At 41.2% G+C, this 144,179-nt stretch overlaps 3 protein-coding genes and 1 long non-coding RNA gene across 4 annotated transcripts in view; 2 read left to right on the top strand and 2 right to left on the bottom strand.

Moving 5' to 3' along the window:
* The window catches only part of slc1a5 (solute carrier family 1 member 5), a 53,878-nt gene extending 25,323 nt beyond the window's left edge, over positions 1-28,555 (bottom strand). Inside the window, exons 1-3 of the mRNA XM_008121532.3 lie at positions 26,449-28,555; positions 6,199-6,241; positions 995-1,081 (exon numbers count right to left, since the gene is read on the bottom strand). Coding sequence (XP_008119739.1) covers positions 995-1,081; positions 6,199-6,241; positions 26,449-26,999 — 681 coding nt within the window. The 5' untranslated portion in view covers positions 27,000-28,555. The remainder of the gene's footprint in view (positions 1-994; positions 1,082-6,198; positions 6,242-26,448) is intronic.
* Positions 28,556-33,656: 5,101 nt separating this feature from the next.
* On the top strand, positions 33,657-52,970 carry LOC103280986 (uncharacterized). The gene is made up of 3 exons (XR_507545.3): positions 33,657-34,607; positions 35,264-35,416; positions 50,660-52,970. It is a non-coding gene; the product is annotated as an uncharacterized LOC103280986 (long non-coding RNA).
* ap2s1 (adaptor related protein complex 2 subunit sigma 1) lies at positions 47,082-55,922 on the bottom strand. Its single transcript, XM_003228037.4, has 5 exons — positions 55,764-55,922; positions 49,017-49,166; positions 48,678-48,791; positions 48,182-48,241; positions 47,082-47,723 (listed from the first exon to the last, which is right to left on the bottom strand). The coding sequence occupies exons 1-5, from the start codon at positions 55,764-55,766 to the stop codon at positions 47,622-47,624; spliced, it is 429 nt and encodes a 142-aa protein (XP_003228085.1). The 5' UTR covers positions 55,767-55,922; the 3' UTR covers positions 47,082-47,621.
* Positions 55,923-66,760: 10,838 nt separating this feature from the next.
* On the top strand, positions 66,761-143,867 carry arhgap35 (Rho GTPase activating protein 35). Its single transcript, XM_003228036.4, has 7 exons — positions 66,761-67,096; positions 92,245-96,142; positions 109,558-109,702; positions 128,904-128,981; positions 130,823-130,954; positions 136,210-136,315; positions 138,197-143,867. Exons 2-7 carry the CDS (start codon positions 92,450-92,452, stop codon positions 138,555-138,557), a joined length of 4,515 nt encoding a protein of 1,504 aa, XP_003228084.1. The 5' UTR covers positions 66,761-67,096; positions 92,245-92,449; the 3' UTR covers positions 138,558-143,867.
* The last annotated feature ends 312 nt before the right edge of the window (positions 143,868-144,179 follow it).

The following is a 144,179-nucleotide window of genomic DNA, read 5'->3' as shown; positions in this document are numbered from 1 at the left end:
TAAAAAAGAGTTTGGTGGAGTCTTCTTCTCCGGACATTTGGAAACAGAGGCTGGATGGCCATCTGTTGGGAAGGTTTGTCATCTTTCATGGCAAAAAGGGGTTGGATTGAATGGCCCTTGGGGGTCTCGTCCAACTAGGATTCTATGATGGCATGGAAGAAGCACTGGATTGTCAAGTGGAGACAGACCTATTTGTTTTATTACCATTCTTTCCACAAAACTTTCAAATTCTGTGTTTATCTTACAATTTTAAAATTGTTTGGTTCTTGCTATGTGTTTTAATTTTAATTTTGTAACTGTGCTGTTTTTATGCATATGTTGTTTTTAGGGCTTTGTTCCCATGTAAGCCGCCCTGAGTCTCCTTGGGGAGATGGAGGCAGGATATAAGAAATAAATTAGTATTATTATTGACACAACGACATTGTATGACACAGCAAACAAGATAGATATGCTGGATTTAATAATAATAATAATAATAATAATAATAATAATAATAATAATAGAAAAAGGTTTGGATCATTCATGTCGCCATCCCAGGTGACAGTCGCATTGACGAAAAACAACAGGAAAAACTCAGCCGCTATCAGGACCTCAAGATTAAACTTCAAAGACTCTGGCAGAAACCAGTGCAGGTGGTCCCGGTGGTGATGGGCACATTGGGTGCCGTGCCAAAAGCTCTCAGCCGGCATTTGGAAACAATAGACATTGACAAAATTACGATCTGCCAACTGCAAAAGGCCACCCTGCTGGGATCTACACGCATCATCCGAAAATACATCACACAGTCCTAGACACTTGGGAAGTGTTCGACTTGTGATTTTGTGATATGAAATCCAGCATATCTATCTTGTTTGCTGTGTCATAATAAAATATATTATTATTATTATTATTATTATTATTATTATTATTAATCTATGCTGTTTTCTAATGCTCCATCTCTGCCCAACATCCTCATCTTTACAACCAACGCAGCCAAAAATCTCTTTCTCCTTACCTTGAGTTCTATGGCAGTTTCATTGATGACACCCACTTCCTCTGTTATATTCTTCTTAATTATCAGCGCCCTGTAAGAGGTTGTGTACTGCGGAAGAAGAGACACAAAGAGGAAAACACAGTGTCAGTGTCATTAAGACCACTACAGTCGTGCCCATTTCAAGCAGTCCTGCATCAGCCTACTTCTTTGGGGGCTGCAAATCTGAAATGTTGCCACGCCACTGATAAAACGCAGCACAGAATACACCTATGTATCATCGAGTCAAATACGCTATCGAAACTAATGCATGCCTCAATTTTCAAAATCCTGAAACAAAAAAAAGTATTTGCAAAAAGTGCCTTCGTTGTAATTTGACACAAAACGGTACACATTTGTTGGAAAGTAGGCAAGTGGAGTTTTTATATCTGTGAAATATCCAAGGTGGGAGAAAGTATTTTTGTCTGTTGGCGGCAAGTGTGAATGTTGCCATTGGCCACCTTGATTAATATTGAATAGCCTTCCAGCTTCAAATGCTTTTGGAGAGTAACTGTCATATACTTCTTTTTTGTTGCTCCCCTCCTATATTTATCCTCTAGACCAGGGGTCCCCAAACTAAGGCCCGGGGGCCGGATGCGGCCCTCCGAGGTCATTTACCTGGCCCCTGCCCTCAGTTTTATAATATAATATATTGTATATACATATAATATTGATAATAATATTATAATGTAATACAATATAACACTAATAATAATACCATATAATAATATTAATTATATATTCTATATTACATATAATATTACAGTATAGTGGTATAGTTCAATATAGTAATATATACTGCTAATATTGTGCTATGCTAATAACATAATATATTGTACGTACATATAATTTGTAAGCCACTCTGAGTCCCCTTTGGGGTGAGAAGGGTCTGATACAAATGTAGTAAATAAATGCAGTAAATAAATAATACATAAATAAATACATTTTAGACTTAGGCTCGCCCAAAGTCTGAAATGACTTGAAGGCACACAACAACAACAACAACAACAATCCTAATTAACTTGACTATCTCATTGGCCAGAAGCAGGACCCCACTTCCCATTGAAATCCTGATAAATGTATGTTGGTTAAAATTGTTTTTATTTTTAAATATTGTATTGTTCTTTCATTGTTCTTGTTGTTGTTGTTTTTGCACTACAAATAAGACATGTGCAGAGTGCACCGGAATTTGTTTGTATTTTTTTTTTCAAATGATAATCCGGCCCCTCAACAGTCTGAAGGATTGTGGACCGGCCCTCGGCTTAAAACGTTTGAGGACCCCTGCAATAGACTGTACCACTATCTTATGACCCTGTTCCCGTGGTTTTTATTCTTATTTCTTTCTCACCCCGAGTTTTAACTTAGTGTTCATGTGGCCCGCCCTAGTTTTTATTGCTTTTCTGATTTTGTGCTGTATTATGTATATTATTATCTATTGTATTGTTTAATTGTGTTATGATGTGTTGTTTTATATTTTGTTACATTGTATTGTTCTGGGCATGGCCCCATGTAAGCCGCCCCGAGTCCCCGTTGGGGAGATGGTGGCGGGGTATAAATAAAGTTTATTATTATTATTATTATTATTATTAAATCCTGGCTACTTCTTGCCTGGGGAATCCTTTGTTGGGAGGTGTTAGCTGGCCTTGATTGTTTCAAGTCTGGAATTCCCTCTTTTTTTGTGTCGCTCTTTATTCACTGTCTTGATTTTAGAGTTTTTAATACTAGATTTTATTCCTTTTCATGGTTTCCTCCTTTGTGTTGAAATTGTCCACATGCTTCTTGTGGATTTCAATGGCCTGTCTGTGTAACCTGACATGGTGGTTGTGAGAGTGGCCCAGCAATTCTGTGCTCTCAAATAATATGGTGTGTCCAGGTTGGTTCATCAAGGGCTCTGCTATGGCTGACTTCTCTGGTTGAATTACTACATATTTATGTCTGTTTGTACCACAAAGACTGTGGCTAGGTGAAGTGTTCCTCCGTGATGTCACTGAGGCTCGGGCTGTGGCGCAGGTTGGAGAGCAAGCCAGCTGCAACCAGCTGCAATGAATCACTCTGACCAGGAGGTCATGAGTTCGATTTGTTCTATGTTAAAAGGCATTGAATGTTTGCCTATATGTGTAATGTGATCCGCCCTGAGTCCCCTTCGGGGTGAGAAGGGCGGAATATAAATGCTGCAAATAAATAAATAAATGAGAATGAAAAGATATGGGGAAGGAAAGAAAGAAGGAAGAGAAAGAAAGGGAATACAAGGGAAAATAAGAAGGAGAAAGGTGGGCAGCAGTCCCAATGACATCTGGTCAACGCTGGGTATATATTTACTACTGATATATCCAAATTGGAGATACTGCCTTGTCCTTGCAGCTGGCCTCCAGGATGTTTCCCATATTTTGTGACCCTGAGAAACCTGTAACTGGAGATGCAGAAGTGGAGCAGACGGGTTTGGACTGAACCGGGGCACCTTTAGCATTCAAAGAAAGGCAGATGTTCTCCCTCCTTGAAGATCAAAAGCCAGAAGAAAGCACAAAAGGGTTTATTCTCTTGACCGCTAGCATCTGTTTATTCCTAAACACCTCTTCCAGCATCTGCTTATTGACATCCCTCTTTACTGCCCTTGTAGTCCAAAAGAATTATTTCTCCTCTGGTTACAAAACCAGATCCGAACATGGTTAATGTTTCCTTACCTTTGTGTTTTTTGCGATTAACTGGTGCTTTTTTGTGTGTGTGTGGCATGTTAATCTTTTTGAGAGCTTGGACAAAGCCAATGTGGCTTAATTTTTAATAGCCTTGTTCCATGAACAAAGGCAACTCCGAGGAAAGCGAAGGAGAGAGCAGAACAAGGTCTCGTTCTGCCTGCGTTTAATTGACCCATTTTGAAATCTTAGTCTTGACTTTGTATTCCATAACCTCCAACATTTCACAGATTAAAAACTGCGGCCAAAAAGCCATCAGAAGGCGGGCAAGATGGCAGAAAGGCGTCAATAAGGAAGAACGCACTGCTGTGGTTTGCTTTTGCCTGAGCCTGCTGGGAAGTTAATTGAGTGCAAATTCTCTTGTTTGCAGCAATTGAAACAAGTTAAGGACAAAGTGGGAGGTAGCAAGAGAAACTGGGACATACCGAAAGCAGCTGGCAGAGAATTAATTGAGAAGAGATTAATACAGTTGTAGTGTATTATTTATGACCATCATAGCTTGGGGCCGGGCTGTGGTGCAGCTGGCTAGTAACCAGCTGCTATAAATCACTACTGACCGAGAGGTCATGAGTTCGAAGCCCGGGTCGGGTTAAGCCTCCGACCATAAAATAAAAAAAAATAGCCCCGGCTTGCTGTTGACCTAGCAGCCCCGAAAGACAGTTGCATCTGTCAAGTAGGGAAAATTTAGGGACGCTTTATGCGGGAGGCTAATTTAACTAATCTACAACACCATAAAACTGCTCACGAGGAAAAGAAGAGGAAGAACAGCCACCAATGTATGGTGAAGCAACAGCTCCCCCTGTGGCTGGAAATCGTGAAGCTGGAAAGATGTTAAAAAATGCCTCTGTGTCTGTCTAAAACTGAATGTTGTTTGTCTGTTGGCATTGAATGTTTGCCATATATGTGTTCATTGTAATCCGCCCTGAGTCCCCTTCGGGGTGAGAAGGGCGGAATATAAATACTGTAAATAAATAGCTTAGGGTAGGAATGGTTCATATCTGCTTCTGGAGACAAAAGCAGCTTCCCAAAGCAACCTTCAAAGTATAGGGAAGCTGAGGAAGAAACACAATCTATAAAGTATCTACAGACACACTAAGAAAATCCAACCAATGCTACGCTCAGCAAAGGACAAGAGGGATCATCTCACCCTCTGAGGAGTCTACCATAGACCATGCAGCTGGGGTCAAGTATCAGGATCTCCAATCCTTGACATCTCTGGTTGGCTGACAAGGAACAGATGCCAGCCATAAAGCAGGCCGGCCATAAAACATCAATTACCCTCTGGTATGTGGGAGCCCCTATATATGTGGGCCAAAAGAAGGTTCTGGCATTTGGTACAATAAAAACTTGTTGGAATCTACCCACGTGTGTATTGGTGCTTTTCTTTGGAAGACGGACCACAGCACAACTGGGAGAAGAGAACCTAACAATTCATCAAGTCTACAGAGGGACCACCAAACGCAGCATTGACCAAACACAAATCAAGGAACATGAAAGCCACTGCAAGCCACCAAGCTTGTAAAAATGGAACACGTGATATGGGATATTTCTTGAGGCCTTTCCAAAACCGAAACACCCATAGCATAGTTGACACCATGCTGTAGATATCCACCATCTAAAACAGGCATTGGAAAACTACCGGCTGTTAGGAATTGTGAGAGTTGAAGTCCAAACACATGGAGGGCTGCAGTTTGCCCATGCCTGATCTAAAACCTGCAAAAGATGCTTTTTGTTAAGACTCCAGCTCCTTGGACTTTGACTTTTTTTTAGAATTCCAACTCATAGCATGTTGGCTGAAGGGGAAATTTGCAAGTTGTAGTCCAAACAAAGCAAATTTTTGAGTCTTGGCTCTCATAGCGGAAAAGGTGAGATACAGTTTCCAAAGAGTTGTCAAAGGTTTTCATGGCCAGAATCACTGGGTTGCTATGAGTTTTCCAGGCTGTATGGCCATGTTCAAGAAGTATTATCTCCTGATGTTTCGCCCACATCTATGTCAGGCTTCCTCAGGGGTTGTGAGGTCTCTTAGAAACTAGGCAACTGAGTTTTTTTTATATATCTGTGGAATGTCCAGGGTGGGAAAAAGAACTCTTGTCTGCTTGTCACTGGCTACTTTGTTTAGTACTGAATGGCCTTGCAGCTTCAAAGCCTGGCTGCTTCCTGTTTGGGGGATCCTTTGTTGGGAGGTATTAGCTGCCCCTGATTGTTTCACGTCTGGAATTTCTGTTTTCCCCCTGGCAGGAAGCAGCCAGGTTTTGAAGCAATTCAATGCTAATCAAGGTGGTCAACTGCAACTTTCACACTTGCCACAAACAGACAAGAGTTCTTTCTCCAACCCAGGACATTCCACAGATAAACCCCACTTGCCTAGTTTCCAACAGACCTTATAACCTCTGACGATGCCTGTGGGCAAAACATCAGGAGAGAATGCTCCTGGAACATGGCCATACAGCCCGGAAAACTCACAGCAACCCAGTTTCCAAAGAGTTAGACGAGACTTACTGATCGGAATGCAGCTGAGACCAGATTGGAAGGGAAGATGTTTCTGTAAAAAAAAAAAGAAAAATAGAAGTTCAGAGAGAAACTCAACTCTTAATCAAAGCCAGACACTCAATACTACTTTTCTTCTAGATGCCTTCCATGTTTGCTGCGGGTTATCAATCAAAATTCAGGTGTAATAAAGAGGAGAAGATGCCCTGGAAGCATGTGGCATATTATTTATTGCCACTTTATTTTGTTCCTATCTTGAGAGCAGCAAGGTGGGTCTGGGATGAACTTAAGACAAATAAAGGATGCATTTGCAAATAAGGCCATGTAGGCATGTAGCCAAAGCTGTTCTTATACTGGCGTTTCCTATTCATATTCTCCTTTCCCCCCCAAAGGAATCAATAAGAAATATAACTTAATAATAATTAATAATAAAACTTTATTTATAACCCGCTTCCATCTCCCCGAGGGGACTCAGAGCGGTTGACTTGGGGACCAAGCTCGATCAACAGATAAAACAATACGACAGCATATATACTTAAAACAATAACAGTAAAATAGCATTAAAAATACACAGTATCATGACAAAAAGTAGTTGTTTTATGCTGGATTTTCTCATTTATAAACAGCTCTTTTCCCCAGTTTACGAGAACTTTGCTTAGAAGGAAAAGCTTAATCATCCTCATCACAAACAAACGGTTATTTTGGGCATCATGCAAACATCCAAGGGTTCAGCCCTTTGATTCTATTATAATTGCCTACATCCAAGGCAATTCTGGGATTTGCATTTTGGTGAATATTGAGAATCTATGACTAAAGACCCTGAATAACCCCTCAAACTGCAAACCCCAGGATTACATAAAATAGTGCCATGAAACTAGAAACATGCACTGAGTGAACAGACCCAATGTTATTGGATAGCAACTCCCAGCAGTCCTAGCACTTACTGTCTACACATTTCAGTCTATATATATAAACGAGTGATGGAATCCTGGCGACCGCCAAAACAACAAAACTAAAAACCCCACAACCACGAAAATTGACAACACAACCCATCATCCACACCTCTAGGTTAATACAACAAAAAGAAAAATAAAGTCCTAATTAGAGGGAGAGCAATAATTGTTTTTATCCAATTGCTGCCAGTTAGAAGGCTAAGCTCCGCCTACTTGGTCTCCTAGCAACCCTCTCTCCCAGGGGACAGGCAGAGTTAGGCCTCACTTAGGCCTCTTCCACACTGCCTATAAAATACAGATTATCATATTTTAACTGGATTAGATGGCAGTGTAGACTCAAGGCCCTTCCACACAGCTATATAACCCATATAATCTTATTTTATCTGCTTTAACTGGATTATCTGGAATCCACACCTTTACCTTAACTACCACCAATTCCTCAATACTTTATTTCCCATACCACCGTACTTCGCCACAGCAATGCGTGGCCGGGCACAGCTAGTATTTTATAACCAGAGCGATTTTTCATGCTGATTTCGCATTTCTATTGAGATATTTGGGACATTAGGACGTTATCTAAAATACCAAGAGGAAGATTTACTCAGACGTTACAGAAGAAATTGGGAGACACATCTGAATGAGTGTAAAATGATCCCGAATATATATTTGGATTCAACAAATCAGGGACAGAGTTAGGGTTCCGTGGCCAAAAAAAAGTTGGGAGCTGCTGTTCTAGAAGACACTCGAGCCTCAGCCAAGAATAACTTTCTCTACTAGCCAAACTCCTGGCAAGATCAGGTATCAGGCTTACCCTTGGCTTGTAGGGCTTTTCCCCGGCCCTAATTCCCCCTCTTTCATTCCATTCAGGGGATGGATGGGGCAGCACAAACAAGATTAAAGCCTTAGCTTTGCAGGCGGCAAATGACCGTCTGGCTGCCATCCAGAGAGGAGCTTTATTTGCCCAGGAAGAAGGATGCTCAGTGCTAACTCCGTTCCCTGCCTCTTATAAAAAGTGTGTGCTATTTTAAGGGGGGCAATGTTTACTTCCATTACCCCCCATGTTGCTGCTTACCTCGTTGAATTCATAGGATGCTATAGTTGGAAGAGATCCCAAGGGCCATCCAGTTCAACCCCGACATGAAGGGAGACACAATCCAAACCTTCCCAACAGGTGGCCATTCAGCTTCCAGAGGACACACCACCGGACTCCAAGGCCGCAGCATATTCTACTCCCAAACAGCTCTAACCATGCAGTCATGCCAATGGCCACATGACCTTGGAGGTGTCTACGGACAACGCCAGCTCTTCGGCTTAGAAATGGAGATGAGCCCCAACCCCCAGAGTCAGACATGACTGGACGTAACGTCAGAGGAAACCTTTACCTTTTACCTACAATAATATATAATACTAGCTGTGCCCGGCCACACGTTGCTGTGGCAAAGTGGTGGTGGTATTGGTTAAAAATTGTTGTGTAATGTTTATTTGACGTTATTTGTATTTTTAAATTAATTTTATTGTAAGTTATCTTTTTATTTATTATATTTTATTTTATATTTTATTATTTTCTTGTATAATTTTTAGATATTTTTTGTTATTATGGTATTTTATTGTATTAATTTTTTAGTGTTTTTAATTATTTTTAGTGTTTTTTATTATTTTTATTGGGTTGCTAGGAGACCAAGTTGGAGGAGCTTAGCCTTCTAACTGATAGCAATTGGATAAAAGCAATTATTCCTCTCTCTCTAATTAGGACTTTATTTTTCTTTTCTTTTTGTTGTATCAACCTAGAGGCGTGGATGATGGGTTGTGTCGTCAAATTTTGAGGTTGGGGGGCCTGTAGTTTTGTTGTTTTGTGGGTCGCCGTGATGCCATCACTCTTTTATATATATAGATTATATTATATAATATATTATATAATACTGTATATAATAATTACAATAATATATAATATATTGTGTATGCATATAATATTAATATTATTTTGTAATACAATATAATAATGTTAATTATATATTATATATTACATGCAATATTAATAATATTACAATATATTGATATAGTACAATATAGTAATTTTTTGCCAGTATTGTGCTATGCTAATAATATAACATTGTATGTAAATTTAATTTGTAAGCCGCTCTGAGTCCCCTTCGGGGTGAGAAGGGCGGGATATAAATGTATTAAATAATAATAATAATAATAATAACCACCAAAAAGTTCTTCCTAATGCTTAGGTGGAATCTTTTTTCCTGCAATCTGCACCCATTGCTGTGTCCTAGTCTTCGACATAGCCATTAAAAGTAGTTTTCACTCCAGCAATCCTAAACCATTAGGTCCTATCCATTCTGGGAATCTAAGCAGGGGTCAGCCCTGTTTAGTACTCAGATGGGAGACCAGCAACAAATCCCAGCTGCTGCAGGGTGCATTTTAGGGGAAGGAATTGGCAAAACTACCTCCAAATATTCCTAGCCTAAGTCAATAAGCAACTTGAAGGCACATACATATAAAGCAATGGTAGGTAAAGTTAAAGGTTTCCCCTGACATTAAGTCCATCTCCATTTCTAAGCCGAAGAGCTGGCATTGTCCATAGACACCTCCAAGGTCATGTGGCCGGCATGACTGCATAGAGCGCCATTACCTTCCTACTGGAGTGGTATCTATTGATCTACTCACATTTGCATGTTTTTGAACTGCTAGGTTGGCAGAAGCTGGAGCTAACAGCAGGCGCTCACTCCGCTCCCGGGATTTGAACCTGGGACCTTTTGGTCTGCAAGTTCAGCAGCTCAGCGCTTTAACACACTGCGCCACCAGGGTAAATGCTCAGTTTTAAGACCCTTAAACAGAATCCAAGAGCTGGAAGAGCCCCCAAGGGCTGTGTAATCCAACCCTTCTGCCACACAGACAGCACAATCCAAGCACACCCGACAGATGGCCATCCAGCCTCTCTTTAAAAGCCTCCAAAAAAATGAGTCTCCGTTTAAGTAGCCCCAGCAGCAAAGGCTTCATTCACACTTGCTTCATCTGTTGGCTATGTTTATCTTTGATCCAGATGTTCAAGGCTGAGAAACCCTGGAAATGTTTTAAGACTAGGTTCACTTCAGACACAACATGGTTTTATCCGCAGCTGCAGAAGACATTTGAGGTTGCCGTATTGGCTGTCCAACAAATTAAATCCCACAAAAAAGAGCTTTATCAGCTAGGCAAAATGAAAGATTTTGACAGTCATGTTGGTCCTATTCTCTGAAAGGTCATGCTTTGTAAAAGTTATGGTCTCCAAAAGGTGTTTTTTCCAAAAGGTTATGAATGCCATTTTCCAAAACCTTACGTATATTTGTTGATGCTACTGAAACGAGGGTGCATCTACAATCAATGGCGTCTTACAATTGGAAGAAATACGATATTCATATCACCTTTTCTATACAACCCTATCCCTAGCACAAGAGCTGCCAATCTATATGGGAGAAAGGAATACATTGATATATATCAGGGGTCCTCAAACCTTTTAAGCAGAGGGCCGGTTCACAATCCTTCAGACTGTTGAGGGGCCGAATTATCATTTGAAAAAAAAACAACGAACAAATTCCTATGCACACTGCACATGTCTTATTTTTTGTAGTGCAAAACAGCAATAACAACAATGAAAGAACAATACAATATTTTAAAATGAAAACAATTTTAACCAACATAAACCTATCAGGATTTCAATGAAAAATGTGGGCCTGCTTCTGGCCAATGAGATATTCAAGTTAATTAGGGTTGTTGTTGTTGTGTGCCTTCAAGTCATTTCAGACTTTGGCCAAGCCTAAGACTAAAACTATTTATTTACTGCATTTATTTACTACATTTATATCCCACCCTTCTCACCACAAAGGGGGCTCAAAGCAGCTGTATGTACATACAATATATTATATTATTAGCATAGCACAATATTAGCATTATATATTACTATACTGAACTATACCACTATACTGTAATATTGTATGCAATATATAACATATAATTAATATTATTATATGGTATTGTTATTAGTATTATATTGTATAACATAATATTATCAATATTATATGTATATACAATATATTATATTATTAAAACTGATATAAAAATATTATATTATAAAACTGAAGACGGGGGCCAAGTAAATGACCTTGGAGGGCGCGCATCCGGCCCCCGGGCCTTAGTTTGGGGACTCCTGATATATATACATGAAGAAATGTATGGGGGAAGCACTTATTTAGGGGTATTTCTGCCAAAAAAAAAACCTCTATAGATTTCTGTGAGCATAATTTTCAGCCAGCATTGAGGCATTTGAAATATTTTCTTTCTCAGCCCTCAAATGAGCCTTGTTCTGCAGCCTGGATGAACTCTTACTTAGCTTCCACAAGGCGGCTTAAGAGGAGGAGAAAAAGGGGCTGGTGTGTAAACTCAATACCCGGCGCATGTTGCATCAGACGACTACGGGCGGCAACACCCTCCTTGAACCGCCTTCCGAGTCAAGGAAACACACAGAGAGGAAAAAATAAAACTCTGAAATGTTGCAGCTGCGTGTCCCTTTCTCAACTGCAGCAGAATTTGGGTTTGAAATGTCAATTCACTAGAAACGCTCCCAAAAGCCATATATACAAAGTTATCTCTGCCTCTTTTTCCTCCAAACAACAGATGTTTCAGTGTCAGCTCTTACGATGATTCATGTTCCCTGCGAACCAAAACTGGGAAATTTTGACCAATTTTGAACAACAACCCACACAAAGGCTCTCTTGTGTGCGTCAAACAGAGATGGATCTTGTGGTAATGACCTGTCTGGTCGGAAAGAAGAAAGGAAACAATTCATTCAGCCGGCTTGTCAAAGTATATTGGTGACCTTGCTGTAGCAGACCTTGGGGGATAAATAGCTTTTTGTATGCTGCAAAGAGGTTTACAGTTCCATGGGTCTGTGAGAAGAAAAGGGATCTAGAAGTTAAGAGTCTCAGAATAATATGTCTTAACTTACAAGCACATTGGGTTGTTGTGAGTTTTCTGTGCTGTATGTCTGTGTTCCAGAAGCAATCTTTTCTGACGTTTTGCCCACATCTATGGCAGGCATCCTCAGAGGTTGTGAGGTATACTGAAGCTAGGTAAGAGATGTTAATATATCTGTGGAAGGTCCGGAGTTGGGTAAAGAACTCTTGTCTGTTGGAGGCAAGTGTGAATGTTGTAATTAATTACCTTGGTTAGCATTTAATGCCCTTGCCGCTTCAAGGCCTGGCTGCTTCCTGCCCGGGGAATCCTTTGTTGGGAGGTGTTAGCTGGCCCTGATGGTTTCTTCTTTGGAATTCCCTGTTTTCAGAGTGTTGTTCTTTATTTACTGTCCTGATTTTAGAGTGTTTTTAAAAATTCTGGCAGCCAGATTTTGTTCATTTTCATTGTTTCCTCCTTTTCAGTGGCTTCTCTGTGTAGTCTGACATGGTGAATTGTTAGAGTGGTCCAGCATCTCTGTGTTCTCCAATAATATGCTGTGTCCTGGTTGGTTCCACAAGTGCTCTGCTATGGCCGAGTTAGTCTGCAGTGCCTTTCATGTCCCTTGATTCGTTTCTGGGCAATGATACATTTGGTGGTCCCTCTTTAGACTTGTCCACAACTGCATGGTATATGGTAGACTCCTGCAGAGGTGAAAGGATCCCTCTTGTCCTTTGTTGAACATAGTATTTGTTGGATTTTCTTAGTGGGTCTATAGTTTGTAGGTTGTGTTTGTTCATTAGCTTCCTTATGCGGTCAGTGGTTCCCTAGATGTATGCTAAGAGCACTTTTCCTCTGGGAGGATCTTTGTCTTTGCTCTCGTGGCTTGTTCTTGATCTTGCAGCTCTTCTGATGTCTGTGGTGGAGTCTCCATTGGCCTGGAGAGCCCAGTTTAGGTGGTTCACCTTGGAGAAGGTGGGGTTTACAGATTGTTTTTGCACGGTCTGCCAGAGCTTTAATTGTGCTTCTTTTTTTGACTTGGGTGATGGTTGGAGTTTTTATGTATTGTACAGTTCCCTGGGTCTGTGATAAGGATTCTAGAAGCTAGAACCCTAGAATAATATTTCTTAACTTATAAGCACATTCTTTGAAACACTAGCTTATAGTCTTTGGTCCACTGGACTACAGATCAATTCGTACAAGAAAAGGGGAAAACCCCAGAAAGAAAGTCTTTTGATTATTGTATATCTACCTTGTCAAAAGAGACTGTGAGCAAGATAAGGCTTTTATCATTAAAACAGAAAGAAGACGACGTAAGTAACAACCAATTGGCAATCAATTCAGCTCACCAGAAAGAACTAGAGTTGAGACAAATTGCCTTTTGAAGCACATGCTCCACAATTCTGGCATATGCCATCCAAAAGATGATCAACACAACTTACCAGAAGCAAGGTAATTTGATCTAGTACAGGTAGAACTGAGGTAATGATACCTTTAGGACTACGTCTCCCAGAACAATTTATTTTTCATTGTCGCTACAAGCATTAAATCTGTTTCTCCACAGCCCTTCGTCATCCTTCCTTATGTCAAGGCTGTTAACAAACTAGAGAAAGGACAAGGAGAAAAAAAGGAAACTAGAGGCATAAGATGATATTCTAAAAAAAATAGTGTCTTTGTCAACGGAGGTATGCCAACAGGAAAGAAACACAGCAAAATGAGCAGGAAGTTGGAATCGACACGTTTGCTTTTCGCTGGGCTTAAGACATGGGCTTAGGAAAGCAGTCAAATGCAACCATCGTAATAACTGGAATTGCATGACTTCTCTCAGCTGGAGGCATTGAAGTAGCATAGGGCCGGCTAGGAAATATCTTCCTCTGTTCAAGAGCTCATGTATCACTCAATTGGAGCCGATCCAACTAGGATGAGGCAGTTGACTCAGCGAAGGCAAGCAATTTCAATGCTCCTCAAGTCTGATAAAACTGCAAGCTCAACCAATGCAAAAAAGGAGGCAAGGGGCTGCTAAGGTTGATCGGCGCATAAATGTGGAGCTAGTTAATAAATGCAGGATGCAACATTTTTTTTGTGTTGGTATTGGGGAGCAAAATCAGCAAAGAAGAAGGATTTTGGTATTTGTGAAATATGTGCTGCAGAGGAGAGATAAAAGGGGCCACTGGAAATATCCTAAGATAACACAAGGGGAGGAGGTGACGTCAGAAACTTTTCAGGAATCCAGAGCACTGTGGCTTTGGAGTTGCGTCAGAGATTCCCATCAGAGATACAGTGCCATCATGTTAATGAGGAACACAGTTTTACTCCTTACGCAAGCACCCCACTCTGGAAAGACTATAGAGAAAATAGCGGAAGCTTTGCTTCCATAACACTTTTTGTTCCTGGGTTATAAATGTCATTTCCTAATTGGTTCTATCATAAAAACATGGGGAAAGTTTATGAAACTACAAAAACTTTGTTGCTGTGGGAAGGACATCCTGCAGCACATTTTGCTCTAGTTTTTCAATGAATATCTCATTGAATCTCAACCTATTCAACATAGTTTGTGCCAGCCACAAAAAAAAAAGTTTCTGGAGTAGAACAACTACTTTCAAAGTAAGGACTGCACAATTAATCGTAGTAGCCCTCGCCTTCCTTTGAGTTGAGTTTAGGGCTGCAAGGGAGAAAATACTGCAAGAAAGTCAGGAACTGCACCAAAGCTGCAAGGCGAAACTATAGGATCAATGCAGTGTGATATAATGCGCTTGAACTTCTATAGCTCAGTGACATTGAATCCTGCAAATTGCAGTTTTGTGAGTTGCTGGGACTTTGTAAAACCACAACTCCCATTACTCCAGAGCACTGAGCTATGTCAAGATGATAATGATAACACTGTAACATGATTATATAAATATTTATAATTATATAACATGATTATATAAATATAATTTCCTGGTTGGTTCTATTATAAAAACATAGGAAAAGTTTATTAAACTGCAAAAACTTTGTTTCTGCAGGAGGGACATCCTGCTATTGCATATTTTGCTTTTTTCCCCAATGACTATCACCATCAAGTCTCAACCAATGCAACAGTTTGTGGCAGCCACAAAAATTAAGTTTTTGGAGTAGAACAACTACTTTCAAAGTAATGACTGCACAAAATTAAACAAGAAATAACACTTTCAAACCATTATTTTTTAAATAATGGTGCTGGGGCAGCAAGAAGAAAGTGAAATCTACTCTGGGAAGGGAAATCAACTCCTGAAAGAGTTATTATCATGGGGAAAAGAAGTCTCCACTGAATTTGCAAGCTCTGCAAACTTCAAGTTTTATTTTAATAGGCACCTTGAGAAACTTCAGGGTCAGCCGGGATCTGGACAAGCCCCAGTCCTCACTCCCTTTTTATGCTTCTAAAAGATCACATCCCTACCAGCTGCACCCTTAACCTCAAGCTATCCTTCTTCAAAGAGAGCTTGCCACAGATCCAAGGCTGGGCACACGCATCCAAAGGGCGTGTGAGCAAACCGGTTCTTGCCATCTCCATTGCTAAACCCTTTTTGGAATCCTGTGGCTCAAGGCAATGCCTGGGCAAGTTTCAAATCACTCGTTGCCTGCAGAAACACTTGGATTCCAATGTTTTTTATGTATAAACCAGAACAGACCTCACCTCACATGGCAGCGGCGCAAGCTATGGAATGGGATTACATATCCTATCAAACATCATCAACACAGCCAATGGCCAAGAATGCTGGGAGTTATAACCCAAGGTCTGGTAGCCATATAGCTCATAGCAAAGAAAGTCTGTCCTTTAATGTGCTGAAAGGCAGGCAATGTGAGGTCACTCATCTGAAGCCCAAAATGATGCACAAATGAGACCGTGCCTCCTCCATTCTCTTCCCTCGGCAATTGTCCACTGACCAAATTGCCACCTCATTGCCAGGACAGATGGAAGCACAATGGGCTCTGAAATGGCATTAATTAATTTCACAGTGGCAGCTTCAACAGCGGGAGACCGTTTTGTTCGGAGACCATTCTACTTTTGAGATTAGCTACAAAGCTGATGCATAAAAAGAGAGTATCCACAAACTAATGCCACTTTGTCCTGATCACAGCTTGGAAACAGATTTCTCCTATAACACTATGTAACACAATTTTTGTTCCTGGGTTTTAAATGCCATTTCCTAATCGGTTCTATCATAAATACATGGAAAAAAAAGTTTTATAAAACTGCCAGAACTTTGTTTTTATAGGACATCCTGCTATAGCACATTTTGCTATAGTTTTTCAATGAATGAATATCTCATAGAGTCTCAGCAAATTTAACATAGGGTTGTTGTATTCTCTCCTGACGTTTCACCCACATCTATGGCAGGCAAAGATATATTGTGAGGGCGATACGTCAGGAGAGAATCCTTCTGGAACATGGCCATACAGCCCAGAAAACACACAACCACCTTTTGATTCTGGCCATGAAAGCCTTGTGGCAGCCACAAAAATGAAGTTTCTGGAGTAGAACTACTTCCAAATTAGGCACCACACAATTAAAGAGGAATAACACTTTCAAAACAGGAACAGAATGTTCTTCAAATTCTGTTACATAGTGTAATCCCCATCAGCCACGTCATCTAAAATGTAGTCTACAACAATTTTGACTACAGTACTTCAAAAAAGCCCCAGTCACTTTGGTTGTTATTCGGTGATTCAAAACATCTGGCAACCCAAACATTCCAAAATATTGGTAAAGAAAACAGCAGCATTCTGCCAAGGCCTTTGGAATTTCAATCCGGCATCATAAAGAACTTTCGATTCATCAAAAAAAAAAAAAAGATTCAGTAATCCCAATAAGTTGATGTGTTTGCCTTCAAATTCACTCCAACTTAAGGGGAACCGTTTCCTCCCTTTTCTTGGCAATATTTCCTCAGGTTGCCCTCCTTTGAACCTGAGAGTATATTACTTAACCAAAGTTGAGCAGTGGGTTTCCAGAATGTGAATCCTGGGCTTCAGACCAACACTCAAATCATCACAATACCCTGGGGATTTTTTTAATGTCCAGATTTCACCCTTCAAGGAGATGAAAACATGACTTTCGGGTTTGCAATGGGATGAGTGAGGATTCAAACACTTAATCCATCCCTTGTTTAATATTCAAAGCATTCCAATCCCAATGCATTCTGGGATTTTTCATTTTGGGACACTTGAGTCCCAGATTTTCCTCCTCTTCTTTTGGGAAGGGTGTCAGTAATTGCCAGGAAAGGGGTGGGACAACGTCAAAGAACATTCCGTACCACCATTGGCAGACAGAGGGGAAAAAAAGCCTACACAATGTAAATAGCAAACTTCTTTAACAAGAAAGCATTTCCAGATCCAACCAGACTATTCACAAAATAAAGCACCTCATTTTCTATCTTGAGAGCAACATCGATCTGGATTATAGTCTATCAGATGATACAGAAACTACAATTATGGAACAAGTGGTTAAGACGACAGGTTGTGCATCCTTGATCCTGAAATGATCCAAAAATACTCCAAAATCGGACATTGTTTACATGAGACTAGTGACCCCTTTGCTTTCTGATGGTTCAACTGACACAAACTTTGATATCATGCACGAACGTATTTGAAATCTATCTATACACATAATAAAAGTGAAAATGTATGTGAAAATGTGTATGTGGCGGAGGTGTCTGCTTATACCAGGCATGGGCAAACTTCGGCCCTCCAGGTGTTTTGAGCTCCAACTCGCAGCCAAACCAGCTGTTAGGAATTGTGGGAGTTGGGAGTCCAAAACACCTGGAGGGCCAAAGTTTGCTCATGCCTGGCTTGCACAGACAGCCCCCAGCCTCCACAAATAGCTTTAACCCAGTGCTGTGGAGCCACTGACATTGCAGGTTACAGCGAGTATTCCAGGGTTCCTTTCTCTCTCCATTGGTGTAGAATTTGCATGACTCCGCCCACTGCCTTGACCTTAATGCTTTCTTATTCGTTTCTTTGGCACACAGGAACTGAACATACAAGAGAGGTTTGGGAAGAATTCACCATGATTTATAGGAGTTGTAAGGATTGGGATATATAGTTCACCTGCAATCTAAGAGCACTCTCACCACTAACAATGAAGGACCTGGAACTAACTTGGCACACAGACCCTGTTATGATTGAGCCTCATGGCTCTGTTACTGACAGACGTGGGCGTAAGACTCCTCGGGAGTCAGATACTCTCGAGGAGCGAGAGAGAAAAAGACTGCGAGACATATTTGCAGCACCATCTGACGAAGAATCTTTCGAAGGGTTTACGGAGAGAATGGAGGAGGGGCTGGTTAGCTCAGAGGAGGATGAGATGGATTGGACTCGGGTAAGGGAGGAATTGGGTGCCACTGGCCATGATGGGACAGAAGATGAATGGGGACCTTCAGGATTAGACCCATGGCTTAGCTGGAGGGATGGGACGGGATCCACAGCTGGAGATGCTGTTGGGCGTAGTCAGAGGTGTTCCAGCTCTGACGAGGAAAGTGATGAGGAAACGCCCGGGTTAAGGAGGACAGCTGACAGTGATGAAGATTTGTAACTGGCATAAAATGGGGCTTGGGAGCAATAGCAAATTGCGTCGGGCAAGGTAATCTGGGCAAACGCTTGGGATCCGTGTGTGTGTGGGACGCTTCCCTGAAGACTTGTGTGCTTTCCTGTGCTGAGACGTAAGTTGATTGGAATCCAAGGTCAGACGGCGGGAGGGATTGTGTGGGCATTTGTTTGTGCAAACCTGTGCTTACTCTTATTAGCTTGACCTTCCGTCGTCTTTCTGACGGACGCCATCTCCTGCTTTGAGAACCCGGACTGAACTGACCACGGCTTGTCTTCCCCCCTTCTTGGACTTGGAAAAACTACAAACGTCTGCTTCTGGCTTTGATCTACGGAACGGAACTGGTCTACTCTACTTCTGCAATCCTTGGCTGAATTGCTCGTGTTGGAGATCCTGTCTACTGTGTGTGTGTGGGAGCGACGCAAGTTACTCTAAGCACAGTGCTGGCAGCAGAGAGGAATCTGCTGCCAATTAGTTGCATTCTTTGTATCTTTTGTTCCTTGGCTTTTGTTCTGTTAATACCTAGGCTGAAGCAAGCAGTTTGTTTTTACCCGGATTAAACTCCGGTTTAATCCGGTTTATCTTTTGAACATTTACTTTTGTCCCTTTTTGCTACTAAAGGCAAAAACTGCCTGGCCCTTGTGTTTTTACGGGCATTTTTGAGTTCTGTAATCTAATAAACTCTGTTACTTTGAATCTTGTGGCGTTCTGTCTTTGACAGATTGCCCGACGCCCATAAAAAGTTTATTGCAGCAATAAACCCGTCAGGAAGACGATGGATGAGTTAAGAGCCAAAGTAGACCAATTGCAAACGGCCTTTACCGTAAGCCAAACAGCTTTTGCTGTGAAAGGACATGTTTTGACTCCTGAACGCTTTGACGGAACCAGGTGCAAGTTGCCAACCTTTTTGGCACAAGTGGAGCTTTATTTTTCACAGCTCAGTGTTCATGCTTTTCCTACTGACACTAGTAAGGTGGCTTTTATTTTGAGTTTGTTGACCGGTCCCGCAGGACAATGGGCCACTAATTTAATTTTGGGAAATGACCCAGTCAAGGACAATTTGAATAATTTCAAAAAGTTGTTAACTGATACTTTTGGGGATCCTCTCCGCACGGAGAACGCTGGGTGGGCTCTGTATCGGTTGAAACAGGGAAAGGGGACTGTTTTGGATTACTTAAATAAGTTTAACCTGTATCGCCACCAGCTGGATTGGGGGGAAAATGCATTCATGCTTTTATTTACTGCCGGGTTAAGTGATATGCTCCAGGATGAATTAGCACGCTTGGAGCCGGCTGAAAGCTGGGACGCCTTAGTAGCTAAGGTGCTGCGTTTAGACGCAAGGTTCGAGGCTCGTAAACACTCAAAAGCAATGTGTGCGCCACCCATGCATGTAACCAGGGCACCTGTGGTGATGGGGGAAGAGCCCATGGAGCTTGGGGTCTTTAAAAAACTGTCTACTGAGGAAAAGAGCCGTAGGAGGCAGCTGGGCTTGTGTTTGTACTGTGGGAATGCTGGGCATTTTGCCAAAAATTGTAATGTGAAACCTTCCCAGCTTTCGGGAAAAGGCCAGCCCTAGTGCGACGTGAGTCCAACGCATTAGGGCTCCTCAAGCAGTCAACTGAGGGGAGGAAGCATGTTTTCGTACCCATTACATTATCTGTTGGGGGAAGGGAACTTGTTTCTACTCTGGCACTGCTGGACTCAGGAGCTACGGTCTCCTATATAGATATTGAGTTTGCTAAGAAGCATGGCATTCCTAGAGTGCGCAAGGCATGCGACGTGTGGGTGGAGGGAGCAGATGGGAGACTGCTGGAGACTGGGGTGGTTAACCAGGAAACCTCAGCAGTAACGTGGGAGGTGCAGGGAGTAACGGGAACGTTTGTGTGGGATATTACGAGCTTGCCTAGATATGATGTGATCCTGGGGATGGATTGGCTAGCTGTAGTAAACCCACAAGTGGATTGGGCAACACGTAAAGTGATCTTAAAGAGGCAGGATTGTTGCACTTTAAACGTTACTCATGCTGATATGGAGGGAGTGCCTGCTGAGTATGGGGAGTTCTCTGATGTATTTTGTAAAAGAGAAGCGGACAAATTACCACCGCACAGGCCATATGATTGCGCCATCAAGCTGGCAGAAGGTGCGAAACTGCCAGCAGGGAGGCTGTATGCCTTGACTGTACCGGAAAGGCAAGCTTTGCGGGAGTTTTTAGATGAAAATTTAGCCAAGGGGTTTATTCGCCCATCTAGTTCTCCAACTGCGGCACCAGTATTCTTTGTAGCCAAAAAGACTGGGGAACTTAGGTTGGTCTGCGACTATCGGATCCTAAACAAATACACCATTCGGGATAGGTACCCGCTCCCTTTAATCTCGGAACTGTTATCAAGGGTGCAAGGGGCTAAGGTCTTTACCAAGCTTGACCTGCGGGGGGCCTATAACCTAATCCGTATACGGGAAGGGGATGAATGGAAGACGGCATTTAACACGTGTTTCGGATGCCACGAGTTCCGAGTCATGCCTTTTGGGCTTTGTAATGCTCCTGCGGTCTTCCAGAGGTTCATGAACGATGTGTTCAGGGACCTAATTGACCAATTTTTAGTGATTTATTTGGATGATATCTTGATTTTTTCTAAGGACGAGAAAGAACATCGTCAACATGTCAAGCAGGTTCTGCACCGACTGCGGGCTAATGGGCTTTTCGCCAAGGCTTCCAAATGCGTCTTTCATGTGCCTGAAGTGGAGTTCCTAGGTCATGTAGTGTCAGGTAGGGAACTTAAAATGGACCCACATAAGGTTGACGCCGTCAACTCATGGCAGGAGCTGAAAACTAAGAAGGATGTACAAAGGTTCTTAGGTTTTGCTAATTACTACCGGGAGTTTATTCCGAATTTTGCAAAGCTCACGGTACCTTTGACGCAGCTTCTGCGCAAGAAACAGCAAAGAAGTTAAACCAGCGTCAAATCCGATGGGCTTTGTTTTTCTCCAGGTTTAACTTCAAGGTGCAGTTCGTAGAGGGGAAGGCAAACTTGCGGGCCGATGCTTTATCCCGCAAGCCGGAGTTTAAGACCAATGAGCAGGTTGTATGTCAGACCATCTTGCCTACTGCCTCTCTGTGTGTTGTAGATAATGAGCTCGGGTTACATGACCAGATCCTTGCGGCTCAGAGGGATGATGTGTGGACACAGGAGCAACTGATGCTGCTCTCAGCAGGTAACCGTACCATACTGCCGCATCTACAAGATCAAGACGGAGTATTGGTACGCAGGGGGCAGGTCTACGTACCAGTAGGGACCCTCAGGTTGGAGGTGATTAGAGCCCACCATGACGAACCCATGGCTGGGCACTTTGGCAGATTCAAGACCGTGCAGCTCATTACCAGGAGCTATTGGTGGCCAAAGATGCGGCAAGACATTCTGCGCTTTTGTGACAGCTGCGCCGTTTGCCAGCAGAGTAAGACGCCTGTTGGGCGCCCTAGAGGGTTGTTGTCGTCTTTACCTGTTCCGGACAGGCCATGGCAAATCATTTCCATGGATTTCATTTCAGATTTGCCTAAGTCTGGGGGTTATACTTGTATTTGGGTGGTGGTGGATTTATTTAGTAAACTGGCTCATTTTATTCCTTGTTCAACCATTCCGGCGGCCCCTACGTTGGCCTTACTATTTACTAAGCACATCTATCGTTTGCACGGAGCACCCGAGGTGATTATTTCAGATAGGGCTCCGCAATTTGTGTCACGCTTTTGGAAACATTTCCATGAGTGTTTGGGGACTAAGTTAAACGTTTCTTCAGCTTTCCATCCGCAAACGGATGGACAGTCGGAACGGGTTAATGGGCTCTTAGAGCAATATCTGCGTTGTTTTTGTTTAGACCAACCCACGGCTTGGGTGAAGTGGCTACCGGTGGCGGAATTTGCTTACAACAATGCGGTGCACACATCTAGTCAGCATACGCCGTTTGAGCTAACTTATGGTTTTCACCCACGGGGAGGTGTGGCGCCGTCGACCAATGTGGTCTCTTCGGACCCTGTGTACCGCTCTACGGAAATGGCTGCATTGCATGATGTTGCCCGTCGCTTACTGCTGGAAGCTAAGGCAACGCAGAAGACTCAGGCTGACCGCCACAGGCAGGCAGGGGAGGAGTTGGAAGAAGGGGATTTGGTGTGGTTATCTTCCAAACATATTAAACAGGCTGGGGGAAAGTTTGCGCCTCGGTATTTGGGTCCCTTTCCTATCGTTAAAAAGATTTCTTCCGTTGCGTTTCGTTTGCGTTTACCGTCTAGTTTAAAGGTCCATCCAGTCTTTCATCGTTCACTGTTGAAACTTGATACCTCTAGTCATCGTGGTGCTATAGCGGAGGGTATCACTGCCACTTCTCCGCCATCGGGGGAGGAGGCCTTTGTGAGAGGGGATAGTGTTATGATTGAGCCTCATGGCTCTGTTACTGACAGACGTGGGCGTAAGACTCCTCGGGAGTCAGATACTCTCGAGGAGCGAGAGAGAAAAAGACTGCGAGACATATTTGCAGCACCATCTGACGAAGAATCTTTCGAAGGGTTTACGGAGAGAATGGAGGAGGGGCTGGTTAGCTCAGAGGAGGATGAGATGGATTGGACTCGGGTAAGGGAGGAATTGGGTGCCACTGGCCATGATGGGACAGAAGATGAATGGGGACCTTCAGGATTAGACCCATGGCTTAGCTGGAGGGATGGGACGGGATCCACAGCTGGAGATGCTGTTGGGCGTAGTCAGAGGTGTTCCAGCTCTGACGAGGAAAGTGATGAGGAAACGCCCGGGTTAAGGAGGACAGCTGACAGTGATGAAGATTTGTAACTGGCATAAAATGGGGCTTGGGAGCAATTGCAAATTGCGTCGGGCAAGGTAATCTGGGCAAACGCTTGGGATCCGTGTGTGTGTGGGACGCTTCCCTGAAGACTTGTGTGCTTTCCTGTGCTGAGACGTAAGTTGATTGGAATCCAAGGTCAGACGGCGGGAGGGATTGTGTGGGCATTTGTTTGTGCAAACCTGTGCTTACTCTTATTAGCTTGACCTTCCGTCGTCTTTCTGACGGACGCCATCTCCTGCTTTGAGAACCCGGACTGAACTGACCACGGCTTGTCTTCCCCCCTTCTTGGACTTGGAAAAACTACAAACGTCTGCTTCTGGCTTTGATCTACGGAACGGAACTGGTCTACTCTACTTCTGCAATCCTTGGCTGAATTGCTCGTGTTGGAGATCCTGTCTACTGTGTGTGTGTGGGAGCGACGCAAGTTACTCTAAGCACAGTGCTGGCAGCAGAGAGGAATCTGCTGCCAATTAGTTGCATTCTTTGTATCTTTTGTTCCTTGGCTTTTGTTCTGTTAATACCTAGGCTGAAGCAAGCAGTTTGTTTTTACCCGGATTAAACTCCGGTTTAATCCGGTTTATCTTTTGAACATTTACTTTTGTCCCTTTTTGCTACTAAAGGCAAAAACTGCCTGGCCCTTGTGTTTTTACGGGCATTTTTGAGTTCTGTAATCTAATAAACTCTGTTACTTTGAATCTTGTGGCGTTCTGTCTTTGACAGACCCAACATAGCCAACTTTGCATACTGGCGGGGTTTGGGGGTGATTGACCTTGACATCCAGGAGTTATAGTTCACCCTTATCCAGAGAGCACTGAAACCAGCCAACAATGGATCTGGACCAAACTTAACACACAGACCCAAAATGGCCAACTGTGAATACTGTTGGAAGTTTGAGGAGGATTGACCCAAGATTTTGGGGAATTGTAGTTCACCCACAACATTTTCTAATGGGAGCATTCATAAAAAACAACAGGAAATACTGAAGTTTTCTTTTCTAAGAAACAGGGTAACATATGACAAAACTGGTATTACCTAAAATCCAAAAACAAACAATGCCCTTTTCAAATAACCTGGGCATTGCGTACCCAAGCTAGTATTGTATAAAATGGACTCCAGGCAATGTGTCTAAGAACATAAATTTGACTTGGGTCCCATCCCTAAGGTATCTTATTATGTTAATATAGGAATGCAGAAAGCCTACAAAACCCAACACACTTCTGGTCCCAAGCATTTGAGATAAGGAATACTCAACCTGTATCCAAACAGAGGGGTGATATTTGTCCTCCAAAAATATATTTGGGGCTGAATTATTCCAGAATGGTGGCCTAAAAGGGACAAAAAGGACCTGTGGCTCCCACCTGCATCAGAGGGAGGGATGAATGTTCAATATGTTTTTGAAAAAATAAAACACAGCCTTGTAACCATCTTGTCATAGTTGACCTCCTAACCCTGGCCGTAACAGCATAAAGGTTTTTGCTGTTCTGTGGAATTTGGATTATCAAGCTATTTCCCCAAACCTGTTGTATGAGCAATAGGTCAACTACTTTGCGCCTCTGGCAAATTTTTGCTCTTACCTGTAGGAGGTCAAATGACACAGGACTGCCACCTTTACAACAAAGCCCTGATTTTGAGGTTTGCCAAAAGGCAATTCAGGGAGTTATAGTTCCCCTACAAAGGCACATTTCTCCGCAATTTTCTTTTGGGAGTTATAGTTTCCCCTGGGAATTATAATTTGCCCCAGCAATTCCTCTCCAACTTTCCTCTGGGATTTATAACTATACTCTGGGACATATAATAACCCCCTTAGCACTATTTTTCAAACTCTGCTCTGAGATTTACAGTTCTCTTTCCAACTCTTCTCTGGGGGTTATATTAGATCTCCCTTCTAAGCAATGTTTCCCTAAGTCTCCTTTGGGAGTTATAATTCACTCCCAAAGCAATGTCTCCCTACTTCTTGTCTGGGAGTTATAGTTCCCCTTCCAAATGAATGTTCCCCCAGCTCTCCTGACTTAAGAATTGTATCTCTCACCAAGTTTAAATGTTCGCTTGCCTCTGAGACCCCATCTACACTGTAGTTTATGTGCTTTGAACTGGATTATATGGAAGTGTAGTTTCTGGAGTTGTTTCTGGATTGAGAGAATTGGCTGTCTGCAAGAACGTTGCCCAGGGGACGGCCAGATGTTCTGATGTTTTACCATCCTTGTGGGAGGCTTCTCTCATGTCCCCCCATGGAGCTGGAGCTGATAGAGGGAGCTCATCCGTGCTCTCCCCGGGTGGGATTCAAACCTGGCAGCCTTCAGGTCAGCAACCCAACCTTCAAGTCACAAGGCTTTAATCCCCTAGGCCACCGGAGACTCCATAGAGTGTAAATGGGGTCACAAAGGGAAGTTAGGGATTATATAGCAGCGTAGATGAAGGTGAGAGCAATACAGTAGAGTCTCACTTATCCAAGCCTCGCTTATCCAAGCCTCTGGATAATCCAAGCCATTTTTGTAGTCAATGTTTTCAATATATCGTGATATTTTGGTGCTAAATTAGTAAATACAGTAATTACTACATAACGTTACTGTGTATTGGATTGCTTTTTCTGTCAAATTTGTTGCATAACATGAAGTTTTGGTGCTTAATTTGTAAAATCATAACCTAATTTGATGTTTAATAGGCTTTTCCTTAATCCCTCCTTATTATCCAACATATTCGCTTATCCAAGCTTCTGCCGGCCCGTTTAGCTTGGATAAGTGAGACTCTACTGTACTTCCTCCTGTAAAGCCATATTGCCCCAACTCTTGCCTTGAGAATTATAGCTCCTGCTCTAAAGCTATGTTCCTCCAACTATACCCTTGAGCAGGCCTGCGGCTTTGGTCCTCCGGCTGTTAGGAATGATGGGAGTCCAAAACTCCCTGAGGGCCAAAGCTGGCCCAGACCTGCATTAAAGGCAACGCAATGTGTGTTGACTAGCCAGTATCTCACCGTATGAGGTCGAGGAAGGAGTCCACCACCTCCTTGGCTTCAGGGACGTCCTCGGCGTATCCCCCAGACAGAGCGGCAGGGTTCGCGGCCCCTTCTCCGGGCTGGATCAGGAAGGCCAGGGCCACCCCGACAGAAGAAGCCAGGAGGGTGGTCAGCAGGAAGAAGAGCATGGCCCAGCCGCCCAGCTTGCCCAGGGCTGCGGGGTCCAGACTGGCTGCCCCGGCCACCAGGCTGCAGACCACCAGTGGGAGGATGATCATCTTCAGGAGGCGGATGAGCAGCTCCCCGGGGAAGGCAAAGAGGGGCAGCTGTGAGGGGCCCAGGGTAGGGGCCAGGCTCCTCACACCCAGCCCCAGCGCCACCCCCAGCACCACTCCGGTCACCGTCAGCACCACCAGCAAGTTGCCACGCAGGAGGCGGCCCAGGCGGCGGGTGCAAGAAGGGGAGCCCCGGCGAAGCGAGGCCGGAGGAGGAAGGCCATCGGATACGGCCCCATTGGAGGAGGAAGGGGCTTTGGCACCCTCGAAGGGAAGGGCAGGGTCCACCGCCATCGCCACAAGAGAAAAAGGGGACCCTGCAACAGGTGGTGGGCTCGTGAGAGATGTAGATACAGGGAGGAAGGTGGAATAGAAGGAAAAGCTTCTCCTCTTCTTAAAAATAAATGGGGTTCAGAGGGAATGGGTCAGGGAGAAAGGCCCGGTCCAGAGTGCAATTCAAAGTCAAGGCAAAAAGGTGATTTAGGGAGGAGAATCTCACCCCCAAAATTGGAATCCTAATATGTCAAGGAAAAATAGATAATTTAAGGAGAATCTCAACCCCAAAACTGGAATCCCAAAGTCAAGGCAACAAGATAATTTAAGGGAGGAGAATCTACAGAAAAGCTTCTTTTCCCCAACTAAAAATAACAATGGGGTTCAAAGGGAATTCCTCTGGGAGAAAGGCCTGCACCAGGGATGTCAATCAAACTGGGATTTAAAAAAACAAAAAACAAAGCAATAAGATAATTTAAGGGAGAAGAATCTACTCCCCAAAATTGGGATCCCAATAAGTCAAGGCAAGATAATTTAGAATAGAATCTGCAGAGGAAAAGCTTCTTTTCCCCACTTAAAAATAACAATGGGGTTCAAAGGGAGAAAGGCCTGCACCAGGATATAAATCTAATGGGAATTTTAAAAGCCAAGGCAACAAGATAATTTAAGGGAGGAGAATCTTGCCCCAATTTTAGAATCCCAAGTCAAGGCAAAAATATAATTTAAGGAGAGTCTAAACCCCAAAAGTCAAAAGCAAAAAAGATAATTTGGGAAGGAGAATCTGCCCCCAAAATGGGATCCAATGGGAAGTGTTTCTGGAGGAAAAATCCTAAATTTCAAAAGCTAAAGACTTAAACGATGCAGGTGATTTGGGGTGGAAAATCTACAGAGGAAAAGCTTCTTTTCCCCACCTAAAAATAACAGAAAGATAATTTCAGGGAGGAGAATCTTGCCCCAAAATTGGAACCCCAAAAGTCAAGGAAAAAAAATATAATTTAAGGGAGGAGAATCGGTCTGTCCCCAAAGGGAAAATTAAAAAATCCAAAGGCAAAATAGGATGGAGATTATCTAGAGAGGGAAATCTATCCTCAAACTGGGTTCAAAGGGAATTCCAAAAGCCAAGGCAATTAATAACATTCAGAGAGAGAAAAACCTGGCCTCCAAATTGAATTCCAATGGGAATTTTAAAAAAAAGAGCTAAAGATATATATACTATATATATATATGTATATATGTGTAGCTCTTTTTTTTTATAATTATATATATTTTCAGGAGGAAAATCTGCTCCCAAATTGGAAAACTGGATTCAAAAGTAATTCTTTAAGACAAAAATTAGTCTTTCTTCAAAGAGTGGAAATTCAAAGGATCCCAGTCTCACTGTCTTTTCCAATGGATCCCTTTCCCAATGGATCTCCCAGCAGACCTGTCTCTCTTTGTCTCAGGATTCCAGCAGGGACTCTCAGGGAACCCAGCCACGCCAAAGATCCGTTTTCCACGTGGCTTCAGCTGCAGCTCAGCCACCCAAAGGCTCCCTTCCGCCGCCACGCGGGATCTGCCGGGCACAGGGCTGGACAGCCTCCTTTCTTTCTTTTCCCCCGCCCCTTTTTGGGGATAAGCCCCGCCCCTTAATTCCCGTTGAACAAAAAAAAGTGAACGCCAGCCTGGGATTGGCTGAAGCTTTGATGTCGTCATGGGTATCCATTGCGAAATCTACTCCGATGGAACCAAGAGAGACGGGGCGCCCTTTGACGTCCTATAGTTGCTTAAAAGTGGGCGTGGCTTGTGTGGCGGTGGGCGTGGCCTGTTATAGCAGCGCTTTGTGGCGGGTTTCCCGCCTAAATTGGCTTGTTAACTATTTTACCTCAGAGTCAGGGAAGTGTCCCCTCGAAAGGTACAAAAACACAAAAAGCCATGTCTTTATAAAATCTGGGATAGTTACTTCATTGATAATGACTAGCTGTGCCCAGCCACACGTTGCTGTGGCGAAGTATGGTGGTATGGGAAATAAAGTATTGAGGAATTGGTGGTAGTTAAGGTAAAGGGTAAAGGTATGGAGTCCAGACAATCCAGTTAAAGCAGATATTATATGGGTTATATAGCTGTGTGGAAGAGCCTTGAGTCTACACTGCCATCTAATCCTGTTAAAATCTGATAATCTGTATTTTATAGGCAGTGTGGAAGAGGCCTAAGTGAGGCCTAACTCTGCCTGTCCCCTGGGCTGAGTGGGTTGCTAGGAGACCAAGTGGGCGGAGCTTAGCCTTCTAACTGGCAGCAATTGGATAAAAACAATTATTCATCTCCCTCTAATTAGGACTTTATTTTTCTTTTCTTTTTGTTGTATCAACCTAGAGGCGTGGATGAGGGGTTGTGTTGTCAATTTTCGAGGTAGTGGGGTGTTTAGTTTTGTTGTTTTGGCGGTCGCCAGGATTCCATCACTCTTTTATATATAGATAATGACTGGTTAATGATAATTAACCAATATTATTTTGCAAAGGTTGAATGTGTTTATATTATGTTGGTTGCCAAATCCAATTGGAGTCTTCAGAAACTGTTTAAATAGTGGAGACTACTTGATATGTTTTGACTTTGGTCCACATTTAAGCCTTGATAATTACAATTTCTTTTAAACATTACAGTCTAGAAGATACTACTGTGGATTACAACAGTTGATTGTATTTATTATTTTCATTGTTGTTAACTCTCAGGTAATAATGTATGTACATGATGCTCTAAATTACATAGTGCATTTTATGTTTTGAACCTTTATAGTATTTGCTTATCTTTTTTACATAGAAAGAAGATAGCTCTATACTCAGAGAGGCCTGACTATTTCTGTGGCCTTTACATGACACATCTCTGTTTATGTTTTGAACCTATATAGTGTTTGCTTATCTCTTTGACATAGTTACTTCATTATCATTATTGCTAATATTACTACTATTTGTCCTGTATATTCATTTTTTTCCTCAAAAAGGGAAAAATATTACCTCAGATGAGGCTACTGTGATACAAAAAGCCATTTCTTGGAGCTCTAGGCTACTCATTTCATTGTTATTAGGGTTATTACATATACAGTAGAGTCTCACTTATCCAACGTTCTGAATTATCCTACTCATTTTTGTAGTAAATGTTTTCTATACATCGTGATATTTTGGTGCTAAATTCGTAAATACAGCAATTACAACATAACATTACTGCGTATTGAACTACTTTTTCTGTCAAATTTGTTGTATAACATGATGTTTTGGTGCTTAATTTGTAAAATCATAACCTAATTTGATGTTTAATAGGCTTTTCCTTAATCTCTCCTTATTATCCAACATATTCGCTTATCCAACATTCTGCTGGCTCGTTTATGTTGGATAAGGAGATTCTACTGTATTTGTCCTGTATATTCATTTTTTCCCTCAAAAAGAGAGAAATATTATCTAGATGAGGCCACTGTGATACAAAAAGCCATTTATTGGAGCTCTAGGCTACTCATTTCATTGTTATTAGGATTATTACATATATGTACAGTAGAGTCCCACTTATCCAACACTCGCTTATCTAAGCTTCTGGAGTATCCAATGCATTTTTGTAGTCAATGTTTTCAATACATCATGATATTTTGGTGCTAAATTCAGAAATACAGTAATTACAACATAACATTACTGCGTATTGAACTACTTTTTCTGTCAAATTTGTTGTATAACATGATGTTTTGGTGCTTAATTTGTAAAATCATAACCTAATTTGATGTTTAATAGGCTTTTCCTTAATCCCTCCTTATTATCCAACATATTCGCTTATCCAACATTCTGCTGGCCCGTTTATGTTGGATAAGTGAGACTCTACTGTATGTACCCATAATTATGTATTTCACCTCAGAGGAGGATAAACATTGCCGATTATATAATTCACAAACACAAAAACCACTCCAAAGAGGTCGAGCCTAATTATTCCAATATCAGTATTATTAATATTACAGATGTCATGTTACACAACAAATTTGACAGAAAAAGTAGTTTAATATGCAGTAATGTTATGTTGTAATTACTGTATTTACGAATTTAGCACCAAAATATCACGATATATTGAAAACATTGACTACAAAAATGGCTTGGATTATCCAGAACGCTGGATAAGTGAGACTCTACTGTATATCTCACAACCTGTGGGGATGCCTGCCATAGATGTGGGCGAAACGTCAGGAGAGAATGCTTCTGGAACATGGCCATACAGCCCGGAAAACACACAACTACCCTGGCTTTAGAATAGTCAATAACAGAAATAGATGTTTTTCTGAAACTCCCTGCCTTCCTCCATTATCCAGCATCCGGATATTGGCAATTTGGTCTCTGGTTCTTCTGCCTTTTCTAAACCCAGCTTGTCCATCTGGCAACTCTCGCTCCATGTCTTGCTGGAGTCTAACTTGCAGGATCTTGAGCATTACCTTCCTGGCATGGGAAATAAGGGCCACTGTACAAAAGTTTGAGCATTCTTTAACATTTCTCTTTTTTGGTATGGGGATATGAATACATTTTTTTCCAATCTGATGGCCATTCTTGTGTTTTCCATGTTCCCATATTAAACCATATGTTAATTAATACCATCATTTGCTTGCAAAATAAGTGTTGCTGAGAGTATTTGGATAATCTTTATATATATAAAAAATAAACAGGGCATCTGTGTTTAGTAAACAATTTTGCTAATCCCAGGATAGAATCTAATTATGAAGAAAGGATTTTGTATTGTCGAAGGCTTTTGCACTCTCTCTCTCTCTCTATTAATATAAGACCTCCGTATTTTGAAAACAATTTGTTCATTACAGGCCAAATCTTAATTACATATCTAGCATTCTGGAAGAAATCCCAAATTCACCCTCTGAGGTCTATTACACTATGTAATAAAATTTGAAAAATTTACTGCCTCTCTGGTTTTACAAGGATTTAATTAAATCTTGCATATATTCCCTGTGTAACATACAGACAGTCCCCAAATTACAAACAAGATAAATTCTGTAGGTTTGTTCTTAAATTGAATTTGTATGTAAATTGGAACAGGTACATTTTTAAGTGTAACTCCAGCCATCTTTCTATCTATCTTTGGATAGCATAGGGGTGATGAGCCCTGTGGCATTTGTTTTGCTGTCTGTGCCCAAGTTCAGATGATTTCACCTCACTTTCTGGATTTTGGAACTGGATTTTGGAAAAATTGGATTGTTGGGGAAACAAATATTGGTGAGAAAGCTTCATTTGAGACCCCTTTTCCCCATGATAATAACTCTTCCAGGGGTGGATTTCTAATCCTAAAGGTAGATTTTGTTGGGTATTGCAGATGAGAGATAGAAGCTCTTACGTGTACCCGTGAGCCCAGAGTCACCCTGCAGAATGATGCACCACTCAGCTTTGCAGAACAAATAACACAGGAACTTTTACTAAGTCCAAGAGATCAACAGAACAATGGTATTTACAATAGTCCCTCTGATTGCGTATAGAGATCAGCAGTCATAAGCAGTCCTTTCTTAGTCCATAAATCTGCTTCAGTGAAGATCAGCAGCAAACAAGGCTTCAGAAATAGTCAGGCCTCTCAGAGTACATAGCCATCTTCTTTCCAGACAGTACTCAGTAGACACACACACACAGAGAAACCTGTTCAAATGGTTCTCCAGCAGCAAGACAGCAACAGTTACAAAACCAACTCCCAGGTCCTTGCAAACTCAGCCAATTGGCTTCATGCATTTGATTTTCCAGTTAACACACATACAGTATCTTTACAAACCATCACAGATTTCTCTCACTTCCTGTTGTCTCATCCCCATTCTTAACTATGAGTTGTTTGTAAATCGGATGTTCGTAGCCAGAAAAAAAATTCGGGGGGGGGGGGGTTGAAAATTTCGGGGGGGTTGAACCCCTAGCACCCCCCACCCCCGCTACAAACCTGTCAATATATGCTTGAGATAGTGCCTGGAGGGACTCTTAATGTTTTGCATCTCATAGATTTAGCATGGGGATTTGGTTAACCAGTTAAAATTCATGAGTAAACAAGGTTTTTTTTATAACCTGAAAAATTTCGGGGAGGGTTTGAACCCCTAACCCCCCCCCCCCCACTCGCTACAGGCCTGTTCGTAACTCAAAGATTGTCCCTTTCTCTCTCTCTCTCTCTCTCTCTTTCTATATATATATATATATATATATATATATATATATACACAGTAGAGTCTCACTTATCTAAGCTAAACGGGCCGACAGAAGCTTGGATAAGCGAATATCTTGGATAATAAGGAGGGATTAAGGAAAAGCCTATTAAACATCAAATTAGATTATGATTTCACAAATTAAGCACCAAAACATCATGTTACACAACAAATTTGACAGTAGAAGTAATTAAATATGTAGTAATGTTATGTTGTAATTACTGTATTTACGAATTTAGCACCAAAATATCACGATATATTGAAAACATTGACTTCAGAAATGGCTTGGATTATCCAGAAGCTTGGATAAGCGAGGCTTGGATAAGTGAGACTCTACTGTATGTGTGTGTGTGTGTGTGTGTGTGTGTATGTGTGTGTGTGTGTGTGTGTGTGTGTGTGTGTGTGTGTGTATATATATATATATATATATATATATATATATATATATATATGAGATATATTTTCTAGGTGTCACTGACTATATGATCTCAAAACCATGTACTTCTGCTCAGGATCCCCTTTGCTTCTGCATTATACAACCCCCCTCCTTTATATAGCTGGTAATTCTAGACCCAGGCTTCTCGGTCATCAATACCCATAAGAAAAAGAGACCTTTTGCAAACTCAGCAAGAGGCGCTCTCCTGTCTCCTGGCAGCTCAGGCTAAATTCTATCGGCCTGATTTCTAAATGCATGTTCTCAGAATCCTGGGAACAACTATTGAGGAAAGTCAAGGAAGACAGTGCAAAGGTTAAAGCTGAACGTAAAAAAAAAGTAGGGAAAAAATGACACAGATTCCTCATAACTATAAAGTAGACAGTGAAGACATTAAAATAGTTAAAGATTTCCTATACCTTGGCTAAAACTGGTCAGTAATCAAAACTGAGACAGTAATATAGAAATCAGGGTACATCTACACTGTATAATTAATGCAGTTTGGCACCACTTTAATTGCCATAGATCTATGCTATGGAATAATGGGGACTGTAGTTATCCTTCTCTGTTAGATAGTGCTGGTGCCCCACCAAACTGCAATTTTCAGAATTCCATAGCATTGAGCCATGACTGTTAAAGTGATTTCAAACTACATTCATTCTACAGTGTACAGCCAAATTAGGACTTGAAAGGACAGCCATGAAGGAACTAGACAAGATCCTCAAGCACAAAGATATATCAATTAATATCAAAGTCAGAAGTACCACAATATTTCCATTTTATATGTATGACTGTGAAAGCTGGACAGTAACGAAAGCTGATAAGAAGGAAATTAACTCATTTTATAGGTGATACTGGAGCAGAATTCTGTGGATTCCATAGACTTCTAAAAAGACAAATAAATGGGTCCTCGAGCAAATCAAACCAGAACTCTACCTGGATGACTAAATGGAGAGATTGGATGCAGGTTGCCATGGAGACTGCCTCTCTTCCTTTGCAGCAGATGCCCATAGAATAAGTAAGTGATCAATACCTGGAGAAAAGCTACATTTTCCTATTTGCTGGAATATTGTCCCTCCTCTGCCACAGCTGGAGCAATGGCTCCCTTTACCAGAAATTGTTGCTTTCTTAGACTGCATGCAAACCCAGCATTTACCAGCTTCAGTAGGATAATTGTCAAGGCACTGCATCCCATTTGCTCTACAACTTTTGTCTATAATCTCCTTTTGCTCCCAGGGAGAACCAGAACTGTGCTGTTCCATATGCTTTTCAATGTTTGAAATTGTTCTATTTCAAAATTGTATTTTAGGACTATTTTAATATGTCTTTACAATTTCTTTTTAGAAAAGAAATTAATGTGCTTCATTTGTGTGTTTATATTGTGTTGATTACTTTGATTTGTTCATTGCCTCAGGAGCCCTCGTTGGCTGGGAGGCCATATAGAAATGTCTTTGGAAAAAATAAATAAATAAATACTATCATGCATCTAGGATGCATCATTCACGCCTGCAGAGCGCCATTAGATGTGGAATTTACAGGAGATAAATCTGTCTGTGTGAACCTGAACTATTTCTCTGTCTTTGAAGAAGACATAAAGGTTTTCACAAAGCTCTAGATTCTCTTCTTTTGATTCCCTTTCCTCCATGTATTTAACTCTGTCCCATTTTCCTGCAGAAGAAACACATCATTTGATTTGGAGATCTTAACGGTATTGCTGAATTAAGTATTCAATCAGTTTCCCATCTCCCGGTAAGCCTGTCAAATTGATCCAAGTTCAGAAGTGTGCTGGATACCTTTTCTGGAAATAATCTCTTAGGACACTGACAGGTCAGTTTGCTGATTTGCTATTAATGAGAAAAGTTTGTTGCTCATTAATTAAAAAAAATGCAGATCCTTGCCAGGCAGACGTTTTTCATGCACGTAGCTCTTTCAAGGCTGCCCCTTCTGTTCTCAAGGCTTGGCAGAATCCAACATTAAGCAAACCCTTGAACCATGTGAACCCTGATTTGGAAAATTAGAAACTGGAAGGACAAATGGGCAGTCATGTGGCTCATTAGTCGATGCTTCCAACTTAGAAATGTTTTTGTTGCTCAAAATGCTGGTGATGATCTATAAAACCCTAAGCATTTTGGGTCCAGGCTGTTTGAAGGACCATGTCTCCCTGTAAGACTCTCAGATCATCTAGTGAAGCCCTTCTCTCTATATTCTCACTGCCTTCCTGGGTTCATTTGATGGGAACAAACAAGAGGGCTCTTTCAATGGCTGCTCCCATGTTTTAGAACTCCTTCCCTTTGAGATGCTAGGATGGCTCCTTCTTTTCTCTCTTTCCATCAACAACTGAGGACTTTACCGTGCCACTAGGCTTATAGAAATCTAATGTGGCAGGCTTCTAGTTATGTGCTGTGCAGTTTTGTTGTTTGTATAATCCCTTAATAGTGTTCTGTGTTTTAACTTTATGAATATTTTGCTCTTTAGCTTTTATATCAATATTATTTATCAATATTTTTGCAGTTTTTAAATAAGTTTCATTGTAAAATGTTGTGATGCTACCTTATTGGAAGAAAGGTGGGATGCTGCTGCTGATGACAACAATAATTGTTTTAACAAGAAGAGTTTTGCTGCATGGCAGAATCTGATCTTTCAAAAAAGTCAGGAGACAAAAACAAAGGGGTTAAAATGGTAATAATCCCAACCAAAAACAAGATGTACAGATCGGAATAACAAGGGCATTCAATGATCAGTACCCTGGATAGTTCACAAGTACATCTTCCAGTTGTCTGAAATGCTCCCTATTGTGTGTGTAGTGAAGATAGAACCAGAAATCTCAATACTTGCTTGAGGTCATTCTGACGTGACCACATGCTTGCTGGAAAGCACTTAAGCCTGCCCTATATCCCGTAAATGCTTAAACCTGATCTAAACCTGGTGAGCTCTTAAGCTTGCTCTAAACCTGATGAGTGCTTAAAAGGGAGAATACTTAGGTACCAGCTAGAATTTCATCATGGAACAAAAGAAAGCCAGAGATGCCATGTCTTATATATAGACAGTAAAAGCCATGGGCTTTAACCTCTAGAGCACAACCTGCATCCCTCTGGGCTAGTCTTCTGGGATTTGGAGACTCAAACGCCTGGAGGGTCGCAGGTTGTGCGGGGCTGCTCTAGAAAGTATTTTCCTAGAATCCCCAGAAAATCTAAATAACCTTTTCTGGGAAAGAGCTGAAAATTCACCTGCAAACATGGAAGCAGAAACATCCAGAGATGAATATCTTTGGGACATCTCCTCCTCGGCCTAGGCTTTGCCTTGCCTTCAAGAGTTTCATGAAAGTCAGGGACTGAAGGCAGGCAGGAAGAAGGGGGAAAGTCCACACTTGCCTAATTGCCCACGCTCTCACGACAATTACAAAACGTACTTCATAATTACCAGATTTGCCCTAGCTTGGGGGACAACAAATATTTTTTCCACAAGATATAGCAAGAAGTATTTGCCTTAATTATTCCCCATTTTAAAAGCGGTGGAGGGGGTGGAGGAATGTTCCCAAACAAGCCAGAAGGCAGAAGCAGCAGTACGCTCCTCTCCTGCCTGGGTTCACCCCCTTGATTGGATCTTTGTGATCACTAGACTTGTGTCTTCCTGTCCATGATGCTGCTCCAGGACAGAAAGGGACCCTTGTCTTTGATGGAGGGAAGGAGAGAAAGAGAAAATTAAATTCCAGCCATACCCTTTAATCATCATCCTAACCACACACAGCCTCCCCTATCCTATAAAGTCATCAAGCCAGGGCACAGTTTGAATGCCAGAACCAGCCAAAGGCCTCTTGGGGAAAAATGTGGGCACTGAGGTTGTTTTTATTGCTCAAGAGTGTTGGTCCCATTAAAAACAGTTGGGTTTGTTGTAACTTGTAGTGCTTCTGAATAGTATGGTGGGAGGATATACTGATCCCCAGGAGTATATTAATGCCTGCAGGCCCTTGGTGCAATTAAGAACGTAAGGCAGATTGTTGCACAAAAGTCACATGCTGACAACATTAGTTTGGCTTTACTTTACTATGCAATTATAACACTTCGTTACAAAGTTGGCATGGGGTAGTGCTTTGAGTGTTCAGCTATGTCGCTTCTGTTTTTAAAATGCCACTTTGAGTCTCCTTGTGGAGAAAAAGTGAGATATAAACATAATAATAAAATAATAATAATAATACTATGTAAGCACTCTTTCCATAGTATCTGTATCCTTGTGAACAGGTGGGAGACTAGTAATTCTGCTGAAGCAATCATATAACAAAAATAATCAAAATCTTAGAGTTGGAAGGAACTCCAAGGACTCTGCTATGCAGAAAAACACAACTAAAGCTCCTCTGTAAGACATTTATCCAACCTCTGTTTAAAGACTTCCAGTGGTGAAGTGTCCACCACTCTGTACCACTTCCATTCCACTCTTAAAATAGCTCTTGCGAACATTATTTCCCTATATAGAATACTATATATATATATATATATATATAGAGAGAGAGAGAGAGAGAGAGAGAGAGAGGGAGAGAGAATATAACTAACTTTAGCCAGAATCACTTTGCTTGTAATTTTAAGAAGCCATTGGGTCATGTTCTAGTCTCTGGAGCAACAGGAAAGTAGCTTGTTCTATTTTCTCCATGACATAAATGTAAAAATAGTTATCATATCCCTGCCTAGTCATATCTTCTCTAGCTTCCTAGTTATTTCCCATCAAACCATCTAATCCATCTTTCTTTTCCCAGTGCAGAAAATTAACAGAAGCATATATCAAATGATGTTGCTTCTAAGCAGGGCTGTAGCCAGAAAAAAATTTCAGGAGGAGTTTTGAAATTTTTTTGGGGGGGGGGGGGGGTTTGAACCCCCTGACCCACCCGCCCCCCGGGTTCAGACCTGTCAGAATCTGCTTGAGATAGTGCCTGGAGGAACTCTTGATTTTTTTGCGTCTCATAGACTTAGCATGGGGATTTGGGTAACTAGTTAAAATTCATGAGTAAACCCATTTTTTTAACTTGAAAAAGTTAGGGGTTCAACCCCCCCCCCCCCTCGGCTACAGGCCTGCTCCTAAGGGTTCCAAGAGAAGAATTTAAACCGTTCATAACTAGAAAATGCACTGTTGGGAGAGTCTTAAGGGTTCAACAGCCATGAAAATACCACCGGGGGGGGGGGGGGGGTCCTGCTATGGCCTTGGGGTTACATGCTGGCCAACCTTCCCTTACATATCCAGTCCTGTCTATGAGATTCTGACCCACCCACTTCCCATCTGCTCAGCATCATTTCTGTTTACCTACAAGCTTGACGTCATCATGGAATTCACTGCACTGTAGAAGAGTGGAGAAGATAGAGTTTTGTCAAGTTTGCCTGGCTTCCCTCTGAAAACACCTGCATGTGATTTTTTTCATTGGGAAACAGGTTTTGTTGACCCTTGACCTTGAGTGATCACTTTCTCCAGAGTGAAAAGGTCACCTCCTGGCAGTGACAGCAGTTTGCTCAGTTGGCTTCATTTCATCCAGTGACTCAGGCTCTTTTGTTCATGTACTTTTCTTGTTTGTTGATCTTTCCAGCAAAGGAACAATTCTGGGTTTGGTTTGCAAGGTGTTCAGTTGACGTGGCAACGCAGGTACCTGCCCTCTGCCTGCTACAGAGGACTTCCATGCAGACCAAACCATTGCATTCTGTCAATAATTGAATGGCTCTACAGACTATTGTTGATCAGTCCAGTATAATTGCCTATGTCAGCTCTCAGACATGCATATATGTCATTGTTCCTGTTATTGTTATAATTATGGTGACCCTTCTGGCAAAGTCTTTAATTTCTTGGCAATATTATTGGCAATGGGAGTTTGCCTTTGCCTTGTTCTGAGGCTGAGAGAGTGTGATGTATCCAAGATCACGCAACGAGGTTCCATGACTGAACAGGGAAACTGATCCTGGTCTCCAGAGTCTATGGCTGAAGCCTGGCTGTACAAATAGGTCATAGCCTTCAATACTTCAGAGCTGAGAAATGCAACATATGGTTAAGCAAAATGTGATCAAGAGTATAGAAACATTGGAAGCAAGTCAAAATGAGATTTTTTTAAAAAAAAGTTGTTGGCCTAACTGATATTATCTGGGAAGCTCATGCCTTGTGGCTGTGCTATTTAAAATTATTTTACCCAATTTTAAATCATTGCATTTCAATTGATCAAGCTATTTAATATATTTTAAATATGTTAGAGCTATTGTTATTATTTATTGAATTTAAATTGATTTGAATGTATGCCACCCTGAGATCTTCAGATATAAGGCAGGATATAGATATTTAATAATAATAATAATAATAATAATAATAATAACAATAATAATTATAATAGAATTTTAAAAGACAACTTGCAGCTCTTAAAGGGCTCCAGTTGAAATTTTAGGCTGTTTGGGAGGTGATATACCCTCAATTTTGGTGGGTATATCAAAGCAAGATTTGTAATAATAATAATAATAACAACAACAACAACAACAACAACAACAATAATAATTTATTTATTATTTTATTATTATTTTATTTATTTGACTAGTCATTCATGACCATTTCAAAATACAACACAAATAGAAACAGGGCAAAAAGGAGGAGAGGACGGCAGCTGACCTTCTATTTACAGTCAAAATCTTATTTTCCTGATTTGTAATTAAAGGAAAGAAGGCGGCCAAATCTCCACAGGGAGGAAGATGGGGTATAAATAAAGATGGTGATGATGATGATGATAACTTTGAATCAGGATAGCATACTTTTCCAATATCTGGCATAAAATTTTCTCAGACTGGGCCTTTTCTTCTTAAGTGTGAGTTTATACTAGGCCATCTAGGCTTAAAAATATGTCTCAGCATACCTTTTTAGAGTACCTGTTGCTGCATTTCACAATACTTTATATTTCTTATTCTTTTGGAAACATGTTTTAGCTGATACAGCCCAAAGCTTTTTTCCTGTTTTCCTGTGTTTTTTTTAATTGCTACAATAGTACACACCTGTCACCATTTCTCTTATGAAACACGGGGCACACCTATGCCTGGCTCTTGTTTTGGCAACTGGGAATTGCTTCCTGAGCTTCACCAACCCCAGGGCCACACATTACCAAAAGGACAATTTCTTCTGCCAAATGGTGTCAGAGTTGGCCCTAACTTAGATTTCCCAGTGTTAAATGGGGGAAGTGAAATATTTAGCCTTTGGGGCTATAAAGATATACTGGCAAATATACAGCTGTTGTAGGGTGTAATTATCAGCAGTAAAAAGAAGTATACCTACAGCTTGTAAAATGACAGGTGGTGTTATACTCCTTAATACATCAGTGTCAACATGCATGCCATTTCTCAAAATGCACAATCAAAGGTCAGGAAGAACTAAAAGCAACATTGTTACCTGTAACACTCTTTTACTATCAAGGACATAGTAAAACCCTTCCTTGCTTTTAAATATATATATTTACATTTTAATATATTTCGACATATTTTAGTAGCAGTTTACATAGTATCATAGTAAGCTATCCCCTACCCACCCTTCTCCACCACAGAAAAATATAATTTAAAGCGTAATCAGACAATAACTATCAAAGACAAACAGCGAACACAATCAATATTCAAGGAGTGCTTATAATAGTTTCCAAAATATCATATGGTTCAATGATGGTCCATAACTAGATTTTGCTTCTGAAATATATACTGTAAATATATGCCACATAGCTTGAAAGTTCTTTTCCACTTTTTTCTCTGCTATCTGGCTGTGAATTTTCCCTAACAATGCAATAATCCAAACTTTGCCTAACTAGGAAAAATGGATAAACTTCTCATATTTTTTAATGAGCTTGCAAGATGATTTGCAAGATATTTCACAAACATGACTCTGGAAGGCCAGTATTCAAATCCTTGCTTGGCTATGTAAACTCACTGAGCAGTTGTTGGGAAGTCATACTCTCTCAGACTCAGAAGAAATCAAGCGCAAACTCTCTCTGTATACATTATTGGTGTCACAATATATCAGAAAATTATTTGGAGGCAAATAACAACAACAAATAGTGTAAGTCAGACCCTGACACATTGAAGGAAATCTCAGATAATTTTGAAAGCACTGGTCAAGATGTAATGCTCCAGATTATAGAATTGAGAGATTGTTGAATGAGCCAAGTTATGGTATAACTTCCAAACCTACTTAAGTAGCTTGACTTTTTGGGAGCTGCAGCCTAAAGAAGTTAAAATTTATAAGCTCTAGTTCGTGCTACTAATGGGTGGCTGTCCTGTGTCTTTTAAGACATGTATGGTTAGTTCTTGTGCTGCTGTTATCTCTCACATTCATTGCATCAGCCAGTCAAGGAAGTGGGAAATCCTTGCACAGGTCTGGGTTTCTCGATAGCAGGCTTTAGGCATAAAATGTCACCAGAAGTAGAGCAACGAAATAGTCGCCTCAGTTGCATCAGCAGTTCTTGAGCTCTCCAGTAAGATATCTTTCAGAGGAGCAGCTGAGCAAAACTGCCCTGTTTCACATCCTGAGCTCACATCCTCTCTTCTCAACATCTGTGCTTCTTTCTGGTCAAAAATAAAACTAGAATGGAGGATATAAAGTTGGTGGCTCTACCAACCAAAGTAAGAAAGTGCCCACAAGTAACAAGAGGAATAGGATAGAAGTCTCATGATGATGACATTACCACCTTTTTGTGTTGTTGAAGGCTTTCATGGCCAGAATCACAGGGTTGTTGTGTATTTTCCAGACTATATGGCCAAGTTCCAGAAGTATTCTCTTCTGATGGTATACCACACAACCTCTGAGGATGCCTGCCATAGATATGGGTGAAATGTCATAAAAGAATACTTCTGGAACATGGCCATACAGCCCGGAAAACACACAACACCCCTATTACCACCTTTTGTCCATTTAAGGATGAAACAAACAGATTTCTGTTTGTATAACTACTGGTATGTAAAGTGAGGAAAGGTCTTTAAGATGTTTCTAAAACATGGCAATCTATTTCTACAGTGCTAGGGCAAAAGTTAGCTTTTTCCAATATGCTGCCCTTCAAATAGTTGACTAAGGTAAAGGTAAATGTTTTCCTCTGACATTGTCCATTCGTGTCCGACTCTGGGGGTTGGTGCTCATCATCATTTCTAAGCCGAAGAGCTGGCATTGTCCGTAGGCGCCTCCAAGGTCATGTGGCCGGCATGACTGCATGGAGCACCATTACCACCCCACTAGAGCGGTACCTATTGATCTACTCACATTTGCATGTTTTCAAACTGCTAGGTTGGCAGAAGGTGGAGCTAACAGCGGACGCTCACCCCGCTCCCCGGATTCAAACCACCAACCTTTCGGCCAGCAAGTTCATCCGCTCAGTAGTTTAACCTGCTGCACTACCGAGGGCTCCAAATAGTTGACAACAACTTCCATAACCACACAGCCAACTACACTACCTCATGAGTTATATATTCCATGGGTATAAAAAACTCGTCATCATCATCACCAAAGGCTGTCACTCATGGGCGAGTCTGATTGCCTTCCAAGGGGGGATCTTGGTGGTGGGTCCGTAAGTGACTGTAGAGACCTATGGATTTGTATGGTCTTTCGCAGTGAGGATATACATTTTCACGTGGAAGACGGTCCTGACAAGGGTTTGCTTGGTGTGTCTTCCTTTCCGTACATTTCTCCCTTTCGCCCTCTGTTTGTGCCTCTTCAAAATTAATGGCACTGTTGGTAGCAGCTGGCCTCCAATTAGAACGCTCGAAGGCCAAGGCTTCCCAGTTCTCAGTGTTTATTCCATATTTGTTTACGTTAGCTTTAAGCCCATCTTTCAATCTCTTTTGCTGCCCACCCACATTCCATTTTCCATCCTTGAGCTGCAAGTAAAGTAACTGCTTTGAGACAGGCATTTGGACAACACAGCCAGTCCAGAAAAGTTGATGATGGACGATTGTTGCTCCAATGCTGTTGGCCTTTTGTTTCTTCTAGATCACTGACATTTGTCCACCTGTCCTCCCAAGAGATTCGCAGGATTCCTCACAACAGTCTTGTGAGTTAGCTTTCCTCAAGAGAATAGGAGCATCTCAGTTGAGGTTTTGTGGCATCTTGAAACTAGCAGATTTTATTTAACCCTTTGTGGTCTGCAGTCCATTTCATGCAATGATGGAATTGCTTTTTTCTGAAATAGATTAGCACAGTTACCTCTGTGTTAATCTATTGTTTGAGTCCCAAATTTGTTGGGACTAATTTGTTTGGGCATGTTTAGCCTGCAGAAGAGAAGGCTGAGAGGAGACATGATAGCCATGTACAAATACGTGAAGGGAAGTCATAGGGAGGAGGGAGCAAGCTTGTTTTCTGCTGCCCTGCAGACTAGGACATGGAACAATGGCTTCAAACTACAGGAAAGGAGATTCCACCTGAACATCAGGAAGAACTTTCTCACAGTGAGAGCTGTTCGACAGTGGAACTCTCTCCCCCGGGCCGTGGTAGAGGCTCCTTCTTTGGAGGCTTTTAAACAGAGGCTGGATGGCCATCTGTCGGGGGTGCTTTGAATACGATTTCCTGCTTCTTAGCAGGGGGTTGGACTGGATGGCCCATGAGGTCTCTTCCAACTCTACTATTCTATGATTCTATGATTCTAATGGAAGTTGAAGTTGGACACAACGGGACAGTTCCCATGTTGTGAGGAAGCAGCACTAGTCGGTGATCGTATTGCATTAGAAATCTGCAATTGTCTTTAGACCACTTCAGTATTAGTGAAACCCATTTTTTCCAGCCCTGTTGCTCCACCTTTTAATGGTAGAATGTAGGTATTAAGCCAGTAACTGCTTCTATCCGGAAGACAAAGGAGGACATTAAACATGTCAAAGGCACAAATGGTATGCCAGTAAAAAATATATCCAAAGTCCTCATTTTAACACCTGCTTGAACTGTGTATTGATTCTCTCTGCGGGGCAAAAGGACAAGCCAAGGATGAGCAGCGTCTGCTACCTCCCACCAATGTTTGCAGAACTATTTCTTGCTAAAGTTTCAGAAAGTGGGTATCCTTCAGCAGCAGAGAAACAAAAAAATGGATCTGCAAACTCCATGTCCTTGAAGGTCACGCTTGTAGTGCAATACTGACGCTAGAGCCTTCTGTCAACAAAGTAAACCTCACAATCTCTTCGTCAGAACTGGCTACAAAGCAACAACTCTTTGGAACGGATGTCCTGGAAAAAAAGGAGATGGGTGCTGGTTGTTGTAACTTGGAACCTCTGGACTCATCTATCCTTTCAAAAGAAGGAATCCTATCCCTCATACTGAATCGGTCCTTAGCTATCTAAAATGACAGCCTCTGGATACAGCTTGGGAACTGACTTATCTGGTATGATAAATCCCCACATCCTCCAGCTAATATGGTTGATGGTTATTCTTAACCCAAATAGCTATTATGTTGAGAAGTGTCATGTAAGACCAGACAATGGATCTCAAGAGACAGAATGTGGAAACATCATTCTTTGGATGATCACTGATTAGGAACTGGGAATTTTAAGAAGTATTGTCGAAAGAAGGAGATGGAGGAGGAGAAGTGGAGATAGACGGTGGCATTAGATTTCATAGCCCCGAGTTTCTAGTTTGCCTGTTTTGTAAAGAGAACCATTAATCCTGATTTCTTGGGCTGCAAGAAATTGCCTCCTAGCATTGCCCTACCTTTCCATGATGGCATATCCCAGTAGGACAAGGGGCTATGCTGCTGAAAAATTATCAGACAGGCTTTCGCTGAGGAGCCCAGTTAAACGTGCCGAACAACAACTGGGCAGCAGCAGTATTGGGATTAATCTCAGCAAAGGATCTCTCAGAGACAATGGCAGTGGCACGATAACTAAATCTAAAGGAATAAGTATTGTGCAGCACAGAGGACAAGTACAAGTAGTGTTGGGTCTAATGACACAAATGAATTCAAGCCAAAAAGATGCTTAGTTGTAAAGGCAAGACCAGACCTATACAATGTATAGCCATCCTTAGTAGACAAGACCTTAGCAGGGCTGTTTATAACAGGATGTTTTGATGTCTCTCGCTGTAAGTTGAAACCAGCACTGAACAACAATGCAAAGCCATGGACACGAAGCCTTAAGATTTGTGTGTGTGTGTGTGTGTGTGTGTCAGGAGCGACTTGAGAAACTGCAAGCCTTAAGATAATGCATGGGGAAGCAGCAGCTGCTGCCATCCCAATGGGTAGGCCTAAAATTCCCATGTATCCTGGTTGAAGATGACGTGCCAGCATCCAAGAAACCTGCTCTGGAAATGTAGGTCCATTCAAGTGTTTCTTTGCTGAAAGAAGTGGGATGGGAGCAGTTTGGGCACTAAAGGCTGCCCCCTGGTGGTCACTGACAAGAGCTGACACCTTAACTCTGTTGAACTTTATCGCTGATCCCTAGGAGCCAGGTTGGGACACCTGGCTCAGGCCCAGCAAGGACTCAGGGCAACTGCATTTGAGACCGTCTGTGACCTAGGTCATCATCATGAGACAGCAGAGATAATGTGAAGGCAAACAAGGATGCAATTTACAATCCATTTTAGAAGCTATCAGGGGCAATCTGGAAGACTTGCGACCCACCTGTTTATATACTGCTTTAAAATAAGAAATAAAATTATAGTAGGCATCACGCTGACCTCGGAAGGCTCTAAGATTGCAGGCAAAAGGTTCAGAAGTGTAACCCAACCCTTCTGGCATTAGGCTTATGATGCAGATTTCTCCACTGCGCACAAGGGTCATTTAACTATTAGGGTGAGAGGTATGTTCTGGCAATAACCTTGTGTGGGCATGCTTGTACCCTTCTAAAGTTCTGCAAAAGGTCTTCTGTCCAGGTGATCCAAGAGAGAATACGGCAAAAAATCTCTGTCCCTAACAAGGAAGTTTGGATTAAGTGACTGGTTATCAAAAAAAGGAAAATTTCACTTTTAGACAAGGAAGAATTGATATAATTGTTGTCTACAAATCATTTCAAACTTATGGCTATCCTAAGGTGAACCTTAGTTTCCTTGGCAAGTTTGCTACAGAAGAGGTTTGCCATTGTTCTCTGAGGTTATTCACTGTGTTTCCAAGGATGAGTGATTTGAACTCTGACCCCTGCACCCCAGTCCAATATTCAAATCGCTGCACCACATTGGCTTTCCCTTTCAAGCTATTTCTGATTTACAGCAATTCCTTCATACCATTTCTAAGAAAAACTTCACCTAAGGCGCTTTCCCTTTGCTCTCCTTGGAGGCTGAGATAATAATGGGAATTGCCCAATGGCACTCAGTACATTTGGGCACTAAAAAGTATATTTGATCCCAACACTTCTAAATGCTGGAGGAATCCAAAGCTAGTGACCCTAAGAGTTGGACTGGGCTATTTCTCAGGAAGCTACAACTATGGATTTCTACATGGGTGGAGAGTTGTTTCCAGATGACCCTTCACGTCCAATTCTGTGATATTTTCCTGCCCCTTGCCCCAATCACCATAGGAGGAAGGCACCAAGAAAACCCTCTCTTCTAGATACATAGAAGATTTATTCTGGCTTTAAATGTTCTATAGATGCTTTGTTTCAATACATCACTTGACTGGCAGTACGACTGCTTGCCACAAACATACACACGCACACATACAGAGTTATGGTCCCTCTTCTACTGCAGACCCTGCACAACGTTTACATGAATGGGTGAGGAAGGGGGCAGAAGAAATGTGACATGGAGCACTGAGATGTGTGGTGCTATGGATAGTAATAGGAAGGGAGTGAATGGGAGCTCTCTCCTCTTATAATCCCCTTACAGAAATGCATCTCAGTCCTGATAGGAAAACTCTACATCTTCTGCTTGTTCTTCAATGTGGGGAAAATACCAGGGTTATAAATCGAAATAGCCCCTCACAAATTCACGCTGCCTCCCCGCATCACTTTATGAGTTAAGTGGCCAAATATGCTTTGAGCAAGTCTCTCAAGGAACCAGTTGGAGAGAGATGAGCCCAGAGGGGCAGGGGCTGCAAGGTCCGGGAAGGAGAGCTCCAACATGGCTGTTCTGGCTTCCCTGCTTCTCATTCCAAGGACTGCAACATGAGGAGCTGCTTCAAGACTTTGGTCTGACTGGTCTCTCGGATCTCGCCAGCTAAGAACATCTCGTCCACCACAGTGTAGACCTGCAAGAAGAAACAGGAAATAACCTTTCTTTGCCGATAAGAAACACTTTATATACAACCGTGCACCAAAACCCTTTCATCCTGCTTCAAGATGGAACATAAATTATTATAAAATTATAAAATATATCTGTGCAAAACAGCCGCATACAAATTTTGCATACAATACATCCTGAAGTACAAAGGTTCTTAGAATCATAAGATTCTTATCCATCCAGGATTCATCTTTTTATGGTTTCTTGACTATTCAAGATATTTTCAAATATTATTTCCATCCCATAAGAAAGTCTCCTCTCCAGCATTATCTACACATAAAGCAAGGCCTTTGATGGCTGCCTGGCACCATCTTCTGACAGGGCTGGCATTGACAGGTCTCTCATTGGTGCTACATGCTTGAGTCCGCTTGACAAACTTGCTTTTCCCTTTAACTCCCTAACAGGAAGATTAGGACAAAAACTCACCTTGTAGAAGTTGAACACCAGGTCAAGTTCACAGACGTTGTGGAAGTATTCATTCAAAACCTGACAAAGAGAAAGAAATCAGTCTCGTTATATCAAGCCATTGGCTTTCGGAAGAATGGTACAGGTGTGCAGGGAAACTATTGTGATTGTCAAGAATGCCTTTGTACACACCCTATGTTTACAGGGAAGGAGACACTGTTAAGAGGCTGTATGCACCTGCTTTTCAGACAAAAGACTCCAGGCTCCATCACCAGCCTCTCTATCTAAAAGGACTGCATGAAGAGGGATAGCTAAAGAGTACAGTCAGTCCTCCACATCTGCAAATTTAACTTCTGTGGATTTAATATGTTCTGTCTGGGTAACTTTCTACCAGACGGAATCATGACAGAGAAGTATTTGATCAAGCAATTCCTCTTCAAAGTGAGACATACTTCACAAGGAAAATTATGATCGCTCCCCTTCTGTTTGTGTCGCATCCCACACTGCAGATACTCACCTCCACAAAGTTGTGAATGGCTTCTAGGTAAGCCAAGTTGTTGTCATTCACATCTACACAGATGCAGAAATAGAGCCCTGCATAGCGCCGGTAGATGATTTTGAAATTGCGGAACTGAACGTGAGAGAGAGAAAAATAACTGCTATGAGATAGGACATATATGATGCGTGATTACATCTTTTTTGCTGAAAGAGATTAAGATTGCTATGTCTTTGCTAACCTCAGTCATCCAACCAAATTGCAATATACAAAATGGCACTAAGAAACTGCTCTCCTCATTGGTTCAATCTGCAAGAGTCAGCAGAATGCCAGATTTAGATGGCATATGAGGCTATGTACCTCAACAAAATTGGTGTGCTTTGCATCTCGGACAGTGACTACTGCATGGACCTCTTCAATTAACTTCTGCTTCTCATCATCATCAAACTGCATGTACCACTTCGCCAGGCGTGTTTTGCCGGCCCGGTTCTGGATCAGAATGAAGCGGATCTGTAAATTGAGAAAACAGGCAGGTCAGTGAGCACTGAGACTCAAGGAGTGTTCCCCCAGTTGCCAATACCTCAGGTATGCTTTTTATTCCAATTGTAATTATGACCACACTTGGCTTCTAGAGAATGCAAAAGGAGACAATTTTCTATCATGAGGAAGAAGAAATAAGAAACTTTTCCACGCATGGCTTCTGATTCAAGACAAAAGCCCAGATAAGGCAGACCTGCAGAGACACAGATGCCAGGCTCAGTAATTTATACTAAGCAGCTGCATCATGAACAAACTGGATCATTCCCACCCATAAATATATACACAGGCAACATTGTTCTCCAACCACAGTGCAGGTTGGATATGAAATGTCAGATCAGGAACCCAGGAATAGATGCCGGAAAGAGGGTTCTCCAAATCTGTTATTGCTGCTTTGTTGTTTTTCCTCACCAAACATGCAAGTGAGCTACAACCATGATGGAAACAACTAGCATATAAAGACTGACCGGGTGCATGCTTATTTTGAAATAGATTCATTTCCATTCAGTGCTTTTTACTGCCTGCAATGCCACACACAGTCAAGCTTCAATGTCCATGGAATTTGTACCCACAGCTTCAGCCATCATTGGCTTGAATATATATATATAAAATTTCAAAAGGCTAACTTTGACTTGTGAGGCCCCCGATGGCGCAGCAGATTAAACTGCTGAACTGCTGAACTTGCCGACTGAAAGGTTGGCGGTTCGAATCTGGGGAGCAGAATGAGCGCCCGCTATTAGCTTCTGCCAATCTAACAGTTCAAAAGCATGCAAATGTGAGTAGATCAATGCCAGGTACCGCTCCAGCGAGAAGGGAACGGCGCTCCATGCAGTCATGACTTTGGAGGAGTCTATGGACAACGCCAGCTCTTTGGCTTAGAAATGGAAATGAACACCAATCCCCAGAGCTGGACATGACTAGACTTAGTGTCAGGGGAAAACCTTTACCTAACTTTGACTTTTCCTTTGTATATAGGGGGTGTCATTTTACTTTGCCGTGATATATAATGGTATCTGAGCATGTGCAAATTTTGGTATCCACGAGGAGCTCTGAAACCAAATCCCAGCAGATGCCAATAATATAATAATAATAATAATAATAATAATAATAATAATAATAATAATAATAACAACTTTATTTTTGTACCCCGCCTCCATCTCCCCGGACTCGGGGTGGCTTAAATGGGGCAAAGCCCAACAACACAGTTAAAATACAATTACATAAAATGTAATTCACAATGCAAACAGAATAAAACAAAACATTATAACGGCAATAAAAGCATCAACCAGCAACCAATTTCAGTTCCTATTGTCAAATGTCTATTGTAACAGTAACGTTCTGGGGTATAATATTCACAGGATTCCTGAGTCCCTCTCCATACTTGGAAAGGTTTCTGCTACAGTTCAAATATCTCCTGCCTGTTTTGATCAGCTTCTCCCTTCCTTCCACTTCCTTCGCTTTGCTAGGATATGCATGGATTGGGGACACACTTCAAGCTTTCCCCAGAGAAGAGCTTCTTTTGTGTGACTCAGTGCCTGCTTAGCTCCTCTTCCTGTTCAGTGTGCTTACGAGATAGGAAAGTGACCCACCCTGGTCAAAAGAGCCAGCCCAGCAGAATCAGCAAAGACACACAACGGATGGCTCGTTATCTGTTCCAGCACCAAACAAAGACAAGCCTTTTTAAGCAGCCAAAACTGAACAAATGGCATACTAGGCAGCCACTACCAATTTTCATGTGGATGAGATTCCTGATGAATCAGGGAAGGCATCCAAGTGATGTCCACATCCCAGACCCTACAGAAAAGCAGCATCTCTTGCCAAGAGGAGCCGCCGACCAGTCTGAGGAGACACCATCCCAATGAGACATGCAGCCTAACCATACAAGATTGGGTTTCCTTTGATGAGAAAATGAGCAAGACGAGAAAAAGCAGGCAGTGGAACCTACAGCATCATCATTATCATGCTCATCATTTATTATAGTGTGCCTATAAAGATGGCAAAGAGGGTGCCAATCCAGTATCATGGGAAGCGAGTTCAACATTCTAGGAGCAGCCACCAAGACGGTACCTCTTTCAAAATTATGGTTTTGACAAACTCCGGTTTATGAATCTCCTTTTTGCAAGGGTAGTTTTTACTTATACCAGACTTCCCTATCCTAATGCTCCAAAATGTATGGACTACAACTTCTAGCTCACATGTTACTATAGTACATATATGGGCACTGTAGAAGGACATATCTGAATGGGGTTTGGGAAAGGCTATCGTATGCATCCCAATGGAAGTATAGTTTCCGTCCTTTGGACATGAAAAATAAACTCTCCAACATTACTCACTCACATTAAATATTAAATACTAGCCACAAAGACAAGGAGGATGAAATTACAGTAATAATAGTTCAGGCTATTACACTGTCAACAAAACATGTATGTCTTTGGCTTTCTGCATTTTTGGTATGAAAAGAGTATTATCAACAAATGAGCTAACAGATAGTGCCCCTAATTATTTTATGAGTTGGTATAACAGATAAAGACTTTCACAGAAAAGCCATAAGGGAAATTAGAATTATACAATTTCCTTCACATTGCACAACAGTTGTCAGACAGATCTGTCCCTTTCAAATTCCTTCTTTCTTAAAGATTTACTTGATAAAAAAATGCCACAGGTCCATAAGTTACAACCATGTTGCATCTTTCTCTCTTTAGAATTTATGAGAACAGATGCTTGGGACTGTACGTCATTCACATGATTTTTTTAGAACTCAGGTTTGTGTGCAGAAACGATTCTATTCAAGGTTTTAATGAAGGGAAAACACCAAAGTTGTGCCAATTGTAGCAGCAAGAGACTTGATTTCATAAGAAATCTAGTCCAAATCCTCACTACAAAATAAGAAAATAAGACAGTGTCTTATATTAATTTTTGCTCCCAAAGATGTGCTAGGTCTTACTTTCAGGGGATGTCTTATTTTTCCAGGAAGAATTCACATTTGTCGTTGAACAAAAAAAATGAACATTTATTATATACTGTATAGTAGTTGTCATCACAAACCATATAACTAAACAAACTGTGAATCCTATCAAGAATTTCTTGTTACTACCATTATTTCCATGTACAACAATTTATGGTACATATATTTACTGATCCTGCATGCTCTGGTATTCTGTTCAGCGGGCATCCTTCCAAACAAAAACTTTGCTAGTCTTACTTTCGGGGGAGGCCTTATATTTAGCAATTCAGCAAAACCTCTACTATGTCTTATTTTCAGGGGATGTCTTATTTTCTGGGAAACAGGGTAAGTGAACCAGCTGATAACCTGCTTATAGGTTTACAAGGCTGAAATCCACAAAAAATTGGAAGCGAAGCCATATGAGAAGTGGTTTAGGGAGCTGGGAATGTTTAGCCTGGATAATAGAAGGTTGGGGGGAGATATGAGAGCATGTTTAAATATCTGAAAAGATGTTACATGGAGGTAGGAGCAAGCTTGTTTTCTGCTGCTCTGGAGATTAGGAGACAGAAGAGCCATGGATTTAATTGACAAAAAAGAGAGATTCCTCTTAAACATTAGGAAGAAATTCATGATGGTAATAGCTAGTTGACAATGGAATCTGCTGCTGCCCGGGAGTCCAATGTCATCTCCTTCTCTGTAAGTTTTTCAACAGAAGCTAGATGGCCATCTGTCAGGAGGGCTCTGATTGTGTCTTCCTGCCTGGCAGAATGGGGTTAGACTGGATGGCCTTTGGGGATCCCTTCTAACACTAGGATTCTGTGAGTCTATAAAATGTTCATGTAATAAGCATTTGTCACAACATCATTTTAAATATTTTGGTAGATGAAAATGGCATAGTCACTGTACAGCATAGCTATGGCAAGTAGTACTGTATTCTTATTTATAACTTTGAATATGTTTTAATGGTTTTTAACTGGAAATGTTTAATACTGTTTATATATAAGGCTATTTTAATGCTTGCATATTTTAAATTGTATGTTAATGCTTTTATGTTAAGCCCCTTTGAGTCTCCTTCAAGACAGATAAAGCAGGGTATAAATAACAATATGAGAATAGTACTAATAATACCTCTAATAGACCTTTGGGAGCAGCCCGATATTCAGAGACTAATCTGAGACACTTGGACCTAATGTGCATGTGTGCTGTGATGTTATGTATATGTAATAAATTTATACACATAATAAAAGTGAAAATATGCATATGTGTATGTGGCTGGGGTGTCCACATACACAGACAAGACCTTGCCTCCACAAACAGCTATAACTCCCGCCACTCAGGAGACATGAATGGCCCTCCCTCCAATGACATTGCAGGTTATAGTGAGCACCATGAACATGTCTAAGAGCCTGTCAATGTCCTCCACAAACACCATCCTGCCCACCACCCAAGTGAAGGCTTTCATTCTGGGGCAATTTCATCCTAGATTTTATGCGTTTCCTTCACCACAGACATCCCAGTGTTCCTTACTCTCTCCATTGGTGTGAAATGTGCATGACCCTGCCCCATTGTTTCTCCCATAACCCTTTCCTATTCTTTTTCTATGGCACACAGCAAACAGAGGAATTAATCAGCAACTGAACATACTAGAGAAGTTTGGGGAGAATTCACCATGATATATAGGAACTGTAGGAACTGGGATGTATAGTTCACCTGTAATCTGAACCCCACCAACGATGGACCTGAAACTAACTTGGCACACAAAACCCACATGACCAGCAAAAAATACTGGAGTTCTTTGGGGGGATTTTTAGGAATTGTAGTTCACCAATATCCAGAACATACTATGAACCCAAACACCAATGGATCTGGACCAAACTAAACACACATACCTGATATGCCGAAATGTCATTACTAGAGGGGTCTGGTGGGAACTGACCTTCCTTTCTGGGAGTTGTAGTCTACCCTACAGCCAGAGAGCACACTGAACGCCACCAATGATGCATCCAGAATAAGCTTGCCCAAAATAACAAAGTTTAAGTACTGATGGAGTTTTTTGGGGTTAACCTGGCATGTTGTTAGTTGTAGTTCACCCACAACCTTTTGCATTTTGTACAATTAAAAATTGACTTTTTCAAATAACCTGGGCAACGCTGGGTACCCAAGCTAGTAATAATAATAATAATAATAATAATAATAAGACACACTTTCCCCTCCATATAAACCTCTCTAAAAACAGACATCTCAGACTCACAGGTGCCTTTCTTATAAAGGTAAAGGTTTCCCCTGACGTTAAGTCCAGTCATGTCTGACTCTGGGGGTTGGTGCTCATCTCCATTTCTAAGCCGAAGAGCCGGCGTTGTCCATAGACACCTCCAAGGTCATGTGGCTGGCATGACTGCATAGAGCACCGTTACCTTCCCGCCGGAGTGGTACCTATTGATCTACTCACATCTGCATGTTTTCAAACAGCTAGGTTGGCAGAAGCTGGGGCTAATAGCGGGCACTCACTCCACTCCCGGGATTTGAACCTGGGACCTTTTGGTCCACAAATTCAGCAGCCCAGCGCTTTAACACACTGTGCCACCAGGGGCCGCCTTTTCTTATATACAGTACACTCTCACTTATCCAACATTCGCTTATCCAACGTTCTGGATTATCCAACGCATTTTTGTAGTCAATGTTTCCAATACATCATGATATTTTGGTGCTAAATTCATAAATACAGTAATTACTACGTAGCATTACTGCCTATTGAACTACTTTGTTGTATAACATAATGTTTTGGTGCTTAATTTGTAAAATCATAACCTAATTTGATGTTTAATAGGCTTCTCCTTAATCTCTCCTTATTATTCAACATATTCACTTATCCAACGTTCTACCCGCCCGTTTATGTTGGAAAAGTGAGACTCTACTGTATAAGTAAAAAGGGTTTTTTTTTCTGTTGGTGGTACAGTAGAGTCTCACTTATCCAACATAAACGGGCTGGCAGAATGTTGGATAAGCGAATATGTTGGATAATAAGGAGGGATTAAGGAAAAGCCTATTAAACATCAAATTAGGTTATGATTTTACAAATTAAGCACCAAAACATCATGTTATACATCAAATTTGACAGAAAAAGTAGTTCAATACACAGTAATGCTATGTAGCAATTACTGTATTTATGAATTTAGCACCAAAATATCACAATGTACTGAAAACATTGACTACAAAAATGTGTTGGATGATCCAGAACGTTGGATAAGCGAGTGTTGGATGAGACTCTACTGAAATTAGTGTGTGTCTTGCAATCAATGCTGCCTTTAGAATGGAAAAAAACACAGTATATTATACAGTGAGTAGCATACTAATAAGAAAATAGAATAAGGTATACAAAATAGTATATAGCACAGATAACAGCATAGTAATAGAAAATAGTATATACTGTTGCGAATTGCATAGAAAATAGCAATAATAGAAAATAATACATAGAATAGAAAAAAAACTATAGCACAGCAATGGAGTATAATAATAGAAAACAGGATGTTATGGTATAGAAATAGTAGCAGGTCCCTGTTTCCCCCTCCCTTCCTCTCCCCCTCCTTAGCAAACAACCCCAAATCCCACAAATCCCCTTTCTTTACCATAATGGTGGCTGCCTTGAAACCCTCCTTCCACACAGAACTCTGGGGCAGCTGGCTCAACTCCCCCACACAGTCGTTCCCACGTACCGGATATCCGGCAAACCAGCCTCCAGCAGCCGCTCAGAATGTTGGAAGTTGCAGTGTAAGACCAGGAGAGGGCCGCAGGGCTTTGCGTGGCATGCCGGGAGGTGTAGTTTTTTTCCTGCTAAGTGAGCAAGGAAACTATCGAAGTGTGACAGCGAACCTCCAGCAGGGGGCGCTCGTGTTATGCAGGACTCAATCGAGGCCGGGGAGTCGTCTGAGGGGAGGAAGCCGAAGGATCCGCACTTCCGGCCCGAGAGGATAACTACTCAAGCCCCAGGCTTTGGCAAGGCCTAGTAGGCCCCAGGGAAGGTGGAAATCGACCTTAACAGAAGGGGGCGCCCTCACTTTAGGGGAAAATACAAAGTATTTTTCCCCCCACAAAAAATGTGTAACTCCGTTAACATACCCTATTTCCCCTAAAATAAGACATCCCCAGAAAATAAGACCTAGTAGAGATTTTGCTGAATTGCTAAATATAAGGCCTCCCCCGAAAGTAAGACCTAGCAAAGTTTTTGTTTGGAAGCATTCCTGCCGAACAGAAGACTTGAGAAGAATTGTGTGTGAGAGAATTGGCCGTCTGCAAGGACGTTGCCCAGGGCACGTCCGGATGTTTTTGATCTTTTTACCATCCTTGTGGAAGGCTTCTCTCATGTCCCCACATGGAGCTGGAGCTGATAGAGGGAGCTCATCTGCACTCTCCTCAGTTTGGATTCAAATATTTGTATTGATAAATGCTTACATCATTGAAAAACTTTCTGTAGTCATTGTGGGGCTTTTTTCCAGCTTGCACTGATGTCGTCTGGACTATCTGCTGTTAGGCATATGCGCATACATTGCCGGAGAAGCTTAGCCCATTGAACAGTTCATCACCCGTAATTTGCTTATTGACTTTACCGGACTATCTCTTTGTGTTCACTTGGACTAAGCCATTGAGTCAATCAAGACTCTTTTACATATTGCCACATCACATTTCTGGTTCTTCTCACGGCCCCTGTGGAGGTGGACTTCCCATAGAATCCAGGTTTCAAACCAGTGAATGACGGTGCCTTAAATTTCCCATTAACCAAGATGGGACTGCATGGAGCCCCCAGCCAACGGGAGCCTAGATCTTAGTTGGGTTGGTTTCCAGCCCAATCAGAGGATGGCGCAAGTATTCTGGATAGCTAACAAAGCAAATCAATATGCTCTGCATTTTCCAGTGTTTTGTTTCAGTACTTTGAGCACTAGCTCTGCTGACTAAAAGACTTCGGTTCTTGCCTTCACACCCGTCTGTATCTCATTTGACCTGCTGCGTGGCACACCAAGCTCACAAACCCATGGCTTAGTGGTAGCTGAAATCACTCAACAGTAGAGCTTGTTTCAGCCCACCTAAAGAAGGCAAGGTGACAGCTGTCGGCTGATGTTGGGAAACAGACATTTCTCCTAGACACATCTCTGCCTTATGCCAGCAAGCGGCAATGTCAACAGTGCTAACAATGAGCAACTTTTGAGTCACTATGAGCTGATGTTTCAATATAAGAGTGACAGAATTAGGAGGATTAAATGTTGGATACTTTTTTATTGTTTAAGTTACTCAATGCTCAGGGTCTTTATTTTTTCTTGCTCATCTCAGATACAGCTGTAGTACCGGGGAAAGACAACAGATATTAATGATTATTTATCATCATCATAGGCAATCACTCATAGCAAAGTATAATAACTAATAATAAACTTTATTTATAAACCTGGGCAAGGTTCTGGAGCGTGTGGTGGCTTCCCAACTCAAGGGTTTCTTGGAAGACACTGTCAATCTTGATACTTCGCAGTCTGGTTTCAGGCCTGGGCACGGAATGGATACAGCTTTGGTCGCCTTGGTGGATGACCTCCGTAGAGGACTAGACTATTGTTATTTCAGAACCACTGACAATTATCTTCGAGAGTTCTTGGAGAACAGGAGAAGTCCCAGAAGACTGGAGGAGGGCGAATGTGGTCCCTATCTTCAAGAAGGGAAAAAAGAACGACCCAAACAATTACCGTCCAGTCAGCCTCACATCGATACTAGGCAAGATTCTAGAAAAGATAATTAAGGAAGTGGTCTGCAAACACTTAGAAACAAATGCGGTCATTGCTAATAGTCAACACGGAATTACCAAAACAAGTCATGCCAGACTAATCTGATCTCTTTTTTCGATAGAGTTACGAGTTGGGTCGATACAGGGAATGCCGTGGATGTAGCGTACCTAGATTTCAGTGATGCCTTCGACAAAGTCCCTCACGACCTTCTGGCAAATAAACTAGTAAAATGTGGGCTAGACAAAACTACGGCTAGGTGGATCTGTAATTGGCTAAGCGAATGAACCCAAAGGGTGCTCACCAATGTGTCGTCTTCATCTTGGAAAGAAGTCACGAGTGGAGTGCCACAGGGTTCCGTCCTGGGCCCGGTTCTGTTCAACATCTTTATTAACGACTTAGACGAAGGGTTAGAAGGCACGATCATCAAGTTTGCAGATGACATCAGGAAGAACTTCCTCACTGTGAGAAGGGCTGTTCGGCAGTGGAACCTTACCCAGATGGTAGTGCTGGGGGACACCTGCTCAGACCCCTGGCCATTGACCTGTGGGGTCCCACAAGGTTCTAGTTTTTCTCCCATGCTTTTTAACATCTACATGAAACCGCTGGGTGAGGTCATCCGGAGTTTTGGAGTTGGGTGCCATCTCTACGCAGATAGCACTCAACTCTACTATTCTTTTCCACCACATTCCAAGGAAACTTCCCACATCCTGAACTAGTGCCTGACAGTTGTGACGGCTGGGTGAGGGCCAAGAAGCTGAAGCTTAATCCAGACAAGACAGAGGTCCTTCTGGTCAATCGCAAGGCCGATAGGGGTATAGGGTGACAACTTGTGCTTGGCAGGGTCCCACTCCCCCTGAAGTCACAGGTCTGCAGTCTGGGGGTCTTCCTGGACTCAGCACTGATGCTTGATGCTTAGGTGTCAGTGTTGGCCGGGAGGGCCTTCACACAATTAAAACTTGTGCGCCAGCTGCGACTGTACCTTGAAAAACTTGACTTGGCCATGGTGGTCCACACCTTAGTTACATCTAGAACTACTGCAATGCACTCTACGTGAGGCTGCCTTTGAAGACAGCTCGGAAACTGCAGTTAACGCAAAGGTCAGCGGCCAAATTACTAACTGGAACTTGTTATAGGGAGCACACCATGCCCCTATTAAAGCAGCTCCACTGGCTGCCATTGAGTTTCCGTAACCAATGCAAAGTGCAGGTCATTACCTATAAAGCCCTATACGCTTCAGGTCCGACCTATCTTCTCGACCACATCTCTTTCTATGAACCGGCATGGACTTTAAGATCTACCGGGGAGGCTCTCCTCTCATTCCCACCTGTTGATGGCGGAGGATCATCACTTCTTCTTCCAGAATGCTGACGTTTATCCACCTGACTTTCCAAGAGAGTTGCAGGTTTTTTCAGCAGCTATGCTTCTCAAACACTCTCTGCTTCATTCGGGAAAATGCTGCACTCTCAGAGCTCAGACAATATTGTAAAACTACATATATATAAATGCCTGAGGAAGAAGGCAGCACAGGCTATGTAATACAATCCAGTAGTGTTGTGTGCAACCATTTAAGACATTAAAACAGAAATCTGGTCTGTGAAAGGCAATACAAGCCTTTGGGGAGATAAAGCAAGGTATAAATAAATATAACAATACAGGCCCCATCCACACTGCTATATACAGGCAGTCCCTCAGTTACAGATATCAGACTCATGGTTAAGAATGGGGCTGAGACAATAGGAAGTGCTGATTTGTTTATTGTTTTTGTTTTGATTTTGTGCTGTTGTGTCTGGGCATAGCCCCATATAAGTCGCCCCAAGTCCCTTCGGGGAGATGGGGCAGGGTATAAGAATAAAGTTATTATTATTATTATTATTATCAACACAACGACGTTGTATGGCACAGCAAACAAGATAGATATGCTGGATTTCGTTTCGCAAAACCACAAGTCGAACACTTCCCAAGTGTCTAGGACTGTGTGATGTATTTTCTGATGATGTGTGCAGATCCCAGTAGGGTGGCCTTTGCAGTTGGCAGATGGTGATTTTGTCAATGTCTATTGTTTCCAAATGCCGGCTGAGATCTTTTGGCACAGCACCCAGTGTGCCCATCACCACCGGGACCACCTGTACTGGTTTCTGCCAGAGTCTTTGAAGTTCAATCTTGAGGTCCTGATAGCGGCTGAGTTTTTCCTGTTGTTTTTCATCTATGCGACTGTCACCTCGGATGGCAACATCAATGATCCAAACCTTGTTCTTTTCCACAACTGTGATGTCCGGTGTGTTGTGTTCCAGAACTTTGTCAGTCTGGATTCGGAAGTCCCACAGTATCTTTGCGTGCTCATTTTCCAATACTTTTGCAGGTTTGTGATCCCACCAGTTCTTTGCTGCTGGGAGGTGGTACTTGAGGCATAAGTTCCAATGAATCATTTGGGCCACATAGTTGTGCCTCTGTTTGTAGTCTGTCTGTGCGATTTTCTTACAGCAGCTGAGGATATGATCAATGGTTTCGTCGGTTTCCTTGCACAGTCTGCATTTTGGGTCATCAGCTGATTTTTCAATCTTGGTCTTAATTGCATTTGTTCTGATGGCTTGCTCCTGGGCTGCAAGGATCAGGCCTTCTGTCTCCTTCTTCAGGGTCCCATTCGTGAGCCAGAGCCAGGTCTTCTCCTTATCAGCTTATCAGCTTTTCCTTCAATTTTGTCAAGGAACTTTCCATGCAGTGTTTTGTTGTGCCAGCTGTCAGCTCTAGTTTGTAGTGCGGTTTTCTTGTACTGGTTTTTTGTCTGCTGTGTTTTGAGGAGTTTCTGATTTTTGACTTCAATCAAAGCAGGTTCTTCACTTTGCTTTACATATTCTGCCAGGGCATGTTCTTCTTCTTTGACTGCTTGCTTTACTTGTAAGAGTCCTCTGCCCCCTGATCTTCTAGGCAGATATAGCCGGTCAACATCACTGCGAGGGTGCAGTGAATGATGAATGGTCATGAGTTTTCTTGTTTTTCTGTCCAAATTGTCCAGTTCCACCTGTGTCCAATTTATAATGCCAGCAGTATATCTTATGACAGGTATGGCCCAGGTGTTTATGGCCTTGATGGTGTTGCCTCCATTGAGCTTGCTTTTGAGAATTTTTCTGACCCTTTGTGTGTATTCTTTGCTGACCACAGTTTTCACATGTTCATGCTTGATGTTGTCCAGCTGTAGTATGCCCAGATATTTATAGGCCTCTGGCTGGTGACACTTTATTGTTTGGCCATTGGGCATATTTATGCCCTCACTTTCAATGATTTTTCCCTTCTTCAATGCCACTGTCGAACATTTGTCCAAACCAAACTCCATGTTGATATCAGTGCTAAAAATTCGGACAGTGTTGGTCAGAGACTGGATTTCAGTTTCCGTTTTCCCATATAGCTTCAGGTCATCCATGTACATCAAATGTGAAATTTTGTGAGAATTCTTAGATATTTGATAGCCGAGATTTGTTTTTTGTAAGATTGTTGACAGAGGGATCATGGCAATAATGAAAAGCAGAGGGGACAATGAATCTCCCTGGAAAATTCCTCTCCTGATGTTGACAAGTCCATAACTTTCATTTCCAACAAACAGTTCAGTTTTCCAGTGCTCCATCATGTTTTCAATGAAGGTGCCAACGTTTTTACTAATCCCGATGGCGTCCAGGCACTTGATGATCCAGCTGTGTGGGAGTGAGTCAAAGGCCTTTTTGTAGTCAATCCACGTCATGTGAAGATTAGCTTTTCGGCTCTTACAGTTCTCCAGAATCATTTTGTCAATCAATAACTGGTCTTTTGTGCCCCTGCTTTTCCGTTTGTTGCCTTTCTGTTCATCTGGCAAGATGTTTTTTTCTTCAAGATAGTCTTGAATTCTGTCAGCTATGATGCCAGTCAGTAGTTTAAACATAGTGGGCAGACACGTTATTGGCCTATAGTTTCCTGGTGCTGCTCCTTTTGCTGGATCCTTTTGTATCAGGTATGTTCTTCCAGTTGTTAGCCATTCACTGATACTTCCTTTCTGCAGCATCTCATTGAATTGTTGGGCCATTTTTCCATGTAAACTAATCAGATGTTTGAGCCAAAATCCATGAAGTTGATCACTACCAGGCGATGTCCAGTTCTTGACTTTTTGCACTCGTTTGCTGATCATTTCAGTTGTTATTTCCATCAGTTCCATTTTGTTCTGTGAGAATTTTCCTTCAAACTCCTTTATCCACCCAGCGTTTTTGTTGTAGTTTTTATTATTATTATTATTATTATTATTATTATTATTATTACCTCTAGGAAGGGAAATTCACTCCTGGAAGAGTTAGTATCATGGGGAAAAGGTGTCTCCACTGAAGCTTTATCACCAATCCTTGTTTCCGCAACAGGCCAAATTTCCAAAATCCAATTATTGCAAGGATAGAACGTGACAAGAAATCTTCTGAACAGGGACACAGACAGCAAAACAAACACCATAGGGGTGTTATCCCTTCCCTATGCTATTCAAGGCATAAATCTATATCTATATATCTACACACATACAAATTCACCTTAAGTATAAACCTGCAGAACCTATCTTGTTTGTAACTTAGGGACTACCTGTGCTGCAGTATGAGACCACACTATATGGTCAGTGTAGACTTTATCATGCAGTTTTAACTGCATTGATTTGCATTATATGAATCTACATTGGCCATAAAATGCAATTTCAAACTGTATTATATGGCCATTGGCACAACTCAGTTAAGAAAATCCATCACAAAGCAGCTCCAACTTAGAATCCTAGAATTCTAGAGTTGGAAGAGACCTTGTGGGCCATCCAGTCCAACCCCATTTAAAGCACCCCCGACAGATGGCCATCCAGGCTCTGCTTCAAAGCTCCTTCTTTACAGTGACCCAACTTCTTTTCCCTTTTTTGTTCTTTGTCTAGCTTGATTTTTTTTAGTAGCAACAGCATTGGAAAGATAGCAAAGAAGCCTTGAAGAAACACAAACCCATATTTGGTTTTTCCAAATTCCAAATGGGCTGCCCTTTCTATGATCTTCAGCTGGGGAATGAATTGAAGTTACAGTCTGTTCCATTTGGAGGGGACCCAAGTTGTATGTATCTGTGACCGCTACCTAGAATAGCAATAATAACTTGATCAGTTCCTGGCAAATACCGTGTTTCCCCGAAAATATGACAGTGTCTTATATTAATTTTTGCTCCCAAAGATGTGCTAGGTCTTATTTTCAGGGGATGTTTTATTTTTCAATGAAGAAGAATTCACATTTATTGTTGAACAAAAAATGAACATTTATTATATACTATACAGTAGTTGTCATCACAAACCAGAATAACCAGACAAACTGTGAATCCTCTCAAGAATTTCTTGTTACTACCATTATTTCCTTGTACAACTGGTATGTACATTTACCGATCTTGCATGCTCTGGTGTTCTGTTTGGCGGGCATGCTTCCAAACAAAAACTTTGCTAGGTCTTACTTTCGGGGGAGGCCTTATATTCAGCAATTCAATAAAACCTCTACTAGGTCTTATTTTCCGGGGATGTCTTATTTTTGGGGAAACAGGGTAGACATTGATGTGTCTCCTTTTGAAAAATTTTTGGGGAAACAGGGTAGACATTGATGTGTCTCCTTTTGAAAAATAAACCCATACTGAATGTGTTTTCTTTTGTTTGTTTTCAAGATTTCTAGGCAAAATACGGGACCAGGGTAGAGCAGAGTCCAGATTGCGCTGTTCGGTGAGTCTAAATGGGAAATATTGACATAGGCCAGAGGGGGGGAGGGGGGAGACTGAATTTGCCATCAAAGGTCACTGAAAAACAGATGACTTGGGTTGAAAAGTAACAAATACCAGCAGGGTCAATTCCTGCTCACTGTGATGACTAGTTCCTTCTGGTTTGCAGATCTATTTCTAGGTGGTAATATAGACAGCTCTATGGGTGTCCCCAGCCATCTTTGCCTTTAATTTCAATGCCTGTATTCCTGAGGAATAGAATCAGAATTGGAAGAGACCTCATGGGCCATTCTGCCAAGAAGCAGGAAAATCACATTCAAAGCACCCCCGACAGATGGCCATCCAGCCTCTGTTTCAAAGCCTCCAAAGAAGGAGCCTCCACCACACTCTGGGGCAGAGAGTTCCACTGATGAACAGCTCTCTCTCACAGTGAGGAAGTTCTTCCTCATGTTCAGGTGGAATCTCCTTTCTTGTCATTTGAAGCCATTGCTCCATTGCGTCCTAGTCTCCAGGGCAGCAGAAAGGAAGCTCCCTCCCTTCTCCCTATGACTTCCCCTCACATATATATACACGGCCCTCATCATGTCTCCTCTTGGCCTTCTCTTCTGCAGGCTAAATATGCCCAGTTCTTTAAGCCGCTCCTCATAGGGCTTGTTCTCCAGACCCTTGATCCTTTGAGTCGCCCTCTGCTGGGCACATCTCCCTTCAATTGCGGTGCCCAAAATTGGACACAGTGTGATTCCAGATAAAGTGGTCTGACCAAGGCAGAATAGATGGGTAGGATGACTTATCTGGATCTAGACACTAGACTCCTATTGGTAAAGGTAAAGGTTTCCCCTGACATTAAGTCCAGTCATGTCTGACTCTGGGGGTTGGTGCTCATCTCCATTTCTAAGCCTAAGAGCCGGCGTTGTCCGTAGACACCTCCAAGGTCATGTGGCCGGCATGACTGCATGGAGCGCCGTTACCTTCCCGCCGGAGCGGTACCTAGTGGTCTAATCACATTGGCATGTTTTTGAACTGCTAGGTTGGCAGAAGCTGGAGTTAACAGCGGGCCCTCACTCCGCTCCTGGGATTTGAACCTGGGACCTTTCGGTCTGCAAGTTCAGGAGCTCAGTGCTTTAACACACTGCGCCACCGGGGCTCCTAGACTCCTATTGATGCAGGCCAAAATCCCACTGGCTTTTTTTAGCCGCCACATCACATTGTTGGCTTCCCACGAGGACTCCAAGATCCTTTTCACACGTCCTGCTGTCAAACCAGGCATCCCCCATTCTGCATTTCATTTTTTTCCGCCTAAGTGGAGCATCTTGCCTTTATCCCTGTTGAACTTCATTTTGTTTGTTTTGACCAATCATCTCTCTAATCTGTGAAGATTGTTTTGAATGCTGCTCCTGCCTTCTGGAGTATTAGCTATCCCTCCCAATTTGGTGTTGTCTGCAAACTTGATGATGGTGCCTTCTAACCCTTCGTCTAAGTCATTAATAAAAATCCTGAACAGAACCGGGCCCAGGACACAACCCTGCTGATGGCACTCCACTCATCACTTCTTTCCAGGATGAGGAGGAAGCAATGGGGAGAATCATCCGTCGAGTTCATTCACTTAACCAATTACAGATCCACCTAACTGTAGCTTTTCCTTGCCCATATTGGACTAGTTTCCCTGCCAGAAGGTCATGGGGGACCTTGTCGAAGGAAGGCCTTCCTGAAATCCAGATATGCTACATCCACTGCAATCCCTGCGCCTACCCAGCGTTTAAGTGTATTGAAGACAGAGATCAGATGAGTCTGGCATGATTTGTTTTTCATAAATCCGTATTGACTATTAGCAATGACCGCTAAGTGTTTGCAGACCACTTCCTTAATGATCTTTTCCAGAATCTTGCCTGGTAATTTGTCACTGTTTTTATTATTCTTGTGAGCCGCCCCGAGTTCCCTCGGGTAGATGGGGCGGGATATAAGAATAAATTTATTATTATTATATTATTATTATGGTTTCGATGTGAGGCTGACCGGCTGAAAACAAACATCTCTGCATTTTTTTTTACGTGTCAGGAGTGACTTGGAAAAATTGCAAGTCGCTTCTGGTGTGAGCGAATTGGCCGTCTGCAAGGACATTACTCAGGAGACATTGCCCGGATGTTTTGATGTTTTTACCATTCTTGTGGGAGGCTTCTCTCGTGTCCCCACATGGAGCTGGAGCTGACAGAGGGAGCTCATCCGCACTCTCCCCAGGTTCGATTTGAACCGGCAATCTTCAAGTCAGCAGTCCTGCCGGCACAAGGGTTGAACCCTTAGGTAAAGAAAGTAGGAGATGGAGGGTGTATCTACAGCAGGCATGGGCCAACTTGGGCCCTCGGGGTGTTTTGTTCTTCAATTCCCAGAATTCCTAACAGCTTCAGGCCCCTTTCTTTTTCCCCTCAGCCTTAGGCTGTTAGGAATTCTGGGAGTTGAAGTCCAAAACGCCACGAGGGCCCAAGTTGGCCCATGCCTGCTGTAGATACACCCTCCATCTCCTACTTTCTTTACCTAAGGGTTCAACCCTTGTGCCGGCAGGACTGCTGACCTGAAGGTTGCCTGCTTTATGGTGCCTTTCCTTCTCTGTTTGGCTCGAAAGGGAGCCTTGGGCGCAGCCTGACTTTTTGGAGGGGCGCGCGCATGCGTGGAACCGGCGAAGGGCTCTATAGCGTCCGCCTGCCCCGCCCCTTTCGCATTACAGAAGGCCAAAGCAAGGCGCGTGCACGAGCCGCCGCCGCCTCCTTCCCATCCTCATTCAAGAAACACCCTTTAAGGGGCGCGAGCCCCGCTCTCATTGGCTGTCCGGCGCGCACTCTGCTTCTTAGAAACCAATTAACGCTTCGAAAGCGAGCCCCGCCTTTTTAAATTTTTTTTCCTTCTTTCTCTGATTGGTTAGCTGCAAAAGCCTTGTCCCGCCCCCTCCTCCCTCAAGGCAGTAGCGTGCGCGCGCCCCCCTTTTTTCCCTCCCTTTCCCTTGTCTCGCTTGGCGCGCACGCGCACTCGGTGTCTTTTTTTTTTTTTTTGCTCTCTACTAGCGGTTCGGGGGAACTTGCCCGAGAGCCCCGCCCCTTTTTTCTTCCCCATCCAGTTTCGCTGGGGCTGCGCGCGCATGCTCCTCTCTGTCCCCTCCTCTCCTCTCTTCTCCAGCACGCGCATGCGCGCTCCCGCCGCTGCCTCTGCTGCCGCCGCCGCCTTGTGAGGCGAAAACGAAGCTGCTTCAGCCTCCGCCATTATTATTATCAGAGGCCTCCTTTTCTCTTCCCTTCGGCTTCTCTTTCCTTCCTTCCTTCCTTAGGCTTCTCCTCAGGAAGGAAGGAGAGAGAGGAAGGAAGGAAGGAAGGGAAGAAAGAGGGAGGGGAACATGGCGCCGCCTCCTTCTCCTCCCGCTGCCGCTTGGGCTCCTTCTCCGCCCCGCCCCGCCGCCCGCACCCGACCGAGACCACCGCCATCCGGTACGTAGCCTCGCGAACCAGGCCCCCGCCCGAGAAAGGGAAGGGAGGGAGGGAGAGAGAAAGAGAGGAACAATGAGGCGGCACTCCCCCCCCCCCCCGCCTCACCATCGCCATTGACTTTGGGCATCAGACCTTGGGGGGGGGGGGGCTTTTGTGTGGAGGGGCGAGGAAGGAGAGAGAGAGAGAGAGGGGGTCTTTTCTTCGCGAGGGGAGGGGCGCGGCAAGAAGAAAAGACCTTTCCCAAGAGGGGATTCGGGGGGGGGGGGGGCTCTCTGCCTCCCACAGATGCATCTACTATATACACACACACACACATAGATATCTACCCAATCTAATAGAATATATATATATATATATATATATTCTAACAGTTTGTCTATGTATATATATATTCTGCTTACACCTACATAGATGTCTACTCAATCTATATATTATTTATTTACTGTATTTATATACTGCTTTTCTCACCTCGGGTACTCAAAGCGGTTGACAACATAAAAAATGGCAAAATTCAATGCCTAACATACATATAAAACAAATCATAAAATCTAAAATAATAACATATAACTGAGTTAAAATCATTAAGATTATTAAACATAAGACAAAACAATATTTAGACATAAGGACATAGAATTAAACTATATAGAACTACATACACATACATGGATAGCTACTCTATGTATGTATCTTTCTACTACATACACATATCAGGATATTTACTCAATGTACTATATATCTTCTACATACACATACATAGATATTTACCCAGTCTGTTATACAGTAGAGTCTCACGTATTCAAGCTAAACGGGCCGGCAGAAGCTTGGATAAGCAAGTATCTTGGATAATAAGGAGGGATTAAGGAAAAGCCTATTAAACATCAAATTAGGTTATGATTTTACAAATGAAGCACGAAAACATGTTATACAACAAATTTGACAGAAAAAGTAGTTCAATACACAGTAATGTTATGTTGTAATTACTGTATTTATGAATTTAGCACCAAAATATTACGATATATTGAAAACATATGACTACAAAAATGACTTGGATAATCCAGAAGCTTGGATAAGCGAGGCTTGGATAAGTGAGACTCTACTGTATATATCTTTCTACTACATACACATACATAGATATCTACTCAATCTCTCTCTATATATACTACATGCACATACATAGATGTCTACTCAATCTAATATATATATATATATATATATATATATACACACACATCTCTCTACTAAATCAACTATATATTGTATATCCATGTCTGTTTACTAAATCATCTAATTATCTTCATCTTACTAAATCCACTACATTTATATATATATATATATATATATATATATATATATCTGCTAAATCTACTACACACACTACTCATTCTGCTATATATATACACATCTCACTACTAGATCCACTATATACGTATACACATTTTTTCTGCTAAATCTATATATATATATATATATATATATGCACACACATCATTCTTCTCAATCTGCTATATAGATAAACATTCCTCTACTAAATCTACTATATAGATATACATACATATAAATACTGTATGTATCTACTAAATCTGATATATAGTTACATCTTGCTACTAAATCCACTATATATATACTTCTCACTATTAAACCTATCCAACACACACATCTCTCAACTAAATCCACTATATATATGTATATCTACAAAATGTACTATATATATAGATCTTCTACTACTATCTACTAATACAAAATCTATATATATATAGACACACACAGATTTCTGCCTACTAAATATATCTACTAAATCTACTAAATCTTATATGTATAAATATACACACATGGACACACATTTCTCTCTACTAAATAAACACGTATATATTACTAAATCTATTATATATATATATATATATATATATATATATATATATATATATATTCAATCTATTATACACACCTCTACTAAATCTACATATATTTATATGAAATCTATATAAATACATTGCTTGCTACTGTATATATACATCTTATTATGAAATCTATATATATATATACAGTATATATATATATACACATGTACACACATTTAATCTCTATACATCTCTACAAAATCTATATCTCTATTAAATCTATATACATCTCATCAAACTACTAAATTTACTATATATGCACACGTGCACATATACACACACATACATATCTACTTCGTCTGCTCTCTCTCTATATGTATACATCCTCACACCCACATATATACACACATACAGTAGAATCTCACTTATCCAACACTCACTTATCCAACGTTCTGGATTATCCAACGCATTTTTGTAGTCAATGTTTTCAATACATCGTGATATTTTGGTGCTAAATTAGTCAATACAGTAATTACAACATAACATTACTGCGTATTGAACTACCCTTTCTTTCAAATTTGTAGTTAAACATGATGTTTTGGTGCTTTATTTGTAAAATCATAACCTAATTTGATGTGTAATAGGCTTTTCCTTAATCCCTCCTTATTATCCAACATATTCGCTTATCCAACGTTCTGCCGGCCCGTTTATGTTGGATAAGTGAGACTCTACTGTACTGTCTTTTCCCTGCATCTCCTCTTTGGTGAGATATGAAGAGGAAGTGGGGGTGAGAAGGGGAGTGTACATTACAGGACACAATCTGTTGAGTGCTGCTTCATAATATCTATTTACATCCTGCCTTTTCCTCAAGATTGGGACTCTTTGAGGGGTGGCTGGAAAGCAAAGATTCTCCTCTCCCTTCCCTTGTGTGGACTGGTCAACCAGTTAGGCTCCTTCCTTCCCTTCAGTGTCTCTGGGGTGGGTGTTTATAGGGTTTGGGTAGTTGTCGGTTCAGGAGACCCCCTTCTGAGAGGAGTGAGATTTGGGTGGACAGAACATGCTTGGGCTTGACATGATGGGTAGGGGTTTGCAGAGGAGCATATAGCAATCCTTGGGTGGGATGATTAGTCATCACTCCCCTTCCTCTGCCCTCAACCAACAGATATAACTTCATAGTATTGCCTGCAAACAAACAGAGGCTTGTTGCTTGGGGTGAAGGAATGGATGAAGGGCTGGGCCTGGGGAGGAATAACCCTGGAAGGCAGATGAATAGAATCATGCTTGCTATCTCTCCCATCCCTGGGTTGATGGTGGACAGGGCCTGTCAATAACCCTTCTGCTATTTTCCTCTTTTGTTGGTCTTGTTTCCCAGAAGCATGGTGGATGTGACTGGGCTGGAAGCAAATAGCCATCTGTTGTCACTTGCTTTCCTCTGCTCAGTTTTCTAAAGAAGTGGGGAACTTTTTCCGCCCTCTTTTGCAGCCACTCGCATGGTGCTGATGTCATGCCATAAGTGGAGGAAGCTGAGTCTTTGCTTTATGCTCCCTTGTGGTCTTGGGAATAATGCTTATGGCCCTTGTTTTCAGTTTGTGTGCGCATTCCATCATACTTTGTATGATATAATAGAGAACTGAGAGCACTTTTGTCTTCTTTTAGTGAGTGCATTGTTGCTCCCTAAATACCAAACATGTCTAGTTAGGTAAAATTATGAATATTTAATTCTTTTAGGGATATATTTTTATTAGAACGATAGCACTTCAAGATCTCCTTGCCTTCCTATCAATTTATAAGCGGTAGGGTTGTTGGAAACATGAGACATCTCCTTCAGTGTTTCGTTTTTATTGCTGAGAAGGAACATCTTTGAGCTTTTTGAATAAAAGGCACATTTTTTCTATATGTGCTTACCATGTGTGCTAGATAAAGGTGTAAAAGATTGAAAGAGGTTGTTCTTAACTTGTGGATATATTTAGGCTCACTGGAAGTTTTTTTGATATTGTTTATTATCATGATAATTTGGATTATCACCCTGAGAGTGTTGGTAGCACAGCAGAATGTGGCATGGTGAGCACCCATTTTACCTGCAAGGGAAAATACTTTTTCCTGTTTACTGTGCCTATTATTGCACTGGGACCCAAGTTTATATCAGAGTAGCCTTACATCAATATAAAAGTTATCCAGATATAGAAAGATGTGAGAATGATGGCAGGATGCAGTGTTAGAGAATACTGGCATCAGTTTTGAGACTTCTTCACAACATTCCTTTGTTTTTTACTAGATTCCTTTCATTCTTATATAATTGTGTGATCTCAGGATAGTTTCTGGATCTCCAGATCATATGCACTTTCTTGCTATAGTACTTTCCTGAAGAAGGTTAAAGTTGTGTAACCAAAGATCCATTGGCCTTTTGGTTTAAATTCTGTTCTCTTTAAATCAGTGGTTCCTAACCTGTGGTCTGTGGATCAGCAGTGGTCTGCAAGAACTAAAATATGGTCCGTGGCCTCACCGTTACTACTACAAATAATAAGACAGCCCAACCAAAAATATTTTTTTCTTTATGTTTTCATTTTTAGGCCTGTTCCTGGGTTTACTTGGGGTGCTGATTCAGAAAATTGCATTGGATAGATCACATCAGCTCTAGATTATTAAATCTAGATAATTAAATCTGTCGATGAGCAGATGTTGACTACTGGATGGCATGTGTTCTGTATCAGAAACTAGAGTTGATGTGGTCTGTCCAATACAATTTTCTGAATCAGCACCCCAAATCTAAAGTTGACCAAAAACTGATTTGTAACCCTTTTGGTACTAATGTTGGAGAGTGGTCCTTGGTCAAAGTGGTCCCTGGTCAAGTGGAACTTCCCAGAACAACTGACATAAATATACTTTTCCATGCACGAATATCAAATTATTTCAATACTTAAATAACATTTCTTGTTTATTTCTTTATTCCCAAGTTTTCACCTGCATTGAGGCATTGTTAAACATTACCCTTGTTTTAGCCACTTCTGAAATATGTTGGAAGGTGCACAGCAATCTCTGGTGTCTTCTCTGTAGCCAGTAATGGCATTTCAAGGACCCTAGCTGTATATTCAGAAGCCAGAACCTTATTTTAAGGATGCACCTGTTTTTTATAATAATAATAATAATAATAATAAACTTTATACCCCGCCACCATCTCCCAGAGGGACTTGGGGTGGCTCACAAAGCACTCAAGGTATAACATGCAAAATACAAGAACTGCAAAAACAAAAACATAAAACAATAAGCAGCCACCATAAACATTTCAACTTCTCATTGCCCCCTGATTAAAAACCGTAAAAATATAGCAATTGCTGCAGCTGAAAACAACAGTGATTGACCTCAATTTTGTAAAGTGCTTGTTAAGGAATTTGAAGGTACTCATATATATTTGTAAAGAATCTAAATATGGTCAAAGGTTTGTTGGAAAAACTATGTTTTGTGTGTGGAAGGCTTGGAGGGTGAGGGCTAGACTGATCTCCCTCGGGAGGGCATTCCAAAGTAGGGGGGGCACCACCGAGAAAGGCCCCTCTCTCGTCTCCACCAACCACACTTGAGATGAAGGTGGGCTTGAGAGGAGAGCCTCCCCGGTAGATCTTAAAACCTGTGCCGGTTCATATAAAGAGATGTAGACAAAGATAGATTGGATCTGAAGCATATAGGGCTTTATAGGTAATAACCTGCACTTTGAATTGGGTCTGGAAACTTATTGGTAGCCAATGTAGGTGCTTTAATAGTGGCATAGTATGCTCCCTATAACCAGCTCCAGTTAGTATTCTGGCCACCGACCTTTGCACTAATTGTAGTTTCTGAGCCGTCTTCAAAGGCAGGCCCATGTAGAGTGCATTGCAGTAGTCCATTCTAGATGTAACTAAGGCATGGACTACTGTGGCCAAGTCTAGTTAACTCTATCTGGGAAATCAAACATTTTGAACCAACAATTCTCATAATAAGTGGGAAATTGGATGTTGGACATACTGGTATTGTAAATCTAGTTGAATAAATGCGTTCTTGAGCATATTTGAAAGTTCTCCTCACCTACCTTCTTGAATTAAATTCAAGGTCTCATGTAATTTTTTTTAGTTCTAATTACTGACACAGCTCCCTGAATCTAATTACATCTATCTGCTTAATCTTGGGCAGAGAAAAATAAACTGGATGTGAACCTTTGATGTTGGCAGCAACAGAACCCGAGGGAGTTATTTGGAGGATCCTTCGGTTCAAAATGACTACCTAGTGCATTGCTTTAAATTTAGATATTATACATACCATATAGTCCTGCCCAATTCTGGCTATGTCTTGGGTCAGTCACCAAACAAAAACACTCCTTTATGCTGCAGCTCAAAATTTATTTTCATCATTGGGGCAGTCATAAGGTTCTAATTGCAGAGGATGTTTGGAGAAATCTTAGCAAGGACCCAGAGAGCAAACATTGCACTTTAGTTGCCTTTGCTGTCAGTAGGAAATTAGTTTGATCCTAAAAGGTTTTCTTAGATCCATCTGTATCTGAGTGTTCTGGCATTCTGGTTTGAAGAAATAAGTTGTTCTTTCTTTAGCAATTTCTGAAAATATTGCCAACAGCACATTTTCAGGATGTGGCAGCAAATAGCTTTTTTGGCCCCTTGTGGACTGAAGCCTTGGACCTGGCTTTGTACCACTATTCATATTTTGAGAACAAAAAATTAGTGTGTGCTTCTCTGTGAGAACATTTTATATAATCAAGGAAATACACAGCTTTGTAGAGAGCTGGTTTTCCCTTGTGATCCCAAGCTGGGTATCTAGTTTAGTAAAGCTTTTGGAGGTGCTCCTGTGCCATTCTAAGAGTTGATGGCAAAGAAGGAATTCCAGAAACAATGGTTTCTTACTGTACTGACAGTTTCAAGAAATCCCAAAGGTCACATTTTCTTGGGTAGTTATGTATGCTTGTTGCTTGGATTCTTTGCAACACATACCTACAGACAAAGGTGCAGCACTTTTATGCATTGACTTGTCTTTGATAGATAAAAATGGGATGTGGAGAGTATGCTTGAACCAAGGCAGTAAGTAATTAGGTATTGTTTCAAATAATCTTTGCAAAATATAACTTAGAATTCAACATTGGAAAGTTAGGCAGTTTGGGTACGTTCTGTGTTTGTCTTGTAAAAGGTATTCTGAGGCAACGAGACAACATTTTTCAGTCATGTTTGGCTCATACAAAGTATTCTTTTTGTATGGAAAGTACCTGTGATTCCTATAAAAGCATGTGGAATTTCTTTATGTAAAGCAATCCAGACATTACTTTGCTTTTCTTCCTGGTACTACTATTCTTAATGTGTCTCCTTGGAAGGAAGCACAGTTTCCTTATGTTAGCAATAAGCATTTTAGGGCTGCAGCTTAAGCATGTTTAAAAATGCCTACAGTGCCAAATGTTTTTCACGTAGCCATTTTGATCTTCCCCTTAAATAGCTATTGAATTAATATTTTGAATTATTGTGTTTCAGGAGTAAATTGACACTTGGTTATAAGTGGTTTTAGCCTTGTTGGTTTATTATTTAAAACTCTATAACTGGCTATTTGCAAATGTATTATAGTAGAGATTTTTCCCATGCTCCGGAATCCTACGGTTAAATTCTTTTTGCGGTATTTTCAGCATTATATCTTCCTGAGCCATTTTAACATTGTTACCTGAAATATCCTGTTTTTTGAGACTCCCCATCTTTCCTTTTCCTGAAATTTAATTCCTTTCCCATATACTTATCAAGAAACCTCTTGGTTGCCTCTAGCCTATTTATCTATATATATAAAAGAGTGATGGCATCAGGGCAGTGGACAAAACAACAAAACTACAGGCCCCCTAACCTCGAAATTTGACAACACAACCCATCATTCACGGCTCTAGGTTGATACAACAAAAAGAAAAGAAAAATAAAGTCCTAATTACAGGGAGAGGAATAATAGTTTTTATCCAATTGCTGCCAGTTTGGAGGCTAAGCTCCACCCACTTGGTCTCCTAGCAACTCACTCAGCCCAGGGGACAGGCACAGTTAGGCCTCATCCACAGATTATCTGATTTTAACTGGATTATATGGCAGTGTAGACTCAAGGTCCTTACAAACAGCTATATAACCCATTTAGAATCTTATATTATCTGCTTTGAACTGGATTATCTTGACTCCACACTGCCATATAATCCACTTCAGTGTGCATACTAAACATAAAGACAACCATACAACAAACATTCAATACCACCACTACCTCAACAATTTCTCATCAACACCACCAGACAACGCCACAGCAACGCGTGGCCGGGCACAGCTAGTTTTCATATAAATAGTTATTGCATCTAAAAGATGAACTCATAAATTTTTCTTCTTATGTAATTAAAATAAAAGAAATTGAATCCTTTGCCTTAGCATAGCTTTTTGGAGTTAGGTACATTTTATTGAACTTAAAATTCGTTTTATAATTTATAATTCTGGTTTATAGATCAGAGATAATACAACTTGTTCAGTATTGAGCAAGGTATTGTGTTGTGAAAGGTTTTCATGGCTGGAATCACTGGGTTGCTGAGAGTTTTCCGGGCGGCCATGTTTCAGAAGCATTTTAATATAATAATAATAATAATAAAACTTTATTTATATACTGCTCTATCTCCCCGAAGGGACTAGGGCGGTTTCCCTGCGAAACAACATACAGTAACTTAACACAGCAAAATAAACACATCGTTAAAGCAGCATGTTCCAGAAGCATTTTCTCCTGTTTCGCCCTCATCTATGGCAGGCATCCTCAGAGGTTGTGAGGAAACAAGGCAAGTGGGTTTATATAACATTGAATGGCCTTTCAGCTTCAAAGCCTGGCTACTTCCCATCTGAGGGAATCTTTTGCTAGGAGGTGTTAGCTGGCCCTGATTGTTTGTCTGGAATTCAGGGCCAGTTAACACCTCCAACAAAGGATTCCCTCAGACAGGAAGCAGACAGGCTTTGAAGCTGAAAGGCCATTCAGTGCTATTCAAGGTGGTCAACTGCAACATTCAAACTTGCCTCAAACAGAGAAGAGTTCTTTCTCCCACCCTGGAGATTCTACAAATATATAAACCCCACTTGCCTAGTTTCCTACAGACCTCACAACTTCTGAGGATGCCTGCCATAGATGTGGAGAAAATGCTTCTGGAACATGGCCACACAGCCCAGAAACTCTCAGCAACCCAGCTTTAAGAATTGTTTGGAACTGGAAAGATGCCACCAAATATTTTAAAGGCATGAAACATAAATGACACAAGTGCAGTGGCCATTGTAATAGACAAATGTCTTCAAGCATATCAGTTACCAGGGTAAGCAAGATGTTTGGCAATCCTCATTGTAATGTTTTTAATCATGATAGATAGGATTTTTCTAAGCCTGGATAGGTTTTTATTGTTGACTAAGCATTTAAAAATAATAGGTTGGTTTGGACACAAGACCAAACTTGGGTTGGCACTATGTGAAAAGCCCCCTGCTTGTTATCTCCTCTTCTCTCATATATCCCAATTTCCCTCCTCTTCTTACCCTGCCTGATTAGTGGGAACTGTAGCTGTCCCTCTGAGCCAGGCGAGTCATGCCTTGCATTAAAATGCCAGTGTGTGGAGATTAGTATGCATGAGGGAGGAGAGCTCATGAGCACATGCCTCATTCATGTTTCACTCAAACTGTGGAATAGTTACTTTTTTGTGTTTTTTGGATGATAACTACCAGAATTTCATGGTAAAAAGCTGCGCTGGCTGGGCAATTTTGGGAATTGCAGTACAAAAATGTAACTTTCCCAAACATTGGTATCAGCATACTGAGATTGTTAGAGGGCTGGGTTCTGGGTTATATGTATTTATACAGTCAACCTTCTGTATCCGTGGATACACAGATATGATTTCGTTTGAAAGTGTTTGAATTATGCAGAATTTTTAGGAAATGCAGGAGGATTGTCATTTGTCACTAGGACTGCTATATACGTACTTCTGAAAATGAAATAAAGAAGGGTAGGACACACATTGTCTTTGGAGTATACTTATTGAAATTAACAAGACTTTAATAATTTTATTCTTGTAATAACTTTATTCTTTTAACCAGTCTGAATTATTGTTTCATTTGCTTAAGATTATTATATACTGTTATCAATGAATAATGCAGACAAGGCAAGCAGATGTCCAGAATCATCTTTATTAGGTCCAACTAAGTTGTGACAAAATTGGGCAAGCTTTTGGGTTTTTCAGTAAATATAAACGTATTGTAAGTATAATTAGAGTATTGTATCCTGAAGGAAAGAGGTACTTCTCTCTCCAAAAAAGGGCAAAGGTATATAGTTTCTTGTAGACCTGTACTTGAGAAAGAGAGAGAGAGAGAGAATAAGAGATAATTACTGAGATTACTGAGAGAGAACCTTCATCAGCCAGGGTAGAAAAATACTGGAGAAAACCTTTTGTAGTCACTCTACTACCATACACAAAATAAACTAGTGCTTTTCTGGTAGCTAGCATGAGCAATTGTGTCTGCTATGAATCTCAGTATTCCTAGTTTGTATGAAAGTTCTCCAATAGTTAAAAATCTTACATAGCCAGCAGTGTTAGGAAAATATTAGGAGAGAGTATTCTTATAGAATTTATTCTTTATTTTTTGCTCTTTCTTTCCAAACAATTATAAAAAATTCTTAGTTGTTATTATTTGTAATACAAGGGAGAAGATGTTTTTTTTTATCAAGTCTTTTTTATTAAGTTTTGACATATTAGTGTACATATATACATAAAGATTGTGCACACAGATATACTAGGGAAAGGAAAACCTACAAGGAGAAAAGAAGAAAAGAGAGAAAAAGAAAAAAAAAAAAGAAAGAGAGAAAAAAAAGGGAGGAAAAAAAAGAGAAAGAAAAAAGAGAGAGAAAAAAAAACCAACAAGAATAACAAATACATTGAATCACAAAACAAGTTTAAAATATCGGTGGAGAAGATGTTTAAGTGATGTCATGTGTTACTACTTTTAATATAAAAAGAGAAACCTACATTTCCTGCCTGGTGCCTACAATATCTGACAGTAGTAAATGCTTTTCATTATTCTGTTTGTCACAGCAGTTGGTTTTTTAAATGTTTTCTTTGCAGTGCAAAATGTGACAGACACACCAATATAGATGAAATCTAATTTTGTGCTATTTGATTAAATGAAACCAAAGGGATGTTTCTGTCCTTGTTTATGGCATCCATAGAAATCAGGTTACTTTCCTATGATGCCAAGTTTTTGTGAATTCCTGGCGAATTTTAACTTTCAGAAAAATCCAGTGTATCTAGCATAGTATACTGTACCCCTCAGAGAGGTGACAATATTAGTCTTTTTTTATTCACCAGTTTATTAGGTCCTTCTGTTATTTTGAAAGTTGCTGGATGGTTTTCCCTCTCTTTCTTTTGTCCTGTGTTTAACACAGTTGCATCTAATCCATGGGCATTTGTTTTCTGTTTCTGGTGAGGAGCGGGTAACATTTCTCTGGAGCGTACTATGAGTAGTCCTCTTTTGGATGGAGAGATTCCTCTTTATGATATTCCCGGCTGCCTCTTTCCTCTGAGATCTGTGTTTCTCGATCTGAAAGATGCTCAGTAAAATAATGTGTGTGGGCTCAGCTCTTGTCAGTGGGAGACAGGAACTGGCCGTCACGCTTGTCTTCTATGCAGCAATAGGAGTCTTTCTTCCTGAACCAGAGCCAGCCTAATAATTTTGCCTGACCCAAGACTGGGCTGTCTTGTGCTTCACAACGAAGAGGAGTTTGCCCAAGTGATCTAAGTGTAAAGTTGGTTGTATCTGTACTTCATTAAGGCTAATATTTCATATGAACCAGAGTTATCAAATCCAGACAGAAAAGTATTTGCTTTTGGTAGTTGATTTTCTTCTGTCAAAGAGGCATAGTTTGAGAAGAATAAAAGCCTTGTGGAATTACTCACAACAGAAGTTGGTTAAGTCAGACAAGTCTTTTATTTTTACACTAACCACCATATCACAGGCAACCAGGAATTACTTTAGTGAAAACATAGAATTTCATACAGGTGATTGAGTGGGCTGGCAGAAGAGGAACATACCTAGCCCAGAAACCAAGTGGACTGCTAGAGGAGGAAAGGTACTTTTTTCCAAGCCCTGTGCAGTGCAGAATCTTAGCCCCACACTCTGTTTTTGTTCTTTTCTTTTTTCAGCCAAAGATGCTTCCAGATTGGTGGGAACTGGCAACAAATAACTGCCAGTTCTCACTCATTTGAGATTGAAATGGAGTTTATGTTAGGCACCTTCCACAGAGCTGAATAAAATCCCACATTATCTACTTTGAACTGGAATATATGGCAGTGTGGACTCAGATAACCCAGTTCAAAGCAGATATTGTGGGATTTTCTGCCTTGATATTCTGGGTTATATGGCTGTTTGGAAAGGCCCCTAGGTTTTTTTTTAAAAAAAACCCTGTACATATTTGTGAATCCAGAGAGAAATACTATTGACTTTATACATCTAGAAATGCATCCCTTAGTCTTTTGCTGATATATGAAAACCCCAATGAAGTGAACACTGTCAAATGGTTCTGAATTAGAAGTGGTGCTATTTTTAAAGGATATATTCTTTAGTAGATTTTAGAGTGGGTTTTTCTTTGCCCTAAATTTCATACTGACCTTGCTGATAGAAGATGTCAGATGAATTCTTGACTGCTGGAAAACGTCAACTTCTTGTTAGGTGAGCTGTTAGCAGATTGAAGGCACAGTCCGCTGGGAATATCTTGATTGCAAGTTTCTGTGAAATTAAAGGAAAGCGGGAGCTATGCTCTTGTACAGCACCTATTCATTTCACTGGGGCATATGCAGATAATGTTCCCTAGTGGCTTGCTTCCCTTCTCTTCAGTTCATTTGCTAAATTTACAGCTGTCATTTTGGAGGCTAGGTTCCATCTCTAAGTTTCCTGGTTATAATTCTTTTCATCAGTAATTCCTTGTCTTTCCAAAAAACATACCAAAACATTTGGCTGTTGAATATACCCCCAATGGTGAGAAAACCAGCCTGTGATACCCTGAAATACTCCTTTGCTGCGTTGGTCATCCCCGTCCCTTGGCAGTGTAATGACCTGCTGGGGAAAGAATCCCGGATGCTTGACTCCTTTCCAAATCTTCCACCATCTGAGCTGTTAGATGCTTTGGAGTCCTCAGATGCTACAATGGCAGCAGTTCTTCAGCAAGCTATAGAATGCCTCACATTATTTGCTTGATTCTTAAAGATTTGATACCTAATTCAATTCCTCTGAGAATGCAGTTGGGATTATAATAAGGGATGGAAATAATAGGGCCAAATCCAGGTCATTGCATTTTCTCATACTGCTTGGATTTTGGTGTGGAAGCTAGAATTTCCTTTGGTAGTGGCAGATGTGTTTGGCTTGTGTGTCCTTAGTTTTTCCGAATACAGAATAAAGCCTTTTTGTTGTTGTTCATAGTTCATTGAACTGGAACAATACCAAGGTATAGATGATCAGAAAAGTGTGCATTGCGTACAAATCATGGGCAGATGAAGCTTGGCCCTACAGATGCTAAGTGCTATATAGGCCATTATTCGAAATAAGGCTGGGTGAAATGAATAGGCATTCCCCAGTAGTACTAAGTAATTAAGTAGCCTGAAAAGCGTTGAGGAGTACAGGATGATAACAAACTTCAGAACTTGGTGCGTATGCCTCAGCATCTTAATTGGCATCCTCGATATACCCATGCTGTACAATGGGAATTCTTGACATTCTTATTTGGTGATACAAAAAGACTTGGACTGTCTTATTAGTAAAAATAGTGGTTTAAAGATTAGAAACAGATTTGTCTCACTGTTGCTGTGGACATGTGACACTGTATTTTCAGGGCGGCTTCTTGATGGAGTGAAAAAAAAAATACACATAAGAATGTTCAGATGTGTATGAAACCTAACACTTTTATTCTATTCCAGTATATCTTTCCTAAATTCTCATATTGTGATGCAGATGACACCCCTTACTCTAGTTTATCTGAGCATGTGTTGAAATCATGTGGAAAATATATGAAGAGTTTTCATATGATTAAATGGGCAGAAAGGGATAAATAATACTTATTCAAGCAGGGACTGCAATATAGCACCTACTAGCAATTTTTGAATTACATTCAATTCTTGTAGCTAAAAAAAAGAAAAGGAGTGGAAGCTTAGAGAACATTATCAAAACAGAAAACATTCAAAGGGGTGTTTTGAATGCAATTTCCTGCTTCTTAGCAGGGGGTTGGACTGGATGGCCCATGAGGTCTCCTCCAACGCTATGATTCTATGATTCTACATTCTGGCTCACTCTAGCTTAGTTATAGATAGCTTCCTAAAATCTGTATGACTTACCAGTGATGTGGTGTGTACGTAGTTTTCAGAAGACGATAAAAAAACAAAGGAGTATTGTAACATTTTTTGGCTGACCAATTTATTTAGCACGTGCTTTCATAGACTGCAATCTACTTCCTCACATACGTTGATGGAATACAGTATTCAGGCCTCAGTTTATATGAATAGTTATTTTAGTATTAGAAAGGTATTTTTTTAAGTACAGTAGAGTCTCATTTATCCAACATTCACTTATCCAACGTTCTGGATTATCCAACGCAGTTTGCCTACTGCCACGATCCACAGCTGTTTCTTTAGGCAGCAAGAATTGAACTTTTTATGGATTTAATTTCCGACAATGTTGCTACTGTAAGTTAATTTTATGCAATTCTATCTTTATTTGTAGTCAGATTGTTAGTAGCCAATGTTTTTTAGTCAATCATTTCAATATATTGCACTGTTTTGGTGCAAAATTCATAAATACAATAATTACTACATAATGTTACCATGTATTGAACTGCTTTTTCTGTTGATTTGTTGTAAAACATGATGTTTTGGGTGCTTAATTTGTAAAATCATAATGTAATTTGACGTTTAATAGGCTTTTCCTTAATCCCTCCTTATTATCCAACATTTTCGCTTATCCAACGTTCTACCGGCCCGTTTATGTTGGATAAGTGAGATTCTACTGTACATAGTCTGGTACTACTTATAAGACTTCAGTTAAAGCTCTTGAGAAGATCTAGAAGTTGTGAAGATTACTTGATCCTTTTAATGGAAGGGTTTGTGAAGTTCAGAGGACTTACCATGCCTGGGAAAATCAAAATGCAGCTGGTGTAGCTGTCTTCTTTCTGTCTCATTTATCTTTTTAAATAAGTGCTGCCAAAGTTATGGAGCTTTGTCGCCTGAAGAACAAAGCAACCAGACAATGTCCCATCTGCTGGTATAGTACACCCCTTACACAAAGGTGACATAAATTGCCTACTGTTACCTTTCAGAACAATCTAGAAGAAAATGGTTCTCTTTCACTGAATGAGAAAGAATTGCAGTATTTGGTAGCACATGAATGAAGTAGTCATTCTGCGGTTTTGAAAGTAATGAGCAGCCCTGCTTCCAGACGTTGTATTCCTTTACCTGGTAGTAGTTGATGCAGCTGACTTTTACTTTTATCGTACTAGGGAAATTGAGCACGAAAGCGGTCCCCATTATGCTTTGTATGAGAGATAGAAATGGAATAAACAACAAGGGCTAGGATCTGGTGCAACCTTCAGTAACTGTATACAACATACTTCAAATGTTCCATTTGCCTTTGTTTTGAGATCTATTGACTGTGTATGTATAGATGCATGCTTGCTGAAATTTAATAAGCATGGCTAACTAATTGCAGAAATGTTAAATTGGCAACATTTTTTCCTTTTGAACTTCCGTTTTTATGGTGTGGGTGTAAATTGGCACCCAGCACTACACCAAACTACACTGGGAGTTCCAGCAGATGGACTTACTAGAACAATCCTATTTTAAAATAACAATTGTGTCATGGTAAGATTCTTATATGTCAAATTATGGTGGTTCTAATAAATCATTTACTTGGCACATCTGCTTTTCAGTTTTTGATGCATTTGATGTCTCCCAAGTTAGGTTTAATGGCTTCCTTATTTATATCTAAATAGAGAGTCTTGTTTTTAAACTGACAGCAAGAGGGATAGTTGGCTGTATTGTATACTGTTTATAGAAAGAACCTTCTGTGTTTCATCAGAAACTATCTGAAATTTGGTGCTCACACATTTTGTTAAGGGCTGGGGCACAGCATTACTTGCTGTAAGACTCAATTAAGAACAGAAATATGTTTTTATCTGTAAGGATCCATGTTCTAGTCCTCAGGCATTAATTTTAAGGCTTTCATGATTTTGTATTATCTCAATATTTCATATCCCTTGTTATACATAGAAGCAGAGAGGTACAGTTTTGAATGGTTGAAACACTTCCCTTGCTAAAGAAGCAGAATTATGCATTTGTTTCCTAGAAAATGTGATATTTTCTTGAGAATAAGGATGCAATATTTGTGTCTATCATAGTGATACTAGCTCTTGTCTGACAAACATAGAACTAAAATCTCAAAGGGAAAGTGTGTTTGTACTGCGGGCTGTGCATGATTGGCATACACACATTAATCTTTTGATTTGCATAGATTTTGTAATACCTAATAGATATTGTTGCTTGAGTATTGAATCCTGTGAATATCCTCTGTGTTAAACAAAGACAATTGAATACATGTACTATTGAGGGAAATGGGATTTGGGTAAGAGCGAAACCACATTTGGGTACGAGTGAAACATTTTTAAAAGGATAGCGAACATTCAGTGTTTCTAAGCATCTTTTACTAACTTCCCAAGTGGGGTCTAGATTACGCTGTAATGTGTCTTGATGGGATTTTGAGAGACATCCTTTTCTGACTGCTGTTCCCTGTGTTAATTATAAAGCCCATTCCAGAATCACAGAAGCCTCCAGAGCACTATTTGATCTAGTGGTAAGACTCCATTACTTGATGGAGGCAACTGTAGATGTGCTTGAGCTCAGGCACAAAAATCTCTTCTGCCTCAGCTTCATTTTTATCTAGAGAGCTTTAGGGGAATTGCACAATCCTTCATTGAACTAGAAGAAGGGTTGCCTGCGCTTCCCTCCCTGTCCCCTTTTCGGGCTGTGGAAGGACAGGCTCCTCATGGCATAATTTGTGAACTTAGGTTTTGCAACATGTTTACTTAACTAGAGCATTCATTCTCTTTCAGGGGTCCTGGCCAATGTTCAAATATATTTCAGAATAAGTAGAGCACAGTCACATTAAGTCCAAGTGATAGTGTTGCTGGGTTTTTTTTTTTTATAAAAAAGCTCTATCTCCCAGTGGGCCTTTGCATATGCAATGGCATGGTTTCTATCTACTGAGGAGAATACCATATTTACTTGAGTCTAATGCACCATCGAATCACATTCTCACATAAATTTTCAAAACCCTGAAACCAAAAAAGTATTTAATGCCGAATGTAATGCGCAGCAGCAAAAAGTGCACTCTTTGTAATTTGGCCATGCTGTGGAGTTATGGGGGCTGTGATTTTTTTCGATGTCTTGAGCCTTTTCTGCCAAAGAATGCTGGTACCTCACTAAACTACAAATCCTAGGATCCCGTAACATTGAGCTATGACAATTAAATTAAGGTTGGGGTCCCTCAAATAGGAACTCCAGGCGCTCCTGAAGCAGTTTCATCTTTTGCTTTGGCTCAGCACTAAGAAGATCGTATGACATGGATATAATCATACCCTAATTTTGGCATGTCATTTAGCCAAAAATGGTGAGCATTAGACTCAAATAAATAGGACATTTGAGCTATGCAACCTTCATTTGCGTTAGAAGGAGCTGGGCGTATTTTTCCCAATTCAGGAGCATGGAACAGAAGGAATACAGTAGCAGGGCTGGTGTGAAATGTGTCAGTTCTTTGTTTCTCTCATTGTACCAGTGGTTCAGTGGGTTAAACCCTTGTGCGGGCTGAACTGCTGACCTGAAGGTTGCCGGTTTGAATTTGCGAGATGGGGTGAACTACTGTCTGTCAGCTTTAGCTTGCGGGAACATGAGAGAAGCCTACCAGCTAACCATCTGTGCGTCCCCTATGCGACATCTCTGTAGATGGCTAATTCTCTCACACCAGAAGTGACTTACAGTATGTTCTCAAGTAACTTCTGACACAATAAAAAACTGAGTTTCCAAAAGGATCCAGAACGGTTCCATTATTGGTGCACATGGCCAGATAGCTCATGTACACCTTCTCTCTAAGAATAGCCCATCTGTTCCTGGAGATTAAATGTCCTGGATCCAGATGGTTAAAAGCTTAAATCAGCCTTTCCAAAGATACAAATGACCCATTTCAGAGATTTTCTACACTTGGGCCACTGTGGAGCAGTGAGAAAATTTACAACTCTGTGAAGAAATCCTTTTCCCATTGTTGTGCTTACAGTATATTCAGTGGAGTGAAGCAGCACCTCTTGTGCTGCTGTGCTTCAGGGTCACTTGGCGTTTGCTTTATTAAAAGTGATATTCGGCAGCATGTAATTCTGAATGTGAAAACTACGTCAGGCTGAAGATGAGGATTTAAATACACGATGCATAAATGTTGTGTGTAGCAACCAATCAGCCTTAAATTAGGCTAATTTGTGGTACGTTTTAAACCGCTCAGCTAGGATATGTGTCATTTTGCATAAGAATGGAACTATCCAGCAAACAATGGAAATCATTTCACTGTGAGTTACTTACAGCAGAAGAGCAGGGCTCCTTTCCACCAATAAAATACTTTTTTTTCATATTAGAAGCGACTTGAGAACATACTGTAATTCTTTTTAGGTGTGAGAGAATTGGCTGTCTACAGAGACGTTGCCCAGGGGATGCCTGGATGTGTTACCATCCTGCTGGGAGGCTTTTGTCATGTCCCCTTAAGCTAGAGCTGACAGGCAGGAGCTCATCCCATCTCACAGATTCAAACAGGCAACCTTCAGGTCAGCAACCCAACCTTAAGTCAGCAGTTCAGCTGGCACAAGGGCTTAACCCATTGCGCCACTGTGGCTCCTAATAAAATATGGTACATGAGGTGGTATTTCTTGTTAACTCGGAATGAATCTAGTTCGGAGTTTAGATAACTAATCTTTTGTGCTGAAGAGGAGTCTTTCCTTGCTTCTTTTCTCCCTCAATTGCACACAATATTTGGAGAATCTCCTGTCTTTTGGTTTAGTGTCTTGTACATGTTACTGGGCCAGAGTCCTGTGAGTGCACTGCTTTAATGGCTGCACGTTTCCTCCTTGGTTCTGCTGAGGGAAGACACATAAAATCTGCCAGTACTGTAGGCCTGTTTTTCTATTGCTTCTCTCCCTTCATTACCACATAGGTCTGCTGCCTTTTTCCTCTTGCTATCACTATACAATGCTAGGGTAGCTTCATGGATTTTTTCCTAGGGTTTGTAAATGCCATGAAGGATATGCACTGGTACTTGGCCCTGTACATACATATATGAAATTAAGTTAAAATTATGCAAATGTGAAGATTGGAGTGTATTTCTCCCAATTAAAGAGCATGGGCTAGAGATAATGTAGTAGTAGGAACTGTGAACGTGAACTGTGAATTGGCTGCCAGTTTGCTACTGAGCACAATTCAAAGTGCTGGCTTTAGCCTTTAAAGCCCTAAATGGTTCTGGCCCAGTTTACTTGTCTGAACATATCTCCCTCTATGAACCATCTCAGAGTTTATCATCTGGAGAGGCCCTGCTCTCGCCACCACCTTCGCAAGTGCAATTGGCGGAGACGAGAAATAGAGCCTTCTCAGTGGTGACACCTCGGCTATGGAACTCCCTGCCCAGAGAGATTAGATCAGCTCCCTCCTTCCTGACCTTCCGCAAAAAAGTGAAGAAGTGTCTCTTTGACCAAGCCTTTGAAAATCTAGTGCAATAATTTGATACGAAAGATACGTAATTGACTTATGGAATGGCCCTGGACTGTGCCTATGGATCACATGATTTAACTTGTTGTATGGATTCAAATGCTTTTGATTGTTTTAATGGTGCGGTTGTTTTTATTGTACTATGTTTTAACAGATATTGCTTATGTTGTGAAGCCGCTTTGAGTCCCCTCTGGGGTTGAGAAAGGCAGGATAAAAGAACCATAAATAAATAAATATGCCCATTCTGCCCTAAATTTCAGTATATGAGGGTAATTTTGATCAAGGGCAAGCATGTAGAAGAATTTGAGAATTAAATCGCAGATCTGTGATATAAATTGCTTGTGTGTAACAGATAAACAGTTTTGCTTACATTCTGGCCCTGGCATAACATTTAAAAATAAAATAAAAATAGGGGTGCTTACAAGAATTCCTGCGACTGGGAGTTGCTTTAGGAAAGGCAGTCACCTTTCCTCTTTGCTTTTATCTTCTAAAATGGAACATTCTGCAACATACATGGCCCATCTGAAACAAACGGCACGTTTTCTTCAAATCATATTTGTTGATTTTGCAAAGTTTAATCAAATTAGGAGGTCATGTTAAAGGGAGGCGGATGGGGAAGGACTGTATGGAAGTGAGGCTGCCAATAGCCCTAGCTGGCATATCCAGTATTGAGGAATGAACTCATTTGTTGTAGTTCAGCCACCATATCTAGAGGACCACACAATCCCCACCTTGGATCAAAGCAACCATAATCTACTAAGGTTTGTTCAGCTATGTATCAGATTGTGTAAACAGTGTGTATCAGAGATATATCTTGTTTGTGTTAGCATCCTCCCCTGCTACTAAAAGATATCACTAAAATGATACAAATTGGGGGGGGGGGGTACTTTTCTATTACAGGGAAGATACATCCTTACGATGCACTGTTTAAAAACCGTTTCTATGATATACATGACTTTCACATGCTCCTGGACAGAGTATTTCATAATTCATGTTTTTCCTCAGAGTTTTCTCTGTGGCATCTTGTTATATCTTTTTCCAGCTATATGCCCCTTGCATAGTAATTTAGAGATATAAAGACATAAATATACAAACATAGAGCTATAATTAATTGTTAGATAGTAACAGAAATATATAAGGTGTTAATGCTTTGTACAAATTCCACAGGGTTGGAAAATAGCAACAAGAATGGCAACATTTGGAGCAAGGAGAAACATAGTGGGTGAATAGGGTGATAAGAAGATTAAGAATGAATTAATTTGGTTGCATGTTCAGATATTTACCATTATCACATGTGATTTTTTTCTGAATTTCTACTTTGTTAGTAAACATGCTGACGCAGTCTTCAGTGTTTATAGTTTTCCTCTTTGAAATGTGGCAGCCAAGTCTAGGCAGAAGAATAGCATGTGTTGGGATGTCCCTAAGCCACAGGGCTTCATTACGCATGCTGAATTGCTTTTGCAGATGCTCAGTAAACATATTTTTGATTAAAGAGTTAGCAGTAGAGAAGTTCAGAGTCCAACTAGATTTATTTCTTTAAACAGGAGTGGTAGGAATCATGGGGCCTTCCAGGTATTTGTGAAATGAAACCCCAGCATTCCTCACCATTGGGTATATTGGTTAATAGCTGGTGGGATGTGGTGTCTCACATCTGGAGGGCTAAATGATTCTAGCCTCATCTTTAAAACAGTCTACATAGTAATGAAGGTTTCTAACTCAGAGGTCTTGCTTGACCTTGTTTGGCTGTATTGTCAATTGATTGCATGTGTCATCCTGCTGCTTTGTTAAATTAAAAGTCTCCCATATCTTTTTCTAGTGTTGAGGCAATTCCCTGCTGTCTCACTCCTCAAGCGCTTGTGTATGTGTCACATTCCTTGTTTGTTTTGGTAGCCTTTTGCTTTTTCCAATATCAGCTGTTTCAATCTTTTCTATGCTGGCTTGTAGTGCTTTATTTATGGCTGACATGCTTTGGGCACTTCCTAGCAATTGAACCAGCTAGCATTTGAGGCCTCTTTTGGAAAAGATGGTTCTCATTCTGCCTTTTGAGTTTGCTTTAAAATATTGGCTGGACTTGTTGAGGTCCTTCTGGCTTTGCTTAGAGACAGATCAGTGTGCCAGCTCTTTGCTCTCTCTATACTGTTTTGAAGCACATGTCATATGTAGCTTGGATTTAATAATACAGTAGAGTCTCACTTATCCAACATAAACGGGCCGGCAGAATGTTGGATAAGCAAATATGTTGGATAATAAGGAGGGATTAAGGAAAAGCCTATTACACATCAAATTAGGTTATGATTTTACAAATTAAGCACCAAAACATCATGTTTAACAACAAATTTGACAGAAAAAGTAGTTCAATATGCAATAATGCTATGTAGTAATTATTGTATTTACGAATTTAGCACCAAAATATCACGATATATTGAAAACATTGACTACAAAAATGTGTTGGATAATCCAGAACGTTGGATAAGCGAGTGTTGGATAAGTGAGACTCTACTGAAATAATAATAATAATAATAATAATAATAATAATAATAATAATAATAAATTTTACCCTGCCATCATCTCCCAAAAGGAACTCAGGGCAGCTTACAAAGCACTTGTGATGTAACAATACATATGGTGCAATAAATACAGATACATAAATATCAAAGGGAAACATAATTCACATAATTAATACATAACAATACTACAGTAAAATCAATCAACCCTAAAATACACATCAATAAAATGTTATGGTAATTAAAGACATAAAATGAATAACAACCAACCAGTCACATAAAGTGCTTTCAGTGAGATTTCAAGCTACAACCTCTGAATTGGGATTTGCAAATCTACCCCAGAAACCATAAGCATAATTGATTGTGTATTTGAGTCTATCATCCATGTAAGCATCTTTGGATCAGTCACTGAAACTGATAGAACATCCCTTTTTGAATGTTAGGTCTGTGCAGATGTCTTTTATGGAGAACAAAGAAAGATTTACAAGAGCATGGCTTGATTATGGGCCTTCTTTTCTCGCCAGCAGCAAAGAGGTGATTTTTGGGGCAGAAAAAAGAAGTGCAGTGGCATTTATTGCTAGGGAAAGCATCTAGATATGTGCAGTTAACTCCATCTCTGTAGCATGTTCCACTTCCACAAGCCCCTCTATATGAGTCTTGAAGATTGTAGAAAGCCTTTGAATTACAGCCGTGCTTAACTAAGATAAATACCCAGCTGGCCTTAGGTGCAGAACTGCATTAAATGTGGAGTGCGTGTCAAAGTGGGAAAAGTCCCACTTTTATTTTGGCTCACGTTCCAAATATTTAATCTGGTGACTCAGCTGACTTTTCAAAGCTACCTCTTAGAAAAGTTGAATGCACTTAAGATCAAATGCTCCAGGTTTCTTTTTCTAAATCAAGCATACAATAGCATTTTCAAACTTACAGCAACCTTTTGTCTCCTGTAATTCATTCCAACTGAAGAACTAGTTAAACTGCATTATTCAGCCATCAAAGCAAAGGATAATTTATATTGGCTGCGGATTCAAAGTCCACATTCTCTGACAACAGGCATGTTGTAACTATGAAGGCCAGCAATGTCATCTGAGTGCCAATCCTCCCGCTCCCCATTTTAAAAGAGCAGTACTAGTTTTAATCTGAATTAAAAGAAACCAGAATGCCTAAAGTATTGCAAAATCACTGAGAAAGGTTCATATTGCTTCTGCACTAGTACTTAAATCTTGGCTAATGCATCCCAGTAATATCCCTTAAGAATGGTCTTAGGTCTTTTTTCACACTTCTAACAATGGTGATCCTATTAGACTGAGCCTATCCATTTGTGGAAGCGTAATCTTCCTGATGAAAAGAATAATCAGATGCCATTGTTGACCTTAAGCCAAAAAGCAAAGATAACTTCTGTCTAGTGCATTCTGTATTGGCAACACTGGCTTCAGAAAAAATATTAACTATTTTGAAAAGGCTGGAAGAAGAAAGATTTCTAGGCTTATAGTAGTGTTCAGCTCTTTCAGCTGCACATTAGGCAGATTTCCTTTTCTTGATGTTCTCACATTTTAATATTTCTCTTTCCCATCTTGTTGGTAAAGCAGTGATTTGAAGTGTGGTATAGCCAGTGGACAAAGACATAAAGCTGACATTTGACTACTGTTAAACTGTATGTTATAGTAGTTAATTTATGGTTAAGGAGACTTTTCATCTGTTACTACTATTTTGTGAATAACCTCTGCCAGAGAAACTATATAAAGTCCATATAGTTGTGTGTTTATTGGCATAGCCTTTTCCCTAGTGAACAAGAATCACACTCCTTCTGTAAATTGAGTTATCTGGTCATCTTGTCTTATTAATGTGTTTCAGGAAATCTGGAAGTGGTCTTACCTCATCTTTTTGCATGTCTCTGTCTCTTGAAATTATCCAAACCAATCTAAGTGATACCTAGATGTACCAATATTGTAGGTCTGGGGAAAGCATATTTAGCCCTTCAAGGGTATTGGCAGCTAAACATGTAAATGCCCATTAGATACAGGATCTGTACTTGTTAATTGTTGCTTATCAGGGGATCACCGAAGACATGGGATTTTTGCAAAGAAAGTGGGACATTGTAGCTCAGTCCATGTAATCAAATCTCAGATAATTGCCTCTTCTCTTCTCACTCAAACCTTCCTGATCCTCATTCTACTACTGTCCTCCTTTATATATCCCCATGGACAGTGTTCCCACCCCCATTAGAATCGCCACAACATTAGTACTCAAGTGGCCGGCACAACTCTAATAGAGCTGTTCTTTATGCCCAATGCAGCCTCTATGATGTTGCCCCTTTATTGAAACAGGGCTGCATTGTGTTGTGGGTGGGGTTTTCTCTTCCCTGTTGTGTAAGAATTTTTTCTTGGAAGACCCAACATATAGTAATGTCCTAAAAGCTTCATGCAAGGCTTCCCCCTCTTTTCAGCCTTACTGGAATGGGGAGAACCCCAAAACATTTGGAGAATGCTGCTTTGTTGGGCCTATTAAACAAGGGCGCTCCCTTTTTCTCCCCAGTGCAGCTCTTCTTGCTGGGATAGTTTCATGCAGTCTGTATGTGAGATAAGTAAAGGACCTCTTCAGGCTGGACTAGCAAAGAGGCACAATCTGCTTGGTTGCTATCTACAATAAGGACCTCTTTCATTTGTGGCATGAGGGAAGAGCTGGATAAGCTTCCCCTGGAAGTGAGTGTCCTCCATACGATGCTTGTAAGAGTAGGGCTCTACAAGCAAAACTCAGGTGTTTATTGCTTGCTTTCTGTAAGAAAGGAGTCCTGGGAATAGTTTTCTGGGCACATCCTTTGGGGGGGGGGGGGTTCTTATTATGCTTTTCCTTTTGAATCAGGTTGAGACTCCTATGTGTCCTTTTGTCATGTATCTGTATGTTTTTATGAAAGATCTCTTGCACTTTTGCTGTAACTTAAAATATCCTAAAACTGTTCCTATTCCCACACTTTTTCCCCAGGGAGACATGCTGTCTATCCAGTTGTGAAGATCAGTGACAACTGAGCTGCTGTTGGTCCACGCAACATGGGAAGAGCCATCACCACTGTCCTAGCCATCGTTAATGTGAATTGCTAGCAGTCACCTGCCCACTATTGCGATTGCATGGAAATACAGCAGGCATTAATACTCCAGGAAGCTGCCAAGGGTAACAGGATGTTTGGACGATGATGATGGCACGGAAGCAAGATGTCCGCATCCCCACCTACAATATCAGTGTGGTTGGATTGTCTGGGACGGAGAAAGAGAAAGGGCAGTGTGGGATTGGGAAATCGTGCCTGTGCAATCGTTTTGTTCGGCCCAGGGCAGATGACTTCCACTTGGACCACACTTCAGTCCTCAGCACCAGTGACTTTGGAGGAAGAGTTGTCAACAACGACCATTTCTTGTACTGGGGGGAAGTGGTACGTTCTCTGGAGGACTGTGTGGAATGTAAAATGCACATTGTGGAACAGACTGAATTTATTGATGACCAGACTTTCCAGCCTCACCGCAGCACAGCCCTTCAGCCCTATATCAAAAGGGCGGCTGCGACCAAACTTGCATCTGCAGAAAAGCTCATGTACTTTTGCACTGATCAGCTTGGGCTGGAGCAGGACTTCGAGCAGAAACAGATGCCGGATGGGAAGCTGTTGGTAGATGGCTTTCTGCTCTGTATTGATGTCAGCAGGGGCATGAACAGGAACTTTGATGATCAGCTCAAGTTTGTTTCAAACTTGTACAATCAACTCACAAAAACAAAAAAGCCCACAGTGATCGTTCTGACAAAGTGTGATGAAGGGGTGGAGCGGTACATTAGAGATGCACACACTTTTGCCTTAAGCAAAAAGAACCTCCAGGTGGTAGAGACGTCTGCCAGATCCAATGTGAACGTTGACTTGGCTTTCAGCACTTTAGTGCAGCTGATAGACAAAAGCAGGGGCAAGACTAAAATTATCCCTTACTTTGAGGCTTTGAAGCAGCAAAGCCAGCAGATTGCGGCTGCGAAAGATAAGTATGAGTGGCTGGTGAGCCGCATTGTGAAAAACCACAACGAGACTTGGTTGAATGTCTCACGGAAGATGCAGTCCTCTCCAGAGTACCAGGATTATGTCTATCTGGAAGGGACGCCAAAAGCCAAGAAGCTCTTCCTGCAACATATTCATCGCCTCAAACAAGAACATATAGAGCGCCGGAGGAAAATGTATCTTGCTGCTTTGCCTCTTGCTTTTGAAGCCCTTATTCCAGACTTGGATGATATAAACCATTTGAGCTGCATAAAAGTGGAAAAGCTGTTGGAGTCGAAGCCAGACTTCTTAAAGTGGTTTGTTGTTCTTGAGGAGACTCCCTGGGATGCCACCAGCCACATAGATAACATGGAGAACGAACGCATTCCGTTCGACCTGATGGAGACCTTGCCTGCGCAGCAGCTCTATGAGGCCCATCTTGAGAAGCTGAGGAATGAGAGGAAAAGGGCAGAAATGAGAAGGGCTTTCAAAGAGAATTTGGAGACTTCCCCTTTCATAACTCCAGGAAAACCTTGGGAAGAAGCTCGTAGTTTCATCATGAACGAGGACTTTTATATGTGGCTCGAAGAGTCTGTCTACATGGATATTTATGGTAGACACCAAAAGCAGATTATAGAGAAGGCCAAGGAGGAGTTTCAGGAGCTGCTTCTGGAATACTCAGAACTGTTCTATGAGCTAGAACTTGATGCCAAACCCAGTAAAGAGAAAATGGGTGTCATCCAAGATGTGTTGGGCGAAGAACAAAGATTTAAAGCATTGCAAAAGCTACAAGCTGAACGAGATGCCTTGATCTTGAAGCACATTCATTTTGTGTATCACCCAACAAAGGAGACCTGCCCCAGCTGCCCAGCTTGCATAGATGCTAAAATTGAGCATTTGATAAGTTCTAGGTTTATAAGGCCTTCTGATCGCAATCAGAAAAACTTACTGTCAGATTCCAATATAGATAGAATCAACTTAGTAATTCTTGGTAAAGATGGACTTGCACGTGAGTTAGCAAATGAGATCCGAGCTCTTTGCACAAATGATGACAAGTATGTGATAGATGGGAAAATGTATGAACTCTCCTTGAGACCTATAGAAGGTAATGTCAGGCTTCCTGTTAATTCTTTTCAGACGCCAACATTTCAGCCCCATGGTTGCCTCTGTCTTTATAATTCCAAGGAATCTCTGTCGTATGTTGTTGAAAGTATTGAAAAGAGCCGAGAGTCCACTCTTGGCCGAAGGGACAACCACTTAGTTCATCTTCCTCTGACACTCATTCTAGTGAATAAGAGAGGAGACACCAGTGGGGAAACACTGCACAGCTTAATACAGCAAGGGCAGCAGATTGCTAGTAAGTTGCAGTGTGTCTTCCTCGATCCAGCTTCTGCTGGCATTGGCTATGGGCGTAATATTAATGAAAAACAAATCAGTCAAGTTCTGAAAGGCCTGCTAGACTCGAAGCGCAACTTAAACCTTATGAGCTCAACTGCGAGCATTAAAGATATGGCTGATATTGATCTTCGGATAGTCATGTGTTTGTTGTGTGGAGATCCCTTCAATGTGGATGATATCCTCCTCCCAATTCTTCAGTCCCAAACCTGTAGGCCTTCCCATTGCGGAAGCAGTAATTCTGTGTTACTTGAATATCACATAGGACCACACAAGAGACGTATAGAACTCTCCTTGCTTTCATACCATTCCTCATTTAGCATTAGGAAAAGCTGGCTAGTCCATGGCTACATTTTGTTTTATTCAGCTAAACGTAAAGCCTCCCTGGCTATGTTACGTGCCTTTCTTTCTGAAGTGCAGGATATTATCCCTGTTCAAATCGTGGCACTCACAGAAGGCTCCTTAGATGTTCTGGACAATGATTTAAGTAGAGAACAGTTAACAGAGGGAGAGGATATTGCCCAGGATATAGAAGGAAAGTTTACAACTATCCCTTATAGTCAACCTCAACATAAACTAGAAATCTTCCACCTGTTTTTCAAAGACGTGATGGAGAGGAAAAACATCATTGAAGCCACCCACATGTATGATAATGCTGCTGAAGCCTGCAGCACTACAGAAGAAGTGTTTAATTCCCCCCGTGCTGGCTCACCTCTCTGCAATTCAAACCTTCAGGATTCAGAGGAAGATATTGAGCCTCCAACCTACAGCCCTTTCAGAGAGGACACCTCAATGCCCAGTTTGTCCAAAGATCTTTCTAAACTTTCCATGGAATTGGAGGGGAATGATGGTCTTTCCGTCTTTTCTGTTATGAGCACTTTTGAAAGCAAACTGAACAACAAAGTACCTCCACCAGTGAAACCAAAGCCCCCGGTCCATTTTGATATTACGAAGGGGGATCTTTCTTATTTGGAACAGGGGCATCGGGATGGGCAGAGGAAGTCTGTGTCATCTAGCAGTTGGCCCCCAACGGATGGCTTTGACCCTTCCGACTATGCAGAGCCCATGGATGCAGTAGTAAAACCAAGGAACGAGGAAGAAAATATCTACTCAGTGCCCCACGATAGCACCCAAGGCAAAATCATCACCATTCGAAACATCAACAAGACCCAGTCCAACGGAAGCGGCAATGGGTCAGATAGCGAAATGGACACGAGCTCCTTAGAACGTGGCCGCAAGGTGTCTATCATTAGTAAACCAGTGCTGTATCGGACAAGATGTACGAAGCTCGGGAGATTTGCCAGTTTTAGGACCAGTTTCAGCGTAGGGAGCGACGATGAATTGGGCCCCATTAGGAAGAAGGAGGAAGACCAAACCTCCCAAGGTTACAAGGGAGATAATGCTGTAATTCCATATGAGACTACTGATGAAGACCCCAGGAAAAGGAACATCCTCCGAAGCTTAAGGAGAACAACTAAGGTAACGTGCTGATTTTTAAAAGGGAGAGTTAAGTTCTATGGTTTGGCAGCCTCTTAACTCTTTAATTCCAGTTAATACTGCTTTGGAAACAAAGTGACAGAGTAGAGATTGGTGTCAATTGAGAAAACTCCATGTATCCCAAGAATATTTGCATTTTTTGAATCCCCACTAAAACCACGTTTTTGCCCAATAAATTTCATGAAAACTATAAATGGGAAATAGACATGATTCTGGTACAGTAGTTGCCATTTTTGCCAAGTTTTAGCGAGAAATAGATCGTTATAATCATTTTCCACTTGTGCAGCATCTAGATGATCCTCGTATAGTAGTGTCAGCAGGTTATCATTCCCTGGTGAGCATGACATATTAGCCCTGTTCCTGTTGCCATATTTTGAGATGATTGCTGCTAATTATCTCCTCTGATCAAGATTTGAGATGCCTGCTTAATAATAATTATGGAAAATATATTTCGGTGAAAGATTTTAAATTACATCTCTTGTTAAGTATCTTTGCGTCAAGTCTGGCTTCTGGAAACATTATGAACAAGAAGTAGTTGGTCCCTTAAGGATTGATTAATTTTGAAGGACAGTTGTCTGAAATGCAGTGCGAGCCTTGTATTTAAACTCATTATTTATGAACTTAATTATTCCGAGAGGTAATGACTTTCAGTGTCCCACCTAAAATAGGCAGAGAAGTCAATCAACCTTTACTTATATGTGTAGAGAAACCTATTTTTTCCCATGAGTTTTAATAGTTATATCTTCTCAAACGTCACTCTCAACTAAGTTATTTTCTTAACCTGGGCCTTTTGTCGAGGGCTTTTCCCATTGCAGCACAAAAGGCTACTGAACAGAAGTAGGTTCATTTCTTTCATGCAAAGACTTTTGTCTCTTTAAACAATGTCGTGACTGCTTTGCAAAACAGTGGTGATTTCATACTTGCAGCAGCTGTCCCTTTGCCAGCAGGGTATACTTCTCTTCATTGGCATTAGAGCCCTGTTTCTGGAAGAGCGGGGAAAAACAAACAAAGGCCGAATGGTCTGGTAAAACTCTTTTTGAGGAAGCTTTGAATAATAGTGTAGATTTTTCAGGAGTAAAAAAAGAAAATTCTGTTATATTCTTCAGAATTCTGTTACGGCTTTTACAGTGGAAGCTACGAATACGAAAACTTGGGAGCCTATTTTTAGAAAATCATGCTCAGTCCTGAATCACACAATGACTTCTTGGATCACTCAGCAGGAAAACATCTCTGGACGAGAAAGTGTGTGAATATCATTAACTCTTCCTTTCCAGTGAAGGACAGTGAAACCTGTGTGTGCCCCTTCTGAATTATGGCACCTGCTTGAACGGCCATTGAAGGGAAGCTGGTAGATTTCAACTTTTGGGGAGAGGAGAATTAACCATTTAAGCTTTTTACTATATTCTCAAAATGTTGTTTGTGGGAATGTCTGTATTTTGACTACTAACTAGAGCTAGGTATAGGGAGCACACGGTGCCCCTTCTAAAGCAGCTTCATTGGCTCCCGATAAGTTTCTGGTCCCAATTCAAAGTGCAGGTTAACAAAGCCCTAAATGATTTGGGTCCTACCTATCTTCGTGACTGTATCTCCCCCTCCCAATGAACCGGCATGGGCTCTAAGACAGTGATGGTCAACCTATGACACGCATGTCAGCACTGACACGCCTAGCCATTTTTGCTGACACACTGCCGCATGCAGATTGATTGGATAACTAATGTCTTTTGTGGCCAAATTTGGTGTGATTTGGTCCAGTGGTTTTGTTGTTTACTTCATGGGAATTATGCACATTACATTTATATATATATATATATATATATATATATATATATATATATATATATTCATTCTATTATCATTCTATTGTAGTATATTATTATATTATTACTATTATATTATTATATTATTCATTATTCATGACTACATTGAAACTACAATAGAGAGAAATCAGCGTGGGAACTGCAAGAGGTACCATAGATGGAAATAATTGTAGTAAATAGTTTTTGATTTATTAAATACAGTTATATATTACAATTATATATTTTTGTTATTTAAACTATATATATTGTGAAAGTATGTTTTTTTTTCCTCAAAGTGACACACCACCCAAGTCATGCTAGGTTTTTTGGTGAATTTTGACACACCAAATGCAAAAGGTTGCCCATCATTGCTCTAAGATCTGCTGGGGAGGCCCTTCTTTCGGTTCTGCCACAGTCACAAGCGTAGTTGTGGGGACGAGGGAGAAGGCCTTCTCGGTTGTGGCTCCCCAGCTTTGGAACACCGTCTCCAGGGAGATTGGGTAGGCCCCCCACACTGTCCTCCTTCCGTAGGGAACTGAAGACCAGCTTTTGAGAATGCCTAGTCGCTAGCTGATCTATGAAATTATTATGCAGCCTTTCACTTCATCCCATACCCTTGTCTCGTGGTTATATATATATTCCCATTCCCTTGCCCTATTGTTTACAGCCTGGCCATGTTTACATTAACTGCCATTGATGGATGAGCGCTGGTTTAATCTGAGTTTTATATTGTTATTTACATATGTTTTACTTTATATGTTTTATTCAGTTGTATTTTACATTGTGTCTATTTTATGTTCCATTTTTAGGCACTTTGTGCCTTGTGTAAGCTGCCCCAAGTCCCTTCGGGAAAATGATGGCAGAATATAAGAATAAAATTATTATTGTTTATTCCATCCTGTTAGAATAAAAGGACAAAAACTCTTATTGGGATGTGTCAAAGGTGCGGAAAATCCTCATGGGCCAGAAAGCGAGGATGGTGCCAACCTGCTTCTTAATCAGCAGAGGGAGCACAAGATAACTGCTGATAAAATTATTAAAGCTTCAAGCTGATGCAAGAACAGTTAGGCATTGAAAGCTTTTGTTAATGTCCTTCTCGCTAGGAAGTTCTGGGAGTGCATCTCAAATACTTCCCTGTTCAGAGTGAAAAAAGGCAAATTAGGTGAAGAGTTGTACTGTTTACAGAAACAAAAGTGGAGTGGCATGGGAATACTTGGCGGCATCTCATTTTTCAAAGTAACCCATCCCTTAAACAAAGACATTTAGTGGTGTTAATAGTCTTTGGAGCTCTTGACATTTCAACAGGTAAACTGTCTTTACGAATCCGTTAAGTAAAAGCCATGCACTGCTTTCATTGTCCCCAGTGCTGTGCTTCGCCTTTTCGGCCTCCATGTTCAGAAGCAGCCTGATTGTTTCAGGGGAAAGATCTGCCCAGAAGCAGCACGAATACTCTGCTGCCCATCTCAAAGTGTCTTTTAGCATTCTTTGCAAGGCCCATCAGTTATACAGGTCTGACAGCCAGCAAGTTTTAAAATAGAGAATCACTGTATTATAGGAGAGCAGTATTATAATTTGAATATATGTGGCAGGATGTGTAAACCCTCAATTACCTGAAAGCTTAATAAGGCTTAATCTCAGAAGATGCCTTTCTGTTTGCTTCTGTACAATTGATCCTCCCCCCTTGATTAATCTCTGTTTTTATCTGCATTCCTGGTGTTGATGTTTCATAGCTGATTAAGCATATACAGTAGAGTCTCACTTATCCAAGCTAAAAGGGCTGGCAGAAGCTTGGATAAGCGAATATCTTGGATAATAAGGAGGGATTAAGGAAAAGCCTATTAAACATCAAATTAGGTTATGATTTTACAAATTAAGCACCAAAACATCATGTTATACAACAAATTAGACAGAAAAAGTAGTTCAATACGCAGTAATGTTATGTTGTAATTACTGTATTTACGAATTTAGCACCAAAATATCACGATATATTGAAAACATTGACTACAAAAATGGCTTGGATAATCCAGAAGCTTGGATAAGTGAGGCTTGGATAAGTGAGACTCTACTGTAGTCTGAGCCAATTTTACATGGAAATACTGACAGTTTGCTCTACCTTTCTCATTTAAAAAGAGTGGGGAAATCCCACAAGTCCTTTTAAATCATGGACATTAAATTACACAACCTAATTAGTTACTTTTACCCCCTCTATAGATGGTAGTTAAAAACATTTCTAAACTTCCAAAATTAAGTAATTGGCCTTGCTCTAAGCCATTGTGTCTGTGTCTGTGGCACATATAATTTCATTGGTACTCATTGATTCTGACATTTTCCTCCTCTGTAAACATCAAGGAATGAACTGGCTGCAAAATATACAATCTGTGTGCTAAGCAAAGGACAGAGGGACCCTGTTGGCTTACACCAAGTTTAGCATGTTCACCAAACACATATATACAGAAACCTACTGAAGTGCTTATTTAAAGAAATTTATGCTACCCAAAAGTCTTGCCAACTACCCATTTCTCTCACTTGCAGAAGAAAGATTTAACATAAAATGAATGTAGTTTTGTCACTTTCTTGTATCTCTGGTCCCCAGGAACACCCCTGTTGGAGTGGAGTGCAGATTTAGGAATTTACATTTTTCAAACTGAAAAGTAAATTGGATTCATTAGTAGTAAAAGGTAAAGGTTTTCCCCTGACATTAAGTCCAGTTGTGTCCGACTCTGGGGGTTGGTGCTCATCTCCATTTCTAAGCTGAAGGGCCAGCGTTGTCCATAGACACCTCGAAGGTCATGTGGTTGGCATGACTGCATGGAGCACCATTACCTGCCTGCTGGAGTGGTATCTATTGATCTACTCACATCTGCATGTTTTCGAACTGCTAGGTTGGCAGAAGCTGGAGCTAACAGCGGGAGCTCACCCTGCTCCCCAGATTCGTACCACCAACCTTTCGGTCATCAAGTTCAGCGGCTCAGTGATTTAACCCACTGCACCATTGGGGGATCCTTTGGATTCATTAGAAATATATTATTCTAACAAAACTGCTATAAAACTATTTACCTGGTCGTTGTACATGACAAGGAATTATATCTAGAGAGGTGAGCAAACTGTGGGAAGAAAGAGGGATTGCTCCATTCCAGGGTTGATTTTATTTAAGAACTTAAGCTTAATTAGTTGAATCACAATTTACAATGCTAGTAATGAGCACTTGTGATTCTTGTATTTGCTCTTTTTTTGTGTGGAGGCACACGGTCCTTTGATGTCACCTTTATAGTTATTCAGGGATGCATGTTCCTTGGAAGGCAGGTAATCACTGAGCAATTAGTTTTAATTGCTTTCCCATTAATTTTCAGTTCATCAAAAGCTGGAAGCCCTTGCATTTAGGGCCAGAGTGCTGTTCAGGTCTATTCCACCTCCCCCAAAATTCTTAGGGAGAGGTAAAGAGGTTGAGAGTGTGTATATGCACTTCAGGCGCACCTCTTGCACAATAGGCCTAATAAGGTTATCACCCATCTCCTCAAACTGCAGTCAACATAGTCCTAGAATATAATTATAAGTTATGGAGCCTCCGGTGGCCTAGTGGATTAAAGCCTTGTGACTTGAAGGTTGGGTTGCTGACCTGAAGGCTGCCAGGTTCGAATCCCATCCGGGGAGAGTGTGGATGAGCTCCCTCTGTCAGCTCCAGCTCCATGTGGGGACATGAGAGAAGCCTCCCACAAGGATGGTAAAACATCAAAAAACATCTGGGCGTCCCCTGGGCAACGTCCTTGCAGACGGCCAATTATCTGACACGAAAACAAAAATTATACGTTGTATAACTAGTTTTCATGATTACAGTAGTCTCACTTATCCAACATCCGGCAGAATGTTGGATAAGCGAATATGTTGGATAATAAGGAGGCATTAAGGAAAAGCCTATTAAACATCAAATTACGTTATGATTTTACAAATTAAGCACCAAAACATCATGTTATACAACAAATTTGACAGAAAAAGTAGTTCAACACGCAGTAATGCTATGTAGTAATTACTGTATTTACGAATTTAGCACCAAAATATCATGATGTATTGAAAACATTGACTATAAAAATGCGTTGGATAATCCAGAACATTGGATAAGTGAGTGTTGGATAAGTGAGTCTCTACTGTATATCTTTTACCTGGCTTCTTTTCTTTTTACTGAATACTTCAAGGAATTTTTTGAAATAGAAGGTAAATATTTCAAAATCCGTTGAAATTTTAATTTTTTTTTCTTTTAAAAATCATTTTTTTTCTCTAACCTGTTTCATCCTTGGTCATGAGTTGGCTTGAATTTAATGCAGACTGCATATGAAGGATACATTTCCTTGGCAGCCAGCATAGATAACAAATGATTTGGCAAAATCGGGGGAGCCCAGTCCCTTCATTATCAGGCTTGGTTTCCAGGTCAGAAATTCTGCAGGTTGTCAGGCACCAGGTATAGCAAACCATTTCTTATTTGCCTCTCCAGTTGGTAGCCAGTGTTCTCCCCTTAGCCTTGTAGTAGTGTCTTAGTTGGCTTATAAATATTGTTCAAGCTGTTACGTTTTATGGCCTTACATGCCCATTTGGCCCTACACAATGATTTCATAATTTAAAACGGTACAGTTAACCTGGAATATAGTTCCCCGTTGCACTTAGAATACATGACACCTCGTAAACCTCATTGTGTGAATTGCTCTGCAGAGTATTTATTGAAATACCTCTAGTTTCTCTTCTCGTATGTCTTCTCTCTCTCTCCCTGTGCCTCCAGTTTAGCTGGAAATCATCAGCATGTGGGCATCCTGAGCTTCTTCCCTTTTTCTAGGTTTTGTATCATATGAAAAGAAAAATCAGTCTTAAGAGAGCACTTCATCTCTGTAATTCTTTTCCCCTGTATTTTCATGTTGCTTTTAAAACACCAAATTTCATGTTCGGAGGCAGAAGATCGGCTCAGTATCAGAGCTTTTCCCTATGGTTTTGGCAACACATTTTATAATACACTAGCTGTGCCCGGCCACGCGTTGCTGTGGCGTTGTCTGGTGGTGTTAGTGAGAAATGGTTGAGGTAGTGGTGGTATTGAATGTCTGTTGTAGGGTTGTCTTTATGTTTAGTATGCATTTGGTTGTTTGTGTACTGTGAAAGTGGTGACGATAGAAGAGGGGGTTTCTGTCCCTGTGTAGTATTGTATAGTATTTATACATTGTCCATGTGTTGTGAATGCTTGGATTGTGTCCTGCTGCATAGTAGAAAGGGTTGGGCTGGATGGCCCTTTGGGGTCTCTCCAAACTCTTGTGCCTGTCTCCTGGGTTGAGTAGGTTGCTAGGAGACCAAGTGGGCGGAACTTAGCCTTGTAACTGGCAGCAATTGGATAAAAACAATTATTCCTCTCCCTCTAATTAGGACTTTATTTTTCTTTTCTTTTTGTTGTATTAACCTAGAGCCGTGGATGATGGGTTGTATTGTCAAATTTCGAGGTTGGGGGGCCTGTAGTTTTGTTGTTTTGTCCGCTGCCCTGATGCCATCACTCTTTTATATATATAGATATTGTAGTTCACACAGAAAAAGATGATAGAGAATATGAACTGCTGTGCAAAGAAATTAGAAGTATTTTATTGTATACCTTTGTGTCAGATTTCTGGCAGTACCTGCAAACACTTGAGATTGTTGCTTTTTCCCTACCATCTTACCTGTGAGGCACATTAACTTTAGCTTTGCAGAATCTTCTGGGTGCCTTCATTAAGTATTTGGGAGCGCCTTCAAAACATGATAAAGATGCTCTATATTTTTATACCCGTTATCCCAAGTCTTGTTTTCATGGCCTTGAGCCAATAAATAGAGAGTCCCAAGGCATATTCTCCAGAATCTGTAATGTAGTTATACGCTACAAATAACATTATTTGTGATTCTTTTGTTAAGGCTGGGATGAGGTTCCAGTACCTGCTGCTTTTATAGGAAGCAAGCATGCGAGAGGAAGTGGGAGGCCTCCCTGCCCGCCCTTGATGGCCTGTGCCGTTATATATTCTTCCTGATCGACCGCGTGAGCATACCAAGAGAATTCCATTGTGTCGGATCCCACCAGCATGGTCAGCACTTAAAATAGTGATGTTTAATAGTAGGAGCGATAGGATAAATCTGTCCTGGCATATGCCATTGTCCCCTTAGATCTAAAGTGTGTGCTTGTCTATGTAGTACACAAACAGTTCCTGAAACTAAGAGTTTGAAAGGCTGACTGATGTTGGAATGGTGCAGAATTCTTTTCCCCCCGAATGCCTGCTGCTGCTGTGTAACATTTTAATGGCTCCCTAATGACAGGCACATGCCTGGCTAAAGGCAGCAGGCTTGAACCACTAGACATCTGGCAAACACTTAAGGAATGGCATTTCCAGCAGGAACCGATGTGGTTAACCCTTTGGATGACAGAAGCCCAGGGTCTTTGTTGGGAATAAAGGAACGTAGGAAACTGTCCCATGCCTGACTCTTTGTCCATTAGTACTGTCTGATTGGAAGCCTCTTTTCAAATGGGTATCTTCACTCTTAACATATGATGCTAGGAATTGATCCTCACACCGTAATCATGTATCTAAACCAGTGTTTTTCAAATTCTGCTCCTCCAGGTGTTTTGGACTTCAGCTCCCAGAATTCCCAGCCAGCTTACCAGCTGTTAGAAATTATGGGAACTAAAGTCCAAAACATCTGGAGGAGCACAATTTGAGAAACACTGATCTAAACTATGTCCTTTCCCGTAACTATGTGGTGGTAGTATGTTGAGTGAGCCTGAAAGAAGAAAGGTGTGGATGATGGTAATGCATTGGGAGAGCTCAGTGGGGTGAGTGGGCCTACTTTTCTGGCAAGTAATAATTTTTCTCCAAGTTACCTTGTGTTTATAGGGGAAGATTGATTCTGGAGGAAGTCATAACCTTTGCCTTGGCCGGGTGAAGGACTTTGGCTTTTTGTTCTTAGTCGGATGTGCTTTGTCATCCTCAGAAGTATTCTGGTGAGGGAAATAAGACCACAACTGTCTCATGGGTCACCGATCTATTTCACTTTGTTGCCAGCCTTGAACTGAGAGCTGGAGAAAACATTTCAGAAGCTGAGGGGAATTGGATAGCTTTAGGATTTTGTCAGTCTTCCTCCTGCTGTGCTATACATCATTAAAATGATGTTCAGAGTGAGAATTTTTCACTGATTGAAGACACCACAATTATACTTCCCTATCTCATCTCAGTGCTAGATCTTTTTATCTCTTTTTACTGCTGAGATGCTGATTGCAAATTGCTGGTACTTTTAAAAGGCTGGATTCTTTTTGTTTCTTCAGACCATGATCAAATGTATACTGCTGTTTGTTGGATTTGTTTGTTAGTAGAAGAATTTCAGCATATGTGTGTGTGTTATATATACCCCCATATTACTGCAGGCATCTTCTTGGGGAGTGAGTTTGTTTAATCTGATCCTCAAACTTTATATTTTATGGGGTTAACTTTTGCTGCAACAAAGTTTTCTGTATGTCTAACAAAAAACACACACAAACTATGTGTCTCTTTACCTGTGCTTGTCAAGGACACAATGTGTCATTTTGTTCTCCCAAGCTTATATTAGCAGTAAATATTTTAATATTAAAGTAGCTGCTGATTTGTTTATATGCAGTATAGAGAGAAATTCAAGGAACTTCGTATTGACCTGGGTTGACAAATTGCACTTAGGCTGATGAATGGTTTACCAATTAGGAAGGAATAGGATTTAGACAATTAGCTTTTACTTACTTGGTTCCTATAATATACTGTCTAATGCCTTTGGAAGTAAAACTCTTTTCTGTAGCTGTTGTCCAAAAATAAATGGTCCCGGTGTTGTTGCAGAACAGTATTGTTCCAACTATCCTCTTTTCAGCAGGGCTTCAGAGGAGGAAGTTGTATGGAAACAGACTAAACAGGAAGTGATCATTTTCATTTAGGATTGAAATGGAGACAATGGATGAAGTAGGTGGGTGGAAATTTCCTTGGGTGACATGGTGGAACAGATGTCTTTCAAGGGAAGCTGACTTACTCGGGCCCCATTAATCTCCTCTTTGGGGCTCAAAATAACAAGACACCTGTCCTTGTATAATGCTACTACTTTCAGGCTAGAAGCCTTTTTTCAGTTGAGTCATACACTACATTCATGATTTCAGTCATTTCAGAGCACACAATTCCTGCCAACTTTCTCATCTAGAGAGAATGTTGTAAAGATCTATTTTAAAGATGGAGAGCAATTTTTTTTCTTTCTAAACAGTATCATATACCTATTACACCCCAGGCCTGGAAACCCCTATGAGCACAGCACCACACAAGAGTCCAGAGTATAAGCAAGTGGTTTATTATAAAAACATATAAAATATATGAAAAATCAGGAATAAGGAAAGAAGATGTGTAATTCCAAGAGAAGGTTAGCAATAAGTGATAACCAGACAGTAATCCAAATGTCTCATGCAAATCCCAAGGTAAAATAGTCCAGGAATAACCAGAGAATCACAAGTACAGCATAAATCCACGAGCAAAGGTATGCTTAATAAAAACTTGAGCAAGAATACAAAAACAAGAACATAGAAAGCTTCCAGGTTACTTAAATCCAAAACCAAGGCTTGACTTGAAACAAGAACCGAAGAACTCAGGCCTAGCTTCTTCTTTGAATGCTATGTTGCTTGAACTAACTCTTAGGTAAACAACTTAGTAATTAATAAGCACCCATGAAGTCATTTCTTTTGCCATGAATTCTCTCCTCAACTTTCCCATATAAAACGCTCTGACCGGAGCTGCCTATTTTCTGCTCTAATCTGTAAACTAAGACTTCTGTTGTCCTCCATAGCTCCAGGTGTTTTTCCCTGGGAGCCATATTACTTAGCTCTTCGCCCGACTCCTTATCTCAGGCATGGGCAAACTTCAGCTCTCCAGGTATTTTGGACTTCAACTCACACAATTCCCAACAGCCTCAGACCCTTTCCTTTCCCCCCTCAGCCACATTAGCCGCTTCAGCTACTGAGGGGGAAAAGGAAGGAGTCTGAGGCTGTTAGGAATTGTGGGAGTTGAAGTCCAAAACACTTGGAGGGCCGAAGTTTACCCATGTCTGCCTTAACTAACGTTGCAGTTTCTGACTCCTCTGGCCGACCTTGGAGCCTTGTACTTTCTGAGTCAGGTTTTTCCCCAGAGAGAACCATTATTTGTCTGACTTGAATTTTCGTGGACAACAAGTTAAACATGAGCCAACAATGTGATGCGGCAGCTAAAAAAGCCAATGGGATTCTGGCCTGCATCAATAGGGGAATAGCGTCTAGATCCAGGGAAGTCATGCTCCCCCTCTATTCTGCCTTGGTCAGACCACACCTGGAATCACGCTGTGTCCAATTTTGGGCACCGCAGTTGAAGGGAGGTGTTGACAAGCTGGAAAGCGTCGAGAGGAGGGCGACTAAAATGATTAAGGGTCTGGAGAAAAAGCCCTATGAGGAGCGGCTTAAAGAGCTGGGCATGTTTAGCCTGCAGAAGAGAAGGCTGAGAGGAGACATGATAGCCATGTACAAATACGTGAGGGGAAGTCATAGGGAGGAGGGAGGGAGCTTGTTTTCTGCTGCCCTGCAGACTAGGACACAAGGGAACAATGGCTTCAAACTACAGGAAAGGAGATTCCACCTGAACATCAGGAAGAACTTCCTCACTGTGAGAATAGCTGTTCGACAGTGGAACTCTCTGCCCCGGACTGTGGTAGAGGCTCCTTCTTTGGAGGCTTTTAAGCAGAGGCTGGATGGCCATCTGTCGGGGGTGCTTTGAATGCGATTTCCTGCTTCTTAGCGGGGGGTTGGACTGGATGGCCCATGAGGTCTCTTCCAACTCTACTATTCTATGATTCTATGATTCATCACTTTGTGCCCCCGGAAATCTCACAGGAAATCCCACAAACCATTGGTGAACCCATCAGCCTCAGTTTCAGGCTGTACTACAACAATACCTAACAAAGGTAGATGGATGATGTTTGGGCCATGATGATAGATACTGAAACCAGAAACTTCCAAAGGCATACATGATTCCATTCATTCCTGCTGAGAGATTGAGAGCTTGCAAAATATTCCCCATGCCCCTATTCCAATAAGCATAGGCCAATAGCTAAGGGGCTGCTTGGGCTTTACTCTGTCCTTTAGCTCATTCTCTCTCTCTTTCTAAATCAAGTGTGAAGGGTCAACTAATGCATGGCATGGGAGACCTATGACTAAGCCAATTAGCACCTGTCTTTTGCTATGGGAGAGATTTAGATTGGCAGAAGGAAAAACTAGTCTCCCTGTGCTACACTCGAAATCCAGTGTCCCCATTTAGTGAAAGAAAAAGACTACAGGAAGTCAATCACCTGTGTTACTTGTAAATCTATCTTTTTTTGTGTCTACCTCCAACAGCTGAGCACCATAGGAAAAGTAGTCATAGTGTATAATTTATTGTGCAACCATAGGTTGTAACAACCTTGAAGGGAAATGGGAGTGCTTTCAGTTTCTGCTGCATAGAGTTTAAAGGAAAATTAGTCCCGTGTTTCTGCACATGAGAAGCCTGCCTCGTATGTCCATCTCTCTACTGAACCAGGTCTCAGAGCGTCTGTGGTTCATCTTGTTTCATTATACCTCGTTTCTGATCCCAAGCATTTCGGGTAAAGAATGCTTAACCTGTACCAGTCACATTTATTCTTTCATTGGACTTTCTTGCTTAGTTCCTTGTTCACAGGTTTTCCAAATAAAATTGTGTGAAGTCACATTTGTTCCACAACAGGTTCTTACATCAGAGTTTAAAGCTGTAACTTGACCTGCTATTGCAACTCTAATTCTGAGTTAGTTTTAGTACATTATTCCTTGAATATAGGACTGGCTAGGAGCCAAACAATCCTGATTTGTTTACTTTGTTTTATTTACCGAGAGGAAAATGTCTGTTGCATTTGTAGCAATGTTTCTCCATTTAATATAATATGGGCTGCATTTGGGATCTTAATTTAGGGGCAATGCAAAAGAATTCTTTGTTATCATTTGTTAGATCTCATATTTGTTGCTATTCTGGTTTCCTGTGTCAGTCTGATGAAAGTATCTGATATTCATGTTATTTTTTTTGTTAGAACGCATAAATATTACTACTGTGACAGCTACAGTAGAGTCTCACTTATCCAAGCTAAACGGGCTGGCAGAAGCTTGGATAAGCAAATACCTTGGATAATAAGGAGGGATTAAGGAAAAGCCTATTAAACATCAAGTTAGGTTATGATTTTACAAATTAAGCACCAAAACATCATGTTATACAACAAATTTGACAGAAAAAGTAGTTCAATACGCAGTAATGTTATGTTGTAATTACTGTATTTACGAATTTAGCATCAAAATATCGTGATATATTGAAAACATTGACTATAAAAATGGCTTGGATAATCCAGAAGCTTGGATAAGCGAGGCTTGGATAAGTGAGACTCTACTGTATTATCATTCCTAGTAGTTCAAAATGTTTTTCTAACATCTGTAGAGATGCGCATTTATGTACCGCAAATTATGGTTACGTTGCTGAGACCTCATAAGATCCATTGTGTCCTCATTGATATCTTTGTGTGTTTCTACAGAAACCAAAGCCTAAGCCACGGCCATCTATCACAAAGACGACATGGGAGAGCAGTTATTTCGGGGTGCCTTTGATCACTGTAGTGACACCAGAGAAACCAATTCCCATCTTTATTGAGAGATGTATCGACTACATTGAAACAACAGGTAAGATTTGTTTGTACCAAGAAATTGCCATTGAACACTGATCTTGGGATAAAATCAGTTTGGTTAGCTATTATCAGTTCTAAATACAGATTCATTTATAAAAGTGTTGACTCCATTTGGCAGGAGGACTAAAGATAGAAAATATGTTATTCGGTAGCTAAATATTTTTTGTACTTGAACTCGTTTTGACAGAGTGACATATCTGTTTTAGTTTTAAAATGGTATCTTGGTTCTATATTTTATTATGACTAAGATGACCAATCCATCAGTGGATGTCTTAGAAAAATGTGTTTTTGCTGTCTCTGGTGTATCGTTTCTCAAAAAACAAAAGCACTTTTGCATACATACAACTTCTTAGAAAAAAAATCAATGATTCTGGGGCTGAACATTTTTAAAATGTCTTTTTATCTCATTTTCTGCATTGACTTTAAAAGTAAAAGTGAAGATTTGCATCTATATAGTGAAGAGAAATAGTTTATTATAGCAACATAATTTGAAAGCTATGTCTGCTGTGTTTTGCAGGCATCTAAATTAATGCCCTCGAAACTTGAACAGCCTGTAGATAATGTAGGTGTTTGCCTTGTGCATCACAACTGTGTCTACCTTTTGCTGATTCCTCCTACCGGTATCTTGTGAAATCAGAAAGCTGTTTCCACATTACATATAAAACTGCTTCTTTCTGCTGCTTTTAGCAGCAGTGCTAATCTATTCAGACATCTATTCAGCTGCGACAACAAGGTGGTCTTTTTATGTGTGTGCGTTTTTTTATTCTGTTACCAACCAGGAGAATGAAACACCCACAGTTCACCTTCTACTGATACAGAATTCTGAATGCTTTCAGATTTTCCTGATTTCTTGGTCTCTTGTCCCTATAACTCTATCCCTCTTTTCCCTATAACCAATCCATCTTTTGACACTATACTCATGCATAAACAGGAGTATAGTGTCTAGATCCAGAGAAGTCAAGCTACCCCTCTATTCTGCCTTGGTCAGACCATGCCTGGAATCACACTGTGTCCCATTCTGGGCACCTCAATTTAAGGGTGATGTTTACAAGCTGGAATATGTTCAGAGGAGGGCGACTAAAAGGATCAAGGGTCTGGACAACAAGCCCTCTGAGGAGTGGCTTAAAGAGCTGGGCATGTATAGCCAGCAGAAGAGAAGGCTGAGAGAAGACACGATGGCCATGTGAGGGGAAGCCATAGAGAAAGGAGATTCCATCTGAACATTAGGAAGAACTTCCTAACTGTATGAGAGAGCTGTTCAGTAGTGGAACTCTCTGCCGTGGAGTGTGGTGGAGGCTCCTTTGGAGGCTTTTAAACAGAGGCAAGGTGCTTTGAATGCAATTTTCCTGCTTCTTAGCAGAATGGGGTTGGACTAGATGACCCACGAGGTCTCTTCCAACTCTAGGATTCTATGATTCTATAAGTTGACAGGTTGTATTATCATGACCTCAGCCAAAGGCAGAGAAAAGTTAAAGCAGAGTGAATTCTGAATTCTTTGGCATTGCATCTTATATTTGTGGATGCCAGCTTCAGATTTCTATGCAACAGTCTTGCATTAGGCTGAATAAATACTTCAAATTCCTGAGTGTCAGCATAACATTTGATGGCATGCAAGCTGAACACCTTTCAGTCTGTTTTGCTTGGGCACAATATGGAATGCTTTCACTAAGAGAGCTTCAATCACTTCCTGTTGTTAGACCATGTTTTTTAAATCTTAAAAGTAGTTAACCTTTCTGATTAACTTGTAGTTTTTCAGCAAATCCTGAGATCTGATCATGGCAAGCTTTCTTTCCCAAGAGGGGCTTCATGGTCACTGTCAAGCAACCAAGAACATGATGCAGAATGTACCTAACATTCTCTTGTAACTTTATCTGCTAACTGTCCTTTTGAGAGAAACTTGTATGTCATTTCTGGTGTTTGTATCTGAGAGAGAACACTTGAAACAGTGCTTCTCAGGCTAACTGCTATATGGGGGCAGCAGTTTATTCAGCTTAATGCAAAACTGGTGCTGTATTTGTACTCATTGGCTACAGCTGTTTATTTTTGAAAACTGTCTGGAGACTGGCACCCCACTAGTCCACAGACCCCCACTTTGAGTCACAGTGGTTCAGAAAATTGAATGTAGTTTAGTCTTCTAGCTTAAAATGTAAGATTTGCAACAGGAAATGTATGACATAATTGGATTGGATCGGAGAGCTTGGGTTCAGTCAGGCAGCTCTTCCACCACAGGTTTGTCTGAAGTCATTGGTGAGCTACTGACACAGCCCCAAACTTCTTAGAAGAGAGATAGCATGGTGCTTTCAAAAATGCTTAAACCTTTGCACATTTAATCACGACTCCTGCAGACAAAAACAGAATAGTTACTTTCCAGCAGTGGCTTCAACCTAGTTTGAAATCTGGCCTCGCCCAAGTAGTAGTCTTTCAAACTTCACTTCTCATCAACTCACCTCTTTGCTGCATCCATAATTGATATAATGTGCCTAACTCTGGAAGTTCAAACAGAATATGGATTCCTTTTATTCCTTGCAGCAACAGTAGGTGAAATTGGATAACATCTGTGGACTGTTTTAATATTTAATTATTAGCCAGGTTGATCTTAGAGTCTTAAAAGAAATCCTTGAGTATGTGTGTCCCTATAGGATAAATGTTCGGTGAACCTTGGGGCAAAAAACTGCAGAGCAGACTTATAAGTGACAGATCTGATCTCTTATTTACATCAGAAATAAGAATGTCAGGTTGGCTGCTATGTGGCCTAAAAGAAGGCACTTAACCTTCAAGCTGAGTCCCCGCTTCCTCCTTATAAGGAGGGATGTTGGCTGTAGTTTGGCATTGTGGTATGAGTGGTATTTGTTTTTGTGATTACTTGTTGAAACCGTTCCTTTCCCCGTGGTTGGCGGACTGCTGTGTTAACCCACCAGTTTACAAACAATGTTGCTGATAGCCTTGATCATTACAAATAACCCCGACCTCTTACAGAGATGAAATATCAGTTGGCACTCTGATTAATGCAGGAGTTGAACGTGTTGACATATGTATATGTGCACAAATGTCAATTTATAGAACTGTCATTGCCAAGAGATAAAGAACATATTTGTTATTAGAGAGTAGGCATTTCCCAGCAAACCTGAGTCGTGGATAAATAACTCTGGTAGATTGAGTTGTTTGTATCATATGTAATTGTATTGTATCAGCTCAAGTTGTTTTCTGGTGCAGAAGGAAGGTTGGGCTGATTCTGAGTTATGAACCCATGATGACTTTGAAAAATCATGTATAGGTTGGTGTTTTAATCCAAGGTATTTCATCATGAGGGTTATTAACTGTAAAGGAGAGCTTCCTTACTACTAGAAATACTGTTAAAGTTTGCCAAGCTCTGTGCTAGACATGAGCCTTTGGGTCTTGAATGCTTTCCTCCTAGGAGACATGGGCATTATGCCACCCTCCTAGTTAGTCCTAGAACATTGGTCTGTTGGGAGAAGAGAAAATTGAAAAGTAGCTCATCAGCAAAGAGCTTGGAGCAACACATTTTTCAGCAGTGTCTTACCCTTTGGCCTCTGTCTGCCCTTTTGGCAACAGGAGCACCATTAAATCACCCTACAGAAATTAATGGGGAGACTGTCTCCATTGATTTCTGTGGGAAGAATTAAAGAACCTACAACCTCAAAATAGAAGGTGGAGAGCCAAAGCCCAGTCCCAGCATGAGCTTTTTTGAGACACGATAGACCACAGTATGGTCTACTCTCTCAACAGTTCCCACCAAATAAGTCTATTAACACAGAGCCTCTACCAGTCAGTTTGGTTAGAGACCAAGAAAACTGAAAATGAATTTTAATTTGAAGGAAAATTGCTTGACTGCTTCCTGAGGTTCAGTGGTATCAAGCCAAGTGTGATTTTATGCATCTATATTTACTTTTTTGTTTTCAAGACTTAAGTAATTTTGGATCCCCGAGGATCCAAAATTAGCTGGGAGGAAAAAACCACAAAGAGAATGTGGCTGAGCTATTCAACGTATGGAAGTTCTGTATTCTGCTTTGGGTAAATTTAAAAACAGGTAAAGCATACTGGGCACTCCGTGGGGTATTTGTCCTGTCACCTGTCTGTGTTACAGTGATTTGAGCCATTGGTCCCTTTACTTAAGTTCTTTCTGTGCTGTCTGACAGAGGTCTTTGAAAGGCTGAACCACAGAGATGTACTTTCCTGCCTAAAGCAACTTAACCACATGGGATTTTCTATAACTCAAGTGGATGCTACCAGTGCACTGTAGCTCCTTTCTCAAATGTACAGTCATCCTATTATCCCCAAAGCTGTCTGCAAATAAGTCGTTTTCTTTAATTCAATAAATTTTGACATCTCTGGTCTTCTTCCAAGCGTATGCTAAATGCAGCAAGAATTTGTTCTGTTATTTCCAGTCATTTCCATCCACCCCATCTTGTAAAGGAATAAAATGGAATAAAATTGCAGATTGTTAGTATTTCGTCAATGCATGGTGGTAATAAAGAGTGAATTAAGCAGGCTGATGGCTCCATTAAGCACTACTTAATGTGGTAGCCATTATCCAACATGATCAGCTTGGCTGCGTTAAACAAAGAAAACTGGAAGGTGTATTTCAAGGCAGACTCCCCTTTGAGTTTTCATGGCTGCCATCCACCGATGTCTTCAAAAACATCGCAAATCCACTGAAAATAGATATTTTTAATGCAGTAGAAAGCTAGGGCTAAGACAATGAATGTGGTGGAGAAGACTTTTAAACTATAATCCTTCCATTAGGCCTCCAGCCTTCATGAACAAATTCCCTTTTGTTTGTTGATACAAACCTGGTTGAAACAGAACAGAAGAAGGGCTTTGCTGGTTCAGAGTAAGGGCCCTATCTACGCTAGCACTCTGATTGCAGAGGGGCCACCCAAATGGTTATGGGATGCTCATAACAGTTCTGTAGGTTGTTCTGGTGGGGAACATTTGGCCTTCCAGATGTTTTAGATGTCAACTGACACAGTTCCTTCTCATGGACCCTGTTAAATGTGGCTGTTGGGAAGTCTAGACCAAAACATCTGGAGAGCCAACATTTCCTCATACCTATTTGTGTGCTAATTGAGATAAACCTCAAAATAATGGTTTGAACTCGGATTTACAAACTGTGGTTACAAGCGTGGTTAGTTGTAACAGCTGGTTTGATGATGCAATACTATTAATGTAAATTGTGGAAGGGAGGGAGAGTCCTGGCAGATTAGCAAATTACATCTCACAATTGCTCTTCACTAGTCTTGTTTGGCCAAAACCTTTGTTCTGGCCACTTCTTTATGTTTTGATTTCTATTATGTTGTGTAGAAATTGCAGATTGTTTTTTCTCATATCAAACCAGTCCAAAGTGGTGCAAATAAATTAATAATTTTGTTGTTTACAGATCCTGGGCATTATTATTATGCTGCAGATTTCATGTGAAGGTTGGCTTTTAAGCAAAAATATCTGCAGTACTTTCAGGTCAACCCAACCTGTTGATAATGCAAAAAGCACTATCTATTCACTGAACTTTTGGTTGGCCTCTGTGGGAAGTGAGACACTACCCTCTGTAGGTGTTTGATCTGATTCACCAAGAGAGAATCCCAGAGAGCCTGCTTCAAAGTCTATTCTAAGCAATTGTGGCTGCGATAATTAAATTTCATTAACATTGCCAGTTTATAATATCAAATGAGCATAAAGTTCCAACACGGTGAGGGACACAATCTGACCATGTCTCAGATCAAACATATTCTATTAAAAGTAGCAAGCAATTCTGTGTTTCAGTATAAGGTTTTAGAATGTATGATTACTGTGTTGAGGGAAGCGGCATCCAAACGGTTTTCTTTTATGTCACTGAAGTTGCTTCATTTGTTGTTAAACTGAATTAAAGCAGTGTTAAAATTGAGAAAATCAGGTGTCACTTGTCGCTGTCTGCTCTGCTTGCATTCAAGCCCGTTTGAATTGCTGGTATGTCTGGAACTTGGCGCAGCAGCATCAATCATGCAGTCAGTCAGACGCACATGGGTTATGCGTCTTTCATATATCCAACCTCAAACTTTCATACTTCTGTTATTCATAGCTTATCAGCTTTTGTGAGCAGAAGCATTACTTGTGCTGATCAGACTGCATTTTTTGATGTTGTTTATTCATTCAGTCGCTTCCAACTCTTCGTGACCTCATGGACCAGTCCACGCCAGAGCTCCCTGTCGGCTGTGGCCACCCCCAGCTCCTTTAAGGTCAAGCCAGTCACATCAAAGATACCATCCATCTCTCTTGCCCTTGGCTGGCCCCTCTTCCTTTTCCCTTCCATTTCCCCAGCATCATTATCTTTTCCAAGCTTTCCTATCTTCTCATTATGTGGCCAAAGTACTTCATCTTTGCCTCTAATATCCTTCCCTCCAGGGAGCAGTTGGGCATTATTTCCTGGAGGATGGACTGGTTGGATCTTCTTGCAATCCAAGGCACACTCAGGATTTTCCTCCAACACCACAGTTCAAATGCGTCTACCTTCCTTTGCCTCAGCCTTTCTTATATTCCAGCTCTCACATCCATAGGTGGGGAATACTATTGCTTTTAACTATGCAGACCTTTGTTGCCAGTGTGATGTCTCTACTTTTCACTATTTTATCGAGATTGGTCATTGCTCTCCTCCCAAGAAGTAAACTTCTTCTGATTTCTTGGCTGCAATCTGCATCTTTGCGCCTAGAAATACAAAGTCTGTCCCTGCCTCCACATTTTCTCCCTCTATTTGCCAGTTATCAATCAGTCTGGTTGCCATCATCTTGGTTTTGCACTTTCTTCTTTCACCTTGGTGATAAGGCTCCTCAGCTCTTCACTTTCAGCCATCAAAGTAGTATCATCTGCATATCTAAGCTTGTTAGTGTTTCTTCCAGCAATTTTAACTCCAGCCTTGGGTTCGTCAAGTCCTGCACGTTGTCGTATGATGTGTTCTGCATACACGTTGATGGGTAGTATGAGATTATGCAGCCCTGCCATACTCCTTTCCTAATCTTGAACCAGTCTGTTGTTCTGTGGTATGTTCTTACTGTTACTACTTGATCATTGTACAGATTCTTCAGGAGAAAGACAAGGTGTCTTCGTATCCCCATACCACCAAGAACTTGCCACCATTTATTATGATCCACATAGTCAAAGAATAGTCAATAAAACAGAAATAGATGTTTTTCTGAAACTCCCTGGCTTCCTCCATTATCCACTGGATATTGGCAATTTGGTCTCTCGTTCCTCTGTCTTTTCTAAACCCAGCTTGTACATCTGGCAACTTTTGCTCTATGTATTGCTGGAGTGTACCTTGCAGGATCTTGAGCATTACCTTACTGGCACGTGAAATTAGTGCCACTGTACAAAAGTTTGAGCATTCTTTAGTGTTTCCCTTTTTTGGTATGGGGATATAAGTTGATTTTTTCCAATCTGATGGCCATTCTTTTGTTTTCATATTTGCTGGCATATGGCATGCATCACCTTGACATCATCTTTCAGGATTTAAAACAGTTCAGCTAGAATCCCGTTGTTTCCTGCTGCCTTGTTATTATCAATGTTTCCTAAGGCCCATTCAGCTTCACTTTTCAGGATATCTGGTTCTAATTTACTCGCCACACTGTCAAAGCTATCCTCAATACTATTATCCTTCCCATACAGATCTTTTGTATAGTCTCGCCACCTCCTCTTGATTGCTTAAGCTTCTGTTAAGTCCATGCCATCTTTGTGGTTGATCATGCCCATTTTTGCCTGAAATTTACCTCCGATGTTTCTAATTTTCTGGATGCATTTTAAATTTATATATATAAGCTATAGGGGGTTCATCTGAAACATATTTTTTCTAGACAACCTCAACTTACATGAGCTGAATGTTTAAACAGTATGCAGCATTTCTCTATGTATTCCTTTTGTATTTCTTTATGTTATACTGAAAGGAAAGAGTGCATAATGAACAGGACTGTTTGAAACCCATTCTTCAGAACCAAACAAGCAGAAATAAGTATGGTATTGCTTTGAAGCTTTTCCACGAAAGCTCGAGAAGTAGTAGTGGGTAGTGAGTGTGTTATTTTTTTGCCATTTGGTCTAATGTGTGTGCCTTCAAGTTGTCTGTCAGATTGTGATAACACTGGCCCCATCTACATTGCCATATGATGCGTTATATGAGTCTTCAACACCACCATATAATTCTGTTCATTATTTGCATTCTGAAGTGCATTTATTGGCAGTGTAGGTGGGGGTTCTATGAATTTTACAGGATTTTTTTAGGCAAGGGATCTTCAGAGGTAGTCTTGCCAGTTCCTTACTCTGAAATAGAGCCTAAATGGCCCAGTATTCTATGGCAGTCTCCCATCCAAGTACTAATGAGATGCGTCTGGTCTAGGAAGCTGACCCTGTTTCCACAATCAGACACGACTTGGTATCTTTGGGGTATTTAAGCCCAGTCTGGTCTAATACTAGCATGCCTTTAAGCACTAGAACTACCTGTTTTGTAACCAAGATGCAAATTAGCTGTGGTGTTGTTTTTGTGAGTTGGTAAAATTGCCACTGGCCAGTCTGAATCCACTTGGAAGTTCCTTTTTACCTCTCCTTCCAGGAGACAATGTTAGAACTTGTCATCAGTTGCTGAGGGCATGTTCAGGGCACAAACTTGTCCCTGGTGTGTATTCACAGGGCATGAGGTGTGTCTGGGTGGGGTGCTACTGTTGGACTGGGATGACAGAACCCTGCTTCTTTTCTGATAATTCTGATAATTAAACCCACTGTCACTGTCTCCCAGGAAATCTACCACAGGGAAGGCCATATATGTTGGCTGTGCTCTTCTGTGGAAAGACAGGGTGTGAATGTGCCTATTATAAATTTGATACCCAAATTTGACTTAAGAAGCAGAGTATAAATATAGATAACAGGATTGCTAAATAGAATGGGTTCCAATGGATCAATGGGAAGCCTCGGGTATTTAGTCATAAAGGGTTTATATGCCTTGCAGTTGATGTACACCTGGAAGCTGCATGTTGCAGGAAGAATGCTATACTATTCAGTTGAGTGTTATCCCAGTGTTGTAAACTCAAAATGGGTTCTGATGTGAGAAGTCTTTGTGGCTTAGTAACTGGCTCAGAATTGGGAATAATTGGATTGACAAGGCCCACGGTTTCTCTTGTAGATCTCAAAGTTACTTGTTTATGTGCTAAGACTTTTATTGCTTTTTCTTTTTGCCAATCACTCCCAGTTTCCTTGTTTGTCCTTAAGTATTTGGATATGTTTAAAAAATTGTCCTAGTGGCTGAAATGTTATACATATCAGCACAGTTATCAGTAAGAGCCTTTGAGACAAGAATATGGAACGAGATCTGACAGCTTCAGGAAGCCTTGTCCACAATTTTGGCCTGTCAGTGCAGTTTTGCTGGAATGGAGTTTTGCAGTAGTGAATGTTGTGTGCAGATGTGCTTATTAAGAGACCTGTACTCTTGTACAGTGTCTCTTGAAAAGCCAATGTCCTGGATTTCTCAAAGAAAGTAAAAACAATACAAAATATGGAAATCTTCAAATTTGTGATTGAAAAGAAGCCAACCCAAAGCAGTGTTTTTCTCTTGGTTGTGTTAGATATGGAATGAATAACTTTGGAATTCTGGAGCGAAGAAGGATAAGATGCCTGGCATGTTTTCGGACCTATTGGGAGGCCCTTCCACACCACACCATTATAGCACTACAATTCCCTTCTAACTTTCATGCCTAAATATGTCTCCTTACACTGCAAGTCCCAGGAATCCATAAGATGGGGACTTTACAGTTAACATGGAGTCATAATGTTCTTACTGTGGTCATGCAAAAAAGATCCAGTGCATGGGGAAAAGAACTGGCATCTTGGTGAACTGGCAGCAGTATACAGGACAGCCTGCATCTCATCTTGGTGGCTCACTAAAATCCCACCAAGAAACTCATCTTTGCGGCTATGATCCTCTGTATCGCTAGAGATCACTTAATTGTAATGTTGCTTTCAGAGGAATGAACCTTAAGTTTTCTTAGGCAACTTGTGAATTTCATTGTGTATTATAGATGGTTTGGAGAGCGATTGTGGCCCAAAGGGCACCCCTATAATTACAGAAAGCTTTGGTGAAGTAATGATTAATATTATTAGAACAATATAGAAGGATACTTGCCTAAACAGCTGGATTTCTAAGTAGGCTATCTACACAAACAAATTGCTTGACTACTGCTGTAAAAAAAAAAAGCATTGTTTAATTTTTTTGTGAAAGAACCACTGTAGCTTTTAACAGGAAAAAACAGTTAAAATAAGGAGGTTTGGTTCAGTAACCATTATAGTTCTTGTTTGGAACGTTTTCAGTTTTCAGAAGTGCAAGCCAGTGATCTTTTGGCTGTCTGAAATTTATCTTCCGTGTTGAATCTGCTGAAAAATTAAGAAAAGAGATTGAACATGTATGAAGCAAACATAGTAAAAACGTTATGGACTGGTAGGTTTAAGAGGAAAAGATCAGAGCCCATTTACACTTGATTGGTCTACATTCTGAACATATTACCTTATATTAAATATTATTTGAAAATAACTGAACAAAAGCAAGCTGTTAATCTGTCTTGCGTTTTATAAGAAAAGGTGATTGTGAACAACACCTTAAAATACTGCTTAATGCCAAGCCAAATGTTTGCATGTTTGCCCCCGTGAGTCGTGTTGAATTTTTCAGCTGAAGTCTTCCTAATAACTTGTAATGCGGCAGAAAGGATGCTAAGTTTAAATAAGAATTAACAAAGTGTCAACGAACTGATTAACAACTTTCAAAAATGAAATGTTTCTGTGAAAGTACAGATTTTGGATACAGTCTATTGGTGATACAGACCAAAGACCCTTGGTAATAATGATTTGGGATAGAGTTGGCTGCAAATTGAAATATGCAAACTTGTAATCTTTAGCATCCTTAAGTCTTCAAAATCCTTGGCAAACATAGAGTAGAAACATTCATAGGACTTCTCGTATGTTGTCTTGTAATCCTCACAACAACCATGTTAGCTAGGCCAGTATTATCCTCATATTGCAAATGTGGATCAGCCTCAGGCAACCTTGGCAAGATTTGAATAGAGAAATCCTGAGCGGGTAATGTTTCCTCTGTTGCTAATTGAACCTCTGATTGATAAATAATGATCCTTTTTACAGAGTACAACATGCTTCACTTCTTAACATTTCCCACTGTATTCCTTTTAAGTATTGGTATGTTAGACACCTTCTGCAAATTAAGCTTATTTCCCCCATTTATTTTTTGTATCAACTCACAGCTGATCTTAAAAGCCACTGGCTTTCATTGGACAAGAAGTAATATTTTCAGAAGTCAGAGTGGTCATTCCAGGCCAAAGTGGTTGCTCATTCTTCATAAGGGACTAACTTCCTAATTGTCAGTTCTTGTAATGTTAGGCTTTGTGGAGTATAACTTGAGCAAGACTGAACAATGTGGGACTAATGCAGCACTTTGTCTGCATTAAAGACCATGGAGACATAGGAAGCCACAGTTTTCGGAAACATTGCATTTGCCCCTTCTATAGCAGAAAGCTATTGGTTGCTTCATTAGAAAATTACCTTGGTAAAAACTGCACGAGTTGTATGCAAAGCTACTTTGGATTTTGTCAACATATTAACAGCAGTACATTTATTTTGCCAGGATTCTCATATTGAAGGGTGGCAGATTTCATAGACATTATCTGTTGCTGTGGCTGTAATCTTCTGAGGTTTAGAGAAGTCAAGATGTTCTCTTTAAAGAGAGAAATCTGTGGTGACAGTGTACATTTGGTTTTGAAACTGGTAGATGAAGCCCTAAAGCACAGAAGCTCATTTCATCTTTGGTTGCTCTTGAGGGGCATTGTGCAAACATGCAGCCCTTGCTCCTTCTGGTTAACCTGTGTTGCCTTCAGTACTTATATGTTATAGACATGAAATAAGGCCATGACAAATAGCAATGTTTTCTTGGGCCTGATATTATATCTTTTGTTGCCAGTCGAGTTCTCAAATACTGAATGTACAAAAAAAGATAAGATTGTGGATTGTGTCCTTGACAAATACGGTTCCTTATTAAATGTCCAGGTTGTGATGATAATATCAAGGGAGACATAGATAAAAAGGAATTTTTCTCGAAAGAATTGCCAAGTCTCTTCACTCATTTTCTGTCTGGCATGTTATCATTTTGACTTCACGTGCCCGAACATATTTATGCTTGAATAAAGCTTGTAAAACTCTTTGGTTGGTGTAAACCTGTTTATTCTTTCTGTGTCTATGTTGATTTGTAGTTGAGTTTCTGGAAACCAGATTTGTGACCGCAACAGGAGCACTGAGGCTCAAGTGTGTATTATAGAAGTTTGTTTTCTTGGTTCAAGAAACAGATTGCACTGGTTGGTCAAGTGTTACGAGACTTTACAACCAGTTAACAAGGAAATATGGCCTTTGAAGCACTGAGTGAGCCAGACAAGTTGGACTTATCTAGATACAAATTTGCTTAGGCATCTTTAACATAAGGTTGTGATTCTGATCTTGAAAAAACAACTTTAGTGGTTAGGTGATAATTCCTAAGTTGTCTTGTTTGACTGTTGGGAGTTCTTCACCTCTACAGTTTTATATTGATCTATTTATTTTGTGTTATTAAGAAGACGTTTCACCAAGACCAACTGAAAAACAACCATGAGCAGGAGAAAAATAATAATAATCAAATTTATAACCTGCCCCCTCTCCTCGAAGGGACTCAGGATGGTTAATTCTGTTTTCGGTGCCATTTCCTTCCTCAAGACTTAGAATTCAAGATATAAATCTCCCCTTACAAAGTATGACATACCTGCACTGGAAGGGAGATGGCACAGATACTTTTAAAGAAAAAACTAGAAGGCCAGGAACTGAATGAGTGTGTGTGTATGGTATTATATATACTTCTGATGTTGAATGAACAGATCATTGGCAACAGCTGACTTAGATCCAGAGTTAGGTTTGTATGATTTGATATCCTCTCTCAAATACAGTAGAGTCTCACTTATCCAAGACTCGCTTATCCAAGCTTCTGGATTATCCAATGCATTTTTGTAGTCAATGTTTTCAATATGTCATGATATTTTGGTGCTAAATTTGTAAATACAGTAATTACACAATAACATTACTGCATATTGAACTACTTTTTCTGTCAAATTTGTTGTATAACGTGATGTTTTGGTGCTTAATTTGTGAAATCATAACCTAATTTGATGTTTAATAGGCTTTTCCTTAATCCCTGCTTATTATCCAGGATATTCGCTTATCCAAACTTCTGCCGGCCCGTTTAGCTTGGATAAGTGAGACTCTACTACCCTGTTTCTCCTAAAATAAGGCATCCCCAGAAAATAAGACCTAGTAGAGGTTTTGCTGAATTGCTCAATATAAGGCCTCCCCCAAAAGTAAGACCTAGCAAAGTTTTTGTTTGGAAGCATGCCCACCGAACAGAACACCAGAGAATGCAGGATCGGTAAATGTACGTACCATAGAGTGTTGTACATGGAAATAATGGTAGTAACAAGAAATTCTTTATAGGATTCACAGTTTGCCTGGTAATAATAATAATAATAATAATAATAATAATAATAATAATAATAATAAGTTTATTTATATCCCGCCTCCATCTCCCCCGAAGGGGACTTGGGGCGGCTTACAGCAAAATCAGCTACAAAATAATGATAAAATAAAATATGAAACATCAAAGAACAATAATAAAAACCAATAATAATATATACACAGAAGCCGAAAAAACACAACGCGGTATTAAAACATCGAATTAAAAACAATGAGGTTGCAATAGCGGATAGGCAAGGTGCACATTATGAGTTACAAATTTTAAATAGATAAAGTGCAATAGATTCATTTAAGATCACATTGGACAGAGAGGATATACTGGTTATACTGATTTGTGATGACAACCACTGTACAGTATATAATAAATGTTCATTTTTTTTGTTCAACAATAAATGTGAATTCTTCTTCATGGAAAAATAAGACATCCCCTGAAAATAAGACCTAGAGCATCTTTGGGAGCAAAAATTAATATAAGACACTGTCTTATTTTCGGGGAAACACGGTATATACCTGACCACCAAGGCCGCTTATCCGTTTATAGTGCTGTTGCTCATTGTTTTTCCTTTCTTGCTTTGTTTTGGCACATGCACAAGTCTTATGATAATAGCTCACATACTGTTCTTAGTACATGAAGTTTGCTAGCTTTGCATGTGGCCAGGACGTGGTGTAAAACAGGATTTTATAACGTAAACATGGAAGTGGATTGCAGGAAATATTGAGCCTGTTATTAAACATTGCTGTTTCTATGCAGTGAAGTTGAATGGCTTTTACAACTGAATTGCATTCATCTCGGTTCATTGTATGATTGGTAAGTTCTCATATGTCCTCTCAGCTCATAAGCGATTGATGTTTTGGTGTTGCTGTCTTTGTGCAACTGGCTGTGGAATAAGAGAGCTGCATAACTGTGGGGGAAACGTAACGTTGTAGGAGACAGTGCAGATACTGCATTAATTATGTGTAGCCATCTTAGAGATGTTCTTGTCCCAAGATATGTTTTGTTTGTTCCAGCATAGTCTGACTTTTAAGCAAAAAATATATCCCATTTTGATCTTTTTTATGCTGCGCAGCAATCAAGGCTATCATTCCATGGCACCCATCTCTTTCCTCTAGAAATGAGGCTAGCTTTGTTCGGTTTGGTGCAGCAGGGAGCATTTGGGGTCAAGCTTGCTATCCAGAGCACAGAGCTTGCAAAGGCTTAATGACTGTGTGACTGCGTTCAAACAGCCCTTTATGTCTCGTGCTGGTGCCTTTCTTCCCCTTCGAGTTTACACACTTGCCTTTTGATTTTCTTTCTGGGCCCCGTCGGGTATGAAAATGGAGCCAGCGTAGGTGGTTGCTTAACTAACCACCTTTTTTCATAGAGGTGGAGTAATGGCATGTTGCAAATCCTCCTAATGATAAGGAACCACAGGGTGGCTGTAAGGAGCAAGCATTGTGTGGTGTGTCTTGAGAGAGAGATGCAACTAAGTGTGATGAACAAGGCCTTGAAGCTCCTGCAGGTGAGATGCCTTTGTTGCGCTGTCAAATGTCAGACTGAGGTGGAGATGGGAAGCTCAATTGGAGACCTTTTAGAATCATTGGCTCTTACAGTTAGAAGAGATCCTAAGGGCCATCCAGTCCAACTCCCTTCTGCCATGCAGGGTCACACAATACAAGCCCCCCAACAGATGGCCATCCAACCTCTGTTTAAAAACTCAAAAGAGAAGGAAACAGCAGCAACTCCCAGGCAGCAGCATATTCCACTCCCTACCAGCTTTTACTGCCAAATAATTTTTCCTACTGTTTAAGTGGAATCCCTTTCCCTGAAATTTGAATCCATTGCTGCATTGTGTCCATGTCTCTAGAACAGCAGAAAACAAGCTTGCCCCTTCCACAGTATGATAGCCTTTCAAATATTTAAACATGGTAATCATTTCCCCTCCCAACCTTCTCTTCTCCAAACTAAACATATACGATATAGACACTTAAGTCTTCTGGATGTACAGTAGAGTCTCGCTTATCCAACATAAGCAGGCCAACAGAAAGTTGAATAAGCGAAAATGTTGGATAATAAGGAAGGATTAACTAAATGCGCATTAAACATCAAATTATGTTAGAATTTTACAAATTAAGCACCAAAACATGTTTTACAACAAATTGACAGAAAAAGCAGTTTAATACACGGTAACGTTGTTACTGTATTTATGAATTTAGCACTGAAACATTGCAATGTATTGAAAACATTGACTACAAAAACGTTGACTACTAAAAATTAACTACAAATAAAGATAGACTTGCGTAAAATGAACTTACAGTAACAACACTGTTGGAAATTACATCTGTAAAAAGTTCAGTCCTGTGAAGATTTTTAAAAATCTGTGATCCTTGCCTGCCTAGAGAAACAGCTGTGGATCCGGGGGGGAGGCAGACTGCGTTGGATGATATAGAAAGTTAGATAAGCGAAGGTTGGATAAGTGAGACTGTACAATATTTAGATTGCGTTGGCCTTTTTGGTTGCCATGTCACACTCTTGAGTCATATTCAGCTTGTCGTCCCCTAGTTCCCTTTCCTATGAACTGTTTTCAAGTCAGGTGCCACCCATCCTATATCTGTGCATTTTATTTTTCTGCCTAAGTGTAGTACTGTACATTTCTCCCTGCTGAAGTTCATTTTGATAGTCTTGGCCCAGCTTTCTAATCTGATAATCTTTTGTTGGGTTTTTGCATAGTGGGGCTGTCCTAAGTATTTGCCTAGTCCCAGGCACAAGATATTCAAGCTCCATTACCATAAGAAGAACCCAGTGTGAGATTAACTTGGGTGACACAGAGATACATTTTTCGCCCAATCTGCTTCACCTGAGTTCATCCTCTTGCACCAGTCCCAGACTGGGTTTGAATCCACAGTTTGAGGGGCTTTGTGCACCTTCCATTACAGTCCGGGCTGCCGCTGAATGGACAGCGCAGGTAGTCTGTGTGTCTGTGTAATCTTTCCCATATTGTCCGTTGACAAGTTTGTTTGGACTGGAGGCACTGGGAAGATAAATGGCGGTGGCAGCTGCTTCGTTCCCTCTCCCCGGTGAACAGGCACAGTGGCTCTTTTGTTCCCAGCGTGGAATTATACGGCCCTCTGGGCTGGTCCATTAACCCACTTTCCCTCCCTGATGAGGTGAATGGCTTTCTGCGAAATGAGGTCCCTGTGCAGGCAGCCTCTGTGGCAATTAGAGCTTTTAAGCCTTGCAATTGATGACCTGGACTCTGAATAAATCCTCTTCATCCCAGATTCACCTATCATCAATCTACTCCCTTCCCTGGGAGGGAGGCAAGCAGGCCTTCTGCTTTTATCTTCCCCAAAGATTGGCCTCTCAGAAAGTGGCAATTAAAACAATTGCTTAATTGAAACATTGGGCTCCTCCTCCATCCCCAACTCAGGCTGCATATTTACTGAAGCAGGCCTTCCTCCTTCAAAGGGCAACCACCTTTGCCCTCTGATGCCTTCCCTCTTTTCATATTGTAAATTTCCTCGCCAGCTTTCTTGTATTTCTCTTTAGGACAGCTACAGGCAGCATTGAAAATCGCCATCAACTTTCTTAGATGTGCAGTCGCTAAAAACTTCTTTAACCCTAAATGCAACCAGGCATGCCACAACTCACCTTTACATCATATTTGACAACTATATTGTGATAGAGAGAGTATTAAGAATTATAATAAGAGCCCCGTGAGGTAGATAGATCTGGGCATAAAAGGCCCGAAGCCACCAAGTGCATCTCTGGAAGAGACAGCATATAAAACAGTGAACCTGATTTGTAGGTTTGTTCTTCACCACCACTTAAGTTCCTGAAGTATTTTTAATTTTGAACTCTGTGGAGAGGGCATTCTTTCAATGTATAATTTTTTTTTGTATTTTACAACCGGTTTACATATTTGCGTATCCAGTTAGGAAGATTCTTGGGTGGTAGGTCTGGAAAAGATTCCTCTGCCAGAGGCCTCCCCTTTTGCCTCTACAGACTGGTTCTGGACAGCGACTTATTTATTTATTTACGGTATTTATATTCCGCCCTTCTCACCCCGAAGGGGACTCAGGGTGGATCACATTACACATATAAGGCAAACATTCAATGCCTTAACATAGAACAAAGACAAGACAAACGCGGGGCTCCAAGCTGGCCTCGAACTCATGACCTCTTGGTCAGAGTGATTTGTTGCAGCTGGCTGCAGCTGGTTGCTCAACAGCCTGCGCCACTGCCCAGGCCCCTTATCTTAGAATATTCATGAGAGATGGGAAGTGGGAGAAAACCAAGTCTAAAAACAAATGAAATATTGTATAATTAAAATAGCAACATGAAACATGAACAAGGAGCATGAAAGGCATTGCAGACTAACTCAGCCAGAGAAATCAGCCATAGCAGAACACCTGATGAACTAACCTGGACACAACATATTATTTGAGAACACAGAAATACTGGACCACTCTCACAACCACCATGTCAGACGATACAGAGAAGCCATTGAAATCCACATGAAGCATGTGGGGAATTCCAACAGAAAGGAGGAAACCATGAAAAGGAACAAAATCTGGCTAATGAACAAAACCTGGCTCTTAACATCAAGACAGTAAATAAAGAACAACACTCAAAAGGCAGTGGAATTCCAGACATGAAACAATCAGGGCCAGCTAACACCTCCTAACAAAGGATTCCCCCAGGCAGGAATCAGCCAGGCCACACCGGCCTCCAACAGACAAGAGTTCTTTCTCCCACCCTGGACCTTCCCACAGATATATAAACTTCACTGGCCTAGTTTTCCATATACCTCACAACCTCTGAGGATACCTGCATAGATGTGGGCAAAACTTCAGGAGAGAATGCTTCTGGAACATGGCCATACAGTCTGGAAAACTCACAGCAACCCAAAATAGCAGCAGTTTAACCTATTAAAAAAAAACTAGCATCTAGAAAAAAAATTCCCATGATTAAGAGAATACACAACTCACTTCCACTATAACTTTTTAGTCCTTGGGTGGTGGTGGTGTAGCTCATTTATTTATAGAAAGCTTTCCACTTACACACAGACACACACCATGTTTACCAATTTTTACAAGATCTGTGTTCTAGATAGTCTTTCTACAATTATATATATTTTTTACATTACAGGTACAAAGAAATGTTTGTCATGCCTTTTTTGCAAGGGCAAAAGGAATGTATACCAGTTCCTCTTTTACAGCTAAGATGAGCTTCCAGAGCAGCTTGTAGCAATTAAATCCTTCACAGTATTAGATGTTAAAGCTACATGGATGCTTGGAGAGGGGGAGAATAATATTTTCATTTTTTAATCTGTTACTGTGATCTTCCAGAATTCTGCCTTTGTTTCCCTTTTAGCAAATTAAAATCTAGCCATTCCCTTTAGTAGACAGAGAAAGTAAAGTTAATCTTATCTTCTCTGATCTCTCTTGATATATTGAAAAATTTAAGACTAGTGTAAATCTAGTAGGAAATGTTTAACCAAAGTTCCCTAATGTTGATAATATAACTAATCTTTTGCGATCATTTCCCTGCAGGAAACTATTCTCTGTTTCTTCTTGGTGGTGCTAAGTCCTTCAGATTTGTGGTTTTACTCTGTAGTGATTTCTTTTTCTTTTGCCAGGGTTGGGCACAGAAGGTATCTACCGGGTGAGTGGAAACAAGTCTGAGATGGAAAGTTTACAACGGCAGTTTGATCAAGGTAAGAGCCATCTCTGGTCTGTTCCCTGAAATGTGATGAAACACCATAGTAATATCAACCTCTCAGTGAGTAATGTCATGCTTGTAACAAGGAAACCTGAAAATACAGTGAAGCCAAACGTGTGTAGTTTGCCTTGGTAGCTTTATTTGTTTATTAGTGACATTTATATCCCACCCTTCTCACCCCAAAGGGGACTGTCAAAGGCCAGACGCCAACTGAGAGCAAAATATAGTTTAATTAACAACTCAAAAGCAGTTCAGTAATTTGTCCAGAAGCTTTAAACACTTAATTTTCAGTGTTCATAAGCAGTTAAAACTGAAAAAACGCCAAAAGTGCAAACTGGCATATAATCCGGATTTTCCAGAGATAAAATCCGGATTAAAACTAAAATGCTTGAATTCAGCTCAAAATCACAAAACAGGCTCAAAAATGGCAAACACACAAAGGCCAATAGTCCCAATCACCCAAAAGTTCCCCAAAACCCAGAAGCACAATAAAAATCCCAAAACTAAAGCAAAAGCCCAAACCAGGCTAGAGCTCTTCGCTCAAAGCGGCATGAGCTCGCAAAGCAGGAAAAACGCTGTCGAGATAGTGGCAAGCCGCTGTGGAGCAGAAAGCCAAACCAGGAGTTAAAGGAGCGTAGCGTTGAGACGAAGTTAAGCTGGTCCGAAGTCGGGATAAGGAAACAACGCCAGCGTCGAGGACAAAGCCAGTAGTCAGCAACAGTAGTCAGCCACGGAGATGAGAACAATATCAAGCCAAGTTTGGGAGCGTAGAGATATGCCAAGTCGAGTTCCAGTCCAAGGTCCAAAGGATGAAGTCGTCACAACAAGGTCCACATCACGGGATGGCACAAAAAGCCAAGACAACGAAGGCGAACAGCAGCTAATGCAAAATGGTAATAACAGTGCAGTCCAAGAAAACTCACACAGTTCCAGCCATCCATTGTAAAATAACCCGGATCAAACTTACATCGGTTGCAAAGTCCCAAGCCAGTCTTCAGAATCATGCACAGGAAACCCAATAGCGCCCAGCAACACCTTGCCACATGCAAAGAATAATGGCCAACAACCCCCAATTTATTTAGGTTCCTTTGGGCGTCCAAACCTCCAACGCCCTAGGATCAGGCGTCCCCAATTCCTCATCAGAATCAAGATCACCCTGTCCACCCCCAACTCTCTCCACACCTGTGGAACTGCCCTCATTCCTCCAGGTAGACCATGTGGGATCTACTTCTGAAGATACTCAATCCTCTCCTGCATCCACAGCATCCATGGTCCCAGTTTCCTCCCCAAGATCCTCCGGAGCCCGTGCCCAATCTGTGCCAACCTCTTCTGCCATTACCGGTTCTTCAGCATCCATTTCCACCTCAAGATCCCCTTCCAAATCCTCACATGAAGACTCCCCATCTAACTCCCTGATTCTTTTCCTGTGTAAATCTTCCAGCGAGCCCTCCTCGCGAGGGTTCTTCCTTCCCCTCCTGATCCCACCATTATCACTCACAGCCTCAGAAGACTCATTCACAACAGGGACTCAGGGCGGCTTACAGGTTATATTTACATACAATATATTATATTATTAGCATAGCACTATATAAGCATTATATATTACTATATTGTACTGTAACACTACATTGCAATATTATTAGTAATATTACATGTCATATAAATATACAATTCTAATAGTGTATTATTATATTGCATTACATTATAATATTATTATCAATATTATATGTATATACAATATATTATATTATTAGTATAACATAGTATGAGTATTATATATTATTATATTGTTATATTTGATATACAAGGTGTAATTATTGTGAAATGTTCATGTAGATCACAATCTGGACCTTGTAGAGAAGGACTTCACTGTGAATGCTGTAGCTGGAGCCATGAAGAGCTTCTTCTCAGAATTGCCTGAACCCCTGGTACCTTACAATATGCAGGCTGAGCTGGTGGAAGCCCACAGTGAGTATGCTGCTTTGGTTTTTTTTTATATTAATAAAGGTACGTTCAGACCTCTCAGTCTTTTTCCATCCTGTCTTGAAAGCATCCTGACTTAGGGAGTGGGTGAGGGAGGGAAAGAAACCACAAAAATTCCTATATTTTGCAACCAGATGGTGCTTTCTGCAACTATTTGTTCATATACTGTTGCAGATACATATGTGGATAATGGCACAAAATGGGCATGACAACTCTAGCTCTGCCATGGCCTGGAACACATCCCACTTTACATGTCTTCCTGCATTTGTGTTTCTCCCTCAGGGCTCATAGCTGCATAGATGATCTGAGAAAGATAGTTCTAGTGTTTAGAAATAGAGGATTCTAATTTCCTTGCCTGCTCTTCAGCCTTTGTGTGGATCAAGACTGCTTTAAAGGGTTAACTTATAAGCTTTCCCCTTCATCCCAGCAGTTACCCACTTCTGATTGTGTTGTTGAAGACTTTCAAGGCTGGAATCACTGGGTTGCTGTGAGTTTTCCAGGCTGTGTGGCCATGTTCCGGAAGCATTCTCTCCTAACATTTTGCCCACATCTATGGCAGGCATCCTCAGAGGTTGTGAGGTATGTTGGAAACTAGGTGAGTGAGGTTTATATATCTATGGAAAGTCCAGAGTGGGAGGAAGAACTCCTGTCTGTTGAAGGCAAGTGTGAATGTTGCAATTAATCACCTTGATTAGCATTGAAAAGCCTTACAGTTTCAAATCAGGGAACATGAAACGCACTGCAGACTAACTCAACCAGAAAAGTTCAGCCATAGCCGAGCAAGGTGATTAATTACAACATTCACACTTGCCTCCAACAGACAAAGAGTTCTTTCTCCCACCCTGGACATTAACAGATATATAAACCCCACTCCCCACTTGCCCAGTTTCCAACAGACTTCACAACCTCTGAGAATGCCTGCCACAGATGTGGGTGAAATGTCAGGAGAGAATGCTTCTGGAACATAGCCATACAGCCCGGAAAACTCCCAGCAACCCAATGATACGCCATGAAGGCTTTCGACAACACATAGTTCTGGTGTTTAGAAATAGAGGGTCCTACTGTCCTCGCCTGCTCTTCAGCCTTTATGTGGATCAAGATTGCTGAAAGGGTTAGCTCATGAGCTTTCCCTTTCATCTAGGCAGCTAACCACTTCTGATTAGCTTCTGATTCTAATTATTTCAAGTTAAGTATTGAATAGTAGACCTCTGGACTACTTGATTCTTATATAGAGACACACATAAAAATTGAGTATCCAAGAAAGGAAGCAATTAGGATTAATTTCCTGCAGTCATGCTTGTTTGTTTTTTGAACAAAACAAACCCAATAACTGGAGAAATCTGACTAAGAGATTAAGAGATGTGATGACAGGTTCAAACCAAGGCAATAAGAGTTAGGAAAGTGGGGGAAGAACAACCAGCGGAAAGTTTTGCCACGAAAATTTTGTCTATACAGATATTTTTAGAAATCTAGTTTCTGGCCAGAGAATTCACAAAATCATCGTAAGCGTGAGTGAGGGCTGTATCTCATAGACTTGTCTTTGAATTCTGCCAGTGAAGAGGTTTAGAAGATTCTTGAAGACTGCTCTTGACTGTTGCACTCTAATGTTGCCCCTAGGCTTAAGATTAAACAAGCAAACAAACCCCAAAACTCAGAAGAGCTGAAGGTTTTTCAGCCTCTATGACAGCTAGTTTCTTTTTTAAAACACTAGGAAACAGATGTGAGTCTTGCTATGGTGCCATCTAGAGCTGGCGAATATAACAGCACGGGAAAGGACGACATTGTATGTGGGAACTGCTGAAGCAGCATCTTCTGCATTTCTAATCTTTCTTTTTCAACCAGTCTGAATGATTTTTAAAAAATCAGATGAGTCCAGCTTCATAATGGCATAGTATGAAAGCGTATATGCTCGGAGTGAGGTTTTTTCTAGCAGAAGCAGGTATATCATGAGGCAACAGCCTCAAGCTATATGGTTTGGATTCCATTAAAGATGGCAGAATGGGAAAGCAACAGATCAGGGTTAAGGGACCAATTGTCAGGGAACTTCTCATGCATGAGCTCCTGGGGATTGAACAAGGCACACATTTGACAAATACAAAAGAGAACCATCCATATGTTGCTGCCTGATTAATCCATGCCGGTCGAAAACGAGCTGGCATACTTTCATTATCATATGATAAATTCTGCTGGCAGAATGAAGCTGTTTCGAATAATAATACTTGCAAATCAGAGCAAAAGTAGTCTTGTTTAAGCATGAATGTATTTGAGCTAAAAGCTCCAGTCTATGAGAAAAGATGTTGTGTTTTTGGATTTTTTTTGTTTTGTTTCATACTGTAAACTCATCGAAGGAGGCCGATGCTGAATTGCTCAGATCCTTGTTAGTAAGTTCACAGCCAAGGAAACACCAAGATCCAAAGGTTTTGAGAATGGTGACATGGAGTGGGGTTCCGGGTATTGAATTGGGCTGATGTAAAGGGAGAAATGGGTACAGTTCTTATACCAAGAGCATCAGCACTGTAGGTCTGGATTAACAGTATTTACTTATTTCGTGTCAAAAGCAGCTCATAAATAAATACCCCGTATATACTCGAGTATAAGCCGACCCAAGTATAAGCTGAGGCACCTAATTTTACCACAAAAACTGGGAAAACTTATTGACTTGAGTATAAGCTGAGAGTGGGAAATGCAGCTGCTTGTGGTAAATTTCAAAAATAAAAATAGATATTAATAAAATTACATTATTTGAGGCATCAATAGGTTAAATGTTTTTGAATATTTGTATAAAACTGTAATTTAAGAACATAATAAGACTTTACTAAGATAAGATTGTCCAACTCTGATTACCTATATACAGTGTTCCCTTACTACTTCGCGGTTTGCTTTTTGCAGATTCGCTGTTTAGCAGGTTTTCAATAAACACTAAAACAATATAATAAACCATCAAAATTTCTGATATTTCCTTCCTTCCTCTCTCTTTTTCCTTCCTTCCTAAGGAGAAGCCTAAGGAAGGAGGGAAGGAGAAGCCGAAGGGAGAGAAAAAGAGGTTGAAGCAGCTTTGTGAGATTGTAAACAACACAGTTGGACAGCATCAGTGAGATTGTAAACAACACAAATATAGTGTCCCTACTTCGCGGATTTTCACTTTTCCCGGGTGGTCCTGGAATGTAACCCCCGCTATAAGTGAGGGAACACTGTACTCAAGTATAAGCCAACCTGAATATAAGCCGGCCAGGACCCTCACTCGAGTATAAGCTGAGGGGAGCTTTTTAAGCCCTAAAAAAGGGCTGAAAAACTAGGCTTATACTCAAGTATATACAGTAAGTATAAAACTGATAAAGTAGAGGGAACACAAGCTGCTGAATAATTTTTGACCAAAAACGGGCAACAGCGACTGTATTGTCTGTAGCTGTAAACAATTCTTCTGTGCATGAGGCAGGGCATTGTGGGCAAGCATACATATTTGGAGTTGTTTCTTCTGCTCCACAGTTGCACAAGGTAGAGGATTCTTCAAGGTAGTGCTATCTTGCCAGGTTGTCTTTTGATCTGCCCACTCTGCTTTTGAGTCTGCTCAAGGAGTTCCAAGAACCATTCTTGGTTTAGGATTTCCTGGTTTATTTATTTATTTACAGCATTTATATTCCACCCTTCTCACCCTGAAGGGGACTCAGAGCGGATCACATTACACATATAGGCAAACATTCAATGCCTTTTAACATAGAACAAAGACAAACAAACATAGGCTCCGAGCAGGCCTCGAACTCATGACCTCCTGGTCAGAGTGATTCATTGCAGTTAATTGCAGCTGGCTTGCTGTCCCGCCTGCGCCACAGTCCGGGCTGCCCAGAGGGATACTCTTGCTGTTGCTGGAGGAACATTAAGAGGAGTGGTGGTTCTTGTGAAGCTTTTCCTTGATTTGAGTCTACTGGGAGGAGGCTGATAGCCATGCAGAGGATGGCTTTCAGTGTTCAACCTTATTTCTTTCACAGTTAGCAGCAACTTCCTGTCTCACATCAGGGAGGGCAATGCCAGCTAGCTTGTAGAGTTTATTGACAGGTTTAAGGCATCCTGTGATTATTCTGCATGTTTCGTTCAGTGCTATGTTCACCTACTTTGAATAGACAGACTTAGCCAAACAGGGCAGGCATACTCAACAGTTGAGTAAGACAAGGCCAGGGCTGATGTTCTTATTAATTTTGAGTCTGCACCCCATGCTCTGCCAGTAAGTTTCTGCAGGATGTTATTGCATGCAGCTACTTTGTGGATATAATATTTCCATTCAGGTCCATGGCAAGGTCAGATTTGTGGCAATAAGTTCATCCTGGTTGTGCACACTTCCTGCATCACTCCACAGAGTAGCAATTTGTGAACAGCTTGACGTTTATATTGGCTCAAAACATAGGTTTTTATATTTAGGGAGAAATGTATAACCCTCCCCAAACAGCAGAATCATGTAGACTGAAGCTTCAGGACCATCACAACAGCATCTTCTTGATCATTTAATTGGTGTCCTTAGTAAGCAGTGTCAGTAGTGCTGTAAAATTAAGGTTTTATTGGGTGTCTTTTGACTACATTTCAAATGATAAAAATTGAAATTCCTATCCTGTTATGTATTTTTTGAAAACATGTTCAGTTTTTCAACACCCTTTGAAATAAATTAACAAAGCAGTTAAGCAAATAGCTTAACCCCCCTCCTCCCCCATTCCTCACAGCTGTCTTGCTAGAGCCAATGTCTATGCGACATGGTCTATATATCTATACACACGCCTTCATGTTTTAGTAAGCCTGATTGTTGAAAATGAGGGTAGGTTACAGGAAGCTCAGTTTCTTTATATTTCAACAACTTGACAGTTTCCAATTCTGATGGTTCTTGAAAATATGAGAGGAAAATTTGTAATATTTGAGGATTGCAAAATGACTGCTGCAGAACGCATTTTGTGTACTGAATGCAGGCAGTCTGTCACCTGTCATGTTAGTGACAGAGAATAATTTTAAATACCAGGAAATTAGCTGCGATTGTTCCTCATTAAAACGTCAGTGTTTAACAAGTGGTTTATTTTGTTCGCTGTGTTGAGATATTATTCTCTTACCCAAAGAGAATTCTCAGGTGTGTTGTGAAGGGTCTTGTGGGATTTTTCTCCTTGAACATCAGTGGCTACAGGCTTCTTAGTGGAGAATGTTTTAAAATCCTTACATTTCTTTTTTCACAATTGGTAAGTCTTGTTCCTTTCCCTTTTAAACAGAGATCAACGACAGAGAGCAGAAGCTGCATGCACTTAAAGAGGTGCTGAAAAAATTTCCCAAGGAGAACTACGAGGTCTTCAAATACGTTATCTCCCATTTGAACAAGTATGTGCCGTGCCATGCGCGTTTCTACGTCAGCCTGAGATGCAAATGGGGGAGGTGGGAATGTCACCTTAGTTTTAGCCGCTGCCTTCTTAACAAGCACGGAGTGGTGCATTGCCAACGCTGGGTCATTTCACAGCCACAATGGGGCAGCGGAGCCTGCCTGAAGTGAATCTATTCCCTGACATTTCTTCCAATTAAGCCAGCCTGCATTTATCAGGGGTCTCATTAAGTTTGGTAAATCCTGCTACTCCAGAAATTGGCAGCGGCGCTCTAATGGAGGTTGTGTTAGGCCCGCTGTCTCCCCACTTTCATTAGCCACGTCCAGAGGGCATTTGCTGCTTGGCAGAGGTCATATTTGCAAGGCTGTGCTCTTACATTCCCAGTTAATGAGTCCAGAATAACCAACAGCCCTTTGGGTTTGGTTCTCACAGCCTCTAATGGAAATGGTAACAGCCCTACGACACTCAGAAGGTGTGTTCTTGGCATCACTATAAACAACCTTCTTGTTCAGAAAAACAAGGCAGCTGAAGGATGTGGGTTTTTTCCACTCTTCTCATTAGATTCACATATATTTTTTGCAGATCTATGCTAAACTGTATGCATTAACCTACAGTAACAACCATGGCCCACTCTTTAAATGCTTTTAGAAGGAGAGGAGTCCAAATGATCTCTTTCCTGTTCTTTTGACTGTTCTGAGTAAAAAATATGGGAATTCAAAACCCTTAGTCCAAGCATATCCAGCAAGCTTGTCCCTTCTACTTACGTTGCCTATATGGATAATTACAAGTATCACAGTCCCTAATGCTGTTCCTCTCTCTTACTGCATGTACTCAGTGCCCAAAAAGGATGATCAGAATGTCATCAGCCACACACACACACACACACACACATATGAAAAGGCAGTGACAGCTCTAGCGCGAGCTGAAGGATAGGCTAACCACTGTTAGGAATTGTGGAAGTCCAAAACACCTGGAGGGCTGAAGTTTGCTGATGCCTGTGCTAACCCCACAATATCTGTGGACTGTCCTCTTTGGAGCACATTGGCCTTTTTATGTGGCATTCTTGTGGGTACGAACGTGCATCCCCGCCACATAAAGGTTCCAATGTGTGCTCCAATTAAAGACATGGCTTTTCCATCGAGCCTTCAACCATGGTTGGCTTTTTTAATAATACATATGAGGACCTTCAGATTCTCTATCAAGCACTTTACAATTTTGAGATCAAATGCTGTAGTTTTTACCTACAGAATCAGGGGGTACAACGAATTGTGATGTTATGTTTGACCGTTTATTGTGTATGTTTTGTTTTGCACTTTCTGTATTTTGTATGTTACACCTTGAGTGTTCTGTGAGCCGCCCCATGTCCGGGATATAAATAAAGGTTTATTATTATTATTATTATTATTGACACAACAACATTGTATGACACAGCAACAAGATAGATATGCTGGATTTCGTATCACAAAATCACAAGTCGAACACTTCCCAAGTGTCTAGGACTGTGTGATGTATTTTCGGATGATGCGTGAAGATCCCAGTAGGGTGGCCTTCATAATTTTGTCAATGTCTATTGTTTCCAAATGCCGGCTAAGATCTTTTGGCACGGCACCCAATGTGCCAATCACCACTGGGACCACCTGTACTGGTTTCTGCCAGAGTCTTTGAAGTTCAGCCTTGAGGTCCTGATAGCGACTGAGTTTTTCCTGTTGTTTTTCGTCAATGCGACTGTCACCTGGGATGGCAACATCAATGATCCAAACCTTTTCTTTTCCACAACTGTGATGTCTGGTGTGTTGTGTTCCAGAACTTTGTCAGTCTGGATTCGGATTATTATTATTAAGCCTTGCTAACTGTTTGGGGTGGGGGTCTCTATATCTTGCAGAGTCAGCCAACACAACAGAACCAATCTGATGACCAGCGAGAACCTCTCCATTTGCTTCTGGCCCACCCTGATGAGGCCCGACTTCACCACCATGGATGCTCTCACTGCCACCCGCATTTATCAGACAATCATAGAACTCTTCATCCACCAGTGCCCCTTCTTTTTCTACAATCGGCCCATCATTGAGCCCCCTGGTGCCATGCCCAGCTCCCCCTCGGCCCTTCCCGTCAGCACCGCTTTCCTCTCCTCCACCCCTGTGATGGCCCAGCCCTCCCCTCCGCAGACGCCTCCTCCCTCACCACAGTCTCCCCTCCAGCCCCTTCTCCCTCCCCAGCTTCAAGCTGAACAGCATACACTGTGAACTCTGGTGCGAGAGGAAATCGAGGTCCACTGCTGTTCTGATGTGCCGAACAAAGACTAGAAACTCAGCCCTGGCATCGCTTGGCACTCTCTTTCCCCACTCCACTCTGTGGCAGACTTGTGGTGTGGAATAGAGCACTAGCAAGTTGGCGCATTGGACATGTGTGAAGCCTTGGTTCTGCCTCAGTGCCTGGCACAGAAGGACCTGCCGGAACACAGGCAGCGTGGGACCTTCTGCTGAGCAGAGAGGATGCAGGCCTCTCCCCTTCCGCACTGGCTCTTTCTTCGACCAAGAGCAGTCCCGACCCAAGTAGGACTTGTGGGAACATTGCCAAGTTTGGAGGAGGGGAGCGTAGTCTGTTGGCTTTTAGATGCGTATCTGGGAATCTCTCCTTTCCCGTCTTCTCTTGGGCTCGCATGTGAACCGAGGGGCGCTGCTAAGGCGTAACAGGATTCGGAGCTTCTCCCCAACAACACATTCCATAAGCTGTAATGGAGGCCTACTCTGCAGCACTGGACATCTCACCCATCTTGCGGGGACCATGATTTCCGCTTGCGGCACCCCAGCCTCTTGGCTCAGAAGGACTGGACCAATGCTCTGAACAGAAAGCTTTTAAAATTTCGACAAGGCTGGAATGAAACTTTGTCTTGACTCTGAAATAATGGCCAGTCAAAGTGGGAAGGAAGAGCCCCTCCCCTTGACATGAATGGGGAACCTGAGAGAAATGAGGCGTTCCCCTCACTTGCTGGTTGGGCTGTTTTTAACCTGGCAAAGTTGTGTGGGACTTTGGCTCCTTTTTACTTGTTCAGAGAATTTGTGCATGGCAGATTTCCCTTGGCGGCGGGTGGGTGGCGGGTTGTAGGGCAGTCCAGATTTGGTCTGGTAAGTTCTGCTGTCTTCATTTGACAAACAGCAACATATCTCTTGTTACCCTCCCTCCTCCCCTCTGCGCAGAATATTTGTTAGCACTTACGAGAGGAGAAAGAAAAGAGGCAAATGTGTGTGAGCATGTGCGTGTGTGAGTTTTGCAAGCAAAGTCCAAGTTTTGTTGTCTGACCTGAGGTTTCATTCCTTTGGCACGCAGTGTTGGAAAAATACTATTGGTGTGTATGAGAAAGAGAGAGAGAGAACGAGAATGAGAATGGGTGGTTATAACTACAGGTTTTTCAAAAATGTCCCCAGTGTTTTAAAGTGTAAAGCATGGTGCTGGAAATTGAGGAAAGTGTGACTTCTGTAGCTTCTTCTCCCTTGACTTTCATTGGAGGAGATGGCATCAGAAGAACAACATCCGCAGAACCATTTTCTGCGGATGTAGATGCAAAGTAGATGAGTCCATTACTATCTTGGAGACCCAGAGAGAGATGCTTGTTCAAAAGGCACACACAAAGGCGCACAACCTGTGAATCTCCCCCAACATCATCTGATATTTCTGACTATTTTGGCTCTAATCCTGAAAATGGCTGATGGGCATCAGTAAAGAAGACCCCCCCCCCCATGATCGAGTCTCACATTGGGCTGCTCAGGGCATGAAGGCTTAGGGAGAAACGACTGCATAGGAGGGCCTCAAAACGGCCAAAATCGGTAGCAGCTTTGTAGAAAGAAGCCTTGGGGCCAAATCTCAATGGCAACAATTATTTGGTTTGCCAGCACCACAGGAAATGGTCAAGCTGTTAATAAATGTGATGCATAGGCCCTCTTTATATCCTCTCCCTTCGTCATTTCAGAGCTCCCTCGTCCCAGTCTGTTTGCATTCGGCTGGTGTGTTTGCATGTGTATGCAAAGAAGCCTGTGCCCTGGCTCAACTCTTTGGTGCTCCCATGCACAGTGCACTTGTCTCTTCCCTTTGGCCTACACATGAAGCCACTGTGTGCTCATATCAGCCCCTTAATGCTGTGGTCTTCCCTCTCTTTTCCTCGCCTAGGTTCGTGTTGGTCATGAAGTACACTTGGCTGTTCTGCTCGTATTGAGCATGCTTCTTTCTTTACCTCTGATGTAGGGTGCCTGTACAAGGAAGAGCTAGAAGTGAACCACTACAATATTTCCCATGGAGACACCATGAAAATGGCCTGTGGGCTGTATAGCAGCAGTACCTAGTAAACTGCATTGTGTGTGTGTGAAAGAGAGAGAATGAGAGAGTGTGTGAGAGAGAGAGGAGATGATGAAGTCCGCACCTACTGATAGCAGGGCAGTTTCAACTGGAGTTTCCACGGTACCACTAGGAAGACACAAGGGAGGACTCCCTATGCCATCCTTTCTGTCTCTTCGCACTTTAAAGGAGAACCTGTGGTTTATTGCTGGTTTAGGCATTTCAAGGATGTTTGTGGTAAACTGTGTTTGGGGGATGGAGGGACTGAGGGTCGAGAGAAGAAGCCCCAACCCATTCCCAAATCAGACCTTCCTCTCACTCTGCTCCTTTTCTGGCATTGCAGAAGCCCAGTCTTCATCAAGCTGACTCTCTCCTATAAATAAGCTGAATTATGTACTACTTTTTCTTGAGAATCACATTTTAAAAATCGTATTGTGTCAGGATTGTGTGCCTGAAAAGCGTCCCTTGCAAGCATTCCCCTTTCCTCCTCTTCCAAGTTTTATATTCTCATGTGTTAAAAATTGAGCTTTTGTAAATAATGGACACTTTTTTGGTTGGTTTGAGACTGTTAAAAAGAAAGCAGAGAGGGTTCATACAACAATACGGAGGTTTGGGAAAGGAGGGATGATGAGAGGGCTGGGGAAAGAGGATCCCCCCACCTGACCCAGAAGAGGGTCACTACACCTATGCTGGGTTGGGCTAGTGTGAGAACTTGGCATTGTCGTTTTCTGTTGGAATACGGTCCTTCTGTGTATGCAAGGTCTTTTTCTGTGCCTTCTTGAAGGGTCTGATGCTACACATCTCCCACTAAAAAGGTCTCTTAGTAACAACTTTTGGGATTTGGGGCTTTCCTTGCTATTATACGCCTCTATCAGGGAGAGGTTTATTCAATGCCAGACATCTTTTCTATTTGCTGCTTCTCTGAATCCTCTACAATCTGGTGGCTGCCTGCTTGTAGTCCTTCACTGAAATAATTGTGGCAGATTCAAGTCCCACTGCTGCTGTGCTATGGAGGCTGTGGTCCTACTTTCCCATCACTTACCTGCTCAGAAGCGAATTTGGGATTTGCCGGATGGGCTCTCTGTAGTTGCCAAACGCTGTGGCCTTGTGATTCTAATCCTATTTTCTGTGCTGGAAATGCCAGGGAAGATGGGCTTCTTTCTCCCTGAGCCTGCCTCATTTCCTTGGTGCAGTGGGTTGAGGAGGTCTTGTTTTGTAGCGTGGGGAAATAGGTGCCCCCTTGCCAATTCCATACGGGACGCCAGTAATCCTACAAAAACAACAGGTGAAGTCAGGTGGATCATCCAGCCTAGCAGGGGAAGCATGTGTGCATGTTATGTGTGTGTAGCAGAACCAAGGTGTCGCTCCTGGGGACCACTGCTTATCTTGAATTAAGTGACTTCTGAGGCCCACTTGAATAGATGGGTGAACCTCATCCCTACCCCACAAAGAAAAGGAGCTAAACTACTTCGGCCTCTTTAGCTCCGATGGGCTTCTCGAGACCAATTCTTATGAGCTACAGGACCGGATATCTCCAAATCCTTCAACCTCCTAAAGGAACAGCATCCCTTTTGTGCTCACTAGTGTTTACAGTTTCCACCTCAACCTGACATTGCTTGTTTGCTGCCTAGGTGTTCCTTTCCACAGCTGAGTTAAGAAATAGAGGGATGAGGGTTGTCATATGGGCCACTGAGGGGGATAGAGATCAGCCTTGAAGAATGTGGAGTGCATAGAGGCATTTGGGTCGTAGTTCTGCTAAACCCTGGCTTTCTTTGTAGGATGCTGCTTCCTGTTGTGTCCCCCACTTATGGGCATTTTTGACACCTGCAGAAAGGGGGAAGTGCATGTTCTTCTTGTGCACAAATGGGACCATGTCCTCCTGTGACCTGCAGCGTCTTTCCTTTGGGAGAATGACTGGGCTTAGCTGTGCTGTGGCCGGAGTTTTACTTTGTAAGGCACACCTCAAATATGTGACACTCACCTTCCTTTTAACACTAAATCGATCCATTCTGTGTTTGAACACGATTTCAAGGCTATCAGGCTGGCGGCCTGTTCCTTCACAGCACTACGCTTCTCCAACTGACCTACATATGGGGTTTTTACAAGGGGAATCCTTAGCTGATCATCCGGATCCTTCATCCTTGACTCAGCAGCAGCCGTTGCATTCCCTTCCCTTTCTACATCTGAATTTTGGTTTCTCATTTGTCTTTCGCTTAACTTTTAGGGTTACTTTGGTCCACAGGCCAAGCAACTCCTTAATCTGTCTGTCTGTGTGTCAATCTGTCTGAACTGCAGCTGGAATTTGTCTGCTGTAAGATTTCGGTGGGGTTTGGGGGTGGCTTGGGGGCCCATGTCCCCTCACTGCCTGCGTCATAGGTCATACTTTTAACTGTTACAGCTGACCCCCACTTACCAGGTTTATTATTTTTTTTGTAAAATTGAAATACAATAGAAATATTGTATTTTAAATGTAGTCTAAGGCAGGGCGTAAGTTATTGTTTAAATAAAAAAAACTTAATTTTTTTCCTGTGTACATTAAAAAAAGAAGAGCCCTGTCTGCTTCTGAAATCGTATGGGAATAAAACTTGTCCTAAAAAGTCGGATTTAGTTCTGCACTCAGCTTATCTTTCCCCCTCCCACTTGGTACTTGTATTTTCACATGTAAAATTATCTCTATATATGTTGAATTAACTTTTTTAATTGAAGAGGAAGGAAAAGAAAAGATATTAATGGTCATAAAATGTGTTCGTAGTTCCAGCTAAGTATGTGCCCAAAACGTTCTTCACGGAAACGTACAACTATTATTATTTTTTCCTGAAAAGATCTGTATGTAAAGTATAATGTTTATTTCTCTGTATTTTTTAGGAGCCTAACAACATCCTTTCGTTCTTGGTGATAGAATATGTTTCCTTTTTTTAAAAAAAAAAATGCTTCTTTTTAAAGCACATTTTTAACAATTTTGTGGTTCTCTCCCTCCTCCCTTCCCTTTTCCATCCCCATCCTAGGCCAATCCAATTAGTGCATGATAATGTTGAAAGCTCTGGGCAAGCAAAGAAAAAAAAGCCCATTTTCTGCTGAGTTTAAAAGAAAAAAAAATCATGTATTTGCTACAGAGTCTTGTATGTGTCTCATTGGGAATGGTGTAAAAACTTAAAAGGCCTTACATGATATGTATCATAGTTAATAAATCAATCTTGTACAAAAAAAAAAGAAGGAAAGGTTCAGTCCAAGCCCTCCGAGTGGCTCTTTTCTCCTCTTTGTGTTCTCTGTGTGCGCTCACTCTCGCCCTGTTCCCACCACAACGCTTTGTTTGGCTTCTGCTTCTTTGTCTCCTCTAGAGAAAAAGGCCGGCAAGCTGCAGCCTGGTAGGGAAGCCCTGGCACCTCCGAAGACGGATGAAGCACAAAGAACGCAGAGGAATCCCAACTGATGCTTGCGCGATTGCAAGCATCTTCCTTTGTTTTAATCCACCCGCCTTCTTTTGTGCCGGGGATGCATCCGGGCTCTACTGATAGCAGGCACCTCCATCTAACACA

Source organism: Anolis carolinensis, unplaced genomic scaffold (genome assembly GCF_035594765.1).
Source record: "Anolis carolinensis isolate JA03-04 unplaced genomic scaffold, rAnoCar3.1.pri scaffold_10, whole genome shotgun sequence".
Lineage (NCBI taxonomy): Eukaryota > Metazoa > Chordata > Lepidosauria > Squamata > Dactyloidae > Anolis > Anolis carolinensis.
Note: the sequence above shows the minus strand (reverse complement) of the source record. Positions and strands in the feature narration are given on the sequence as shown.

What these genes read in the sequence shown, in the direction of transcription:
- ap2s1 (XM_003228037.4), bottom strand. An exon ending in AGCACACCAATTTTGTTGAG is followed by an intron (nt 48,792 to 49,016) that starts GTACATAGCCTC and finishes TCTCACGTTCAG; the next exon opens with TTCCGCAATTTCAAAATCAT. An exon ending in TGGTGTTCAACTTCTACAAG is followed by an intron (nt 47,724 to 48,181) that starts GTGAGTTTTTGT and finishes TTCTTCTTGCAG; the next exon opens with GTCTACACTGTGGTGGACGA.
- arhgap35 (XM_003228036.4), top strand. Translation starts at nt 92,450, where the DNA reads ATGATGATGGCACGGAAGCAAGATGTCCGCATCCCCACCTACAATATC. An exon ending in CGACTACATTGAAACAACAG is followed by an intron (nt 109,703 to 128,903) that starts GTAAGATTTGTT and finishes TTCTTTTGCCAG; the next exon opens with GGTTGGGCACAGAAGGTATC. An exon ending in GTTATCTCCCATTTGAACAA is followed by an intron (nt 136,316 to 138,196) that starts GTATGTGCCGTG and finishes TATATCTTGCAG; the next exon opens with AGTCAGCCAACACAACAGAA.